The sequence below is a fragment of the Leptodactylus fuscus genome, chromosome 1 (genome assembly GCF_031893055.1).
Source record: "Leptodactylus fuscus isolate aLepFus1 chromosome 1, aLepFus1.hap2, whole genome shotgun sequence".
NCBI lineage: Eukaryota > Metazoa > Chordata > Amphibia > Anura > Leptodactylidae > Leptodactylus > Leptodactylus fuscus.
Genome location: NC_134265.1, coordinates 285268992 through 285393628, shown reverse-complemented (window position 1 = coordinate 285393628; position 124637 = coordinate 285268992). Strand labels below are relative to the sequence as shown.

The following is a 124637-nucleotide window of genomic DNA, read 5'->3' as shown; positions in this document are numbered from 1 at the left end:
CCAGTGCAGTTAGGTCTTATTCCTCTGAAAGTTGCTCCACTGCAAGAAAACAGGCGCTGTAGGATCAGACCGCACTGGGGGGGATCACCTTCTTCAGACTAAATTTAAAGAAAGTTTTATCCTGGACAACCTCTTTAAGCCCTTCCCAATAACCGTCATAATAGTATGGCAGATGTTGAGGAATTTAAACATGGCGGACACTCAGGAGTTGAGCGGCTGCCGGGTCTCTGCTCAATTATACAGCAGAGACCCAGCGCTAATACCCATTGTCAGTGCCCACAATGGGTACCACCGGGCATCGTCAGCACCTGGAGCAAGATCTGGGAACTGTGTCCTGTTGGCAGTCTGTCATACAAATGCCAATATTTTGCAGTGTATTAGTGATCAGACTATGCATCTAATAAATGCAAGAACTTTTTTTTAAAGTTAAAAATAATATTAAAAATTCAAATCAGCCGAACACACGGGGAGAGACACAGACGCACCACCATCCTCCCAGGCTGCATAGTATACTAACAAGGCTCTGCTACATAAACGTCACCTGCAGCAGACACCAGGAGCCACTGCAGCTACAGCCTAAGGGGGGAGGGGAACCTGGATGTACGGACTGATACTTCTCCACTCAGGACAACAGTAAACTTGCTATACTAGAGGGCCATAGCTGAAGGTCTGAGAACCCTTGCTCTGTCTGCACTATTGATGTGAGCCTCCCTCCCCCTCCCTTTACATCTGGCACACATAGACAGTGTCCCTTGGGACTAACTGACAACACTTCCACTGGTGAAGGGGTTAATGCAGTGTGTAAGGGAACTCTTCTGCTCTCTGAACCCCTTGCTCTACCTGCTGCCTGGCCTCCCTGCATTGCCTGAAGTGGAGACACCTCACCCCCCCCCTGCTGTTTGGCTCCCATCCTGACACTTTCTGCTGGGACATTCTGCTAACTCTGTGAGTACTCCCTGCTGTTTTTTGGACTTTCTTACCCTCTTCAGAGACCTTTCTAGCAGGGAATTTTTTTTTTTTTTTGTTGTTGTCGTGCACTGCAGTGGTGTGAAGGGAGTGCTGAGCCCCTACTCCACCATCAGGGGGGGCTCCTCACCTTCCTCCACTTGCTGTGTGTTCCACGTTCTGCAGTATATCCCCACGGAACTAGCACTTCTCCCATTGCTCCTTTTGCACCTCATGGGTACCAGGTTTGATTATGAAACTGTGTGACCGCCTCATGTAAGGCCTGGTGATACTGCGAGTGTACCTTCCTTACTTTCTATGGTCGCTTCTCATTGTGATATGTCCAGAAGACGTCCTAACACCTCTACTGCTCCTTCCCGCACGCCGAGTCGCTCTCTTACTCACTCACCGTCAATCTCTACCTTCCTGTCCCGATCTGGAACCTCGGCTACTGGGTCTGGCACTGATGACATGGCTCCTCCATCTCCTCCGCTTCGCCAATCGCAGCCACCTCCTTCACTGTCTGCCACCCTCCCTGGACATGACGTGCAATCCATGGATTCGGCCTCCCTGCCCTGCTCGGCAGCCCATATTGCCTCTGCGGACTTTCAGCTACTTCGGGACCTTATTCAAGCTCTGCCCACTAAACAGGACCTGGATGCTGTAGTTTCCCGAATGGAACAATCCCAGGCACAGGCCCTCGGTGCGATCCAGTCTGATGTGTCTCAACTTACTACTAGGGCTGACGCTACTGATCAAACACTGTCCTCTTTGGAACAACGCCTGTCTGCAGTGGAGAGCAATCAAACCCACTCTGAGGCCCGCCTTCAACAAATTGCCTTGCTCCTGGATGACCAGGAGAACCGGGGTCGCAGAAATAATATTCGATTACGAGGAGTGCCAGAAAAAGGCCCTCAGGATGATCTGATCAGCCGTATTAATACCATTTTCAATATGGCGACTCAACGCCCGCTGGATGCTACCTTCATGATGGACCGTGTGCATAGAGTCCAACGTTCTGGCCCGCTTGACCCTGCTAATCCTAGAGACGTTCTGTGTAGACTACATTACTTCACGGACAAGGAACACATCCTGAGGTGTGCCTGGGATATGGGATCGGTGCCTTTTGAGAATACCTCTGTCAAGCTCTATCCTGATGTCTCATCCCGCACATTGGCTATGCGCCGTGCCCTTCAGCCGGTGTTGACTCTGATTAAGGACTGTGGAGGTTCCTATAGGTGGGGTCATCCCTTCCATTTGATTGTTTGTGTTGGCTCGTCTTCGATTGTTGTCCGTTCCCCGGCGGACTTGCCTGATTTGTTTGCCTCCCTGGATGTGCGCCCTGTCTCAGTCCCGAACTGGCTTGCTCTGGATTCCTCCCGCCCTATTATACCCAGGCGCGGCCGCGGTTCCAGGCGTTCTTCTTCGGCTGCTTCCAGAGAGAGACCTCGGCGAAACTCATCTCCACGACGTCTTCCAATACCGGATCCGCCTGGGTCTCCACTCCGCCAACCAGATCTCTCAGCTCAGCTTCCCATTGAAGCATGAGCCCTCATACCGCCGGTCTTTGATCTGCCCACAGGACAGTGTTAATATCCTTTTATGTTGAGTGGTCTTGGACTTGTTTCGCGGTTGGTGGACATTTTCACTATGTTTATTTTATTTTGTTCTGTGACTACTCTGTTCCTCTTGATCCTGTTCCTGCTGGGCTTTATAGATGGCCCTTGTTGTTGGTATTGCTGTGTTTTTATACAATGTTGTTATTTGGACCTTAGAGTCAGTTTGTAGCCCTGTGCTTCCTATCCCTTTACACTTTGTTGGGGGTGGGGGCATAGGGTCTTCCTTACCAGGTACACTCGTGGTGCTTGCGGGCCCACTTCTCCCCCCATCTTTTCTTACTCCCTCACTCCTTCCTGTCTGTTGTTGTGCCCCTGGCCCATTTGTCTAGGGGTAGTTAGATTTGTTCTACTCTTGGTTCTTTTTCCCTTTCCTTTCTCCCCCCCCCCTCATTCTTTACTGCTCTCCTTCCTCTACTCTGTTACTTTTCTCTCTTTTTTTTTTTCTTTCCCTCCCCTTTACCCTCTTCAATTCTTCGCCCTCTCCCCTCCCTCCCCCCTCTCCCCCCTTTTTTTTTTTTTTTCCCCCTCTGCTCCTAGGGTGTGAGCTGGGAAAGCCCGTCTCCCTCCATGCCTCCGCTTGATCGCCTTTCCTCCATCGCTGTGGGCTCCCTCAATGTGAGAGGCCTTCATAGTCCAGAGAAGCGCTCCGTACTCTTCAATCTGCTCAAAGGTAAGCGCCTTCATGTTGTGTTTTTGCAGGAAACTCACCATTGCTCTACCAAGCCATACAAGTTGACTAATGCTTGGTTTCCTCATGCATATCATAGCTCCTCTCCTGATCCGAAATCCAGAGGGACTAGTATCTTGATTTCTCGCTCCCTGCCTTGGGAACATTTGGAGACTCGCACTGATTCTGAGGGGAGACTTGTTATGGTCAAGGGTCGTATCTCCTCTCAGCTTTTTACTTTTGCCTCTTTGTATTTGCCTAACTCGGGACAGGGTCGTGCCCTTAGTTCTTACTTAGGGCTGTTGGACGGCTTTGTGGAGGGCTTCCTGGTGGCGGGGGGTGATCTTAATCTGGTCCTAGACCCTTCATTGGACTCTTCTGCTGGCGTCTCTTCTCACCCTTACTCGCTCATCAGGAGGATTAAGAGGGACCTTCATTCCCACCAGCTTGTGGACTCCTGGAGGTTACTCCACCCATTGGATAGGGATTACTCCTATTACTCTCCGGTCCATCACCGATATTCTCGTATCGACTACCTCTTTATCCGTCACCAACATCTCCACTCTTTGTTGGCTGCGGAAGTCGATAACATTACTTTCTCCGACCATGCTTTGGTTACTTTGTCTGTTTCCTTGTCCTCTCCTATTCCCTTCCAGCGTCAGTGGAAACTTAACGCATCACTTCTTGATGACGTAACCATCCTGGATGACATTAAGACCCGTTTGGGGGAATACTTTGAGAGGGAGGAATTGTCGGGGATTGCTCCTCCAATGGTGTGGGAGGCTCACAAATGTTTTATCCGGGGTATCCTGTTGCAACATGGTTCCCGCTTAAACAAGGAACGCCGGGCTTGTATTGAATCTCTGCTGCAGCGGATCCGCTCATTGGAACTTCTTCATAAACGCCAAATCACTCCTGATGTTTATTCCCAGCTTGCCAGCGCCCGAGAGGAATTGCGTACGCTCGTCACTGATAGGGTGAAGGGTACTCTAGCTAAATGCAGACGTCATTTTTATGAGTTTGGAAATAAGAGCGGGCGTTCACTAGCTAGGGCCCTTCGGGTTCAGCAGTCCTCCACCTACGTTCCATGCATCAATTCCACCCAGGGTACTCGATTACACATGCCCCTTGATATTGCAGCTGCCTTTCGGGACTACTATGCCTCTTTGTATTCTGTAAACTCTGGCCCTTCTCCTCTCCCTGAAGCGGAGTTCCGAGATCGCATTCGTTCTTATCTCTCCTCCTCTGGTCTCCCGTCGTTGTCTCTAGAGGAATTGACGGCCTTGGAATCTCCTATTGTTGAAGAGGAAATTTCTTTAGCTATCTCCAGTATGGCAACGGGTAAGGCCCCAGGCCCAGACGGCCTTACCTTGGTATACTATAAGAAACTTGGCCCTGAACTCCGCCCCAGACTGTTGAAAGTTTTCAATTCTCTCACCGATGGCTCGGCCCTTTGTCGTGACTCCCTGTGTGCTCACATAGCGGTTATCCCCAAACCCGGAAAGGACCCTCTTCTGTGCTCTAACTACCGCCCCATTTCGCTAATCAATGTTGACCTAAAAATTTTAGCCAAGATCCTTGCGACGCGTTTATCGCCCTTGTTAGGAAATATTGTTCACGCGGATCAAGCTGGATTTTTACCCGGCCGTGAGGCTCGAGATAATACTACCAAAGCTATCAACCTCATGTATGGGGCTAAACAATCGGGCTCTCCTCTCATGCTTCTTTCAACTGACGCTGAGAAAGCCTTCGACAGGGTCAACTGGCGGTTCATGGAAGAGACCCTGTTACATATTGGCCTTGGAAATCGCATGATGAGTTGGATCATGGCTCTATACTCTCTCCCTACAGCGGTGGTTAGGGTGAACGGTTTATTGTCCCAGTCCTTCCCTATCCGAAATGGCACTAGGCAAGGATGCCCCCTCTCGCCTCTCATTTTCGTCCTGACTCTTGAACCCTTCCTCCGCCAGGTTCGAGCCGACCCGAACATCTCAGGCGCTGCTCATTCTTCCTGTTTATACAAAGTGGCGGCTTATGCAGACGACTTGCTATTTTTTCTTTCCTCCCCTCATGTTTCTCTTCCAGCTCTGATGTCTGCCTTTCAGGTTTACTCGACCCTTTCGAATTTTAAAATCAACTTTTCGAAATCAGAAGCCCTTAATGTGACCCTTTCCTCCTCGGCGGCCACCTCCTTGAGTCAATCTTTCCCTTTTCATTGGGCCCCCACTTCTCTCAAATATTTGGGGGTTTATCTTACTCCGGACCCGAAAGATCTCTTTCGTTGCAACTTCCCCCCACTTCTGGCGTCTATCAGGGCTGATTGTACTCGATGGTCCGCTGGAGCCTTTACTTGGTTCGGGAGATGCGCGATTTTTAAAATGAACATTCTCCCTCGTCTTCTCTACTTGATGCAGGCGCTTCCCATTCACATCCCTCTGTCTTTTCTTAGATCCCTCACTTCCGTCCAACTGAAGTTCATCTGGTCGGGCAGACCCGCCCGAGTGAGCAAGGCTTTTCTCTTTCGTCCCAAGAGTTGCGGTGGTTTATCGCTTCCGGACCTGAAGTCCTATTACTTGGCTACCCACCTGACTCGTGTCGTGGACTGGTGTAGGCATGCTGTTTCTAAACCTTGGGTCTACATCGAACAGGCATTCTCTCCGATCCCTTTGCAGGTTGCCCCATGGTTGGACTCCTCCTCATTGTCATCTCTCTTTTCTCACCCTACCCTTGGTCCCACGCTTCGGATTTGCTCCAGGGGCCTTGTTCGCTCCACTCTCCTCCCTAAGGATTCCGCTCTTTTCCCAGTGCTGGGCAATCCTGCCTTTCCACCTGGAATGTTTGACCGAGTTTTTCGTAATTGGCGCCGTCATGGGATTTTCCGTGCCTGTCACTTCCAGGACGCTGGGGGATGGACTACACTTCTGAATTCCCAGGCCCCTCCTGAGCTGCCCCCTTTGGACGCTTGGCGGGGGATGCAACTTCGTCACTTTTTACATTCTCTCCCTGCTCCTGCAGAGTTCCGCGTCGAACCTACCCCCTTGGAGAAGATTTTTGTTGGTGCTGGCCCCCTTCGCCACTCCCTCTCGCTCACTTACCGGATCCTGGTTGAACCTCCGGAGGACTTTGTTCCGCCGTTCTTGTTGAAATGGGAATCTGACTTATCCCTTTCCCTCTCTCAGGAACAGCGTAGGCACATTTTTCGCCTTTCTCATACTGCTTCCATCAGCTCTCGCCACCAGGAGGCCAGCTACAAAATCTTGTCCCGATGGTATAGGGTTCCTACGAGACTCCATGCTATGTTTCCTCAGGTCTCCCCATTATGTTGGCGCTGTGGCGACGAGGAAGGCACGCTGCTACACATTTTTTGGTCCTGTCCTGCCCTTTCGTCCTTCTGGGAGGGGGTCAAGCGGATAACCCTCCAGCTTACTGAAACTTCTCACCATTTGGGCCCTGCCCTGTTCCTCCTTAATCATTGTGAGTCTTCTGTAAAGGTCTTTAAGCGTTCCCTACTTAGATTCCTGATCCTCGCTGCCCGGGCTTGTATCCCCCTTTTTTGGAAACGAGTGGATCCTCCTCCTCTCTCCCTCTGGATTTCGAAGGTCAACGAGATAATGCGCATGGAAAATCTCACGTCTTTCCTGCATGGCACGACTGAGGCGTACATCAAAACCTGGTTCTACTGGTTCAGGTTTCAACAGTCTGCAGAGTACCGGACGCTCCTGGGCTCTGACCCCTCCTCTGATTGATACTCTTGTTGTTCGTCTCAGGTATTTGACCAGTGGTTGCTCCCGAGCCCTTCCCAACTGGCTGTGGTATGGATGACCTGGCGAGCGCTCTCACTGGTTTCCTGACTGCTCACACTCACCCCTACCTACCCTTTCACCCCCCACATTTAGTCCTCTCCCCCACTCATCTGTCCCACTAACCCCTCCCTCCCCCCCCCCTTTTTTTCCTTTTTCTTTTTTTTCTATGTTGCTTTCTTTGTCTTTAATTTTTTTTTTTATTTTTTTTTTTTTTTTATTTTTTTTTTTAATTTTATTCTTCTGATTGTATTTTGTGTTGCACTGTGTGCTTTTTCTGTTCGCAGGGCGGGTGTTCGCCTTGTAACTTGTAATTGTTTTTTCTTTTCTTATTGTTTAAAAAAATTTTCAATAAAAATTTGAGTTATAAAAAAAAAAATTCAAATCAGCCCCCCCTCCCCCTCCCTAGAACATATATAAAAGTACTTAAAGGGATTCAATCAATAAAATGGCATTTTTTCTCCCCAGCACGTAGGAATAGCCTTAAGAAAGGCTATTCCTCTCCTACCTTTAGATGTCTTCTCTACGCCGCCATACAGTAGAAATCTCGTTTTTCTTTTGTATGCAAATAAGTTCTCTCGCAGTACTGGGGGCGGTCCTCAGCGCTCAAAGAGCACTGGGGGCATCCCCAATGCTGAGAGAGAAATCTCCAGCGACGCATCTATCGCCGTCTGGAACGCCTCTGTCCGCGTCTTCTTTTGGCACTGGGCACCAAACTTCTAGGCATGTGCAGTTGGCTCTGCCATTGAACCGTGGCCATTTATTTGTGGCCGCTTACACGAGCATACTACACATACAGTCTATGGGATCTGTGTGCTTTCACTGCACACCACTTGCCAATGCGTTCAGTAGTTCGTTCAGGTGGGCCCCCATGCGGACTCCCCCGAACGGATTACCGACACAAATGTGAACCAGGCCTCAAAAGAGGACCTTTCACCACATCTAAGTCCAGCTCTTCCTATGAATTAATAGCTCCTGCTCCACTGAGTCTGGCAAATTTTTTCTCTAGCCTCCACCATCCTGAGCAATCAATGCTGTTAGTTTTGGTAACATAGAACCCCTTCTGATCTACATCTATGATACCATTACAAAGGGAAATAACCTTAAAGAGGACTTTTCACCACTTTTGGGCACATGCAGTGTTATATACTGCCAGAAAGCAGACAGTGCGCTGAATTCAGCGCACTGTCGGCTTTCCCGATCCGTGCCCGGTGTAAAGAGCTTACGGTGCCGGTACCATAGTGCTCTATGGTCAGAAGGGCGATTCTGACCATTAGCCAGAGACGTCCTTCTGCCTCGCGGCGCCAATCGCGCTGTGCTGTGAGAGCCGGGAGGAACGCCCCCTCCCTCTGCTCACACAGCTCGTCCATAGACGAGTATTATCAGGAGCGGGAGGGGGGAGTTCCTCCCCGCTCCACAGCACAACGCGATAGGCGCCGCGAGGCAGAAGGACGTCTCTGGCTAATGGTCAGAAACGCCCTTCTGACCATAGAGCACTACGGTACCGGCACCGTAAGCTCTTTACACCGGGCACGGATCGGGAAAGCCGACAGTGCGCTGAATTCAGCGCACTGTCGGCTTTCTGGCAGTATATAACACTGCATGTGCCCAAAAGTGGTGAAAGGTCCTCTTTAAAACAGATGAGTTTCTTTTCCTTTTGGAGGAGATATTCTGATTTGTCTCTATTCCCAGATCATGCAACCTTATTTCAGAAAAAAAAAAGCATTGATGTGGAAGGAACTACCCTTCAAAAGGTTATGCTAGAGCAAGTTCCCCTTTCTCCACCAAGGATGACTTATTTGCATGGCAACCTTACACACCTATGTACATTAGTCTAAGGCTGAGTGCACACAGGGTTTTTTGGTCCAGAACCTTAGGCGGAGGCGCCTCAGGTTCCGGACCAAAAAAACAGGTAGCCACAACTGGATGGCGGTACAGTGCACCGACATTTAGTTGCACACTTTGCTCCAGATTAGGCCCCATGAATGTGTCTTCAGGCAGATTCGCGAGGCAAATCGGCCTGAAGAATGAGCAAGTCCGTTCTTTTTTCCGGGAGCCGGAACAAAGGGCTCCCAGAAAAAAACACCTGACCGGCTATCATTGATTTCAATGGGAGCCATCTTTTTGGTCAGGATTTTGAGGCCGTATTTGCCCAGTGTGCACCCAGCCTAAGGGTCCATTCACACAGCATAAACACACGCTCATTTTGGCAAAATACACGTGTAAAAAATACACGTGTAAAAAATGTCATTGAAGTCAATGGGAGTCTGAGTAAACACGCGCTCATTTTTGCATAATACACGTGTAAAAATCAGTGTGCACAGGCCCTAAAATGTAGGGAAAAAGAAGGTGGGAAGGTCACTTTAAAGAGTTATATCTCAGACATTATAAAACGTTCAGCTCCATATGATATAAATATCCCAACTGAGTTTTCAACCAGCAATATCTCTAGAAATAATATAGATAGCGCTGCACTTACTCTCACTTGAAAGAAGAGAATCTCCTCTTTCGTATAACACCAAAATTAAGTTTGTACGCTTAGTTGTTGTTGTCTTTATTTTTATGTTGTTTATAAAAACTTTCCTCCTGGGCAGATTATTTTAGTCAGTGTTTCTTGCTTTCGGAGAACACAGGCAGAATATTGTCTTATATGTTTTTATTTCATCCAACCAAAAGAACACTCTGAAAATGTGAAATGAAGATTTCGAAAGGGCATTGGTGGTAGAGGGAGAGAAAGTCTGTACAAAGCCCAGGACACTCCAACATAAATCACTACACAGCATACAGAAGTGTTTAAGGTACAATCCAAATATTTATTGACTGGTTGTGTTATTATACAGGAATTTCGGAAGAAAATTAGACATTTGTGTTTTGAGATGGAAAGTTTTCATTGCAATAGGTTGTGTAGTTTGATGAAGCCATGAGAAGTACAGTCAGAACTATGAAAAGTAAAATGATATATACATTTATGTAAATTTACGCTCAGTGCTGTATGTGGCCCATTTTCAACTATCTAGTATAAGTATATTGATGGAACTAACCTATTATGTGTAAAATTTAAAACAAACATACAGATATTTTTTTACCCCCTAACCTAGATCTTAACATCAGCCTTAATTAACCCTTTTGTGACTTGCGTGGTTTTCTCATACATTTTTTCTAGCATTATGTACTGTACATTTTAGCAAGCATACCCAAACATAATTTTGCTGTCTATAATGTACATACAACTGCTTACTCATATGTATATAGTACTTAACCTCTTCTAGTCAGTTCTATCTTGATTCTTAAAGGGAGTCTATCATTAGAAAAACACCTTTTTAACTATTTGTTAATCTGTTTCTTCTGTTATGTAAATTATGATCACAGAGCAGAGTGTTCCCTTGTGATCTGGGCACCCCCTGCATCATAACTTTCCACCGCCCCTTAGCTAATTACGTTCACTTCTCTCTTCCTCATCTCCAGATCTTCTGCCTTTCGCAGGCATTGGTATGCTCCGTTCTCCAGCACAGCAGTAACAGATTACCGCAAAATAGCGGTCCGGGCATGTGCAGTCGGCTCTGCCCAAACCTGAAGTGACAGAATTTATTGCACAAGCTCAAGATTTGATATCCATACAGCGCTGCGTCTGATGCCTGCAAAAGGCAGAAGATCCGAGGAAGAGGGGAGTGAACACAATTAGCTAAGGGGTGACGGAACGTTATGAGGAAGAGGGTGCTCGGGCACGGGGTTAGGAACGCCCCCGATGCTCTGTGATCGTAATTTGTATAACAGAAGAAACTGATTTTATCAGAAATGGTGGAGAGAAGAAAAGTATGGAAACTAGGAGTAGAATCGCATTTTTAAAGGCTATTCCAACATGCCATTAGTTAAAAAGGTGTTTTTCTAATGATAGACTCCATTTAAGGACCAAGCAATTTTTTTTTGTCATTGTTGTATTTTAAGAGCCATAACTCATTTATTTACTATTGTAGGGCGATTTTTTTTGCCAGGTGAATATTTTCAGTAACATAATTTTTATTTTTTATTTATTTTTAAATTAAAGGTGTTTTCCAGGATTTTGTTATTAATAACCTATCCTAAGAATAGGTTATTATTAATATTAGATAAGTAGCAGTCCAACACTCAGAACCCTCACTAATAAGCTGTTACCACAAATATAAAGTGGCTGTGCTGGGTTTCTGCAGTTCACGTTGTATTCACTTAGATAGATGCTGATCTGCAGTAACCCAGCATAGCCTTTATACAGTGGACTAAGCCACCTGCTTTCAGCTCTGCCCACTGTATAGTACAGTACTTACCCAGACAGCTACTGAGAACAGCAAGTCAGTGGGATGGGGGGTGTCAGGACATGAACCATCTTAAAAGCCCATAAAATTCCTCTAAGCTAATTTACCATAATGATAGCTATCTCAACAGTCTCTAGACAGACGTATCTAACGGTATGTTTACAACGAGTTTCTTGCAGGCAGAATTTGATGTGGAATCCGCCTGCAAAATAGGGGCAACACAGTGGCTCAGTGGTTAGCACTGCAGCCTTGCAGCGCTGGGGGTCCTGGGTTTGAATCCCGCCAGGATCAACATCTGCAAGGAGTTTGTATGTTCTCCTCGTGTTTGCGTAGATTTCCTCCCATTCTACAAAGACATACCGTATGGGAGGAAAATGTGTGTGCGTCTTATAGTCCGAATGCAGCGTGTGCAGCGTCTGTGTCCCGTCTGTGCGAATGAAAAGGAGAGCAGCACGGTGCCTGCCTGCTCTGCCCCTCCTTCCCTGTCTGTGTCGCGTGTTTGCAGGAGCGAGATATGAGAGGCAGGGAAGTAGGGGCGGGCCAGACAGGTGAAGGAAGCGTGGTTTCAAGCTTGCTGAGAAAACCACGCCTCCTTCTCCCGTCTGGCCCGCCCCTCCTTCACTGCCTCTCAGATCTGGCTCTTGCAATGAAGCCACACAGACAGGGAAGGAGGGGCGGGCCAAACGGGAGGAGGAGGCGTGGTTTTCTCGGCAAGCCCGAAACCACGCCTCCTTCACCCGTCTGGCCCGCCCCTACTTCCCTGCCTGTGTGGCTTCATTGCAGGAGCAAGATCTGAGAGGCAGTGAAGGAGGGACGAGCCAGACGGGTGAAAGAGGCGTGTTTTCAAGTTTGCTTAGAAAAGCACACCTCCCTCACCCATCTGGCCCGCCCCTTTTTCTCTTCTTGCATAGCTTCACTGCAGGATGTCTCTTTCCATCCATGGATGAGAATAGATAGATAGATTAGATAGACAGATAGATAGATAGGAGATAGATAGATAGATAGATAGATAGATAGATAGATAGATAGATAGATAGATAGATAGATAGATAGATATGTTCAAATCACCCCCATATCCCTAGAATACATATAAAACAAAAACATTACTGTGAAACACATACACATTTGGTATCCCTGTGTCCGAAAGCCCCCGGTTCTATTTACATTGGTGAAATATTATATTATTAGGTTATTAAATATTTCACCAATTTTTTTTCCTTAAAAATTTTTTTTTCCCTATTTTCCTCCTCTAAAACCTTAGTGCGTCTTATGGTCCGGTGCGTCTTATAGTCCGAAAAATACGGTACTTAAATGAAAGGGAAAAAAAAGTACATTGTGATCCCTATATGGGGCTCACAAACTACATTTAGAGAAATGGTACCATGAGTAAGAGGCATATGCCTCAAAACATGTACCGGTAGGTCTTTTCCATCCTGGTGCTTCACACAAATGCACACGTTGCATTGATGCTTATGTAGGTTTTTTTTTCTACTATTTACCCATTTCGTATCTGGTGATTCTTTCCTCTATTTTATGGATATTTATAGACAATTAAAGGTTATATTTTATATATAAATGCTTCATTATGTTGAATTTTCACTACACTATTTTGGATTCTTGAAATTACCTGTTACCGGTAGTAAGAAGAAATATTTTTCTGTATTTTTTTTATTCTAAGATAGGACATATTAAATGGCAGTTTAATATATTTTAAAAACTGTGATTGTTATATTTGGTGTGTATGTGTTTGTGCGCATATATATCCACCCCCTCTTACAGTCACCTATGGTTACCTGTCCATGTTTTGGATATAACGCCCAGGTTCCCACAGAACCACATTTGCAGCTCTGTATGGTGATAACTATTGTGCTGTAAATTCTTTTCAGTAAAATGTTAAAGGGCATGGTTACAAGTTCACAAATTCGAAGGTGAATTTTTAAGCCAGATCAAATTTTGCTGTGGCATCCACCGCAAAATTTGCAAATTCTCTACCAACCAGACGGTACTTTTCTGCCTCCCATGCACTTCAGAGGAAGTTATCAGGCAGAATCCACCTGAGGAACAAGCAAGATACTTGTTTTTTTCCTCTAGGTGAAGTGAATAGGGTGCAGATTTTCATACGGAATCCACCTCAAATTTAGCTGTATAAATATACCCTAAAGACAACCTATTGCCACTCTTAACATATCAGTTTAGGTGAATACTTGTATTCCTCATAAAATAATAATTGAGGAGCACTTATTACACATAGGGCATGTCCTCAGACAGCCCGACTCTACCTAACCAGTAGTGGACAGCAGCAGACAGAGAAATGTCACTATCCAGACTTACTCCATCGTTATTATTTAATGGGGAATATAGTCATTTTGCAGATGGCATGAAAAATGCACAACCAATAGCAGTATACATACACGGGGCGGACTTGGCATTTCAGGGCCTGCTAATCAAACCATTTAGACCACCCCCTCTTTACTAGAACCACTCTCATTTGACCTTAGAAACCTGATAAAGGAACCTGTCACATGAAAATGCAATGCGATCTGAAGGAAGCTTTTATGGAGCACGAGGAAATGAACAGATTGATACATAGTTTGTGGGGGGGGGAAAATTCAGAAGAACTTGTAATTTATTCATTCACATCACTGCTTTTTATAAGCTTAAAAGCAGCCATGTAATCATGGGGGTGGTCCTATCAGTGAGACCATGTATACAGAAATAGCTGTCACTCACTGATGGGACCACTCCTATGACTAGAAGAAACAGCACAGATATAAAAGTGACAATCTTTCTCTACAGCATTATATATCAATATTCTCATCTCCTTCTAATCTACAACATCCTATGAACTGTGGGGGACCACGGATCCACTGTTAGAGCAGGTCACAGAATTCAGGTGAGCATTGCACCTCTACACTGAATACTGAGCACAGTGCTATACATTGCGTAGGGGAAGTGCTTGATATTGCAGCACAGCTCTATTCACTTGAATAGGACTGAGCTGCTGCTATACCATGTGACTGATAAACATTAACTCATTGGCACAGGGAAGAGGTTGCAGCAGCCAATTGTGCCCCGGGGAGTTGGATCCCTGATACTCACATATCGATGACCTATCCTAAAGATACAAATCCTGGAAAACCCCTCTAAATGAAAGGAATTTAACACATTCTGGCCAAATCATGAAAGCAAAAATTTCTAGTTTTGTGTTGCATGTAAAAACCTCAACTTCTGTATGAGAAAACAGCCAGCTCATAACACTTCTTAGAGTATAATCCCTAAGGCAAAGACGGCAAGATTGAGGATCTAGGCTGCAGTATGATGTAGCCCTCCATTTAACCCTTCATATGACCTCTCCATAACCCTGATACTCTGGTGATCTCATGCTATGTTATTATAATTACTCTACATTGTGATACTCAATCCACAGTCAAATCCTATTATCTTATACACTATTAAAGTGTTGTATACTGCTAAAAATTGTCTCACAGGATTTAACAGCGGGGCTTGCTGTATGATAAATGTAGTGCATCTTTAGACACTTGTCTGAATATACACCCCTTATGGTTAACTTACTTCACTCCAAACTTTTGGTGCATAATGATGCATTTAAGTCAAGCCCCCTCCTCATTAAGCAAAACTCCTTTGGCGAATAAGACACAAAACAAATTTCTTAGATTGGAAAGTGAAAAGATATTTTCAGGGTCTAGGGTTTACTATGGCTAAAACATGTCCCCTCCCATTATTTGGCTTGGTTCTGAATACAGAACCTTTAATATATCTTTTCACTTTCCTCTAACTCTCTCTAAAGAACTCATATTGGAATAATTTGGATAATTTGACTCTATGGTTCATAGTATGGGTAGGACCGCTATTTGCTATTTTTTTCTAACAGCATTGATGTGTGTCATTTGGTGGCCCATTCCTGGACTTTTTTGCATTCTGTTGCATTTCATTTTTCATATTTTGTTTATTGTTACTATTACTTTTATATGTGTATATATTAAAAGTTAAGTTTTAGGCATATACATTTGGACTGATGATCATTATTCACATGATACATAGACCATCCCTGTCCTGCGTGAACCCAGTCTATCAAATATTTTAGCAAATGTTTACAAAACCATTTTTATATACAATCACTCATTACCTTATTTTTGTTTGGTTTTTGTTAATGCCAATTGTTTCATTAGTACGAACAGACTTATGGCTATTAATCCCATACAAGGCTTCACTTTGCCATTTTAGTTCCCACTTATTGGAGTAAGAATCTCCAATGAGTCTAAGTGAGGGGGCATTCACACTTGTGCCCGGTGTCTACCCCATGCCATTCCGCCGGGTTTTCGTCTTCAGCCTCAAGAAAATGGACAGGGGACGGCTTCCCAGCCGTCACCTTTAAAACCCATTCATTTGAATGGGTTTTTAAAGGTGACCGCCGATGTCGGCCAGCGGCCTCCCTGCGGGCAAAACGATTTTTTCGGCTGGACACAAAGTCCTGCATGTCCGTCCGAAAAAAAACAGTTTCCCCACGGAGAGGCCGCAGGCGAACACTGACGGTCACCTTTAACAACCAATTCAAATGAATGGGTTTTACAGCTGACTGCCGGGAAACAGTCCCCTGTCCAGGTGCTGAGGAGGAAACTCGGCGGAATGGCACAGGGCAGACACCGGGCGCAAGTGTGAGTGTCCCCCTAAGACTTACATTGGGATAAAAGTATGCAATGTTTTCATAGTGAATTTTTGGTATTTTGTGAGCATCTGTCAATATGGCATAGCTCCATTGCCAATTATATGTCATATTCGTCTCCTCATGTGATAATTAACATTCATTCAAATTGTATATTTTCTATTTTGTATACAAAAGATGGAAAAAGATGCATGGAATGAAACAGCATATACTTCATAATGCTTTATCAATGTACCACAGGATAAATAGAAGTGCACATAAACTGTAAATGGCCAAGTAGAGAAGACTTAGGGCATTATTACAAATGTGACAACAGTTTGTAAAGTTTTTGAATACACGTGTACATTTAATATGTTACATTAATATTATTTAAGACCAAAGTTTTTTCCTATGTTTAAATACAATACCTACCAGGATACACAGAGCTAGAAGACTTCTGCATTTCAGTGCTGGGCAAATGATGTATGACAACAACTGATTATACAACGTGGAAACTCCACTGAGGAGCATCATGTCCATGAGTTCATTTTCTAAAAGGTCAAAGACCTACAGTAAGTGCACAAGATGAGCGTTTCTATATTTGTGTTTCAAAGTCTTCCAGTAACACGTTAATGGCATCCTATTTTACACTGGTAAGTTCAGTGGGTAGCGATGAAGCAGTCTGCCACAGACACGAGCCATCGCTAAGACGTAAACATGATCACATGGAGATTAAATAAGAGAAAGTCATTTGGAGATCATTTTCTTCCATCTTGCAAGAAGTTCCATTGGTTCATATTGAGTGCAGTTAATTCCAAAAAAATGGTGGCCGTTCAGCTATTGTAAGTACCGGTAAACTTTAAAACAGTGATTTCCAGAGTCTGCTACAACAACATGGCCATCTGAAGTCAAAGCCAGTCCTTGTGGACCATACAGTGGGTCAGCAGAAGTGTTGATGTAAGACAAAAATGATCCACTTCCATCAAAAACCTAAAGTAAAAAAAAAAATAATAATAATAAATTTAACACTCATTGCCAAAAGAAAAGTTACAAACCAAGAAGGAATTGAACAAAATATTGTGTGTGTGTGTGTGTGAATATAATGATGACGAGATATATATAATATCTTATATTTATTTATTTTTCTTAATTTAAATATTAGAGCTAAAGAATACGTTTTTGGGAGAGAAACAATACAATTAAAGTGAAACTAACACCCAGGCCAGCTGTAGCCCTGATACAACATAAGATACAGCATCAAGGCATTCAGGTTCCCTATGGTATTCTGATGCACATTTGCCTATAGATCCTGGACACTCATCGGCTCTGTATTCTGGAGTCCCAAATGGTCCCATAAATGCTTCATTGGCAATAAATTGGAGGCCATGAGGCCTCCGTACTTGATCCAGACTGTTGTCAAACCACATTGGATTTGTCACCAAAGACTTTACATTTCAATTCATAGAAGTCCAACTTTCTCAGTCAGGACTGCAAACAAAGTCAGTGGTGGCTGGCTATGATTGTGGCAGAACATGTAACGGGTGCCGTGATGCCAAGATCCTGGAAATACTCCACCTGTGTCTGGATGGTGGACAAGGAAACTATGACAGCTGCTCATGCTTGTAGGCAGATGAAACAACCCTCTCTATTTGTATTCTGTCTTGGTCATCCAAAGCCTGTTCGCAGTGTTTGTGTGCCCTTGTGTAACCACTGCTCCCAATACAAAAAAGTTATTAGCGGCACTCTGTTTACGTCAGGGTCCTGTAGTAGGGACTCAACACAATAATCTACCCAAAATGGACTTCGTACACCTTGCATTGCTTAAAATATATTTTATGGAGTAAACAGCAGAAAAAAAACATGACTTCTCCTAATACTTCCTAACTGATAGGTTAGAACGGCCCAGACAGCAGGGAATTCATAGAAAAGAGAATCCTGCTTCTCTCAGTCCAATGACACGCCCCTTCTCAAAGAAGTTGAACTGGGCAAATGAATTTGAGTGTATCATAGAGGCATGTCTAGCAGTCAACCATTTCTTACCAGGAATTGTAAGTTTTATTTTCTGCTTCATAGTCCCTTTAATCTTATACAAGCAGAATTTCAATCTACAAATACTGTAGAAGCCAGTAGCATTACTGAGGATTAGAAATGGGCTGGTTGTAAAAAGTTACATTCTGTACACCACTCTTAATCAGTTTTCCCACTGGTGCTAACTACATCTGAATTATTAACAAGATCCAACCTCTTAATATTTCAAAAAGACACGGGTGGGTCTAATATTTCAAACTAATTGACATGGCAAAATAAAAAATAAAACTTCAATTCTTTATTGGAAATATTTAAAACCATATATATAGTGATAAACACACGTGAAAAAACTTTACTCCTTTTTAATAAATTACCCCCAGCCTACGGTATGGACAATCCCAAACTGAGGGATAAGGAGTATAAACCCTATCTTAATAGATAATATATCATAGGGTAACGATAGAAAACACTCTAATAAAAGCATATACTGAATATCACTAGAGTAGCTCACTCTCAGGATTCATTTTGTTGCCTAAATAGGCTTAACATTGGTGAGGTAAGCAGTGTCAGCTATTATGGGGGGTATAGTAACTCCAATTCAATTTATTAAAAAGGAGTAAAGTTTTTTCACGTGTGTTTATCACTATGTATATGGTTTTAAATATTTCCAATAAAGAATTGAAGTTTTATTTTTTATTTTGCCATGTCAATTACTCTTAATATTTCAGACACACTTCAGTATGCCAGAATTGAGATCTATGCCAGTAAGGAATTGGCATAGATCTAATTTTTAAATACGGATATAGTTGTAATGGTTAGTTTGAAGTCAGATTGCAATTTTATATACATAACTAGTTGGGTGTGTGCTTCTGGCACTAATAACATGAGCTCTTACTTGTATTCTACTATTTCCCCAGTCAGCAACTATTATATTTCCATTGGAATCCACGGCCACTCCAGTTGGTGCATTAAACTGACCATTGCCTTCTCCATTTGATCCAAACTTCAAAATGAACTCACCATCTTGGTTAAATACCTGCACGTGGGTAGAACAAGAAATCTACATGAAACTACATTTCCAACTTAAAAAAAGCCAAAACCTAAGGCAACACACGAAATGCAGGTAAAAATGCTGTGTGTGTGTGTGGGGGGGGGGGGGGAGACGACACAACACACACGATGCAAAAATGTTTGTATTCTTATATAGATTTTCTGCTGTATTTTGCATTTTTATCCCCCCCCCCATCTATGTTTATAGGTAAAACACATCATTTTCCCATATAAAATTAACATGCCATATTTTTTTATGCATTCATTTTTTGCAGTGGTTTTTAATGTAATATGCAGAAGAGATTAAATATCTCCTTTTTGAACAGTAAAACGCTGCATTTTTTTTTCCACTGCCACGTGTGGCCTCAGCCTAAAAACAAACTTATATTTTAAAAAGCCATAGAATTGTTTCAAGGTCACTATATCTATATGAACAGACAGTTAAATAGAGTAACCATACCCACTTTCCCCACCACATTTCAAAAGTAGAATAAGGGCTAGTTCACACAGTTTTTTGGCAACAAATTTGGACGCGGAATCCGTCAATGGGAGCGGCAAAAAGAAGCGACATGCCCCTTCTTTCAATGGCTGACTCAGCCATGGCGTGAAAATCCCTCCCAAATAGACCCATTCATTTGGGCCTAAAATCTGGAGCGGAATGCCAGTGCATTGCATCGGCATTCCGTTGCAGCTAGCTGCGCAGTATGTTCACACACGGAATCCATTTTCCGCCGTTTGGACATACCCTAACTGTTGCAAAAACACAAAAGGTCACAGAATTTTGGCACAAATAAGCACAAACAGTTGTAAATTCATACTTTGTGACTTCTACTTAAAGTATCAGATTTTCTACCAAAATCCTGACAGAACTCACAGCATCAATAAAACACTTGTTGCAACATAATTTAGTCACAATATTCCAGTAACAGTAATCGGTAAAGATGTTATACCTTCACGGAATGGTTATGGAAGTCAGTCACAATAATTTCATTATTGCTATTTACAGCTGCAAAGTGGGGTCCTAAAGAAATGAAGAAATATACATACATTTAGTGTTTGTGTGTAACATTAACATGTCAAGGAATTAACATACTCCTTGTCCCAGGATAACAAATCATATTGCACTACATGCAATTTTATGTCTAGAAATTAAAATTTCACACTTAAGCATATGAAGATAAGCAAAGGAAATTGACACTAAAGCATGCTAATATATTCCATCCCATCATTGATGGGGGTCACTGCCAAGACTTCCATTATCTTTCATTGAGGCAGCTGCAGCATTAGTTAAAAACTGTGGTTACATCACAAATTTTCCCCTTATTTGTGCCTTATTCTTTAGGAATGCCAGGGGGGTCTCAGAGGTCGGACTGCCACTGATCTAGACGTTATGCCATACTGTGACAATATGCCATAACATTATCAAATGGACTGATCCTTTTAAGGACAAAATATAAAATGGAAAATCGGCCATACAAACTTTACTTAGCTGCTGTATATGTCCAAGAAAAACTGTACCTGCAAACTGCTTGTCCCCATTTCCTCGACTTCCAAACCTGGTTACTATTTTACCGTTGGGCTGGAAGATGAACACGCAGCATGCCTTGTTGTCTACAACTATTATATGTCCGTTGCGATCAACTGATACACCTTTGGGACCCATCAATTTTCCCGATCCAATTTTTGTCTGTTAAGTAAATACATATCTATCAGTATAAGAAAACAATAGTTCCTGCTTCTTCATAAGAAACCAGTGTCTATAAAGAGGCGCTGCTCCGAGGATCCTGGCTCAGTTGGAATTTTTTCTCTACCCCCTTACCATACCCAAGCAATCATTTCATTTCAATTATGTTCTCTACTGTCAGGTGGGCAGTCCTGGGCTTAGACAGTCTAGGACAGCTTACATTACAGTAGAGAGGATAACTGAGTTGAAACTACCAGAATTGGCCGCTTGGAAACTGTGGGAGCTAGAGAGAATTTCCAACTGTGCTGGAATCAGTGGCTCTATTAAAAAAAAGTTGGTAGAGGTAGTGAAAGGTCCAATTTACCGGCTCATTTACATATCAATTCCCTGACAGCTGGGTACAACTGACCCATATATGATGTGCGGCATTCCCATCATTTAAGTCATTGAAATGAATTGACTTTCAGATAATAATAATAAAAAATAAAAAAAAGTGAGCCTGGCAGTCAGAGAGATCCACATGTATCAAGTTAAAGAGGTTGAAAAGAGAAAAACTTTGGTGCTTTATTCAAGAAACAGTGCTAATTTTGTCTAGTGGCTGTGTCTGGTATTGTGGCCTACTACAATCTATCCACAAAAGGATGAGCTGCAGTACTACACTTTGCCAAAAGTTTTACACAGTTTCTGGAAAAAAGTTTTGGGGTTTTTTGCTTGCTGTACACAATTCTTAAAAAAAAAAAAAAAAAAAAAGTATCATTAGTATATAATCTATGACAAATTACAATTATTTAAAATATAAAACACATAATCTTATGATCAACATATAAGATAACCATATAATGATAACTTTGTGCATGCACATCTTTTTCATAATTTCCAGAGAATATTTTTTTTTGCATTGACTGAAGAATACATTAATATGTATATCAAGGACTGTGATGTTTTTAGGTTTAATGTATTTTTGATTAATGTTCAAAGTCATATCAAAGAGATATATGCGCTCTATTCTGTCAATTCAAAATTGGCTTTCATTATCACAAACAACGACCTGTCAATTTCATATTAATGTTCTTCAAAGGAAAGGAGTTGAGATAAGTTTGCAAATTGTCTCTAAAGTGATTTTGGTGCTAAATTGATCGGACAATCACGGAAAAGCCGACAGCCGCTATTGATTTCATTAGCGGCAATGCCTCTTCTGTGATCCTTCCATTTTCAAAAAATCAAACAGCAAAAGCAGAGCTGCCATCAGCAAGAGAAGGGCCAGTTCCACTTTTGTCACTTCTACCAATCTACACTATTTATTATCCCTGTAGTATGACATCAGTATGTAAGTGCAGGGATAAATCCTAGCAGGGCTTCAGTGGCTAATAGCTGCTCCTCTCCTGCTGCCACAAATGTTTTTTATGGTAGAAGGAAAGGGGATGGGGGAGGGGGGCGCATGCTAAAATATATCCATACTATATTCTTTTTATACTTTCGCAGATTTATGCTGTCTGTAATTCCATAGAAACAGTTTACCTTGAATTTTCCATCATTGGAGAATATGCTAACCCACTTATTGTCATAATCTGCAATAATGATGTCACCGCTTGGGTGCACTGCCACCCCTGTTGGTCTCTGCAGCTGTCCTGGCGATCTTCCTCGAATACCAAAACGACTTTTAAATTGGCCATCATTTGAAAATATCTGCAATACACATAATATATAAAAAAAAAATTGTATCAAGGCATGTACAACAAACACTTATCTGTTACTACAGAGATTCCCTACTTGATTTACATGTTGTCATATCTCCTAAATCTGTACAGTTTTATTTAGCTAAAAAACACTGTAGAAAGAGTGCCCCTATGTACATTATCCTTAAACCCTTAATGAATACCTCCAATTAGAACATTACTTGTCACAAATGAATAGCACAAATGAATAAAAGAAACTTTGTAATATACCTTTATCATAAGATAAACGCTTCAAACGCAGCTACTTCGCCCTACTACACTTAGCAACTAAGATGGCTCTTCTGACTATACTATATCTAGTCATATTTCTTCTCCAAGCTCCTTAGAAACAAAAGGACTATAAGTTACAAGGTTCTTCTTTTCTCCTTTAATTTTTAGAGCCTGTTTTGCTTGTTTGTCATCTTTTATTTGTCTCTCATATATAACACAACCATTTGGGTAATAATTTACTCAATTTAATAGTGCTTTGTGTTTCCTGTATGAACTCATTAAAGTGTGTTTGCGTCTGACTGTTAGACAGACATGTGTATATGTGAGTGAGGTTTCTTCTGAGCCTAGTAAGTCAGTACTGGTGGCAGTATGTATTTGGAGTGTGTGTACTATGTTGGGGTTTGATTAATGCTCAGTTTGCAGCAGAGTGAAGGATGAGCGCAAGATTGAGTGGAGCAGAGTGAATGTGCTAAGAAGGTCTGTGCAAAGAAGGTCTGTGCATGACATTAGTCTTTTAATTTGCATAGATAAATTTAAATCTTAAGATAGAAAGTATATAGACATTCACTAGGACCTGTTCTTTATTTTGATATCTAGAATTACTTTAATTTCACGTATATGTTTTTACAATACGTATCCCATTGTAATTAGGGATCTTATATCTGCCCCAAATACAGGGGAAAGCCACCCTGATAATGTGAAAGTGATCAATATTAGCTTGGTCATTTAGCAGTTCTCCCTAGATCATGACACATTACCAAATGAGACCTTAATGTATATACAAGTCTGACATAGGCGATTTAAAAATAACAAAAAAACTCCCACATTTCTGCCTTCTCCACTCGCCGCTTGTGATCATACAATTCTCCTTATGGCGGAGACCCCACTTCGTAAGACACTGCTTAAAAAATAGTTTTTTGCTATTTATACGTTTTACTCAGTGTTTTCTTTCCCTATTAAATCGATTGGGAAAAACATGCGAAAACCCAACTTCCATGCAGCGTTTTTACACAATGTGTGGATGATATTGAACAAAATTTCATTCATTTTGCTAGTACTGTAAAACACGTTTTGTTTTTTTTTCCCCTGCGATGTTTCTGCAATAAATGGATTATGCTAATTGTTGTATTACTAACACCAAATGATTACTTTGATTCATATATTACTTCAAAACTTCACTTACACCTATGAATGCACATATAAGAGTGAATAACAGCATATAACAGACACTAATTTCAGTATAATGTGGTTAGAAATACATTCAGAATTATGCCATTAAGTCTGAAGAAACAATCCGCAGGAAGTAATGCAACAAAATGATTTATAGCATTTAAATCCAAACCATTCCTCTGTGTCAGCAGACAAATGAACACAGTGGAAATTTCCACTCAGTGCTCTGAGATCAGAATCTGAAATGAGTTCATATCCTGTAGAATGAAAGCAGAGCTGCATCTACAGTCATGGGTAAACACAGTACATTATGCAGCCCATTAAATGAGCAGCTGGATAGGCTTTATAGACAATGGAAAGGCTAACAAGCCGATAACATTCTCCTACAGTTTTAATCACTTATCGGACATGGCTCTAGGTTGAAGCTCCGGCTGCGGAGTGAAACTAGGACCAGTTAAAATGGGAAAGACAGTCAGAATGATAGTCAGATGTATCATGGATACAAGAGAGATGGTCTTTTTGGTGAAGTCCAAGATATTCTTTATGTGCTTGATTAAACCCCTGTAGAATTACTGAGAGATTTGGGTGAATAAAAAACTTAATAAATTTTAATCAACTAAATATAACACCGTCATCATTTAAATTACCATATCTCCAGTAGTAGCGCCAAAGGGATTTAACCCCCTTAGCGATATCCATTATATATGTATTGTGGATGTATACCCAGTGTAGATTCTAGCTTTTCTGTTGCCTGAGGAGAAAATTAACAGGTTCAGGGCCGTATTTGCCATGATGAGAGATGAGTAACTCGTCTCAGGTGACAGACTGCAGAACCTCTGAAGAAGTGGCACTGGCACCTCCACTTTCTCTGGCTTTGATTAGCAGCAGTACAAGAAGGACTAACAGGATGGAGCTTTCCATCCCCATCTGGTTTCCTGCTATGCCAGCAAAGTTGTAAGTTGAAGTGGATGATCCTGTGTCCTGACAGACAGTGTCACAGTGAGTGTAAGTGACCTGGCGCAACCTGCTTCTCCCTCTCTCCCCTCCAGTGCCTGGTGGCCACCACAAATTTCACGCAATATCATGAATGATTGTGCTCTGTGTCTGTGAACAGGCCTGTCTGTGCCAGAGCAGTTGTCATGAATGAATGACTATCGTCCACCTGCCTGCAGACCGTCAACATGTGACAGTCTGCATGCAAACGGAAAATCGTTTGTGACAGAACACAAGCAAATTCACATCACAAATGCAGTACAAAACAGAATTATACTTATGGTGCGGTACCTAAATGACTCTGGAAGGGAGAGAGAGAGAGAGGCGGAATGTACCAGGTCACTCACAAAGAAGCAGCTGCTGCAGATCCCCTCCCGCTCATCCAACTGTAATTTTCAACTTTGCTGGAGGTGCAGGAGAGAAAGCAGGGAAGAATGGGAAGTTGTCTGAAAAGCAGGACACAGAAGCGGTTACTTCAGATCACCGCCCATTCCCTCACCTTTAACTTACAACTTTGATGGCAAAGCAGTGGTGCAGACACGGAGAGGAAACGGTACTTCTGGAGGGGAGTAAAGGAGCGACAGGCTGTGCCAGGTCACTCACCCAGTGGCAGCTCTAGATCACTGCCTCCTCCACTGACCACAACTTGCAACTTTGCCAACACAGCCAGGGAAAATGGAGGTGCCAGTGTCACCCCTTCAGCAACTCTACGATCTGCTCATTAAAATGCTCAATCTCGCTGCTTCATAGCAGATGCGGCCTTGTGTGTACAGAAACTGAACCTGCTCCATATGAAGCAGCTGCCAGTTCTGTTATACAGCTGAGACTTCCAAGATCAAGGACCACTCCAACCCTTGCTGTTTAACCCCTTAAATGGGGTCTCCAAATAGTTGTCATGGCTCCCAGGCCTAGTAAACACTCCCAGGCTTGCCATCTTAGTACTTCCTTTAAGGCAAGGTTTAGTAAGATAAAACTGAGAAGCACAATACACTAAAATACAGGCATATTACAGTGCAATATACCAAGTAGTGCATTTCAAGTGAAAAATGTTCAGGGCAAAAGAAATATTAAAAGCTCAATAAACCCCCCCCCCCCCATTTATCACATAAAAATATCTAAACAGAGTAAAAAAAAAATATATTTGTATCACCGCATAAATAAAAGTCTGAACCATTAAAATATTATGTTAGTTATTTTGCACAATGAGCAATGCTAATAGTAGAATTGTGTTTTTTCTTCCATTGCACCTGCACATTTTTTCTCAATGTATTAAATGGTGGCAGAAAAATACATTTTAAAAGGTAAAAACTTACTGCAGCGCACAAAGATTAAGCAATCTATGAAGACCATTCATTTTGGTAGAATACAATCATCATCAATATGATCTTCCGACACATATAACTTGTCAGAACAACATTCTGGCTGAACTTTCCCTTTAAGCCTTATTCACACACTGGTTGACAGGAACAATAGTTGACAACTGCACAAATTAAAATTAAAATACTAAATACAAAATCACAACTGCTAAAATAAATGTATAATTGGGAAGCATTGGCAGACATGGTTTTTCCAAGCAGGAGCTACTTTCTGTCAAGCCATATTACTGTCTGTCTGTCTTCAGAATCTCTTGATCTCATCTTCAAAAACCTGCCAGTATGTAAGCTTCTCCTACCCCAGACACCTGCAAACTGACCCTCCTCTTCCATCTTACTTCTTAGTGCACTCAATGAATTTATGCTCCTTTTTACTATGCATTAACAGACTCGCTTGAGTCCTCACTTTATGGCTGTACACAATCTAAAGTGGATATATACTTCCTGTGATCTCTACAGAGTACAATCTTCCCTTATCGCAGTGCTATGGACAAGCCTGTAGCACAAGCCCAGGTTCTTATAAAGAAAACAAACATACCTGGACACATTGGTTGTTGCTATCAGCAATCAATATTTTTCCATTGGTGGATGCAGCTACTCCTTGAAGATTAGTAAATTCACCTTTATTTCTTCCTTTTGTACCTAAAAGTGATAAAGGAAACAATTTGCTGCAGTAACTGTGAGTCAGGCAGGGTATTAAATCTCCTTGTATAGACTGTCATATAGGCAAAAGAAGAATTATTATTATTATTGATTATACAAAACAAAAATATTATAATTAGAGATGAGCGAACAGTGTTCTATCGAACACATGTTCGATCGGATATCAGGGTGTTCGCCATGTTCGAATCGAATACCGCGTGGTAAAGTGCGCCAAAATTCGATTCCCCTCCCACCTTCCCTGGCGCCTTTTTTGCACCAATAACAGCGCAGGGGAGGTGGGACAGGAACTACGACACCGGGGGCATTGAAAAAAATTGGAAAAAGTCATTGGCTGCCGAAATCAGGTGACCTCCATTTTAGACGAATAGTGGATTTCAAATCCGGGTCATATGAGAATGTGAACTTTGTGACTATGAGACAGGGATAGCTGTACAGGCAGGGATAGCTAGGGATAACCTTTATTTAGGGGGGAATGTTATTAAAAATAACTTTTTGGGGCTCTATCGGGTGTGTAATTGTGATTTTTGTGAGATAAACTTTTTCCCATAGGGATGCATTGGCCAGCGCTGATTGGCTGAATTCCGTACTCTGGCCAATCAGTGCTGGCCAATGCATTCTATTAGCTTGATGAAGCAGAGTGTGCACAAGGGTTCAAGCGCACCCTCGGCTCTGATGTAGCAGAGCCGAGGCTGCAGAAGGGTTCAAGCGCACTCTCGGCTCTGATGTAGGAGAGCCGAGGGTGCACTTGAACCCTTGTGCACCCTCGGCTCTGCTACATCAGAGCCGAGGGTGCGCTTGAACCCTTGTGCACACTCTGCTTCATCAAGCTAATAGAATGCATTGGCCAGCGCTGATTGGCCAATGCATTCTATTAGCCCGATGAAGTAGAGCTGAATGTGTGTGCTAAGCACACACATTCAGCTCTACTTCATCGGGCTAATAGAATGCATTGGCCAGCGCTGATTGGCCAGAGTACGGAATTCGGCCAATCAGCGCTGGCTCTGCTGGAGGAGGCGGAGTCTAAGATCGCTCCACACCAGTCTCCATTCAGGTCCGACCTTAGACTCCGCCTCCTCCAGCAGAGCCAGCGCTGATTGGCCGAATTCCGTACTCTGGCCAATCAGCACTGGCTAATGCATTGTATTGGCGTGATGAAGCAGTGCTGAATGTGTGTGCTTAGCACACACATTCAGCTCTACTTCATCGGGCTAATAGAATGCATTGGCCAATCAGCGCTGGCCAATGCATTCTATTAGCGTGAACTGAGTTTGCACAGGGGTTCTAGTGCACCCTCGGCTCTGCTACATCAGATTGCTACATATGATGTAGCAGTGCCGAGTGTGCATCAGATGTGTAGTTGAGCAAAACTGACTCAGCACTGCTAAGTCTCTGCATTCGCATAGGAATGCATTGGCCAGCCTTCGGCCAATCAGCGCTGGCTCTGCCAGAGGAGGCGGAGTCTAAGGTCGGACCTGAATGGAGACTGGTGTGGAGCGATCTTAGACTCCGCCTCCTCCAGCAGAGCCAGTGCTGATTGGTCGAGTTCCGTACTCTGGCCAATCAGCACTGGCCAATGCATTTCTATGGGGAAAAGTTAGCTTGCGAAAATCGCAAACTGACAGGGATTTCCATGAAATAAAGTGACTTTTATGCCCCCAGACATGCTTCCCCTGCTGTCCCAGTGTCATTCCAGGGTGTTGGTATCATTTCCTGGGGTGTCATAGTGGACTTGGTGACCCTCCAGACACGAATTTGGGTTTCCCCCTTAACGAGTTTATGTTCCCCATAGACTATAATGGGGTTCGAAACCCATTCGAACATTCGAACAGTGAGCGGCTGTTCGAATCGAATTTCGAACCTCGAACATTTTAGTGTTCGCTCATCTCTAATTATAATATAAATATAATAGGGAGTCATGCAGAGAGGAAAGTAGTACATAAAGTACTTTTCTCTCCGCGTGTTCCGTGCAGACACCACATGGAAAACACACTGACCCAATTATAATCAATGGGGTCCGTGTACTTTCATAAGCTTAATGCTTGTCAATGCGTTCGGTATTCCGTTCTAATGTGGATTCCCCGAACGGAATACTGAACGCAGATGTGAACCGGGCCTAACTAACCTTTTTAGGTATCCAGCTTTGATTAAATAAGAGCACTTTCCTTTGTGACTTACTGTATTACAGTGTTGCTTTTGTATAATAGTGTTGCTCTTTTTGTAAATTAATCAGATTCTTCTTTATTTCATTTGGTTTTATGGCGAGGAGTAGCAAACACTGCATTTTATTCTGCTTTCCATTTTCTCATGACATGTTACTTTTTTCCTTGAGTTACCACATCATCTGTTTAGCATTATAGACTGAACCTATTAAAGGTTAAATCCAAAGTCAGAGAAATCCACACTTTTACTTTAGGAAGGAACCCCTCATTAGAAGTTACTAGAGAATACAGAATTGAGCATTGCATGTTGTATGCATTTGGTGTTTAACAGGCTAAACCTTTATTTTGTTACTAATGAATTGGGTGCTCATGAAATTGCTCTTATTTTGCATTAGTAGAAATATTTTTTTCATGAAAATGTACAAGAAGTTTTTGCGATTTCCTATGCTTGACAACAACATCAGTAAATAGCCCAATACCCTTATAGAAGATTCTGAGCTATAATAGTAAACATTTTACAGAATAGCTCCACCAAAACAATCATTTTGTGAACTAGGATATACTCTCTAATTTTGTTTACATGGGATCTGGTAACCTAGAATGGATGGACAAGGGGTATGACTAAGTCACTATTATTAGCTTCTAAGATGGTTGCAGTTTCAGCCAAGCAGTGACATAGAACAGTGTTATCACTTTATACCATTATTACTTGTCATTGCTTTGGGGAATCATACAATTGTCAGGGTAAGCCATGAAACAATAAAAACATTTTATTATTATTTATATGAGTATATAAATGAGATTAAAATACAGATGCCACTTACCTACTCTAAATATCAAATCATCCTCTATTGGGTTTTCTTTCCTTTTTCCTGTACTGTACATACTTGCTGGCCTCTTCACTGCCTTCTGTTTGACGTGCCCACTTCCAGGAGACTTCACTCTCCTCTTGACTCCCTCTGTTGTAGGGGACACATCAGCAGACTTCACCACCTTCAATTTAAAGGGGCTCCCTTTAATATGCTGATCATATAGTCTCAGAGATAGAGTAAAGTCCCCCTCCTTTGGGATCGTAAACAAATATTCATAAGTGCCGTTTTTATTGTCTAGAATTTCTCCATCTGTGACACTACCGTCAGGCGTAAATAACTCAGCTGAAATATAGGCACTCCCAGTTTTGCACAGTTCACCGTCTTTGTCCTTTGTAGTAATTGTAACAGACATAGGCTGACCAACAACACTCTGTCTTAACCCTTCACCAGTGGCTACAGTTTCAGAAGCTACAGCATTTGTGGTCAGTATAGTTCCGAGATTGTGAATAGACTTTTTCAAGCCTTCAGTTTCCACAATGAAGTCCAATTGGTCATTCTCATGAGGATGTAATGGGAAATCCTGCTCTGCCAATTCGTTCAGCTTATCACTCATCTGTTTCTTCACTAACAAGACCTCTGTTTCCGTCCCATGGTTAAGTGCTTGTGCTGTAAAAGTGCTGCAACTTTTGATACTATCCTGTCCTTCAATTAACGTGTCCAACTGGGCCTGGAGGACCTAAGACCAAAGTACAGAATACAGTAGTTAATATTTAGCTAGCAAGAACGCCCTTCCCTAGATATACAACCCACAGGCTCAACACAAGTTTGGCTTCTACTAGATAAGTCTTTTAATAGAACAGATTCTACATACAAAACCTGGAAATGTAAACTAAGTAACTGACTATATATATACCTATGCTATCTATAAGCACCTGTACGTATGAACTTTGTTGTTTAGCGACATAAGTAACTTACTTTGTGTTTCAGCCCATAGTTCACTTCCAGTTCCATGAGTAACACGCTCTTCCGAACATTTAATGTTTTCTGTAGGTCCTCAAAAGTTGAATGAATTTCATCGACGATGCTGGACTTCTGTGCAGCGAGCTGGTTGATGATTTCAGATACAACCTGTAACGCAGAGTCTATTTCTGGTAATCTAAAAAGATACAAAGAAATGTAATGATGAAGTCATACATACATCTATAGCAAAACAATAGACAATAATACAAACATACATATACAGTAAATAAAGCAGAAGAAGTATTTTTCAGCATACATCTACTTATTGTACAGCTATAGTCTAGAGTAAGCTGTTGGCAAAAGAGTTACATTATGCATTAGATCCAGTTATGTTCTATGTAATGGTAATTGCTTATGGTAAGAAACACATTTATTTATGGCAAACAACCAAGACGTAATGTCCAATTAATCACGACATGCTGCAGAGCACTACATAAAAAAAAAGCAGGCCTGCTCTGAAAGAGACACATACCTCTTCTTGACGGCATCCAGCTGAGCCTGTAGCGCTGCCTTATGTTGCTCCACCACATCTTTGAGTGGCACAGTGGGGTGCTCGGCATGTTCCCCGCCAGTACAGTCTTGGCACATAGCAGTCTCACATGACTGGCAGTAAAATTCCATCACCTGCAGCCAGGAAAACCAAAATGCAAAATATAAATTATTCTTAACCATAAATTGTATAAAAACTTACATTTTGAGAACAATATATTAGCACTAACAAATGTATATAGTACAATTATGTAATTGATAATACTATTTTAACTAATCCCTGTTTTACTACAGCAAAAAACTCTAATAGCGTATTCTAACCTGCACAATAAATAAAATTATACCAAATCGGCTATAGCAACTAAAATAGCGCCATGCGGTTCCACAGCTTAGGTCTGGTATTGCAGCTTAGCTCTAAGCTACGATACAAGACTAGAGATGAGCGAGTAGTATTCGATCAAATACCTCCTCGCCATAGGTATGCGTGTAAGCGGCCGAACACCAAGGGGTTAAGCGCATCGAATATTTGATGCGTTTAACCCCTTGGTGTTCGGCCGCTTACATGCATACCTATGGCGGGGAGGTATTCGATCGAATACTACTCCCTCATCTCTATACAAGACATATCATCAACTAGTGGTTACTTTCATTATGGGATCACAGTCTGACCTGTTAAAATCCTTTAACTCTAAGAGTGTAACATAAAAAAAAAAACACATTACACCCTTTTTTATGCATACACAGTAAAATGCCCCCCTTTTTTGACCTCACAAAGTATATTGGTCTCTGCACAATCAGGTCACAGCCTGATGTTCTTCATCCACGTGACATCCTGTTCAGCGCACCATGGAGGCCAAAGTGGAGGTGGGCCTGGACAGGAGTGGCATGTGTAAAATATTGGCTGCTACCTGTTAGAATAATACAATAGGTAGTGGCCAATTAAAAAAAAAAAAAAAAAAAAAAAAAGTCCCATAATACAACCCAACGCTGCAGGGTCCCAGTGATTTCTTGTGAACCACACAATTGCTTGGGTTGTGTTATAGCCAAACCCTCCCTTGAACACATGGAAACTGAGGCCAGGGATTAGCTGCAGCTGTCATGTTAATATTTAGTTATCAGAGACCTATTATTACACAGGTAGAACACTGCTTCAATACTACCTGCATGTGTGATATTTGATTTTCTTTGTATCCTCATAGGTCATGCTGTTTGCTTTCTAGTGTCCTAAATCTCTTCAGTAAATATTGGACACCTGTCATATTTGCTTCTCTGTACACATTATGTTATTCATTTTTCATGCATTAACAGCATATTTTATTCTATATGGTGGAAATTTGTTGATCCTATGTTTTATTTTATGTTGTATTTTATTTTGTCACCTGTTAAATATTATTATGTTACAATATTCATGGTTAATTTTAGCTGCTGACAACACTCTTCTATCTTATGGTACATGGGTGTGGTAAAGGTACACTATTTTAGAGTTGTCCTGATGTAGAAACAAAGAAGCTTTAGGATGATGGGGAACACCCCCTCCCATGGACATAAATGAGTTATGATCTTCTATGTAAGGTCTGCTTCTATCTTTCTTCTCCGTCACCTGAAGATGTTGTGACCATCCCACAAGAGGCCATCAACCAGATGAAGAAGCATGAACCAAGCTGGAACTACAAGATATCCAGATTGAAGAAACCCAAGTATGATCTTCTTCTATGGTGTAAGCTTATAAGACATTGAATGATATTTCTGTTATTCTGGAAGTTTTCCCTGTAATTAGTTTTCCTTGAAGACACTAAAAATATAATCACCATGTTTTTATAAGAAGCTTAATCCTTCAATCATGTTACACAATGGGTCAACATGTGAGTAAGGATTTCACCAAATATTATATATATTTTACATCACCTATTTCTATTATAACTGATTTTTGTGTTTAGATTTGCATCAACTTTCTGTGATTTTATAGGCCATGATCAATGTCTGACCATGCTTATTTCTCACATGCTGGATTAATAAAGAAGTGCGGTCACTGCATCATAGTATATGGAGTGCTGTGGATTTCTTACCAAAGGTTCGGGAAAACAGAATAGGATGTTCTAATAACCTAAACATTAGAAATGTCCTTGTAGTTAGTATAATGCTTTATTCTGTCCAGCAAATTTCTAGAACTGCTGGGGCCAGGCCAAGACTCCAACTCACTAATCATGATGTACTAAAGAATTACCATTTAGAATTAATGGTCAAAAGGATTAGGTGGGTTCAAGTAACAAGATTGTACACATGACAAGCAGAATTACTTGTGATCCTATTTACTCAGCTCCTTTCACTCCCTTCTGCTCATTGTCCATTCACGCGACACTACAGATAGGAATCCAGTCACCCAGAAGAACTATTGTTCACACAACCTAATGAAGGAGAACAGTTACTGAGGCAATAATATCTGCATACTTTCATATTTAGAATGGTATGAAATTCTATAGAAAACATTGTTCTTTTTTTAGCATGAAGTCAGCCAAGGAGCACAATACATAGATTAACCCCTTAAAGACACAGCCCAAAAGTGACTTAAGGACCAGGCCTCTTTTTTCAAATCTGACATGTGTCACTTTAAATGGCGATAACTTTGAGACGCTTTAACTTACACAAGTGATTCTGAGATTGTTTTTTCGTAACACATTGTACTTCATGTCAGTAGTAAATTTTCGTCGATATGTTTTGTCTTTAATTATGAAAAAATAGGAAATTTGGTGAAAATTTTGAAAAAAATGCAGTTTTCAAACTTTGAAATTGCAAGCCTTTCAAATAGAAAGTCATACTACCCGAATTTTTTCATAAATATAATTAACCATGTCTCTGATTTATGTAGCAATCAAATTTTAATCACCCTTTCATTTTTTTCAGATATTATAAGGCTTACAAGTCAAGCAGTAATTTTCCAAATTTTCAAGAAAATTTCCAAAACACATTTTTCAAGGGACCAGTTCAGTTCTGAAGGGAACTTGAAAGGCCTCTCTAATAAAACCCCCCAAAAGTCACCCCATTCTAAAAACTGCACTCCTGAAAGAATCTAAAACAGCAGTTAGAAAGTTTCTTAACCCTTTCAGCATTTCACAACAATTAAAACAAAATGGAGGTCAAATTTACATTTTTCAATTTCTGTCACTAATATATTCATTTAGCCCTAGAATTTACACATTTACTAACCAGACCCCAGACTACATATTACAGATACCGGCACCCACCGATCTCGCCGCGGGGGGTGCCGGCGGGGGGGGGAGAGATCGCGGCACCCTTTGTTTGCGGTGGTCATGTTTGACCATCGCAATCAAAGGGTTAAAACCTCCGATCGGTAAAAGTACCGACCGGAGGTTATGGAAAAGGGTGATAGCTGTCAGTAACAGCTATCACTCAGTTCCGATTCCGCCCGCTCAGCTAGTGAGCGGGCGGAATCACCATGACGTATTATTACTTCATGGTGCGCGAAGTACCTCGCGTCTATGACGTAATAGTACGTCAAAGGTCGCTAAGGGGTTAAAACTGTGGTTGGCACTTAAAAGGCTGAAAACCCCTGCAGACCTAATAGACTTACAGCTGAGAGGTGAACACAGCTGCATCCAGTCTAGACAATCCTCTGTGAGCTAAATGCAAATGATACCCTGTACCTGAGCAAATGCAATGTGATCTAGGGCAGGAGAGGACTTGTGTTGTTGATACATTTAGCACAGAAAGGATTGCCTACACTAAATATACATATCTTCGGCAGCTGTCAGGTGGACAAATGTGCTGCTTCTGGAGGTACTGTAGACATGAATCGGAGACCTATTATTATTTAATTGCCAGACTCGCCTCCCTTAACCCTTGCAGTGAGCTCATAACTAATATCTTACTCCTGTTGGGACAAATCCTTTAATCACTGTATAATGATTATTTTATCATTCTACTATAGCCATCAGTATCTATACATTTTGGTTTCCACAGCAATCAGTGATGCACACCACCCTTCATGACCATGAACCTTACACAGCATATAGACCAGGGTCGTCCTGATGGGACAAACCCTTTAAGATTAAGAACACACAAGGCTGGTTTGTTGTAGGATGTCAATGGTGAAGATCCCGCAGTAAACCTACCTGTGGCAAAAATAAACAACTGAAATTAGCTGTTTCTCAGTGCCGCATACAGCCACAATTCCCAGGTGGTAGGCCTGGTCTCAAGGACGAAACCCACATCTTACACGACCGTAATTTAAGTCCGCAAATGGTCCACAATTGAGGGTTTTCAATTGCGGGTTTTCAATTGCAGACACATTATATTCAATGTGGCCTCTTACACCACCAGATATTTTATCTGTGGTGTGGCCGGGCCGCAACCGTGGTCAGCAATTTGTAGGACATGTCCGTAATGGCCGTGAATTGCGGCACTGCACGGACTCTCCCATAGAACTCTATGGACAAGTGCGGCAGGACGCGGACATCTGCGGAGCCTATGTTGCCGATAAGCAACTAGTGTTGCTGATCAGCAACTTGCGGACCGTATATTCAATATGGTCGTGTAAGACCAGCCTAAGCCATAATTCACACATTGTGTATTCAAAGCTTGCAGCGCAAAACACTCTGCTCTACAAACTTTTTTCTGCAGTGGGATTTATTTAAAGCTCACCCACTACATTGTTACTCTACATCACAGTGGTTTAGACACTGATTTTGCAACAACTTGTGCACTGCGAGTACTCCCCATGTGTCCCTGGGCTTGAATAGGATTGGTTCCCACTACTGTCATGTCGGTTTTAGTAAATAGTTGTGTTCCCATGATATAGCAGAACTTTCAGAGTACAGGCGTCAACACGACTGATCATAATTCTCAAAGAGAAAGCTATACCATACGAGTTTTCGTTCTCTTTTGGGCCTGGTCCACACCTAAAGCAAATGAGGACTGCATGCAGATCTGGAATGCTAGAAGGACATCGCTGGTTCAGACAGACAACAAAAACAACCACTATTATAATACACATTATACTTGTATAAATTCAGTAAATCCCATGATACACAAATTTCTTACATTGCCATCATGATTAGGACACGACAAAGGTTTTCCAGCAGCAACAGCATTCACTGTCTCCAGAATGGAGGACTCTTCTATACCATTATCTGGACTCCGCTGCAGCACGTCCATCAGGTTAGTAATGAAGAAGTTATTCTGTAGCGCAGACACACCCTTCTCGGGTAGAATTGAGGTCTGGCGGCAGACTGGGCAAGAGAGGGTCAAGCTGTGAGCTGGAATGTAATTCTGCAAACACCTGAAATGTCACAGAAAGGATACCGCAATAGTTATACATTGTCCAGAATCACTGCAAATACAGATCGCCTCACCTGAACTTTTCACTACACTATCTCCTCCGGGTAGCTTCATAGCAGAGTTCACTTTATCAACATAAGGGTTATAGTAATAAACAAGGAGATAATTACATTCAGGATAAACTTGCAAAGGAAAATAATCATGGATTATCTTGGCTGGTTGGATGAACATGGGTTATAAAATAAGGGACAGTGTCTCATATTGACCTTGATAAGACAAACTATTGCATTATTCTTATATATCGCTTTAGCAAGAATGCTTGTCAATATTAGACAACATTTAAGACTTATTATGCACCACATATGGGCCTGCAATTGGTTGTATATGCTCTAAGGAAAACTGTGACAGATACCAAGCAGTGACATCAACCCCCATAAGGATCCACTGGAGAGAGAGGGAAAAAAGTAGTAGTATACAGTATGGTATGTGGTTTTCTTTTGCGGTGGTCCTCTGTATAGTAAAGCACAGCACTTTCCAGAGAAAAAGGATACGTCAGGACTCTTGGACTTGGAGTATTTATTCAGATTCCTGACACTAGTCCAACAGTTATCTCATATGCAATTTCTATATAAAAGGTTTTCTACTTTTTGGTAGAATCCTATCAATGACTGCAGACAACTCAAAGGGATTACACAACGTTCACTAACATTGTTTGATAGTGCGGTCTGAGCATATAGACTCCCTCTATTGGACTGAAAGGGTCCCAGGTACTAGATAGAGGGTCACAACCTTTTAACTTGGTCACTACCATAGCTTGGCCAAGCTTAACTATCAATATATCCCTGCTCATTTGGGAACACCAGTCCACTAAAATGAATGGATTTCTCTATTTAGCAGAAAGCTGGTTGTACACAGATTTGGCTCTTTATTAAATAGGTAGACACCTTCAGAATATGTGAAAAATGAAGAATCCATACAATAAAGTTAGATATACTGTATATTATAGAGAGGTAGTGGTGAATACTGCACAGACTGTCTTAATAAATAACTAATAAGTAGTTTACTAGCATTGAAACAGATTAATATGTAACTAAAATAAATTTAATTCAATACCTGAACCTTTATGGTTGAGCAGTAAGCACATGTCATGCACACGGGTATTGTCAGTGTCAGCAGCATTCATAGTCCAGGATAGTTTAATATTATAAAGGACAAGGTTTAAGGATATCACTTGTGAACAATGACTGACCAATAACATAAAACATGGAGGACCACCTGGAGCTCTACTATATAGAGAAGAGAAGGAACTGCTCCACAAGATAACCAATGTTCTCTGGCTCAGTTGACATTTTGACTAATGGAGTTCATAAAAATTACTACCAAAGTCTAAATACGAACAATAAATATACAATGCACATTAATATTCGATCGCCCAGTATTACGCACATTCAGCTCTATGAACTTGCGTCTTTGGTTGAGAGATGTAAAAATGTTAGATTTTAACAAATATCTAATGTTTATGGGCATCCTAAATCTATCTTACTTACTATCTGATACTTACATAACATTACTTTTCTTTATTAGTATCTTTATTATTCTAATGTGAAGCTTTGAATGATCACATAGGAGAAGTTGACAATACTCAGACTGCCCTACTATTGTAAAAAGGAAATGCAGAATCTTCCAATAATACAGTTTTTATTTTCTAATACATTTATATTCATTTTTTACTGTACTAATCTTAATTGACACCATTTATGAGTTCTAACTATATAAATTATCCTATTTAAGGATTTTGGTTTTATTCGTTATGAGATGAATTGTATCACTGATCTAGTACTGCCATTGTTTTGCTATTTTGCAGCTATTCATGTGTACATTGTCGAATTATCTTTCTTTATCGTTGCATAAAAGGGTAAAATGTGTTATATTTGTTCAGCAAAATTAAGACTACGTTATAATAATTTGCTAATTTCTGTGCATAAAGGGGGTTATGGATATTGATTGCCTGTGGACAAAGTATCAATATCAGATCAGCGGGAGTTCAACACCAGGCACCTTCACTGACCACCTGTTTTCAGCAGCTGTCAGTGCTAGAACGATCACAGATGAAGCTGGAAGCAGTTTTTATTCTGTTTAATGGCTGTGCTAAGTTACTACAACTCTGCTACTACTCTCCTGATTGGAAGCTGAGCTGCAATAGCCCAGAACATCCACTAAACAGACAATGGCGCTGTGCTTCTGTCTACATTCTCTGTCTTAATCCTAGAGCCAATGGCTGCTGAGAACAACTGTTCAGTGGGGGGCGCAAGGTTTCCTACCCCTCATTGATCTGATATGGACAATTTTTCCTAACGATAAGTCATCAACGTCCATAACAAAAATGCTTCTGATTTCTAGTCCTTGCTTCAAACTAATCTGTCCTGGGGTCCCTATCAGTGCCCAGTTTATTATATGAGCACATGGGCTGGTTCAGATGCTGTAAGCAGTCTCTTTGTATTTAGTACAGTCAGTGTATTGTGCTGTACACCACTTGTACAGAAGATGGAGGGATTGTGGATCCATCCTAGCTTAGAGGCCCACTTCCCTGTGGTGGCCAGCAGAGGATTCACCTGCTCCCCTGTGGGCCAGTCCAAGGGCCACTGGACCCCTTATTGCCATAATGTCTGGACTCTGCAACACCCACTTACACAACAGTGTGAAAGGAGTTTTGCTGTCATCTGCACAACCTAAAGGTGAGCATTTAAGCTAGTACTCTCTGACATTAGCCTACTCTTTATATCAGTGAAGATATATTACCCTATGAAGCATCTTTCCTTGTCTTTCCCTCTCAAGTACTTTCTTAATATGAAGAATACTCTAAATGTCTATTTAGAATGTTAAAGATCATAGAACAAACAATAAGTAACTCACCTCTCACAAAATGTGTGAAGACAAGGAAGTACTTTTGGATTTTTGTATCGGTCGAGGCATATACTGCAGATTAGAAACTGCTTGTCAATCTGGCGCACCACAGGGCTAGGGATATTGGAACCTTCACTGGCCATCCTAGACCACTGACATGTGGGTTACGTTCCCTTCCACCTTGCACACTAAGGAAGACATAAAAGCAAGGTTAAATAAAACAAAATATAATGATATTTAGACAGCACTGTGTCAATGGAAATGAAGAAAATAAGTATTGTAAGTACAAACATGTTTTTTACAGCATAGATAGGATTTATTATAATTCTGCTGTTAATAAAAGCACTTCGCTATGATCACTTTTCACCATTAAGCCCAGTGGCTCCAAAATGCCCATATAATGATCTATTGGGAATATAAGTAGATTGTGTCTATGACCAGAGCTAGAGATGCTCATAAGTATATACTAGAGCAGGGGTCAGCAACCTCTGGCACTCCAGCTGCTGTGAAACTACAAATCCCAACATGCTTCATTCACTTCCTTAAGAGTTCCAAATACAGCAGAACAAGTATGCATGCTGGGAGTTGTAGTTGTACACCAGCTGGAGTGCCGAAGGCTGCCTACCCCTGTAATAGAGTATCTGCATAGGGAAACAGAGATGCAGAAAAAAAATGCTCTAGCTCACTTTATTCCCTACAGAAGTGCGAACATTCTTGCATTTCTAATTTCAGATATTTATGGCGTATATTTTTTAATAAACCATAACTGTCTGAGCAGAATGATGGTTCAATTAACTGGTCTTATATGCTCATGAGCAGCTAAAGTGTTAACATAAGGATACAACCATTTGCGCTGTTGGTCTCGCTATTGAAATGTGCTGGAAACAGTAAAGCATGTCATATTCATAATGCAGATCACCACACATGCAAAATAAGCACGCTCCGTGTTAACAAATCACTCCATGTTTATTTATGACTGTACTGCTTATTTTTAGTGCATATTTGCATCACACAGGGGCACATTATCATAGTACAGCCTGTCTGACCCAAGAGATACTACAGAGTAAGCAATCTTAGCATCAAGGTGCAAAAAACATACAATACTGCAAAGTCTATTAAAAGAGCCAACTAGATCCTAGATCCGCAACGTCCTCCCTGCCAGCTGCATTGATCACACAGATGGAAAGTTCAGACACCTTGATCACCATTTTTTACACCACCAATATTTCCTCAGTGATTTGTGGTTTGTAAATTTGCCTTAAAAAAAACATTGTATTACATTTACTAATAGTCAGACCCAGTGCCGTAACTAGGTATGGCGGGGCCCCGTGGCGAACTTTTGACATGCCCCCCCTGACCGACACCGACGACCTTGACAGACCCCCTCCTACGCATTCCTGCGCGCTCTATTATGTCCCATAGTGGCCCTTGCACACAGTATTATGTCCCCTAGTGGCCCCTGCACACACTATTATGTCCCACTGTGGACACCGATAAACAATTATTATACTAATATAATAATCGGAGACCCGGGGGGAGAGACCCGGGGGGAATAAAAACATAAAAAACTACTGTTTCTTACCTGTCCCCCGACTCCTACGCTGTCAGCCTCCTTCAATGACGTCACATGACCCGGGACGCAGGCCGAGTTCATGTGACGTCAGACAACTAGGAAGGAGGCCTGGCCAGGATCGTGGAGAGGTAAGTAACAGTGTTTTTTATGTCTCTTACCTCTCCCGGGCCTTATACTCGGGGGTCCGAAAAGACACCCCCCCCCCCCCCCCGAGTATAATGATAGCAGCGGTAGCGGCTGTCACGGGCTCCTAATGTCCCGGGCCCTGTGGCAGCTGCCTCTGCTACTATGGCGGTAGTTATGCCACTGGTCAGACCATGTAAACTTAAACAGTCTGAAAATACACCATATTTACCTTAGGACAGAGACGGTCAGAGGCAAGGATATGGCAGCAAACTACTATTGGAAAATAAATGTATGTTGGCAATATTTTGAGAATTTGCAAATGAGTTTTGGGAAATATTAGCATATAGCTGTATAGTGGGCCCTGAATTTTACTGGTGGTCCCTAGGCACTCCAGCCCAACACTGGGTAGAACCCAATCTCAGCTCAGATAGCTGTCCCATCGGAGTGCTCGATCATCACTATCCAGAAAAACTTCCATAGAAATTCCTGTAAAAGCATGCATACAGCCAAACTGACTTGTAAGGACCAAATGGCATTTACATGGTAACACCCTTGAAAAACAATGATGTAAAAAATAGAACACAAATATACATTGTTGTCTAAATATCAATTTCCACAGAGAAATCAAAGTCATGGTAGTCATGTCACGCGTGACCCAAAGATCAAAAATAAAAAAACTTAATAAATGATGCAAACACTACTACATAAATAAGATAATGTGCTAATGTGTATAAAGATAATGAAACCAAGAACTAAAACTACTCAAGCCATAAATCGGTGATAGGCAAGTCATCTGATTCATCCACATATCAGTGCCTTGCATCAGTGATTGTATATGGAGACTACACACAGACTAGTGACTGTAGGGTTTTCAAACTGCTCTGGTTTTGGTTCACAATCACTGACATGTGTATAAGGCCTTACACCTTGAGATCCATCAAATTTTCTTTCAATATGAAGACAAGAATACTGCTGTACGCTGTACTATTTTTTATTTTAAATGTGGCAGAACCCACAATAGAGACTGTGAATAGTAGCGAAATCAGAGCCTAAAAGGCCACTATACACAAAGCTATTATTGTACTAATTATGGTGACGGACCATTTCTAAGAATGGTTGTTCCTGATAGTTTGCCTACGTAAGGTTGCTGCTACACAATCTACCATGTGGCATTGTAGGAAGGGGTCGCGGGGGCTTTCACTTACAGAAGTGAAATCACTAATTGATTAGCAGCTTTTCCTCATTACGGGACACACAGTTTTGCAGGTTACCATGCTGCCAGTCATAAGGGAAAACCATATCAATTTATGTTCACACTGGTGAAAGCATCAGATGGCCATTCCTGTAGTGCGGTTATAGCCGCCACACAGTGCATTGTGTGGTAGTGCCTTAAACATGAAAAAGATCACCGGTTGAATGACCAAATTCTTGTTTGTCAGGTGATGACATATTTTAGGAATCAGAAAAGTCAGACCCCATTTAAACAGGGTGACATGCTGCCAACAATGCAAACTACATGGAGATAAATTATTATTGGTTAATATAACACCACATTCACAGTAGTGTAGAAGTATATCTATGGCCTGTCCCATAGCCACAACACTCACAATAGTAAAAACATTTGTTCAGCAAAATCTCATGACCCATACATACCAGTCATGCAGTCAAATAGAAAAAGAAGATTGCGGGGCCATTCTTTAGTGATTACCTACTTCTGTGACAAGCATGCAGACCGAATAGTCCGAGTAACAAAGCACAAGCTATTATGGGTTTCCCCTACCTGCATTTTAATTCAGAGCAATACTTCTGGATATAACTGCATGAATAGAAGGGTTACTATTAGAGATGAGCGAACAGTGTTCTATCGAACACATGTTCGATCGGATATCAGGGTGTTCGCCATGTTCGAATCGAATCGAACACCACGTGGTAAAGTGCGCCAAAATTCGATTCCCCTCCCACCTTCCCTGGCGCCTTTTTTGCACCAATAACAGCGCAGGGGAGGTGGGACAGGAACTACGACACTGGGGGCATTGAAAAAAATTGGAAAAAGTCATTGGCTGCCGAAATCAGGTGACCTCCATTTTAGACGAATAGTGGATTTCAAATCCGGGTCATATGAGAATGTGAACTTTGTGACTATGAGACAGGGATAGCTGTACAGGCAGGGATAGCTAGGGATAACCTTTATTTAGGGGGGAATGTTATTAAAAATAACTTTTTGGGGCTCTATCGGGTGTGTAATTGTGATTTTTGTGAGATAAACTTTTTCCCATAGGGATGCATTGGCCAGCGCTGATTGGCCGAATTCCGTACTCTGGCCAATCAGTGCTGGCCAATGCATTCTATTAGCTTGATGAAGCAGAGTGTGCACAAGGGTTCAAGCGCACCCTCGGCTCTGATGTAGCAGAGCCGAGGCTGCACAAGGGTTCAAGCGCACCCTCGGCTCTGATGTAGGAGAGCCGAGGGTGCACTTGAACCCTTGTGCACCCTCAGCTCTGCTACATCAGAGCCGAGGGTGCGCTTGAACCCTTGTGCACACTCTGCTTCATCAAGCTAATAGAATGCATTGGCCAGCGCTGATTGGCCAATGTATTCTATTAGCCTGATGAAGTAGAGCTGAATGTGTGTGCTAAGCACACACATTCAGCTCTACTTCATCGGGCTAATAGAATGCATTGGCCAGCGCTGATTGGCCAGAGTACGGAACTCGACCAATCAGCGCTGGCTCTGCTGGAGGAGGCGGAGTCTAAGATCGCTCCACACCAGTCTCCATTCAGGTCCGACCTTAGACTCCGCCTCCTCCGGCAGAGCCAGCGCTGATTGGCCGAAGGCTGGCCAATGCATTCCTATGCGAATGCAGAGACTTAGCAGTGCTGAGTCAGTTTTGCTCAACTACACATCTGATGCACACTCGGCACTGCTACATCAGATGTAGCAATCTGATGTAGCAGAGCCGAGGGTGCACTAGAACCCCTGTGCAAACTCAGTTCACGCTAATAGAATGCATTGGCCAGCGCTGATTGGCCAATGCATTCTATTAGCCCGATGAAGTAGAGCTGAATGTGTGTGCTAAGCACACACATTCAGCACTGCTTCATCACGCCAATACAATGCATTAGCCAGTGCTGATTGGCCAGAGTACGGAATTCGGCCAATCAGCGCTGGCTCTGCTGGAGGAGGCGGAGTCTAAGGTCGGACCTGAATGGAGACTGGTGTGGAGCGATCTTAGACTCCGCCTCCTCCAGCAGAGCCAGCGCTGATTGGTCGAGTTCCGTACTCTGGCCAATCAGCGCTGGCCAATGCATTCTATTAGCCCGATGAAGTAGAGCTGAATGTGTGCTTAGCACACACATTCAGCTCTACTTCATCAGGCTAATAGAATACATTGGCCAATCAGCGCTGGCCAATGCATTCTATTAGCTTGATGAAGCAGAGTGTGCACAAGGGTTCAAGCGCACCCTCGGCTCTGATGTAGCAGAGCCGAGGCTGCACAAGGGTTCAAGTGCACCCTCGGCTCTCCTACATCAGAGCCGAGGGTGCGCTTGAACCCTTGTGCAGCCTCGGCTCTGCTACATCAGAGCCGAGGGTGCGCTTGAACCCTTGTGCACACTCTGCTTCATCAAGCTAATAGAATGCATTGGCCAGCACTGATTGGCCAGAGTACGGAATTCGGCCAATCAGCGCTGGCCAATGCATTCTATTAGCCCGATGAAGTAGAGCTGAATGTGTGTGCTAAGCACACACATTCAGCACTGCTTCATCACGCCAATACAATGCATTAGCCAGTGCTGATTGGCCAGAGTACGGAATTCGGCCAATCAGCGCTGGCTCTGCTGGAGGAGGCGGAGTCTAAGATCGCTCCACACCAGTCTCCATTCAGGTCCGACCTTAGACTCCGCCTCCTCCAGCAGAGCCAGCGCTGATTGGCCGAATTCCGTACTCTGGCCAATCAGCACTGGCTAATGCATTGTATTGGCTTGATGAAGCAGTGCTGAATGTGTGTGCTTAGCACACACATTCAGCTCTACTTCATCGGGCTAATAGAATGCATTGGCCAGCGCTGATTGGCCGAATTCCGTACTCTGGCCAATCAGCACTGGCTAATGCATTGTATTGGCTTGATGAAGCAGTGCTGAATGTGTGTGCTTAGCACACACATTCAGCTCTACTTCATCGGGCTAATAGAATGCATTGGCCAATCAGCGCTGGCCAATGCATTCTATTAGCGTGAACTGAGTTTGCACAGGGGTTCTAGTGCACCCTCGGCTCTGCTACATCAGATTGCTACATCTGATGTAGCAGTGCCGAGTGTGCATCAGATGTGTAGTTGAGCAAAACTGACTCAGCACTGCTAAGTCTGCATTCGCATAGGAATGCATTGGCCAGCCTTCGGCCAATCAGCGCTGGCTCTGCCGGAGGAGGCGGAGTCTAAGGTCGGACCTGAATGGAGACTGGTGTGGAGCGATCTTAGACTCCGCCTCCTCCAGCAGAGCCAGCGCTGATTGGCCGAATTCCGTACTCTGGCCAATCAGCACTGGCTAATGCATTGTATTGGCTTGATGAAGCAGTGCTGAATGTGTGTGCTTAGCACACACATTCAGCTCTACTTCATCGGGCTAATAGAATGCATTGGCCAGCGCTGATTGGCCGAATTCCGTACTCTGGCCAATCAGCACTGGCTAATGCATTGTATTGGCTTGATGAAGCAGTGCTGAATGTGTGTGCTTAGCACACACATTCAGCTCTACTTCATCGGGCTAATAGAATGCATTGGCCAATCAGCGCTGGCCAATGCATTCTATTAGCGTGAACTGAGTTTGCACAGGGGTTCTAGTGCACCCTCGGCTCTGCTACATCAGATTGCTACATCTGATGTAGCAGTGCCGAGTGTGCATCAGATGTGTAGTTGAGCAAAACTGACTCAGCACTGCTAAGTCTGCATTCGCATAGGAATGCATTGGCCAGCCTTCGGCCAATCAGCGCTGGCTCTGCCGGAGGAGGCGGAGTCTAAGGTCGGACCTGAATGGAGACTGGTGTGGAGCTATCTTAGACTCCGCCTCCTCCAGCAGAGCCAGCGCTGATTGGTCGAGTTCCGTACTCTGGCCAATCAGCACTGGCCAATGCATTTCTATGGGGAAAAGTTAGCTTGCGAAAATCGCAAACTGACAGGGATTTCCATGAAATAAAGTGACTTTTATGCCCCCAGACATGCTTCCCCTGCTGTCCCAGTGTCATTCCAGGGTGTTGGTATCATTTCCTGGGGTGTCATAGTGGACTTGGTGACCCTCCAGACACGAATTTGGGTTTCCCCCTTAACGAGTTTATGTTCCCCATAGACTATAATGGGGTTCGAAACCCATTCGAACACTCGAACAGTGAGCGGCTGTTCGAATCGAATTTCGAACCTCGAACATTTTAGTGTTCGCTCATCTCTAGTTACTATAAGGATTTACTAATAAACATGTTTAACAATCCCCAAATGTAAAGCACCATGGAATTAATGGTGCTATATAAACAAACAATAATAATAATAATAATAATAATAATAATAATAATAATAATAATAATAATAATAACAATTTCACAAAATACCCGGAAACACAAAAATGTTCAAAAAGAAAAAACCTCTGGAAATGAGCAAAAAGCAGTACTCCCACGGTTCACAGCCTCTCTTGTAAAAGAAAGAACACATAAAAAGTCTAAAAGTCCTATAGAAGATGAAAGCAAAGGAGAAATTGGTATTCAGAAGGGGGTCCATGGGCGCTCTAAATTCACTTGGGAATAAAAAGGCAGCACAGCGGCTATTTAGTCATGGTAAGACTGGAATCTGGCGGCTGAAATACTGCTCATGAGCTCACATTTACACCTTAGAAGATTATTCCCTAAATGAATAGTGAAAATCTTCTTACATTAGCAAATTAAAGGGAGTATTATTACATATATCAGAATACTAGGTCATTCTTACAAGATAACTCCACGCAAAATATTAAGCTGTCATTACTTGGTTAGTGTATTCTTAGTTCATCTGTGCAGCGGCACGTGGTCATCGGCTATAAATATAGGTAGGATCTGCTGATGCTATCCCCCAATCTGAAATTGTTCCATAGAAAAAATGTAAATGGAATTTTTGGGTTGCTATGGGTAACTACTCCAGGATTTATCTGCACTCTTAAACCACACTTCAGTATTGGAAACCAGAGATAATCTTCCTTTAGCTTCATGTGGGGGAGGGTTAAAGGTGTTCTCTAGTGAATGACACCCCTGGCCGCCCCTAGGAGTCTGGAGATCACAGCTCACAGCCAGTAGCACTTGTTGCTTATCAACCAAGAAAACTTATTTGAGCACTTCTGAGCAAACATAACATTTGCAAAAAATAATCATGAGGGGTCTCAAGTGCTTCATAAGCCTGAGCTCACGTAAAAACGTACAGTATAATGCAACTGAATAGGGGCTTTAAAGCCCATTAACTTGCAGAGTAGACATGCTGAGTGGGTTCTAGATATTGAGCCCATTTGGGTTATATCAAGGATTTACAGGGCAGTTCAAGAACATATTATTTACGTGATATGCAAACCAGCCCTAAGAAATAAATACAATAAGGAGTTTATGGTTTTTCTCGGTGTGTGTAGAATTTTTGATGCCATATGTTAGGGATGGGGAGTATCAGATGAATGATATACTAGTATTTTATAACGTGCCCATCCTTGATAAACAATGTTTAACTGGAAGGTTATATAGCTACTGAGCGATTCAGATGTCTTCGTTACCTGGGATTTGTAGTCCAAAGGAATAACTCACCATCCCTCTGCAACTGGTCTATGAACAGAAATATGTACAATAAGAGAATATCAATAAACAAGTTTGAATGGGCTGTCTCATGAAACGAAACACCTGTGTATATGCTCCACTAGTGCATATGGGAATCATAGAGGGGCTCCCGTTTTAGACCCTTAGATATGAGTCACAATAAAGAACCATGCTGTATAACTGGCTTCTGTTCTGACAAACTCATGCTATCCTTGTATTACATGGACGGTCACTTATCTTAAATGCACTGCAATACTACATGTAGCTTCTGCAGAGGAAATGCCCAGGTGGAAGAGGTCTCCCCAGCAAAATCACCTATTTTTTTGGGCTGAGAACCCAGTGGACGACTGATCAACTCAGCAGAACCTGCACTCTGATGAGACAACACCTTTAAAATAAAATTAAGAAAAAAAAAAGTTTTTGTCAGCCTAATCCAAATGTCTGACCAACACTTTCACTATTAGCATATGAGCCCCACACAGCAGGATACACGGTTACAGAATATGGAATAGTCTTGTGTATCCTAAAGAGATTGTTCTGCACAAGTCAGGGATAGATGCAAAAGATGTACAAATTGCTTTTGCTGGTGTCCACCCACGGATAAAATAGAACTCTGCCAAAGATTCACTGGATGAAAGAGAAGAGATCTAATTTTATGAATTACTCAGACCCATCTGTCACACATGCTGGGGTCATTTAAAGGTGCGTTTCCATCTGGCATTAGAAGTACATGATGCTGATCTATGTGCTTACATTCATGTATTTTCAGTGTATTCATTTATAGGAATCAATCTGTGGTCTTTGCTGAACAAATAGTTCACCGTCATATTTTTATACATTCTGTACTATACTGCAGCTTACATATATACATATCACATGTGACCAAGGTGTAACACTTTTATAAAGTGCACAGAAGCAACTGGAGTCCTAGAAGAACATTACATTTTGTTTTAAAAGGTTGCATATAGCCAGTGCAGCATTTACTGCATAGCAGAGAATTTCATGGTAAAAAACCCAATGTATGACAACATTTAACTGGCTAGAACATGAAATACGTGGCCAAGTTCCATGTTTTACAGTTTTGTACAATTTTACAAGATCTAGTACATGCAAAAAAGCTGAAAAACAAACAGTCCTTATTCACACATCTGATTTTTACATGCATGTTTTGTACATATTTTAAAGGCAGAATCATGACATTTATAAATTGGCGCACACACTACGCACCACATGTGTGATGTGGGTAGAAAGGGGTGGGCTCAGGCAGGGGCACCTCAGCCTGACATATCTGTTATAACTCACAACAGTTTTCTGATGTAGATTTCCATTCTGTCACATAGGAGTGCGCCTTATTTATCAAGAGGCCAGAGCTTTTTGATATATCAGGCTTTTCTTGTACTTGTTGGATATTTTATGAAGACTAGCGTGCCAAAATGCCAGTCTTACATAATCTGCTCTATTGTTTTTAATGTAATTACCGTAAGTGTGACTAAGGCCTTAGCTGGGCACAATAACAGGGTTTGCAGATTCATACAACTTATACCCTATCCACAGAACAGGGGATAAGTTGTAGATTAGAGGTTGAACACTGGGACTCCACCCGATCATGAAAACAGGTGTGTCTTGTACCCCAGTGGTTGATCAGACATGCTGTTGCTCCATATATATCTATAGGACGAGGACATTATTCCACAGTTGCTGTACAGAGATAGTTATCCATCACATCAGTACTTGTTCTAATTGGGAATCACAATCTAAATTTCAAAATATGTTACAATATGTTTGTAGTGCATGAGGAAAAAACATAATTAAATATTAGGGCTAGTTCACATGGGATTCCGTGTGAACACACTCCATTGCGGCTTTCCGCATCGCATTAGGCCCAAATGTATGGGCCTACTCCGGAGGGTGCTGTCACGAATCAGCTGCGGAATCCGCCTGAAGAATGGGCAGCTCACTTCTTTTTTCCGCTAGCGGAAAAAAGAACGCTAGCAGTCTACATAGACCTCTATTGTGAGGGGGCAGATTTTGAGGCGGGTTCCACGTCAAAATCTGCCCCCTCTTGCCCCATGTAAACTAAGTAGAGTATACCCGCACAAATGCGTGACTACACAAGATCCATGCAGATGTTATCGGATAACCATTAAGCCCTACAGAATCAGTAATCACGATTGGGATGTTATGGAAGAAATTATGACTTTGACAAGGTCTAAAAATCAGGTTTCAACTTAAGTAAATATATAGCAAAATGTTTAAAACAAAAAAAACACATTACACCTCATTTACTAAAATTTTTGAAGGCTAAAGGCCACATGGGTCCTGCAGCAGACCCACCCAAAAAAAGTGGCTGTGGCCTCTTCATAAATAGGTCACACGTCCCAGTGCCAAAATGGAATTCTCCACCAGGTAGGAACTAGCAAATTTCTGATGTGGATTTTCCATTTTACTTTGGCCAAGGTGTCCCCACCCGACTCCATCCACATTTGGAAAATGTGGTGGGGATTTGATGTGAGGTGCATGTTTGGCGCAAGAAAGGCCCTTGCAACAAATGTGCGCCTCAATATCATCCCTCTACACCAGCTTTCTGCAGCCTCTTAAATTTACCTGCAGAAACACAGGAGTTTCAGCGGTTTTTTTAGCTGCATTTTGCTATGCATGGCCTTAGCCTTACAATGCAGTATTCTCAAAAGGTGAATTTTTTCCTGGACATAAAAGCCAAAAGCACACCCAGTAATGAAACAGTTAAAGGCCACACATATAGATAACTAGATAGATATACAACATGAGATTTTCAGACTATAGTTGTTTTACAAATCCCATTAAACCTTATTAATGCAACATCAATAAAAATATTATGTAATATCAACATAATGTGTACCCAAAGAAATTCCACCGGCTTCCCAGGGAATGCAGTGGAACTGCCAAAAGCTTGTAATTTGTGCCATGCCAGCTGCTTCCCACCCAAGCACATCACTGACTCAGGCGACCAAGGTCAGGGGGTTGCAATCTCCATTCATTTACCAGGCTATTGTGAATAGGGAGGCTTCCAACAATCCCTTGTGCCTCCAGATTCAAGACAGGCAATTAAAAGAGGGAGGGGTGGCTGTTCCCTGAGAAAGCTGCTTTTTGTTTGCAATGCTTAAAATATGTATCATAATGTATCACAATATATTTCCATATTCAATCTATTCATTTCTACAGCAGTCCATTATATGCTCTGGTTGAGCCTTCTACATCACCCCCTCCTATCTATGCACAGCTGTATTAGACCAGACAGGCAGGTGCACCTACAAAAATCCCATTATCTAGCAAAATTGCAATGTCACCCAAACAGCAACCACCTACCCATCGTCGTAGACAAATACAGAGAGTCAGCAATAAGCCAGTGCAGCAATTGTGTCGCAGATAGAAGCTAGAAAAATTCCCACTGGATTCAGCATAACTATTGTTGCTCCAAAAGATTCCCAAACGCACAGATGGGAGAGGCAGCGAAAGCGAATCACAGTATTAAATCCATTTCCATAAAGGGGGCTGCATTAATGAGAGGGGCTGTGTTCCTGGTACAGGAGTGACGTACAAGGAAAACGAAGCAGCTAGAAGAGCGGCAGCAGATGTGTCGTCATCAGGTGAGGAGGGAAAAAAAAAATCAGTTCTGGGTCATCGATTTCATTGGAGTCCCCGATAGGATTCATCGGTCTGGATTCATCTTTTTCCTTCGGAAGCTGATACTGAAAGACTGCAGCAGCCTATGCAAAGCATTGTGGGATAGGGATGCAGCAGTGATCAGCAAAGAGATTCGTTGTCGTTTCCCACCCTTACAGCATCAATCAGCTGAGTGAGAGAAGAGTGGGCTAGTGAGGCGGTAGCAGGAGGAGGAGGGGGCTATTACAGGATTAACAGAAGGAGCTGAGTCAAGGAACAATAACCACACAAGTTCACCTAAAAGAACAGATGCAAATATGTAGAAGCTGTGTGCCACACAAAGAAATCCTGAAATCACCCAGCAGCAGCAGCAACAGATCACAAATGTCATTCTGTAAACCAGTGACAATTGTTGTCACAAGCAAACAAGTGTTCCGGATTAGGCGACTGGCCATTAAAAAGACATTCATTATAACAATGCACTAGACTAGCCCTTTTATCATTTACTCATTTTAGCTCACAGCAAATTATTGACCACAATGCCTCAGAATATGGAAAGTGGATTATAAATCATTTATATGGTTACTGTATTTTCAATTGCAAAAATTTAAAAAAAAAAAAAAAAAGCTCTCAAAATTCTATATACAGAATAAACACAATGCACTACATGTTGTACTGTATTCTCCCCTAGATACGATACTTCTTGAAGGGATTGTATCTGTAAAAAAACATTATATGATGGAATAAACTATATACATATATATATATATATATATATATATATATATATATATACACAGGGAGTTGGGCTATATTTTGCTATATGGTGAAGAGTCACATGGCATAAAGAGGTCAACTGTTTGACCATTAATTGCTGGGTCTCAAGTTTCCATCGAGCCTTAGCTCTTAGTGACACATACGCAATTTACGGATGCGAGGTATCCGTGATAATCACAGGCAGCATACAATCCTGCTTATTTTAGGGTTGTAAAAATTTCAACTGTACTGAAAACTACAGCAAATTTGCCTGTAACTGTACTAATGTGAATACACCCTTAAGGTAAAACACATACAGCAAAAATGCATAGGAACACTCATCAGCATTTTCACCACAGCAAAAAACATCCACAGACTAAGGCCACATGTTGCAGAAAAGCTGTTTTTTTGTTGTAGATTTAGCTGCGTATTTTGGAGCCAAACCCAGGAGTGACTACAAAAGGAATGGGAAATATAAAGAAAGCTCTTATAACTGCCCTTTCCATTAAATCCACTCCTGACTTTGAAGAAAAAAACGAAAAAAACAAAACAAAAAAAAAAACACGCAGCAAAATTCAGCAACATGTGGCCTTGGCCTGAAATCACTTTGTGCTGCAATTTTTTATATAGAATGTGGGATGTTTCACACCTAATGTTGCTGAATACAGTTGTGCAGCAAAACTACAGGCAAGGGTGTATCTTGACTAGGTGCAGTTACACCCTGGCCCAGAAGCCTTGGCAGGCTCTAGAGGGCCCATTCACACGAAGGAAAATGGCGCTTTATTTGGTGCTGAATTTTCAAAAAAAAGCCTCCCATTGATTTCAATGGGTTCTGCTAGCTTTTTTTTCCACTAGCGGAAAAAAAAAAAAATAGCGGCACCCATTGAAGTCAATGGGAGGCTTTTGTTTCAGCACTGAAAATTCAGCACCAAATAAAGCGCCATTTTCCTCCGTGTGAATGGACCCTAATGTGTCTTTTCCCAATATTAGGAAACCAGTACTACAAGTGATACATTAAAGAGGACCTTTCATGTCCTCGGGCACATGCGGTTTTATATACCACTAGAAAGCCAACAGTGCGCTGAATTCAGCGCACTGTAGGTTTTCCCGTTATGTGCTCCAAGTGAAGAGATATCAGTGAGTTACCGATAGTACGGTCAGGAGGGGCGTTCCCAGTTAGACTGTCAGGAATGCCCTTCTGACAGTGAAGAGCTGTGTGTATATTGTGTGCTATACTGTGAGCTATGACACTGTGCAGTGAGGAACTCCCTCCTCCTCCTGACAGTACTCGTCCATAGACTAGAACTAGGAGGGGCATTCCTCACCACTCAGGGTCATGGCTGTGCGGTAAGGAACGCCATCTCTCAGTATAGTGCACAGTATACACACAGTACTGTCAGGAGGGGCGTTCCCAGTTAGACTGTCAGGAACACCCTTCTGACAGTGAAGAGCTATTGCACCGGGGCACATAACAGGAATGCAGTGAATTGCGTTGAATTCAGCGCACTGTCGGCTTTTCTAGCGGTATATAAAACTACATGTGCCCAAGGACATGAAAGATCCTCTTTAATGTTTGGGAGTCCAGTACAGATTTTGCACTGGTGTCCAGGAGTTCATGTTACACCTCTGACATCAGCATTGGTTTACTAATGACTGTTGATTCTCAGATAAATCAGGTTGTTTCTGTTACATATGGTTATATTTCTGAATGAGAACCAAATTCATAGACCTTCAGAGTGCCCTAGGAAAAATAAAATCTTTTAAAAAAGCATGGACTTTTTGTAGTGAATAATTCCAAAGCAATAGTTTATGCTTAAAGAAAAAGCTAAAGTGCAAATTTGGTTTCATGACTTATTCATGAACTATTCACTTACTGTCCATCCTTTTAATAAAATTGTTGCAGTCATTTTGCAGAGCAGAGTTCATCTATCAAATAAAATCAGACATTCACAATAATGTGTACAGAGTGACTAAATCAATAATGAAAAGACCTCGTAGGTGGGCTAAATATTTCTTATGATCACAGCATGGTTAAAGGGGCTCTATCAGCAAAATTTTGCTGATAGACCCCACATATGCGTGAATAGCCTTTAAAAAGGCCATTCATGCATTGCTAATGTTATATTAAACTATCCCCCGTTTTAAAATAATACCCTAAAAAAAGAATATGATAATCATACCGTATCGTGCACGCTGGGCGGGCATGCACGGTCCGACGTCATCTTTAGCCACGCCTACATCTTCTTTCAGCGATGTCCTCGGGTCCAGTCTTCCTCGTCTTCTTCTCCCAGCGTCATTGCTTGTAATTCCACACCGGTGCAGTAACAGGGGAACAGTAGCAGAGGAACTGAGCATACTCATTTCCCCTGCTACTGTTCCCCTGCTACTTCTCGTGTCCCGTCTTCCTCGTCTTCAATCCCGCACCGGAGCAGTAGCAGGGGAACAGTAGCAGGGGAACTGAGCATACTCAGTTCCCCTGCTACTGTGCCGGTGCGGGATTACAAACAATGACGCCGGAAGAAGAAGATGAGGAAGACGCGACCCGAGGACATCACTGCAAGAAGAAAGATGTAGGCGTGGCTAAAGATGACATCGGACCGTACATGCCCGCCCAGCGTGCACGATATGGTATGATTATCATATTCTTTTTTTTTTAGGGTATTATTTTAAAATGGGGGGGGGGGGGAGATTAATATAACATTAGCAATGCCTGAATGGCGTTTTTAAAGGCCAATCACGCATATGTGGGGCTCGAGCAGCATAATTTTGCTGACAGAGCCCCTTTAAAGCTGTGACTTTAGATATGGACAAAAGCAACGGGAAACATACTCATTACACCTATAGGAGCTTTTAGGACATCCTATTCTAAATCCATAGGCATTAATATGAAGTTGGTTCCTCTTTGCGCTGAAACAGCTTTCACTCTTATGAGATTTTGTAGTGTGCATGTGGGATTTTTTTTGTCCATTCGTCCAGAAGTGCATTTGTAAAGTCAGACACTATGTTAGATGAGAGAGTCTGGCTTACAATTTCTGTTCAAGTTCAATGCAAAGTTAAATTATAGGATTGAGGTCAGGACTCACTCAAGTTCTTTCACATCAAACTCAACCAACCATGTTTTTTATGGGCCTTGCTTTCTGTACTGGAGCACAGTCATTCCCATAAAGTTTAAAGAACATAATTGTCCAACAATGTCTTCATATCCAGAAGCATTCAGATTTCCTTTTCAATGGAACTAAGCAGCCCAGGCCACCCCTTGAAGAAAACCTCCATAGCATTTTTTCCTCTATCACAGTAGTTAATGTTTTCCTGGCATTCACCAAACTCAAACTCATCCATCACACAGCCAGATCGGGAAGAATGATTCACCACTCCACAGAACACATTACCACTGCCTTAGCATCCAGTGATGGCACGCGTCACATCACTCCATCCAACACTTCACATTAAGCTTAGCAATTTAATGCAGGCTTGCATGCAGCTGCTTGACCTGAGGAAACCCATGCAATGTTGCACCTGCTGCACAGTTTTTGTGCTGATTTTAATAACCAAGTAAGGTCCGGTCCCACATGGCTTAAAAACACCACGGAAAAACAATGCAAATCCCATCCACACATTGAGGAAAAAAATACGCACTGTAGAAACACTGCAATTTCCAAAAAACACTGCGGATTTGGAAACTGCAGCTTGTCAATTATACCACGGAAACTCCAGTGGCTTCCCTATAGGTATAAATGAAGCAGGTTTCCTCTGCAGGCTTTCTGTGAAAAGCGCATTAATGAGGACCTCAGAGATAACTGAAAAAGATGCATGTCAAAAAGACCATTTTTTTTTATTTTTTTTTGTAAGCCCAAAGCCCCACGTCACAAAAATTAGATCAAAATAAATTCCTCAAGTTTTAGAAACACAGTTCATTCAATGTACAGAGACACTGCTGTGATCCTGAGAAACAAAATGTTATTTGTGATGTGAAATTTCACAGTCTAAATAGGTCGCATGTACTTTTTTAATTGGCAACAGAAGAAAAATAAATCCCATTCAAATTCCAAGCCTGGAAGAGATTCTTAGGAAGTCATACTATGGATTGCTTCATTATTTATTGACATAGTTCTTGCAAAATTTATGACACCAATTTGCTTTTGTTTCTAAACTATAAGAAGGAATATCAGCACATTACTGATAAGCACCAACAGAAGGAATGTCCTCATACTGACCTTTATTAGCATTACTATTGAAAACTATGCCTTGTGCAGCTGTAGATCACATAATAAGGACCTGATGGCTTATATGTGTTACTTGGCCACAAGCAGCAACAGGGTGCCTCTTTAAAGCTAAGGCCAACGTGGGGCCTTGGCCTGAGAAACGACGTTGAGGTTCTACAATCCTTCCTTTGTAGTTGGATTCTACATTTCTCATCCTTTTTATCTTCAATGGGCTGACTTCTCACCACTTTTCATCACTTATGATGCGCACAATGAACAAGGCTAGTGTAAAAGATAAGTGCAGCCAGTGGTGTAACTAAAGTCTTGTGGGCCCCAGTGCAATCTTTTGTCCTGGGCCCCCTACCTCATCCCTACAGCGAATTCTTGATGGTGATTGTTACGGGTGTTAAGGAGTTTAATCAACCTTAGTGTGGTTAGGGTAATCTGTGGGTCTCCTTGGCTTATGGGCCAGAAGGAAGCTGCAATCTCAATACTGATGCCAGTGATTATGGGCCCTCTAAGGCTCCTTGACTCCAGTGCGACTTCACCCCCCTGACTGCAGCCTACATTTTTGTGAGCACTTTGGAGGTATCTAAGACATTGGTGCAAGCAGGACTTTTCTTCTCTTCACATTTTTTGAGCAGAAACCCGGTGCAGACCCCAGAGGCAGTGTCATTAGGGTGGGGTGGAGGGGACAAGCAAACTCTGACGTAGCAGAGAAAAACATTATCGAGGGGGGGGGGGGGCAGCAGCGTAACTGGAATACAAAAGGGAATCATCGGGAATAGTAAGCAGAGGGAGTAAAGAAAATATGAGCGAGGGAGAAAATGGAGTACTGCTAAGGGAATTTAGAAGAAGGGGGAGCAAAAGCGGACTGAAAATCAGAGTAATAGAAAGTGTCCCCGAGGAGCCATGTTTGTCGGTGAATTCTATCATCACTTTTAAATTCAGCAAGCAGGATTCCACGTCAAAATCCATACCAAATAACCGTGTGTGAACCCAGCCTTAGGCTTTTCCACTAAGGCTTGTCACCTTGCCTACTAAGTCATGTCCATTTCCAGATCAGCTACACATCCTTGACGAACAAGTTGGAAAAAAAAACAAAAAAAAAAAAACCCAAAGCAATATCTGTAAAGCACTGTGGAGTATGTAGGATATATATATATATATATATATATATATATATATATATATATATATATATATATGTGTATATATATATATGAATAATAAAGTTTAAAAAGTGTCTAAATACACATAAATGTACACATACTAGTGTTGAGCGAGTAGTATTCGATCGAATACCTCGGCGACATCGGACGATTGCACGCATTCCTAACACCAAGGGGTTAAACGTTTTGAATATTCCTATGCTGGCAACGTATTCAATCGAATACTACTAGCTCAATACTACACATAGCATTTGTACACAATATCCTCTTCTGTATGTTGTTTATTATTATTATGTGACTTTCTGCTCTATAGCATTAATATGACATATCACTACCATCCACAGTATGTCGTTTTCTGCTTATGGTGCCATTTCAGTTCCCTGAAACAGTACCATAGGCAAAAATCCACCAAGAGCAGCAGGAGTCTGTGGTGCTACATCTGTGCTAGGTCATCCTAACTTCCTAGGTTACAGTAAAATTCTGTGTATGGGTATAATCACACATCTCATCATCATGCGTCATTTGCTACATTTGCATTAAAATGACCAATTCGTTTTTTGGTATCCTGCAATATCAAGATTAGTTGATAAATAGAACTTGAATGATTTGTTAGTAAATGTTCAGCTTTTGAGTGGAAAAATCAGATCAGCTCAAATTGTAAATATATAATAGGGTCAAGTAGAGCAATAAAAACAATATGTTGTAAAAGGTAATTGACCGTAAAAATGACACGCAAATAATGAATGATATAGTCATTTACATGGTTAAATTGGTTAGTATCACAGATGTGATCAGCAAGTCATGAATATCATTATGGCCATCACATGAATGAACAAATGTTAGGTAATTTGCATAATACTATAAATATGTCTCACTTAGCCATACAATACAACTTTACAAGCGCGGATATAAAGGTAGTTCATCAATATATTTCTCAGGAGGAACTCTACTTACACGGTGTTAGTCTCCTGCATATCCTAACCAAAGGTGGAAGTACAATCCAAGAACCCATATAGATAAAATAAAGAGAGAGGGATCTATATTGCTGGCTGACTCCAATGTTCAGATAAATGAGCCGATACTGTGCAAACAATATGCCAGTACTAGGTCAATCTATAATTGTTATTTACATAGTTTTCATAGCTTGAGAATATAGCCATATGCATTCATGAGAATCAGCTAGGAATCAATTTAGGACTCTTAGGCCGTGGCCCCACAGGACGGAAATGCCATGATTTGCCTGTGGTGGAAACATAGCGGGGAAAAAATTGCAATGTTTTACAGTAATGGCAAAGTGGATTGGATGCTAGCGAATCCCATGCCTATTTTCCAGTAAATACTGCAGTGCCAGCACGATTTTTTCCCTCGGCACTTTTTTTTTCTGTGGGTCATCCCGTCTGGCCTTAGCCTTATATAGATTTGGTTATTGCTACATGGTTATATTTATCCCAGTTTTCACTTTACAATATTCTTTTGTTTCCAATCTGTGATATGCACATACAGATTGACCATTGTTGGGGAACACTAGGTAAATTACAGCATAGCTAAAACCAATTAATAGGAGAGGTTTTCCACTCTATGATCCCCACACGTACTGTCATTCTATGTTCATACCTGTGTCAGAGATAATATTACATTTCATGGTAAACATATCACTGTATGCGCTGGTGGTGTTCCTGTTAATGCAACAGAAACCTTGGTGAAACCCAATAGAGCTTACTATAATGCATATTTCCATATCTCATAGACTGAACTCACCCCATGTGAAGCAGCCCTAAGTAAGGCCGGGTTCACATGGGGTTTTTTGGGCTGATTTTGACGCGGAATCCGCTTCAAAATCTTGCTCAAAAAACCGCCTCCCATTGAAATCAATGGGAGCTGGTCATTTCCTTTTTCCATGAGTGGGAACAAACCACCACATGCTCTTTCTTCAGACGGATTTGCCTCGCGACACCTCCCTCCCGACTAGGCCCATTCATTTGGGCCTAATCCGGAGTGGAATGCCGCGACTGGATGCTGATGCACTGTATGCACTGCACCGGCATCCAGGCGCGGCTAGCTGTTTTTTGGTCTGGAATCTGGAGGTGGCCACCGTGTTAAATTCCGTTCCAAAAAACCCTGTCTGAACCCAGCCTAAGGTGTGTTTAGAATGGACTCCACTATACAGATGTGATAACACTAGCTATGAATGGTCATTCACATGTATATATTTTGGATTGTCCGAACAATAAAATATAACATTTTACATAAAGTCACCTTTTCTGTTGTATAGCCACTCCTTCAAAAAGAGAAAGATACCTTTTTTACATTGCAGTATTTTAGCCAGTTTTTACATCAGTATTTGTAAGCCAAAGTCAGGAGTGGGTCAAAAACACAGAAACAGGAATAAATCTTTTCATTATGCATTTTCTCTGTTTATGTTCCACTCCTGGTTTTCATTCGCAAATAGTGACTGTATTCGAAAAAAATAAATAAAAATAAATGTGTGTGAAAGTGGCCCATAGTCTTTTCAGACGTTCCCAATATCTACTGCTCTATATTTACATGAATTGTCCAAGGTAAGGTAAAAAAAATAAATAAAAGGTCTTAACGCTCCAAAGGGGCTTCAGTGATGATACTAGAAAGTATGCTACATGACCATTTATTCTAGTGATTGGCGACATCTATCTATTGTAATAATACAATAAGTAGCACCCAATTTAAAAAACGAATGATGCCCCTCCCCCAGTCATATACTTGGCAGGGTTGTATAATAATGGGGTCATATACTGTTGAGTGTGGAAGGGGGAAGGTGGTGTCAAGAAGGGGGAAAGAAAAAAAAAAAAAAAAAAAAAAAGAAGTGGTGGTTGGGTACCATGAGGGGGCCAAAAAAAGGGGTCGTGTACTGTGTGCATATATTTTTTGGGGAAGGGGAATCTTTCTATAGGTTGCTCTAGGCAGCAGAGAGGCTAGGTTCACCCCTACCTTTACAGCATATATTTAATGGTTTACACAAACACATGCACACATATTTTGGGTTTCTATAGGAAAGGTCCTGTGTTTATAGGTTTATACATATACATTTTTCTTTTCTATTCAGTCACAATTCCATCCAAAGGTTAATACAGTTAAATAAAAAGAACATCACTAGCCTGCGCAGTACATCTGGTAGCCAAGAGGCGTTTACTGACATAGTTTCAACCTCTACCACCACATTGGGCAGATGTGCTATTTACTGAATACAGACATACTGAAAATGGAATGTACAAGCCGATGCGTATGAGATTTTGTATTATATTGTGTCTTATCCTTATACATGTATTGCAAGTTATGCTTTGTAAAACTGAAACAAACATATTCTAGCAGAAAAACCGCATGTGTTATATTTTTAGTCTGTGCGTTGTATTCTAAATATGTAACCCTAAAAGAAAAGGTAAATGCTTGTACACAATAATAGAACAAATGCCAAACTGTTGACACTAGGGGGTTACTAGTTCAAAGACTGACAACAAAGAACTGTCATGTCCCTAGTCATACAGAAGTCTGCCTCACTTCCTGATCCTTATTCCAGCCTCGCTGCCTAAGGTCACACAGCAAGGATCGCATTAATGTAACAGGAAACGTTACAATGCTCCTATCTCCTTGCCTTATAGTGGTTTATTTCTGACATACAATAACAGGCCACATAATGCAACACCACACCCTGCCATGAAGATTAAAAGTCACTATGATAAATATTGTGTGTGTTCAAGCTTGCCAAAACTATAGTCAATGTGAAAATCAGAAGCATTCCTGGGTGTACCCACAAAACATGCCCTCACAGGGTTACTGGAGAGCACAACAAACAGTCAATACTCCGCTTCTAACCCCTGCCACTGTCTTAGGGGTGAGACTTACCTAAGTAGACAGGACAGGGGTTTCCGCAGCTGTCCTTTCTGACAAGGTCTTGTTTACATGCAGGCAGATGCAATGACGAAGATGACAACACTCCTGCCTCTGTTTATCCCAGTCTAGATTTGTCATCTGTGATGCAGTACATACTCCTTCCAGTGACATGGGAGGCTGAGCTAATATGAACCGCTTGCATATTAAAAATAGCTGACAAATTCCCTCCTACCTTGCCTTTCGGAGTTAACATTTTCAGTGCCAGATTCTTATGGAAAAGCAAAAAGTTCCCCCTGGCTCATTACAACAGCATTACGCCATATGTTTTCTAGCAACAACTATCTAATCTAATTATTATTACAGCCCCCTGTATGGGGAATCGTGTAAAGCAGAAACATGTGTGGACTGTAGATGAGAAAACTAAGGAGAACAGGAAGGACCTAGGTCTCAGGATATGAAATACAACAGGGTGAAATATGATTTTTCACCCATTATTCAAGCCATCATATATCAAACCTTCTAAGCTCTGTTTGTAAAACTCATTTAGTGATGTGTAGTTAGTGATTTAATGAAGAAAGTTCAGTTAATAGGCATCATCTTAGGTATTTATGACATATCCTGTGACTATGTCAGAAACGTTTAAAGGGAATCTACCATTGATAATTTTTTTTTTTTTTTTAAACTAAACACAATGTATTGTAGCTTTATAAAGGCTATTCCAGCAGTGTCTTCATTTTAAAGCTACGACCTGTAGATTTTGAATGCAATCACTTTTGGCCAAGGCCCCACAGGACGACTCGCAGCTATAAAACACTGCGAGAAAAAACGCACTTTAAACAGAAAGTTTGTAGAGTTTTCCTCCACAGACTTGTTACAGTTATATCTACAGGGAAGACGCCAGCATTTCCATAGATATAATTGACATGCTGTGATTTCCAAAACTGCACCGGCTTTGGAAATCGCAGTGTGTCTGCGCTGCATTTTTTTAACGCAAAGTGTGCATGGGATTCGTAAGAATTCCATATACCTTGCAGTTACTGTAAAATGTCGCGACTTTACCCGTGCGTTTCTGCCGCAGGCAAATTGTGGCATTTCTGGACCGTGGGGTCCCGGGCCTTATTCTTTATCTCCAGCCTCCTCAGAGAGCACAGTGGGTATATATTTTAGCCGCAGAGCAGTGGCGTAAATTAGAAACGGCGGGGCCCCATGGCGAGCTTTTGACATGCCCCCCCCCCCCCCCCAAGAGGGGTACATGGCCATACAGGCTGTAAGTGAACAAGAGGGTGACATGGGGTGCAGAGTGGGTATAAGCAAGAGGGGAATTGGGGGTACAAGCAAGAGGGGGGAATGGGGGTGATGTGGAGGGGGGAACCCCCCATTCCACCACAATCTTGCTCACCAACAGCCTGCACCCCCATTCCCACTTCTTTCTCACACACAGCCTGCGCCCCCACGTCACTCATTTTGCTCACACACAGCCTGCACGCCCATGTACCCTTCTTGCTCACACACAGCCTGCACCATCCATTCCCTCCTCTTGCTCACGTAGGGCGGAATGGGGGTGCAGACTTTCTCACACACAGCCTGCACACCCATCTACCCCTCTTGCTGATAGTCTGCACCCCCATTCCCTCCTCTTGCTCACAGCCTGCACACCCATGTACCTATCTTCTTCACAGATAGCCTACAACCCATTCCCCTCATTGACCTACACTGACCTGTAAAATCCAGATAGCTCCACCCACAAAAGAATGATTCTATCTTAGTAGGTTAAAGGAGCTTTGATGACATTATGTCACAGGTCCTGTAACCTAGTAGTATAGATGCCGGCACAGGGCTTAGGACAGCAGGCAGGAGATAGAAGTTTCTCATGCCCACTGTAACCATGAAAGTGCCAGGAGGCAGGGGCCTGGACATCAGGTGGCCCCTACTTGAGTACAGTAGTGAAGCCAGCAATTGCTGGCTTCAATACTGTTAAAAGATGGACTGTGGAGGAGGCAGTTCCTCTACTCTCTGCATCCATCTTCAGGCAGCACCCGGGGTTGCAGTAAATAGGGCCTGTTACGTGCTGGAGTTACTCAAGCAGGTAACGACCTATTTTTTTAAAAAAAATCTGCAGCGATAGCAGCTGCCACCGTGCCCCCTAATGTCCCGGGGCCTGTGGCAGCTGCTACCGTGGTAGTTACGCCCCTGCTGCAGAGTACAGTATAGTCATCGTTTGGAACGCGCATGTATCATTATGATCCTTCCTCTTCTCATAGTAGAGCCTTCCCCCAATCTGAATGCACAGTACGCACCAACATTCAGAAAAGTCAAGATGGTGACCAGATTGGCTGTGCTCTGTGGCTAAAGTATACGCCCCCAGGTGCTCTCTGAGGAAAGTAATTTTATTCAAAATCTACAAGATGTATCTTTATAATGAAGGCACCGCTGGAATAGAATCTATAAAGGCTAAAATACATGGTGTTTAGTGGAAAAAAACCAAAACATTTTTTACAGCTGGAGAACCACAGATTGATGATCACTATCACAGACAAGTAATTATTTACCCAACATATACCATAGCTACATAAAAAGGGGTGGACTCAAGACAAACCTACAAAATAAAAGCACAAAACCCCTTCAATAAGCCAAGGAATCGCAGGGCGACAGAATGATCTTTAGTCACGTAACAGGAGTCACAATCAAAGTCGCAATGCAGCCCTAGCTTTACATTACACTGTAACAAGCTCACTAAAAAGAGGAGATTTGGCATAATAATTAGATTATACCAGTGGACACAATTATAATGACAACTATTAAAATAAAGACATTTGGTATAATAAATTTACACTCATACATACAATTTCACTAGCTGAACAGCCGCTGATAATTCTAAACAAGGGAGTGAAAATACAGTACTTTGTGATTCTGTGGTGTCAGCGCTCTCAGTCAGTAGGCGACTCTGAAAAATTGTTTTGTTTATTTTTAAAAGGTGTTTGGAGCATGTATCACATATTTTTCAGAGCAGATAGGCATTATGTGACATGTCACGTGATTCCAGAGAACCAGGAAAAATGCTTATCTATATGTCTCGGTTATGCAGTTTGTGGGCTGTTTAGTAGAAGCAACCACACTTACTGGTGTAGAGACACCATACCTTTATTCTTTAGATGAAAAACAGTAATTCCACCATTGTTTTTTCATTTGGTTTACGCTGTTCAGCACATGGTATAAACAACATTTTAACTTTTTTTTTTGTTATCAATGCAAAAAATGCCATGCTTCTTCGTGTCCTCCAAGTTTGGTTCCCTGAACGCTTGAAAAGGTCTGGTCGGGCAGGTACCTCCACTGTGAGCCTGATATTGGGCATTTACAGGCTCCTCTCTTCCCCTGAGGGGCGGGGCCCCTCTCTCACAGGTATATCGTTAAAGAGGACCTTTCATGGTCCGGGGCACAGGCAGTTCTATATACTGCTGTAAAGCCGACAGTGCGCTGAAGTCAGTGCACTGTCGGCTTTCCCAATCTGTGCCCTGGGTAAAGAGCTAGCGGTCCCGGTACTGTAGCTCTTTACAGTCAGAAGCACGCTCCTAATAGTCAGTCAGTCAGGTACATCCTTCTTCAAAGCAGAGCCTATCGCGCTGTACAGTGTGAGCGGAGAGGAACGCCCCCTCCCCTCCTGATAATACTCATCTATAAACGAGCACTGTGAGCAGAGGGAGGGGGCGTTCCTTCCTGCTCACATTGTACAGCGCGACAGGCGCTGCTTTGAAGAACGACGTACCTGACTGACTGTCAGGAATGCCCTTCTGATGGTAAAGAGCTACAGTACCGGGACCGATAGCGCTTTACCCAGGGCACAGATCGGGAAAGCAGACAGTGCACTGAATTCAGCGCACTGTCGTCTTTCCAGCAGAATATAAAACTGCATGTGCCCCAAACCATGAAAGGTCCTCTTTAAAGGGGTTGTCCCATCACAAGGATCCTATCTATACTGCTTGTTAACTGCTTTGTTTGTCCACTATATTACTTTATTCAATTCTTTGTGGCCACAGCCCTGACTTAGCTGCTCATGAGTCAAGTGATGTATCTGCTGCTCTCAGGGGGGAGAGAGGAGGGGCTAAGTGCAGGGAGCGAGCCTGTGTATCTAGCTATTCCTGTGTCTACACCACATGACCTTCCTGCTCTCAGATAGGGGAGAGGAGCTGCTTTCATTTCTTCTGTTCTCCCAGTTATCAGACTAGCTAATACAATTGTGTTCATTATGGCAGAGACAGGCAGTCTCTGTATGTAACACAGAATGGAGTTGCTGCTGCCTGTACTTCATAGTCCAATATGGGCGGGCGGAGCTACACACGAATTTGGGGCGGAGCTAAACGGCAGGTTGCATGTGAAACCCCGCCCACCAAATGATGCAAGAAACCAGGAAGAAAGAAGATTTTACAGCAGTAAAGACTGAGGAGTATATGAGGTGGGAATACCCCTTTAAGTGGTCTGTGGCTCTGAACAGGCAGATCTCGACTTTTAAAATTAATTAAAATTATTTGGTCTTGTGCGGACAAGTCCTCCACATGTATCACTTTCCGTGAGACCCAATATAAGTAGCTCATGTACTGGTACCACACCCCTGCCTTGCTCCATTCCCTTTATCCTAGCATCCCTTCCATTTGTTGGCATTGCCAGGTGGAGGTGGGTACACCATGTCACATTTTCTAGAATTGCTCTGGGATCCGCCCTTTCTGGTTAGAAGTCAGGTCCCTTACTGATGCCCTTTTTATTCATGTTACCCTAGATTCCTTTACCCATTTGCTTCTAAACTGACTTCTGTAGACTTCTAAATTGCTTATGTACTGCCGCCAAAAGCTCATTGCTCTCCACTGGAGGAAGACCTCTCCTCCCACTGGTCTGGAACTATGGTCTCTGACTCCTTTTCCTCCTCCCCACCATCTTTTCCCTTGTTGTCTCCCCACCCCCAGCCTGTGTTATATGTGTTGCCATTGACTGATTTGTTATATACAACTTTCTTTGTTTATTCCATTCAAGTTTCTCATTTTGTTGTTATGCATCTTATAAAAATTTCAATAAAAATTTGTTTAAAAAAAATAATGAACAATATGATATGTATTGTTTCTTTCTAATCCATTTTTTAAAAGAATTCTTATTATTAGGCTACAGCCCCACATAGCGAAACACAGCAAAAAAATAAAAATGTGTGTTTAGGATTAGAATCTCATTCGCTTTGCTAGTATTGTAAAACAGTGGGTTTTTGCCGCGATGTTTCCGCAGCAGAAAAAAATGTTGCCTTTTCACAACAAGGAGCTTCAGCCTTAGGCTGAGGCCCCACATTGCAGAAAAGAAACTTTTTTTGATGTAGATTTTTTTTTTTTTTTTTTTTTGAGCCAAAGCCAGAAGTGAATTGAGCAGAAGCGAGAAGTATAAGAACCTCCTATATTTCCCATTCCTTTAGTAGCCATTCTTGGCTTTGGCTCAAAAAACAGCAACAAAAAAAGCTGGATTTCCACAATGTGGGGCCTTAGCCTCACAATGGAAATAGATTGTGCATTCATTTAATCACTATAATATTACACTGCATTTCCTCTGTATTTGTGTTTTACTCATCTGCACAGTATAATAGGGAAAGATATGGCAGAATGCTGGAGCCTTCATTCGTTCTTGGACTGGCATGACAATCCATCGGCATCCTGTGAAATCAACATATAGGCACTGATGGAATGGCTGAGGAAGCCTCTTTTCTCTGTTAAACTCTCTAGATGGCTCAGTCACTATGACCATGGCATCCAACAGGCTTAATAGTCGGAATCAAAGTTATCTCCGATTTTGTCCATTCCAGAAGGATGACAGCTGTTAGCTACAGCCATCACCCACCGATGATGGTGCAGACACAAAGCACCATATGGTGACATAATAGAGCTGTGATTCATTGGAAACCCCATATCATTACATCAAGGGAAGAGAAAGAGTTAAAGGCAAAGTACACAGAACTCATCAAAGCTTTTAATGCTTTGCCACATCTGGACAGAACAGGCAGGAGGTAGTTCCTCCACTATGATGTATATTGTAGTCTTAGTGACTGTGCTACATGTAGTAAACCACAGGGGGTACCTGGGACTGACAGTAACCACAGAGCAGTATCTGTTAGCAAAAGGTATGGATACATTTGCTCACTCAGTGTGAACCTTGTTTCAATCTTTTACTTTGACTTCAGCGAAGCGCCCCCCCCCCCCCTTTATTGTGATCTGATGTCCCAATGCTGAGAAATTCTTTATTTTTATAAATTTTCATACGACCCCAAATGCTACTTGGAGAATTCCCTCAGATGCAAGTGCCTGGCTTTCATCCAGGTGCTCCACCGCTCCTTTCCTTGTAATACTCCTTTCATTCTCATTTCATGACATCCAGTAGCCCTTTCTGAAATCCTGTGCATGCACCACTTCTGCATTATGCTGCCAGTGCGGTATAATCCCTGGCATCACAGGCAGGGCGCCATTTTGATTGAAAAGGACATTTACTAACATCAGAGGGACGAAGTGCAAATAATACCTCAAATAGGACTCGTGGAATCATTGGCATATTTATAAAAAGCAGAATTTCTCCTCCTTGGAGAATGACATCACATTAAATTAATAATAAAAAGTACCATTGTAATCTGTGTTAACTATGTGTTTAGTTTATAACTTGACAGAATACCTTTAAGATGGTTGCCACAGCTTTTTTCCCCATGATTCATTTCTTCTGCATATACTGTGTATGGTCTCCAAACAAACTTGAAGCCAATGAGCAAACCTCTAATATTGAGACAGACCATTTTCATACCACACTGGGAACATTGTAGGAAACTTTCTGTAGTCACTTTTGCCACATTGTAATACTATTTGTAAAATACTTCTCTTTGTTTAGTTTTGGGTAGGGCAAACAATGGCATTTAATTTTTAATAGATATTGTCCTCGAAAATTGGTTAAACTAGTGCAATATTGTGGCTCATGGTGAACCTCCATAGTTTTCTATGGGGAGTAGAGACACAAGAATTCGCTCACAGGGAAACCAGGACTGACTGACATCTTTATATTTCCACACTCCAATTTATTATTAACAAAAGAGTTATTAAAGAGGCATTATAATGTTATTAAAATGGAAAAATATAATATTTTAAAATGTATTATTTCTACAGACTGATTTTAAAACCAACTCCAACTCAAGCCTTCCACATCCCCTTTGCCTTTCTGATATCACCGCAACAGCTCATTCCGGCACATGCTCCGGTCGTTTTTTTATATATATATATATATATATATATATATATATATATATATATATATATAGATTGTGAACCTCATATAGGACTCACAATGTTTATATTCCTATCAGTATATCTTATTAGAATGGGAGGAAATCCACGCAAACACGGGGAGAACATACAAGTTCCTTGCAGATGTTGTTCCTGGCGGGATTCAAACTCAGGACTCCAGCGTTGCAAGGCTGCAGTGCTAACCACTGAGCCACCATATTGCCCAATGCTCCAGTGGTTTTCTATGCTGCAACCACACATCACTCCAGTAGAGTCCCAGATTTACTATTCTCTCCAGTTACATGCACTTCTCATTTTCTACCAATTCATGAGGTGCTGAGTGCATTTGTAGTGAAGAGTTGAGGCTTGTGTAAGTCCTCTCAAATGGGAGTTCACTGGGGGCATTGTGATGATGACAGATGGAGAACAAGGCATCAATTACAGCAAATGAGGCATGTAGAGCTTGACTTCTTTAGCTTCTTGAAGTCAATGAGGTGGAAAGCTAGCCAATGTGAATATTGAATAAAATTATTTTCTGGAAGATGGCTGGGTTTTTCAAGCCTATGTTCCCTTTAAACCTGATTCATTTGTGGCATCAGTGTTTTATTCATAGGTCATAAAACACCACTTACATTATAGAGTACAGTGACACATTTTAATCCATAAAATTTTACTAAATTGAGTTGTCAAGTCAAAATAGGGAGCTGGATATATCTACGGCTGTCTATGACTATATCCGGTCAAAGCAAACACATTGCACAGCCAATGTGTTTCATTACCCTTGGTTCACATGTGCATTTGGTAATCCGTTTGAGGAGTCCGCATGGGGACCCCCTGAATGGATTACCGAACGCAGTTGCAAGTGGTGTCAAGTGAAAGCACATGGACCCCATAGACTACAATGGGGTCTGTGTGCTTGCCACGAGATCTCCGCATGAATCATGCAGACAGGAAAGTAGATTGTGAACTACTTTTCTGTCCACATGTTCCCTGCGGTGATCTCGCGGCAAGCACACGGACCCCATTATAGTCTATGGGGATTAGCGTGCTTTCACCGCACACCACTTGCAATTGCGTTCGCTAGTCCGTTTGGGGGGGTCCCCATGTGGACATATGTGACACTTGTAACAGCAAAAATTTATCACGGCTTAGTAAACAAATGTAAAGCATGAAGAGCTCAAATATTTTACGGAAATATCAAAAAGTCTATCATGTAAAACTGGTTTCACATAGCATTCTGGTGAGTAGTTTATGGTCACAAGCTCTACTACATATTTTACATTTCTTAGTATATGTTAGCCAGAGTGCACTCACTTGTAAGATTTTTTGTCCTTTACACTTCCTGAACAAACGCAAAGGCTCCATTACAAGCAATGAGTTTCTGGCCATTCAGCTGGTCCTGTACATGAATGCATTCTTATGCAATAGGTACAGAAGTAATGAGCTATACATGTAGATCCAGTGCTGGGGTAAGTTAGAATACTTACTACAAAGAGCAGCAGTGCCACTATCTCTGTGTAGCTATTTCCTCGTCTCCCCTCCTCTTCATAAACCTCTGAACAGTAGCTGGAATATGATTTCTCAGTGAAGCTAAAATTTCATCTCTTCTCTACCTTATGTGCAACTATTCTGTGAACTTAAAAGCTGGGTGATTCATGGAGGAGAAGAGTCTGATAAACGGAGAAAGAATCATTTTTCTATATTAAGATGTATTACAAAGCTTTTTTTATTTTTTATCTTCAATGGTTATACTCTTTATACACTTTAAGTTGTAGAGAGGTTTCATAGCGTACAGGGCACAAAGTGGCACAGATAAAACACTGGCATCATTCACTTGTTCAATGACTGTAACACAGAGAACAGATTTTCTAGTGTATTCAGTACATGAATTGTGCTGCTTCTTTTCAGAAATTCCCAAGAGTTATGTGGAATTGTTTCCAAGTGAACCTTATGTGCAGATTAGTAACCTGGTCTTTTCAGAAGAAAAAAAAAAAGAAAATGACTTTCTACTCTCAGTCTGAATACTATGAAGGCAAAAACACAATTTATGAGATAGGACTGGTAGGGCTGCTATTTATCTGCTTCAGATCAGTTCTGAAGGATGTGCCGCTTGCAAACTTTCATAATAATCTATATGGGAGTTCAGTAATAGATAGGTTTGGATACTGTGTGGATTCATCAAATTTACAAATAGTTCAACAATATCCATATAAAACATAATAAGATGTGCTTAAATACAAAATAGAAAGCAATTCGAAATACCAAATGCAAAAAGAAAAAACAAAACAAAAAAATATCCAAGCATGCAGAACCTAAATAATAATGGAGATTTAGTAACTGGGGACAGAGAAAATGCAGGGCTGCTAAAGGAGTTCTAAAAGGGGTATTCCGATTTAGGTATATACATACGAAATGCCGTAAATGCCAGATTGATGTGGTTCTCAAAGGTGTAACCAATATCTGTCTTGGAAATAGAGCCCTGTTTGCCCCCACAAGTGAATGACATAGGTCCACGAATGAACAAGTCTCTCCATACACCTGTACGGGACATCCAAAAATAGCTATAGCCAAAAAATACTGAACTACGAATATTCTTTTAGGCTAAGGCCCCACACAGTAGGCTGCAGTAAAAAAAAAAAAAAAAAACGTAGCAGAAATGCATTGCGGTTTTTCTCTGCAGCGCTTTACACATAAAGTCCATAGAGGTTACCTATAGGGAAACCGCTGGCGTTTCTATAGGTATAATTGACATGCTGCAATTTCCAAAACCGCAATGGTAACCGCAATCGCAATATGTAGACAGGATAGAGTTTGCAAAGTCTATTTACACCACGTGGCGTCGGGGCCTTAAGAGCTCTAGACTTTAAATAGATGAACTTTTTTTTTTTTTTTTTTTTTTTTTTTTTTAAAGGAAATGTATATCTTATATATACACATATATACAGATTGTACATACTAAAAAGTATCCAAATTATAGCCATGCTGCTATATAGTACTTTATAGAGCACCATGGTATATTTCAAAAGCAATAGGTCTATAGAAGCATATCTCCATAAAATAACATGTGTGTATTACATTATGGACCCATCATGGGGAACAACGATCAGTATCAAGCAAATTCATAATATAGCTGTGTGCGTCAGCCCTAATGTGCAAACAAAACCCCCAAAAACCGTAAAGAAAACCTTGTAACTTAAATTGGTTGTCCAAAAAAAAAAAAAAAAAAAGTTGTTGAAATATGCTTTAAGAGAAAGCAGATGCAACTTACTAATGGAACTTCATTAAAGAGGTACCTTTTGTATGTAAATCGCCTCAGCAGTTTTTGAATGATCCCATTTGTATTCATATGCTAATTAACTTCCAGCCAGCACAGGAAGTTGTCAGCAGCACTCGTCTCTGCTATTTTCTCCTATGTGTGTGCGAGCCATTAGCAGCAGCAGCCTGTGCTGTACACACACATAAGAGAGAATAGCAGAGAGGGTGCATGATGAGACTTCTGGAGTACACGATAGAGGCTAATTAGCATGTGAATAAAAAAAACAGGATCATTCAAAAACTACTGGGGCAATTTACATACAAAAGGTATGTGTGGAATGGCCGTTCTAATGGCTATGCAAGTGTAGGTTTAGTTAATAATGACTTTTCCCAATGATAGAGCCCCTTTAAGAAAGCTGCACTGATGCTGAGAGGTCAGTGCTGGTCCCCATACCTCTACCTTCACATAGCCTGGACACAGGAGAGCCTCCTGTTCACTTCCCGGACCTGTGACATGTTTCAAGGGAATGGCTAACTGATTCATTTTAACACTTAACCCAACTACCATCTCTGTCTCAGTATCAGTCGCGACAAAGGCTTATCCACTAAACAAAGCTAGCCGGCAGAGCCCTATACAAGCATGTCCCTGGCCAAGAGAGGAAACAGGAAGCTCTTTTTTCTCAAAGTCTATCTGGAAGTAGAGGTCACTTTTCTTAATAAAAGTCTATTACTAAGCTGTATGTATTTTCATTGGAACCAGATTAAAACAATTTTTTATCTAGCTGGACAATATGCTGTGTAGACAGAGGCGACAATATCTATTGTTTTTTTGTTTTCCTCAATGACAGCCATGGGTTGATCACCTCTGGGGAAGAGTCAGACATTTTACTACAATTACACTGGCAACTATAATAAACTAATTCGAGAACATTTGATTACTAGAAGGTAAACAGCAAATGTTTCCCACCACATACCCACAATGAAACTATTGTATCCTTGGACCATAAATAGTGTAGGCTCTTTCTCCTCCATTATGCAAACCTTTTATTCTGAGGTTAAATGGACACTTTAGGGCCATTTATTAATGAAACATTACCAGCATCATTCCACCCAGTATGCCTTCCAAAAAATTCATTGCACAAGTGAATGAATAGGCCATTGAAAGGAGGATGAAAAACAGGTGACCTTTAGATTAAGACTGCCCATGGAAAACTAGAAGCTGACATTTATGATAGAAGCAAAAGTTCAATTGTAGCTGCAATTAAACATGCACATCATTATGTATGCTCCTTCATAAGATATAATCATTTCCGATTCACATGATGCTGTATGGGAAAACCAATTACATACATAAAGTGTAAAAAAAAAAAAAAAAAAAAAATAGCATGTTTGAGATGGTTTTCCTTTCTTTCATTTGTTCAAGTTCAACAGTTTCTCACATATATTGGTTTTGCAGGAAAGATGGATGGCAATTATACAATCACTTCAGCTCCTGCGAGAGCCGTCAGCAAGTTTTGCCTGACCTTTTCTTTAATGGCAAGCTGGCCAGGGCCACACTGCAATTTCAAGACTGTAGTACAAAATCAATGTACAACATGATATATACTTGAAGAACGGAAACCTAATCTGCTTAAAAAGTGGTTACCCGTAGAAACCCATGAACCCCATAGACTATAATGGGATCTTTCGGGTTTCTGCTTGGAAAATGGGGAGAGAAAAGTCTTGCTTTCTAAGAAAATTTGGGGGGCGAAACCCCGAACAGCGAATAAGTGCTAGTGTGAACCTAGCCCTACCCCGTACAGGAAACCACAATCTCTGAATTCCTATACAGCTAAAAAAGAAAAAAAAAGAAATTATAACTTATGTCTATGCATGCCAGCCTGACAAATGCTAAAAGCCCTATGGATACATTTATCTTACACAACAGGAGCTTCGTCTGACATGTTCATTAAAGAGGACCTTTCATGCCCTCCTGGACATGCGGTTTTATATAGCTCTAGAAAGCCAACAGTATGCTAAATTCAGCGCACTGTTGGTTTTCCTGTTATGTACCCCCGGGCTGGAGATATCGGTAGTTTCGGCACCGATGTCTGCCCACCATCAAAAGGCATTCCTGACAGTCTAGCTGGGCTGTGAGGAATAGCCCTGTACTATCAGAGAGGGCATTCCTTACCACCTATCGATGACACTGAACTGTGAGGAACACCTGCCCCAGTATAAGTCTATGAACAAATACTGACAGTGGGCAGAGATCAGTGCCGAAACTAACGGCACCGATATCTCCAGCCCCAGGGGCACATAACAAGAAAGTCGACAGTGTGCTGAATTCAGCGCGCTGTCAGCTTTCTAGCGGTATATAAAACCGCATATACATCACAGTTCTTCCCACAGCACTTTGAACAGACTTTGTTACAATTATATCTACGGGGAAGCGTTTCCATGGCTATAATTGACATGCTGCGATTTTCAAAACCGTAACGGTTTTGGAAATCTCAGTGTGTCCGCGCTGCGATTTTTTCGCATGAATCCCATCCACTTTGCAAGTACTGTAAAACATCGCAATTTTTTCCACGGCCGGTGTTTCAGGACTGTGGGCCCCTGGCCTAAATGTGGGGCTCAACCACACTATAGACAAGTTTTTAAGTTACTACACTGGTTTTCTGGCGCAAAAGTAGCACACACTTGCCACACAAAGTCAGCATCACTTTGCCCATTTTTTGACCTGCTCGCCACTTTTGAGAAGAGTGGGTAAAGCAGGGTGAGCATGCATTATCCCGATATATTTACTAGAACTTACGCCTGAAAACTGTTAAGTTATACCTGAAATCTATGACAATGTCTGGCATAGATTTCAATTCTGACACCTGGGACCTCCCACTGTGCACCAGCACTCATAGTACTAAGACCAGCCTGTACTGGTGTTAATAAATTCCCTCCAATGTGCACTGACCCTTATCCCTCAATTTTAGACTTAAAACTTCTTCCATAAATGTCAGGAAATTAAGAATTTCAATACTCTATTATATAAAATTGCAATAGCATGCAATTTCATTATAACCCTATGCGAAAGGAAATTGCAAATGGTTTGCGATAATTCAGTACTAGAAATTGTGGTTTCATGACTTCACATGTAATATCAGAGAACCTATAGCAATTCATTATAGGCAATATCACGCAAAGTTATATCAAGAATGCGCTTGTACCATTGACAAATGCAATAAAGCACTGTGGAGTTCACACTAGCACTCAGTCTACTTTGGGGGTTTCTGTCCCCCATTCTGCTTGAAAATTGCAGAAAGAAAAGTCCTGTAAGCCAAAATCTAATCGTACCCCTTTAAAGTCTGTGGGATCCGCAAAAACTGACTTTTTAAGTGGATGTCGAACGCTAATATAAACCTACAGTAAGCTTGCTTTCACATGGTCAGTATTTGGTCAGCATTTTGCATAAGTATTTATAAGCGAAAACCAGGAGTGGGTCCAGAACAAGAGGCTGACAAATGTGAAAGCGGCCTTACGAAGTCGATTCTTGGTAATGCGCGTGGGATCCATTTCATCCATTTCCATTTTTACAGATCATGGGCACTGCACAGCTGAAAAACTTGGTTGTTTGAATAAGGGATCTATTCTCCGCTCCTGTAAAGCTACATAAGTAAGCAGACCTGCAGCTTGTAACTCTAGGAAAGCTGTATACAAGGTCCTTTGGAAACTGGTAGCCATATTGGTTGTCACCTAGCTTTTCCAGAAAAAGCCTAACCAAGTAAAGGCTAGATAAAAGTTTTAATAGCTTATAATTCAAGGACTCAAATTCACAGTTTCCCTCCATTTAGTGGCAGATGCTGTTTACGTCTATTTATCATCACAATGTATATTTGATCATTGACAGCCATGTAATATGACTGCACGCTTTCTATATGCTATACGCTGTATAGCATGCTATGTGTGAGCATAGTATTTTACAGCATAGTACTCAGGAAGTCGCCCACCAAATCCCCTGCATCAGCAATAATGGTATTGGAGAAAAGCAGAATAATGTGCGAAGTGTATAAAGAGTATTAAAAGCAACATACAAATAAACAATGCAAAATAAACTGCCTGCTATACAGTAGAAGAGACTGGACACGAGAACTGAACACATAGGAAGCATAGCATGATATATAGTGAAGTCCAGTAACAGCTGCTAGGGATAACCATATGAATGGAAAGTCAGGTCACCATATAACAATGCATTGTGCACAGCAGACAGGGAGAGTTACTTACTGGTACTCCATGGCTTCATCCTATCATGTGCATCTCAAATACCATGATGATGTGAGTGCTGTGAAAGATCAGCCCCAATGTCCTCATTCAGCTGCAGAGTGAAAGGCTCCTCTCAGCACAAACACAAACAGCTTGTCAGCTGCAGCCAGGGAGGGAGGAGGTGCAGAGGATGAGGGGAGTGTCAGCCAATGATCAGTCCCCACTGCCTGCCCTGTGCCTTGCCATTACACTGCTCATCTTTCTTAGAAAGTGCCTTTGGCGGCAGCAGTGCTAGGGTTACCGGCTATCTGGATTTGTCACCATGCTTTTATTACTACGTTGGAATCTTGTTATAATGAGCAGCAATAATGTACAGGAATTCGCAAACAGATTCTTAAAGATGTGGCAATAGTTTGTGGTTTGTATCAGTAATGTAGCCACAGGGCATGCAGAAGTTGCAGTAGCTCCTAAAAGCTGCACGAGGAAAGGAATATTATTATTGTGTACATTGCTGGAGTATGAAGACAAATCCTGATGGTCGCACAATTGTGTATTGCTAAATAGAGCATTCCTAGGACTCTCACAGATTAAATCTACTATATGGCCTTTTTCTTTTTACAGATACTGTCTACAAGACAAATCATATCATGCTGTATCACATGCTGTAATAGTTCTAGGGGGGAAAACAGCCAGAGGCGTAACCTAAAGCTCCGGGGCCCCAATGCAAAACCTGTAATGGCGCCCTACTTACAGTGTGCCATTTAGAATAGTGATATATTTTATGCAGCAGAGGCACCTCATCAGGGGTCAGGGCCTGGTAGTGACAGCTATTGCTGCACCCCTATAGCTATGCCCCTGTCTTGAACCCCAGAAGTAAAATAAAATACTGGCACATTAAGCCTGGTTTCACACGACCCTGTGTTTACCGCTGGCCATGAATGGAAGGCACTGCCAATGCACGAGCGGCACACTGATGTTATCCATGTGCAGCCCATGCACCAGCTGTACTTCTGCAGCCTCATTCATTCAATGAATAGGAACCACGGAAGCACAGCCACCAAATAGAATAAGATTAGGACCTATTACATATTTTGCGGCATGGATTGTCGGCCCACACACAGGACCATGTAATTCATGGTCATGTGTACAGGCCCATAGAAATGAATGGGTCAGTCTGCTATCCAGAAAAAACCTTTGATACAGTTGTCTGCAAGGGTCTTATAAGAAGTAACAATTTCCAAAACAGCTGGCAAAAATATCTCAGAGATTTTTTTCTCAGTCAAGCACGTGTTGGAAGTGGAACCAGGAGCTCCTGCGCCCCACAGGTATATAGATCAAACCTTCGTGAAAGGTTACCCTCATGACACATCAAGTTTGTCTGTCCTCCACTCTTTTATTGTGACAGAACCAGTCTATCTACTATTTCTATAACACAACAGCACTATAGGCCTAATATTCATAAGTTGTTATATTAGTGTCATCCTAAGGGCTCGTTCACATCTGCGGCCCGGTCTCCGTACTTAGGTTTCCGTTTCCTGCCTAAAACACAGGCAGGATACGGAAACCTGCAGGAGACTTTCTCACCCATTCATTTGAATGGGTGAGAAAGCTGTCCGGCCGTGCGCGGCGGTGAGCGTTTTGCGTTTTGTTTTTTAGAATCCGGACACAGAGTCGGACATGCAGTACTCTGTGTCCGGATAAAAAAATCCGGTTTCGCGGCGGAGAGCGCAAAACGCTCACCGCCGCGCACGGCCGGACCCGGTCTATGGTTTCCGTCTTCTGGCATGCAGAAGACGGAAACCATAGAACGGAGACCCCAGACGCAGGTGTGAACCCAGCGTAAGTGTTTTGCACCTGTGTTTGTCAGCCAAAACAGGAGTGGTGCAACAACAAAGGAACAGAGGCAGATCTTTCCATTATACCTTATCTCCACTCCTGGTTTTGGCTTACAATTACTAATGTATAACACTGACCAATAGACTGACATGTGAATAAAAATGGCCATATACATTAGATATAAGACAACCTTCCTGCAGCAATCCAATCAACGATTGGATTGTTTGTACAAACGTAGGGTCAGTTGTTATAAAAAAGCACAGTGAATCTGGGCAAGTTGATTTAATCCAAAATAGCCAATATTAAACTATTCCACCAACAAAAGTCAAATGTGTAGCTAGATTTAGGCCTATATGTGTATTTTGTATTCTATAATGCGCTCTATATTGTTATGTGCACTATGACAAGGTGACAGGCAGGGTACTAGAATCTCGCTATATCTGCCCCAGGTTTTTAACTTATGTATGGTCTAGTGCAGGTCTTGTGTAGGCCTCAGCCCAGGTGTAGATCCTTGGCTCATTCCTGGGCCAGAAAATGGCTGCAGATTCTGCACTCCAGTGCAGATCCATGGAGTGAAAGGAGGTGTATGGGTCTGTCCTGTAACCCTGAGTCCGGTGAGACAAAGTTGTGCTTGTTTTGTCCATGTGGCTGGTAGTAAACCACAAGTATAGTTAGGTTAACATTACTATTTAGTTAGTCGCTCAGACAAGCATGTATTTATTATGTTTTTGCCTGAAGTTAAGGCTGTATTTTGTTTTGCTCATTTTGTGCCTGAAGTCAAGGTTTATTTATTTTTCTGTTTTTCTAAATAAACCAGTTTGTTGCATATTTTGTGTCCCTGTCTTGACTGTTTGGGTCTGCACCATTGCTGCTACTGAGCTAACTTCCTCACTGCACCTTAAAACTGGCTCACATCTTTAAAGGCATATTTCTATATCTTTAAATATCTGAGGTGGGGATACTCCTTAATAAATGTAATTTGGTGTTTTTTATTTGATGAATAGGCCCTATAATATTCTGTTCACATTTTTAGGAGTTAAGCATACTGTATAAGTGTATCCTCGTAATACTGTCAGACTGTCTTAGATGCCAGAGACAGCAGGAGCTGGCTGAAGCTTGCTCGCCATCTCTTCTGAAAATATGCCCACGCAATACAATAAGCCGAATGTGTGCAATCTGTCAGTTTCTTTTTCTCAGTAGCTGTGTTGTACTTATCAGCTCTGCGCATTCAGATCCCTAAGCTGTATCAGCAGAGTACACTCTGCAGAGGCCTATTACGTAAACTGGCCCTTTCATTCAGGTCCTGAAAGATAGTGGTATTATGTTACAACCATCAATGAATTCTGGAAAATCTTCACATGTAGTTTAGTTCTCTGGAAACATATGCTTGTATATGTGAGGTCTGTCTAAGGTGTATGGCTTTTCCCTTTTACCCCTTGTCATTGCACCACCCCTTCTCACTCTGCTCTATACTATTACTTTGTGCTGCACATGTTAATGTTCAGCGCTGTAACTGTATGACATTGTGATGCAGTAGACACAAAAGCAGTGCCTGCTACATTGCTGCCAGGGAGAATAGAAGCTGGAACCAACTCTCAGAGATGACTCTGATTCTGGCAGTTTAACCCTTAAGGAGCCTTCACACGGAGTTTACGCTTCGCTCATTGTGAACGCAAGCTCGTTCAGAATGAGTGGCGTTAAAACAGATCCCATTGATTTTTATGGGCGCCGGCATACGTGCGCTATCCATTGAAATCAATGGGAGGCTTTGTTACCTATTGTTTTCAATGTGATGCACACGTATGCCGGCACCCATAGAAATCAATGGGATGTATTTTAATGCCGCTCATTCTGAACGAGTTTACGTTCAGAATGAGCGGAGCGTAAACTCCATGTGAAGGCTCCCTTAGATGGCATGATTAATAGTCATCACATCATGAAAGTGGTTAGAAAACCTCATATAGAGAAGGTCCCACGTAGTGGGTTGCAACAAAAAAAGCACTGCAGGAAAAACCACGGCGGAAACACATCACTGTCTTTCCCACAGCCTCAGGTTCCGGTCTAAAAATCTCCGTGTGAACTTACCCTAATTCATAGTCCACCATCATCTAAGTGGCACAAAATCTTCAAAACCAACAAACATTGCACATATATGCACACGTAGGTACTATATGTGGGCAATGTACATTGACTTTATGTAAGAATTTTATTTCATTTTGATAATATCTTAATCACTACTACTGCAGGTAATGTAGCCATAAGCGCCCTAATATAACCATAAAGTACTTAAATTAAAAATAACTTTTCTAGTAGTCACAGAGTCCATGTAATAATAGAAGATGTAGTATATAAATAATAGAACCCACAGTTTCCCTGTAAGGGCATGTTCACACAGCTGATTATTCCACCTCCCATTGATTTTCACATACAGATTTTAAATATACATTGTAGGGTAGAAGGAACTGACATGCAAACTGTAACCAGTAGCCACAGTGAACTGCTAAACATCATGTAGATCTATGGTGGTGCAAATCCGTGGCAGAAATCCAAAGGTATTCCTTGGGGACAAATTTACTGCTCCTTAACAAACTAATTGTCATGTATGTAATTAGAGTAGTGTGTATATTGTGTGTAACGTAGTCTATTACTAATACATGCATAATATGCTGCTTTATATACAGTACAACAAGTGCTATTTTAATACCCTTTAATTAAAATTATCTTTGAAACACTTGGCTCCGTACACAGTATTACACAAACTGTATACAGTACCCTTTGTAAGTGTTGTTGTCCTCAATGTACACAATACAAAGCATACAATATTCCATTAGTCCCCGGGGAAATGCTATTTTGATGTGAAAGTGTCTACACAAGCATTCAGGAAATTGTCAAGTAACATGAAAGAGCCCAAGATCATTGTTAGAAAATAGTTAAATAAGCATTTGGCCCTTCAAAAGACAAAGCTTCCTCTTCTCCAAATGTCTAGAAAATCCTGCACCCAAATAAATGAAAAGAAGCACAGCCTGTATAAAGTACATGCAATATACTTAAACATGTAACACGAGTACAAAATGATGTGAACTGCTTAATCTATAACAGCTCAGTGAGACTACCTCCTTCACAAATCTCTAGCAAATTCTTGTGACTATACCTTTAGGCTAAGGCCACACGTAGCAGGTTACCTACAATGGAATCACTGGAGGTTAGCCTGCTATGAAGTACAAGACAAGTGTAGTGGATGGGAATTTGAAATCAGATCATTTTTATTAAACTCTCCCAAACATTTTCCAATTTCCACCATTAAGACAAATCTAAAAAGAAAAGAAATAAATAAAGAGGATAGAGAATACCGTATTTTTCGGACTATAAGACGCACCTAGGTTTTAGAGGAGGAAAATAGGGAAAAAAAATTTTGAAGCAAAAAATGGTAAAATATTTAATATATGGGAGTTGTAGTTTTGCAACAGCTGCAAGGCCACATTGACAGGTGACCCTGCAGCTGTACGGGGACGCATAGAGTGTTTTTTTTGCGGGGCCAGCTGTACTTTTTAGTTATACCATTTTGGGGAATATCTATTGCTTAGATCACCTTGTATTGAAAAAAACCCCGGTGGTTTATGATATATATATTATATATATATATTTTCTAGGGACAGGAGGTGATTTAGCATCACTCCTCCCGCTGCTGGCTTCATGCAGGGCAGAGGATCGTAGCGATGTCGCAGGCCCCGGCGTCTATCCCTTGCCGGCATCCGCCTCTCTATTACAGCGGGTGCCACATTCAGACTATAAGACGCACCCTTCTTTTCCCCCCAAATTTTGGGGAAAAAAAGTCCGAAAAATACGGTAAATAAACATGACATCTCAGGAGAGCTCATATTGTATCTAGTCCATATCAAGACAGGTTGGATCAGTACTAAAAATCAGGGAGCAGATAGAATAAATCTGTCTGCAATCACTAATGGAATCGATCCTATAACCCCCACACCCCCATGTAGGGCATCATAGTACAAACAGCTAAAAAGTCATTTGTAATAAGCTATGTAGATTGTTAAATCGTCTCTCCCCCCCCCCCATCATCACAACTATTTAGAGGCAGTGTCATGGTTCTGCTGAGATTTGTGGCGCGCTGTGGGTCCAGCTTTCCCTGACCCGTACCGATCAACCTGGCAGTAGCTGCCAAGTCCATCCCCACTATCAGGAACTCTGGTGAACACCTCTGTGTGGTTGGAGATGGTGAAGCCCTGGGTGTGCTGGACACTCAGCGCCATTTTGATCAGTGTGTCTAGTACTGGTTCTCACTATCTGCTCGGTACTGCATCTGCTATCCTAACAGCATGCCTGAACTGTAGGTACTGATAGAAGGCATTATGTGGAAGGCCAAACTACTATTTAATTTGCTAAAAACTTTTTGTCTCATGTACACTTTTTAGTGTGTGCATTAACACATGCATCAAAACCCTGTAAGTTATCAAGCTGAGGCAAGGCCTCATTATATGAGAGTGGGGTATATTTATTAGAGTCCGCCTACCTGATATTTACAAGTTGCCCCCCCAGGCTTCCGGTACAGAAAGTGGGTTCTCCGATTGGGCTCTTTCCTAGCCAGCCTGCCCGCAGATCTAGCTGTTCCACAAGTCTCCACTCCCTCAAGTAGTAGATGGGATTTAGACGAAAGCTGCGTTTTACAGTACCATGAGTGAATGAGATTCTGGTTAATCCCATCCACACATTGCAAAAAACAGCTATGGAGAAGCTGTGCTTATGAAAAACACAGCATGTCAATTTTAGTTGTGGAAACACAAGCGGTTTCATATAGATGCAATAAGGGAAATACGACTTCAGAGAAAAACACAGCAAATATGTAATGAAAAACATGGGAAAAAATACAATGTATTTTCTCTTGTGTTTTTTGGCTGTGATTCTGGGGCCTTACTCCCCCAAAAATCCCATTCACAAATTGGTCACTGCAAAATCACGAATCCCATCCACACATGGCAGTGCTAACATATTGTGTTTTTTTTCCCCACAGTGCTTTTCAGAGAAAGTTCATAAAGGATTCCTTCTGGGGACGTTCTCCTTCAATTATACCCATAGGAAAACCGGTGACATTTTTGTAGGTATTATTGTCATGCTGCCATTTCCAAAACCTCAACATTTTTTTCGCAATGTTTGGATGGGATTGCCACTTTGCAGGGACTGATGATGATGTGTTTTTCAGTGCGTTTCTTCTGTTAAAGCGTGGGGCCCCGTCCTTAGTGTTATGCTGTAAAAGAAGCTTTCTAAAAAGGGTGATGCCAGTATGTGTGGCTCATGATTTATTGCAGAAGTCATGTGTTGGCATAGCATAGCATGTAGAGATGAGCGAGTAGTATTCGATTGAATACCTCTCTCCCATAGGAATGCGTGTAAGTGGCCGAACACCAAGGGGTTAAGCGCAGTGAATATTTGATGCGCATAACCCCTGGGTGATCGTCAGCTTACACGGATTCCTATGGGAGCAATGTATTCGATTGAATACTACTTGATCATCTCTAAATTAGCATGGAACTGCTGCAGAAACCAAGGACCAAGGAACTGTTAACCCCGGAGAGGCATGAAAACTAAAAAGACTTATTTGTTCTTTAGCCCATATGTAGATGGAATAGGTGGGACTGGGGATATGATAGATGAATAGTAAGTAGAGATGAGCGAGTACTATTCGAAACTCCAGTTTTGAATAGCATGCACCCATAGGAATGAATGGACCTAGCCGGCACGCAGGGGGTTAAGCAGCCAGCCGCCAGCAAAGTCTGCGTCCCAGCCGCTTCCATTCATTCCTATGGGTACGTGCTATTCGAAAAGGCCGTTTCGAATAGTACTCGCTCATCTCTAATAGTAAGGCATTTCGAGTTGATCACCTCATTTACTCCTTGTCTAAAAGCTCTATCAAAATAAGAATCCTGGAGGTTTCTGGCAAGCTTTCCTTTGCTTTGTTTAGGCTTGTAGAATTGTCAAAACCTCTTATATGAGACTCATTTAATTAAATTGTATTGCATAACAATAAGGAATTGTTTAGTTTTTTTCTTGTTTTTGTTTTTTTTTTTTGCTTTGTCTCAACTGTACAGTATGATTTCTCCAGCTAAATGAGAACTGAGTTCAGTGTAATCTGCTGTAGCCATTTTGGTTCTGTCATACATTACATGCTGACCGAGTGAACCATCAGAAAACTGTACTACTACCAAGCCGTATGGATAATCGTAGCAATGCTTTATTACACTGGCTCCAAGAACAGTTATATGCCTGAATCAAACAGAGGATCAGGTATTTTTAGGTTAAGGCCCCAGGTCGCGTCCCACAACAAAAAAGCACTGCGGGAAAAAAAACGTGGCGGCAATACATAGCAATTCTTCCCGCAACGCTTTGCACAGAAAGTTTTCGGAGTTTTCTCTTCTAATACGGCAGAATGTCCATTGCACATATTTTATTGCATTTTTACCGCATATTTTATCGTGTTTTTTCACTGTTGTGACTGTAAAACGCTTGCAGTTTATGCCATATATAGCGCCAGCCTAAAAATACTTTAAATCAGGGCCTAACGTGGCATAAATTCTGCTGGTTTTTACAGTCTCTGCAAAGTGGATGGGAGTCACACATACACACATTGTGAACAAATAAGCGCAGCAGACGCACTGCGATTTCCAAAACTGTTGTGATTTTGGAAATTGCAGCAAGTCAAGTATACCTACGGAAACACCTCTGGTTTCCCTATAGATATAATGGAAGCAAAACTCTGCAGAGGAAATCTCTGCCTTCTTTCTGTGAAAAGCGATGCGGGAAATAACGCAATGCATTGCTGCCACGGTTTTTCTTGCAGCAATTTTTTTTTTTTTTTTTTTTGCGGTTGCCCACTACCTGGGGCCTCAAGCTAAAGAAACCATTGCATAACAAGTACAGTGCTATACACTGCATAGTATCTGTGCTTGGCAGCCCAATCCGATTTAGTTAATTATTTTATGACAAAAAAATTAGAAGAGAGTCATTTGTACAATTTACAGCAGCCTATCTGTAAAGGGATCGGAAACATAAACAGAATCCAAAATTGTGGTGCTATTTTGCAGGAAGGAGTGAGCAGCTTCCAGTTACTAGCTGGGTGTGAGTCTGCATTGCAGGTCTTAGTGCAATGAAATGGATCTTTGCAGTTAGTAATTACTTTCTAGTAGATGGGATTCTGCAGCAGGACATGGGCCGCAACTTATTACAGTGTATTACACATTTTCTCTGCAGCTTCTTCATTTACTAAATGTATTATGTACTAAATAAATCATACATTTTTAGTTTTCTAGATGAATTCATAAATGTATAACAGCATGCTACAGCTGTGACAACCGGATGTTATGTGAAATATCCGGGCATGGTTTCAGATTTATTTGGTTCCAGAACCATATCATATAACAACCTCAATTATCACCAGAAATTTTCACCAGAAATTTGCATCTACAACTATGACGAGTTTTCATATAGACCAAGCTTATTCAAATATAGAACTAGAATGAGAGTTCAAGGAAGAAAATGAGTTTTCTATTTTTGTGGGTGTTCTTAAAATATAGATTTCTGAGTTGCTTGAAGTCTTATACTATCACATTTAACGGTTTCCCAGTTCATTAACAACTGCTGATAGTTACATCATCCATATTTGGTGTCATTGTCGCCAAGAATTTCTGCATTATTGGGGCACCCCGTCCCCAACCTACCATAAATGCCCCATGGCATAGGAATTGCACAAAGCATCCCCCTTTGTGGTCCAGGGTAGATCAAATGTTGAAAATCTGGAAAATCCCTGGCAAACTTGACTGTTTTCCAATAAAATGTTACACTGTAGCACACCTTTCTTTTCTGACAGAGTTGCATTTCTACATTTACCCTCATATTAAGCAGAATTTAAGAATACCAGGTCTATAAATAGCATTTCATTCTGGTTGGAACAAAGCAAAATAACTTCTAAAAAAATTATACTTATGTAACCTTGTAAGAGAATCTGTGTGTCCTGGAGCAAATAATGTTGGTGTCAAATAATTGGACAGGCAAAGTAAAGCACTGAAGAGATGATCACTGCGCAGAGTGAACATGTTTTGTCCTGCCTCTAGAATTTTACCTTTTCCATGGTTTTTCCACTATCATTGTGTTAATTCATATTATAAGCTATCTGTAAAACACTGTGGAATATGATACTAATATAGAAGTAAGCAAAATAATAATAATATAGTAGGGGCTTCAAACATGAGGCCCGCAGACCGCATGCAGCCTCTGAGGCTGTCATCTGCAACTGGCAGGCAGGGGTTGGCTGCAGCTGCTTCATCCCAATTCTACTGATCCAGTTGTTAAAAATGGTAGATCGCAGAACTGGGAAGAAGAGGAATTCTTAAACTACCAGAGCAGGAAGCCATATGCTTCATGTCCTACCACTTTCCAATTTATAGGCTACAGACTGCTCCTTTATTCTCCAGGCCCATAGCAGTGCACTCGGAGCAGGGAAAGAGTAGGGAAACAGTGAGGTAAGTACTTTACTAATAATTACATCTATATGAGTGTAGTGATAGTGGCCCAGCTAATGTATGGGGGGACACTATGCGGGAGAAAACTGATGGGGGGCTATTTTAGGGTATATTCATAAATAGGAAGTTGATGTGGAATTGCCACCCGCTGAAAAAATAAGTGCCCTGCTAGATCTTTCCGCAGAGTCTGTAGCTTTAAGCTGCGTTCACATGGAGTTGTTTGGGTCAGGAATTTGATCAGGAAACTGACTCAAATTCCTCCTCCAAAAAACTCCTCACCATAGGACTGTATGGTGTTTCTGTTTTAACGCCGCTTATTCTGAACGCTTTTACGTACAGAATGAGCGGAGAGTAAACTCCATGTGATGGCTCCCTTAGACTCCCAGATGATTTGGCCTATTCATTTTCAAATGTTTTCTATTTGTGGCCCATTTGCCCAGCCAGATTTGAGACCCTTTTTTAAGTTATGCACTGCGCTGAATCAGTGTACGGTTATATACTTTGCATTGTGCCTGATGGATGTCAAGATGTCATTGACTTAGGCTGGGCCCCCACATAGCATAAATGCCTTGGAAAAGTACATGGTATTTTACAGGCCCTGCAAAGTGGATGGGATTCTGGCTAACCCCATCCACATATTGCAGAAAATAATCTGCAGTGGAAATTCCTATGATTTGAAAAATACTTGCCACCTTTAGCAATGACTGGCATTAAGTAAGCATGAGGACCCAATAGTACTGTATGTTAGCATGTAATAAAGAGAACCTTTCACCACCTGGGGCACATGCGGTGTAATATACCACTAGAAAGCAGACAGTACACTGAATTCAGCACATTATTGGCGTTCCCATTCTGTGCCCCTGGTGAAGAGATATCAGTGCTGATACCATAGCTCTTCACTGTTAGAGAATGCCCAATTCACAGTACAGCGCTATAGAAACTACTGTGAGGAAGGGCGTTCCTGACTGACTGTTAGAAACACCCTTCCTCACAGTAGTTTCTATAGCACTGTACAGTGAATTCGGCATTCTCTACCACCCAGTGATGACGCTGAACAGTGAGGAACACCCCCCAGGACTCGTCTATGAACGAGTACTATCAGGCAGGGAGGGAGGCGTTCCTCACCGCTCTCACAGTACAGTACAATAGACACTATTGTGAGGAAGGACGTTCCTGACTGACTATCAGAAATGCCCTTCTGATGGTGAAGAGCTACAGTATCGGCACCGATAGCTCTTCACCGGGGGCACAGAACGTGAAAGCCGGCTTTCTAGCGGTATATAAAACCGCAAGTGCCCCAAGTGGTGAAAGGTCCTCTTTAATGTCTGTTAGTCATCAGGTACCATGGAGGAATAGTTAATTCACTCAATTAATTCACTATGAAGAAGTTACTGTCTGAATTCAGTCCTAGTCTTTATAAAGGCTTCCTGTTTCTGCAGGGCTGGACTGGGGATAGGATCTTTTCACACAATGTTTTCAACATTAGACATAAGTCTAGGGTCACACTAGGGCCCTGTATACATTTGAGGTTTCTATCCTCAAACCCACTTAAAAATGCAAAGAGAAAAGTCCTCCAAGCAGGACTTTTCTCTGCACAAGTTTCCACCTACCGTATTTTTTCGGACTATAAGACGCACTTTTTTCCCCCCAAATTTGGGGGGAAAAGAAGGGTGCGTCTTATAGTCTGAATGTGGCACCTGGCACCCGCCGTAATAGAGAGGCGGATGCCGGCAAGGGATAGACGCCGGGGCCTGAGACATCGCTGCGCTCCTCTGCCCTGCATGAAGCCAGCAGCGGCAGGGGCGATGCTATTCCGCTCCTCCGTCCCCCCGCCGCTGGCTTCATGCAGGGTAGAGGAGCGTAGCGATGTCTCAGGCCCCGGCACCAGTGCCAGCATCTATCCCTTGCCGGCATCCGCCTCTCTAGTACAGCGGATGCCGGGTCAGTATCGGTGGCCCCTTCTCCCCTTCTGGGGACCGGCCCCGTACCTGTGAAGTTGCAGGCCGGCTCTGCGCGGCGATATCGCAGGAGCCGACCTGTTCGGGTGACAGCCGGGAGCCTAATGAGGCTCCCAGGCCTGTCACTGCTATATTAGTATTACGGCTGGGTCTATGACAATACTAATATACAGAATGTCCCATAGACGGCAATACAGTTGTATTGCCGTCTATGGGACTTGCAATCAAGTGACCGCAGGTTCAAGCCCCTGGGGGGGAATAAAATAGTAAAAAATTTAAAAAAAAGCTTTAAAAATATATAATAAAAATATGAAATAAATAAAAGTTCTAAATCACCTCCTGTCCCTAGAATATATATATAAAAGTAGAAAATCATATATCCTAAACCACCGGGTTTTTTTTCAATACAAGGTCATCTAAGCAATAGATATTCCCCAAAATGGTATAACTAAAAAGTACATCTGGCCCCGCAAAAAAAAAAAAAAAACACTCTATGCGTCCCCGTACAGCTGCAGGTGTGGTATCCCAAGGGATGCAGATGTTATAGTAGGACCTAATGGGGGTAGTAGTCCCTCTGATAGCTGAGCTGTTGTAATGGTCACGGTAGCTGTAGTGGTGGTCCAGACTGTGGGCACCTCTCATAGGACACACAGTAAGTCAATTTTCAAAAGAAGGATAGCAAAAGACACAGTCCTTTGTTAACCAAAAGTTTCTTTACTGAGGACTCTGATATAGTGCCGCCATACCTCACAGTGATACAGTCTCATGTACAATACAGCGGGTGCATGTGATGCAGGATTCCCTTGTAAGCTGACAGGTAATGGCTGACGCTGACACAACTTTCCTCAGATTTGATAGTTTAGAGTATTGAGGAGACACAGTCCAGGTTATAGCTACAGAAGAGGGATCTTCACCGGTTGGCTCCCGGCGGGTGACTAATATAGGGTATATGTAGTTACTCACGGTTACTGGGCTGCGGTATCCGATAGCCGGGCGCAGACCTAATACACATGGCCTGGTAATCACGGAGCACTGGACTTGAGCGGAGGCCTTCTTTAGGTCCAGGAATGCAGAAAGGCTCTTTTATGGCTGCTCCTTTCTGTCAGGTTCTCTCCTTGGAGACAGTAGCAGTATGGCTGTTATCCCCTCTGTATGGACTGGTGAATGGTCCTAGGAGACTCTGTATCTTACATGGCCTGTGAGACTCACCATGTAGCTCCTAGGGTATGGCAGGAGGAATCTGAAAATCCTGCCTGGAGTTGGAGTAGCAGCAGGTGCTGTTACCTCACACACTACACTCTCCACAACATGGCTGCTCTGCTTTCCTTTCCCCTTCTAAGAGGAAGGCGGGGCTAAAGTCTCCACCCACAGCTTGCTAAAAGTTCTGCTCGTGCTGTGTATGAAGTGATTGGGATCCTATATCACATGCACCTACATAGAGTGAAACATAGGTGGCAGCAGAATAGTACATGGCAATGACCACAATGTATGCACACAGGAAATACAGATAGATAGTGATACTCAGTATTAGTACATTGTGAGAGACATGACATTACATAGCATATAACTATTATAATTGCAAGAAGGAGTGTACTGGGACACTACACAGGGTCACCTGTGAATGTGGCCTTGCAGCTGTTGCAAAACTACAACTCCCATATATTAAATATTTACCATTTTTTGCTTCAAAATTTTTTTTCCCTATTTTCCTCCTCTAAAACCTAGGTGCGTCTTATAGTCCAGTGCGTCTTATAGTCCGAAAAATACGGTATTTTGGGCAGAAACTTGGCGTACCCCATTATACTCTATGAGGTCCATGGGTTTCCACGGATAACCACTTCTTAAGTGGGTTAGCTTTGTGTTTTTCAGGTCCCCGAGTGGACCCAAAGAATGGAAAGCCAAACGCTAGTGTGAACCTATCATAAGCCAAATATTTCTACAAGACTGTAAATCTGAAGGATGTAAAAGGGCCCCCTTTACTGACAGCAGGTATACATTGTATATTTAAAATTAAAAAAAATTAAAAAAAAACTGTAGTGTTCTGCACAGAATTATCCTGCAAAAAAGTTATATATATATATATATATATATATATATATATATATAGTTTAGCATGTTTTTTGTTTTGTCTTTCAAAATAGGAGCCTATGGGCGATGTATGCCACTGTACACTTTTTTTTTTTTTTTTATACATACACACAAGGAATATTGTAAACAGATCCTTTATTAGGTTCTAAAAGAATCTCTCTTTTGAAAGACCCATCCTCCATTTATACAGAAGATTTGGTTTCCTGCAATGTAATTGTACACATAGGACTTATCATCAATAGGGTTTACTAGATAATATGTGAAATAACCCTAGAGGCAAGTGATTGGCACCAAATGGGTTCGAAGTCAGCTGGACCATTGAGTGAGATCCTAGGTCCACTAGAGAATTCTCTGGTGTCCAAGCCAAACCTGAATTTCTGCCATTATTGTTTACAGAGAAGCTACCAATGGAGGCAACTAAATTTGCCATTGTAACATGAGTTTATGATGGGTTTTATTGTAGATGCTGCATTTCAAACACTAAATGGAAATAATATGTAGAGATACGCGATTTCCTTTTCTGGCTTATCTGGTTTCTGAGAAGTTATGAACATTAGCACTATCTTTAATCCCAGTGACCTAATTTTTTTGATGCTCATTCCACTTCTCTGCTGCTTTATTCTCTGCTTCCCACAGCATATGTTTTATTTGAGTCTCTAGTGTTCCTAGCATTGCAGTGCAGTCAGATCAGACTAGACACAAAGCTTCAGGGTATACAGCACAAACACCCATCTGCTCGCTGTTTTCCCAAAAAGCCTATCTAGAAAGCTCTAACTTTATCACAGTAACATGCATGTAAAATAAAATGCACTAGCGTTATTATCCGTAATTAAGAAAGATTCTCTTTCCTGAGGCGGAATTAAATCTTAAAAGAAAATTATCATGCACTTAAAGGGGTTGTCCAGTTTCAGACCAATATTGAGAGACAAATACTATTGTTTGTACAATGAAAAGTTACATAATGATCCATTGTACTTTCTGTATCCATTCCACATGATTTTCTAGACCTCTGCTTAGTGTAATAAATTCTGTTTACTTTCAGTGAATAAAAATCAGTCCGTGGTCATGTGATCGGTGCAGACAGGTGCAGCTGGTTATAGCCGCAGCATAATAATCAGACATCTGCCTGGTAACCAGCTGTGCACCTGTGTGCTCATCACCTTCTGGACGGGGCTTTCCTCTTTTAGCCTAAGGCCAAGTTCACACAAATTATTATTATTTTTTTAAATCAATGGGAGCCGGTCAGTTTTTTTTTCCGGGAGCCGATTTGTTACAGCTCCCTGAAAAAGAAGAGAGATGCTCATTCTTCAGGCCATTTCACCTCGCGATTCGGCCTGAAGACACTCCCTCTTCCCGACTAGGCCCATTCATTGGGCCTAATCCGGAGCGGAGTGCGAGACTGGATGCCACTGCAGTGCACCGGCATTCAGTGGCGGCTACCCGTTTTTTGGTATGGAATCTGAGGCAGCCTCTGCCTCAGGTTCCGGACCAAAAAACCCGTGTGAACTTACACTTACAGTTAATTTGCCGTTCACTCCCTGTTGCTAGTCAGGGTCTGGCCTTTGATAAATTAAATAAGCAAGATGTCTGACTTCTCATTTGCTTTAGTCCTGCTATACTGCATTCTTGGCTGAAGACACTGAAGGTTTCCCCAATAGGAAAGGGGTAAAATTGTGCAGTCTGGTTGGTTCCTTCACATAGTATTGCAGGAATAAGATCATTACAGCTCTTAAAGGGAACCTGTCACCATGAAAATGCAACGTAATCTACAGGCAGCATGTCATAGAGCAGGAGTATCTGAGCAAATAGATATATAGCTTTGTGGGAAGTTTCAGCATAATCTGTTATTTTTTACTTTGTTCTTTCAATGCTTAGAATGAGTACTGGAGTCCATTGGGCGGTCTAAATAGTAATTTTGCATACAGAGAAAGCGGTCAATCATTATTAGGGTCACCCACTGGACTAGAAAGAATAGAGACATAAATGACAGTTTATACTGAATCTTTCCGAATAAAACTGTTTATCAATCTGCTCAGCTCCTCCTGCTCTATAACATGATACTTGGATTACACTGCATTTTCATGGTGACCGGTTCCCTTTAAGAACTACTGGCTTTCACAGACTCTTCAAAAATCCTTTTTGAATCTAGCTGCTACCTATCACCACATGTCATGTCTGGGTGTCACATTATATTGTTATCAGTAATTGTTCATACAAAATGATATTGTAAGCTGGGTGTTTAAGGTTTCTCCCTCTTCTTTGTATTTTCTATGTATAACAACATGTCTACACCTGTATGAATAAGTTGCTGCTCAAAAAAAAAGTAATTAATAAACAATAAAACATTATGTGACAGCCTTTCTGCATTTCCTTATATGCTTGAAAATAACTTCCTGTGACTTTTAAGGCTCCTTTATAATTGAAGGTTGGACATCTGTTACTTGATCTATTTGCACCTACAGCCCTCTTGTGGACACGAGTAATAATGATATTCAAACCACTTGGAAAATGTTTATGCAATGTCTCGTAAATCTTCCATAAAAACAATGCTAGTCCAAACTAACAAGCGTGTCATACCCTAGAGATTTTACATGTCTGAGAAGGATGACTTAGACCATTACCTTCTCACCATTCACACATCATAAACAAGAGTGACCGGTGCTGACCAATGGCGGATATCTGGTGAAATGTACATATATCGTACTGTATTTTTCAGTTGTTGTCAATTATAGTTAAAAACTAATTCTTGCAATAAACAATAAATCAAACAAAAGTCCCATCAATGGAAGCCCGGAGAGATAACAGCAGAAAACCAGTGGCCGTTTTGTCCAAATTGCATTATTATCCAAAATGACATCCTTCACAGACCAACCATGAATGACAAGTCTTCCAGAAAAAGCTATTTGAAATCCCTATTGTATGGGCAGCTTTAGTTACAAATATTATGTGTAAGGTCCATGTCATTTCACAACATTTTCTATTAAGTAGGCCCAATTATCACACACTGTAGGTAAGAATATAACCCATACTGAATAGCTGCAATTCCAGAATGTATCTCAGAATTAGCATATGGAAATATTCAAGCAAAATTCAAATCCCCTTCAAATTGAAGATGTTAAAAGCATTGCTCTCCTATTTCCCTGACATAGAAGGAAATAGTGCACGGTTCTTGTGTTCTGTTACTTCCATCCTGTCTTATTAAAATAACAAAGAGAGGCAGAATATTAGGAGCTCTGAGCTACTATAAACTGCATAGGGGTAGTCCACATGATAGATCCTTGTGCATGTGGTCTGTACAGTGATGTGTAGAGCTTACATGGTTCCTTGCATTGTCACACATATTCCATTTGGAACCAATCGGATGGAGATATTTTCTCCTAAAGCAATGCTTCTAGTGGAGGTTACCAACAGAGACTACATACAGAGTCAGATGCAGCATGAATGAATTTCCATTACTCTGGGCCTAATCAGCAGAGGAAAGCCATAATGGAATGCTGATGCCCTAAATCGCAATCCCATCTCGGGTAGGTGGAAAAGAAGAGGAATTCCTCTTCATTTTCAGCAGTGTGAATTTTTCCCAAATTACCATAAGGAGAACTGGCGAGTGGATATCTCCAAAATCATTCACTGACTGCATTCTTCTGAAAATGTGTTTTGTTTAAATAAATTTTATATATAATTTTTTTTTTCATTCCTTCATTCATTCACTATATTCACATGCTTATACAAGACCTCTTGGTGTTTTATTTTTGTATTAATAGGTTCATTTTATTTATGATTACTGAAAATGGGTGTGTGGCCCCTGGCAGCAGAACTCTTCATGACATCATATTGTATTACAGCAACTTTGGGCCACACCCATTTGTAAAAAAAAAAAAAAAAAAAGGTATCCTTGCTGCATGTGACATCACAATGAGGAATGGAACAGTAATATCCCAGCCTCCTGTGCTCTCAGTCAGATAAAGACAACTGGAAGAAGAAAAGGCTGCAGCATCCAACTGGAAAAAGTAATGCGGTCTTCTTTACCATACCTCTGCCATGTAACATGAAATCCACCCTCCTAGGTGTACAGAAAGGCTGATTCCAATAAGGGGCGCTATATTGCAGGTGTGGGGACCTCCATTTACACTGGTACATATATCTACAGGTCAGCAGGAGACTTAGCAGGTGCTGGTATAACAGTTGTAACGGCTTCTCACTGCAGACAGAAGATAGTGTAATGTACAGAGTGAGCTAGCTGACAACAGGCCCGATATTCGAGTGACTGTCCTGCAAAACCAGTCAGCGTAAGTAATATATAAAGTAATACGCATTGGTGGTAAGTATGGAATATGGTGGCATGACTATAGATGTCATTGTAACGTTACTGTATAGACTGTATAGGAGCAGGTTCTTCTAAATCTTTACCCCAACATGACCAGAAATATTGTCCAAATTTCTGCGGAGAGCAAAATCCAAAAACTTATATCTGTAATTTTTACAGTAAATTGTATTGATTAGAAAAAAAATAATTTCTCAATTATTTTTAGAAAATTGGATAAAATATCAGTCATATAATCTATAATCCATATGAAAACATTTACTTCTGAAATCTGTATTTTGCTTACATTTTGTGTCAGTAAAGATTATGCAAATTTCCTCTTGCCCTATAATCCCAGCAATGATGCATGGACGGTAGTAGTTGTGGCAGCAGCTGTATATATTGGCCTTCAGCCAGAATATATTATTTATTTTGCTTATTTATGTAGCGCCATCATATTCTGTAGCGCTTTTCAGATACTATCAACAGTGACTTATAGGGGGAATAGGAGTGCAAAACAAGGTGGTTGTTAACAATTCTTACTGTAACCAGGGCTGGTTTAACCATACGGCCAATGGTGCACTTGCGCCGGGCCCTATGGTAGTGGGGGCCCCACTTGAGACAGTAGGACAGTCCTGCGTATTTCTAAGTGGTGGTGATGGAGGGTCCACTTATGAAACCTTTTGCACTGGGCCCCCATGGTGTTAAAACAACCCTGCCTGTAACAAATCCTACAGAATACATCAGCTCTGAGCTGCCATTACCCGACCTATAAATTGTGGTCTAGAGAACGTGGCACGAGCTTCCTACATGAGGCACACGTCCGCCATGATTTCAGCCACAACAACAGTCGGCCAAATGAAAAAAGGAGAAAACGTGACGTCCATACATGATGCTAATATAACACATTTGTATGCAACACCTTTACTGCAATATATTGGCTGCACCATTTACAGTGCAGGAGCCTCATTTTTTGGTCAATAAGGGGTAAAGACAAAATTCTCTGTAAGCTCTTGTGGCCTAGAGGAAATCTCATAATACAATGGGGGAGATTTTATGAAGTGTACAATGCATCACAAAACACTGAAATGTGTAAAATGTTCCAAATGTATTACTTTTGAATTTTTTTGGGGAAAAGTAATCAAAGTATGGCACGTTTAGTAAAGACAGGCCATTTTTATGTGCAAAATAGAGATGTAAATGTACAGTATGTCAGCCATTAGATGTCCTATGGAGGAGGAATTTGACTACTATACTTAGCATACTGGCTTAGATATAATCAGCCTTCAAATACATAAATTGCCAAAATGTGTGTCATTTTGGCAACTCAAATATGTAGCCATTATTGGCAAATCTCCCTCAATGTAACCTATACCCCAGGCCCAGAATATCTTAATACAGTGGACGTTTTACCTGTCTGGATCTACTTGCAGTAAACTTCCTTTCACCAGCATTACCAGGACCCAATAGAGTCCAGATTATCAGATATTCTGGACTATAAGTATAAAGCCATGACATTTGATCTTTTGCTATATATATATCATTTCTTTTTATTATTTTTCAGTAGTTTTCTGTGCCTACACATGTGGTTCACGCCTCATTACATCCCAATAAACTTTAGAGTATGGACCTATAAACAAGTCTAATTCTATAAGACGTTCTGGACTATTGGCCACCATAGTAAAGGAAGTTTGCTGTATGCTCCACTGCGTAGGTTGTAATCTCTTAGGAGCGGGTTATTTCAGGTCTTTACTCTTAAATGACCACATTTTTTCCAAATGTATGCATTCTGCATTACCCAAAACTTATTTTTCATTATAAATTATTTATCAGATTTTTAACATTGTAATTAAATGTACAAAAAAAAAAAACATTTTTACAAACATTTGCCAGTCAGCGTAATTCTATAGGGACATTTACTGGTGAAATTTGTCATTTTGCTTATGTTTTGTGTCAGTAAAAGGTGGTGCAATTTCCTCTGACATGCGCTGCATTCCCCAAAATGGCACATGGTTGATGGTAAATTTGGAAGCAGTTCTATATATTGGCATTCACCCAGAATATACCATTTCTTGGCGTATAGGGGTGGAGCAGTTTAACTTAATATAGTGTGGTTGTTACCAACTCTTCCTTTAAGGAATCTTCCTACAATGTATGCCACCTCTGAAATACCATTACTTGACCTATCGGTTGTGGTCTCGAGAACATGGCACGAGCTTCCTGCATGAGGCACACGTCCGCCATGATTTCAGCCACAGGCGGCCAAATAAAAAAGATAAAATATGACAACCATCAACCACATGTATGCAGCACTTTTACAACAATATTTTTTCTGCACCATTTAATATACACCTATGACCAGAAATGTTTTGCAAATTTCTGTGACAAGCAGAATCCAAAATACAGAAATTACTTATCTAATTTTGGCAAATTATTTTAGTTTATTTATTTGATTTTTATAATGTCTGCACCATTTACTATACAGGAGCCTCATGTTGTGGTCAATAAGGGGTAAAGACAAGATTCCCTGCATTGACTTGTAAGCTCTTGTGGACAGGACGTTCTCTTATTGTAATAACGTAACATTATTATATATATGAAATAATCAGATTATTATCTCTTCTGAGTTTACATACAGGAATACAATAATATGCAGCTGGATAGATGTGATCCAGGGAAACATCCGATCGCCACATTTGGGGTCAGGAAGGAATTATTTTTCCCCCATGAGACACAATTGGCCCAGAGTTCTCTGGGGGTTTTCTTTGCCTTCCTCTGGTTCACTGGGTTATGGGTCTTCCCTCAGATAAGAACAGTGATGATTATTACTGATTACAGATGGCGGAGCGATCACTCTGATCTACAATCGGGAGTTTTGACTCCTCTAGGTCTGACTGAAGAACCACAACCTACGTTATTTAATGTGATAAAATACAAGTAATATATTACTTACTGCTGCTTATGTCTCTGAAAATAAAGAGGATGAACAGATTCTGGCGTTGTCTTGTCTGGAATTATTTTATTACATTATTATCACAAAGAAAGTGAATGGCTGCGCTCGATAGTCCAGGAAGAACTGAAGAAAAGACTCACAGGATTGCTTTTCTTTACCAAAAATACCACAAAATAAAATTACATAAAAAGTTGAGGTATCAGATTAACAAATGGTCACAATTCCAACCCAAAGAATCAGATGGGAAAGCCAAAGAATGAGTAAATGAATGAGTGATGATATAATACACATTGAGGGTAAGTTCACACAGGGTTTTTTGGTGGATACGGCCTCAAAATCCTTACCTAAAAGACGGCTCACATTGAAATCAATGAGAGCCGGTCCGGTCTTTTTTCCAGGACCCGTTTGTTCCAGCTCCCGAAAAAAGAAAGAAGATTCTCATTCGCCTTGCAATTCGGCCTGAAGACACTCCCTCCTCGCAACTAGGCCCATTCATTGGGCCTAATTCGGAGCAGAGTGCGCGACTGGATGCCGGTACAGTGCTTCTGCCTCAGGTTCCGTACTAAAAAACCCTGTGTGAACTTACCCTAATGCCGAGTCTTCCATGTCTGCTCTTTGCAACAGTTATCGATTTTGGATGACAGAAGATGGTACCATCAAGGAACCTTTGTCTAGGATATCCATATATCCAACATAATACGCGGAAAATGAACAAATGTCCTTTTGGGACAAGTTCCTTAAGATCTCCAGAGTCTAGTTGAATATAACAGTGTTATGGTCTGGGAATCTCTGACCATGGACTGGCCCCTGACTGATAACCTCTCAGTAAAGTGTAAGGGAAAACACAAAATAAAAACAAAAACAAGAGTATGAGCAGTTTGGAATATCTAGTGTGTGATACACCTATACCCTGCCTTGCACACTAGAAGTAGCTGTGGCCCAACTAACCTGAGTGGGCGCGAACACAGCCAGAGAGATAACTCACCTACAAGTGAAACAGAAAACCTGACTTGTTTCACATTTATGAAGGAGAGGTAAGATACAGAGAAAGTCCCCCACAGGTGTCTGACTGGACTGACAGTGAATAGAAGGGAACACAAAGTATAGAGCAGAATATAAATGTGAAACACAGAAATACTGACACTATGCAAAGGGATAGGATAAACAGAACTTAGTATAACACACAAAAAAACCCTACAAAAGGTCCAAACATCCAAGCAGTAAAAGGCTAGGGTTCACAGCACCCGGAAAAACTATGCTTGGATCAATATTTTTTTTTTTTTATTTATTTATTTTTTAAATGTAGATTATGAGCCCCACATAGAGCTCACAATGTACATGTTTCCATATCAGTATGTCTTTTTTGGAATATGGGATGGAAATCCATGCAAACACAGGGAGAACATACAAACTCCTTGCAGATGGTTTTATGCCCTTGGTGGGATTTGAACACCAGGACTCCAGCGCTGCAAGGCTGCAGTGCTAACCACTGAGCCACCGTGTGGCCCCTGCTTGGATCAATATTTAGCTAATTTCCAGATCATATGAATAGGCAGCAAGGAAGGCTGAATGGGCCAGGACTCAGACACAGATGAATAAGCATCCAATTTACATGAAAATGGCCTAGGTAGTAACTTTAAAATGTTAAATTTTATTGATGTGCATTAAAAGATGAATAAGCAGTTTCAGGCAGACAGACTATATTTGGAACACAGGAAACAACACAGCATGCAAAGCGGAGTTTAAAGGGGCTCTATCATTGGGAAGTGTCTTTTTTAACAAATCACATCCTTGCATAGCCTTTAGAAATGCTATTCCACACCTACCTTTAGTATGTAAATTGCCTCATTGGTTTTTGAAGAAGTCCATTTTTATTCATATGCTAATTAGCTTCCAGCCAGCACAGGAATTTCCCAGCAGCACTCATCTCTGCTATTATCACCTATGTGTGTGCAAACAGGAAGCTGAGTCATCAGCAGCAGCAGCAGCCTGTTCTGTATACACCCATAGGAAACCATAGCAAAGAGGGTGCATGATGTATCGTGCACCCAGTCTAATTAGCATATTAATAAAAACGGACTTATTCAAAAACCACTGAGGCAATTTACATACTAAAGGTAAGTGTGGAATAGCCTTTTTAAAGGCTATGCAAGGATGTGATTAGTTAAAAATGGCTTTTCCCAATGATAGAGCCCCTTTAAATAGCCAGAAGCAGGAGTATTCAGAAGGCCAATTGGATAGCAGAACCTGAACCGCCCTCAACCTGAATAGAATGCTAGCACAGCAGAGAAACTTAACCCCGTCAGAGGCCAAGACACACTAGAGCAATGACCAGCAGTGCAGCTCATCGCACGATCCATGCAAGAGTCCAGTAAAAGCCACAGAGTATCAATAGAAATTCATTGCATGCAAACTACAGTAATATCTACATGTATGGATTCAGCTAAGGACCTCATTCATATACATGTAATACAACCGCAAACAGCGGCCCAACAAGGCGACTAATACAGGCACATTGACCACATTTACTCCTGAATTGTAAACCCATTATTCAATTGGTTTTCTGATCACAACCTCTGTGTCACTATGAACCAAGGAATTGTATGGGGTCACACAGTCAGTTTTGTTGGTATAAGTTACTATCTATTGCCTCCTTTAAAGAGGACCTTTCACCTCCTGGGGCACATGCGGTTTAATACACTGCTAGAAAACCGACAAAGTGTTGAATTCGGCTTTCACGTTCTGTGCCCGGTAAAGAGCTATTGCTGCCATTAACGTAGCTCTTCACTGTCAGAAGGGCGTTTCTGACAGTCAGGAACTCCCTTCCTCACAGCAGCATCTATTGCGCTGTACTGTGAGTGAGTAAGTTGCTTATCGCCCAGCGATGACAGAGGTGCTCCTCGCCGCTCTCACAGTACAGCCCAATAGGCGCTACTGTGAGGAAGGGCGTTCCTGACTGACTGTGTATATAAAACTGCATGTGCCCCAGGAGGTGAAAGGTCCTCTTTAAAGGGGCTCTATCATTGGGAAAAGTCATTTTTAGATAAGCACATCCTTCCATCCTTACCAACCTACCTTTTTGTATGTAAATCGCCTCAGTAGATTTGGAATAAGTCCGTTTTTATTCATATGTTAATGAGCTCCCACCGTGCACCGGAAGTCTCACTGTGCGCTGTCTGCTCTATGTGTATGTACTGTACAGCAGAAGCTGCTGTAGTGATGACGCATCTCTGCTGTACATACACATAGAGCAGACTGTGATCACAGACACTTCACGGTGCACGGTGGAAGCTCATTAACATATGAAAAAAAAAAGGGACTTATTTCAAATCTACTAAGGCAATTTACATACAAAAGGTAGGTTGGTAGGCTATGCAAGGATGTGCTTATCTAAAAATGACTTTTCCCAATGATAGAGCGGAGCCCCTTTAAACATTTTCTTTTACCGACCACACATATACACATACAGCACATTATTATGTGACAGAATATAAATTTACAGTGTAATGCTAGGAAAACTTACTCATGTACTTATGTGTTTACAGAATATAATATTCCCTTTGGATCTGGCAAAGCTATGACAACATAGGTAGATTTACAAGCCACCCAGAGGTGAAATGTAATAGCACAGCACTGCAGTAATGTACACATAAAATAAACAGATCAATAAAAGCATTGACGATGATATATATTATTTATACACATGAACATTAAATGGGTTTTATCAGTAAATATTACATGTCAATTATTGTTGCAAATTTTACTCAATGAAAAGCTGTGGGGTGAACGTAGAGAAAGCTGTAGGTTGGTCACAGTAAAAAGCACAAGATTGTGGACAGCCATTTCTATACAGGATATTCTGCACCATGTGTGACCCTACCCTATGGAGGTATTCCACCCAGAAGCTTTAGCACCTATCTGGTATACCACTCGGACCCATATCAATTGACACCATACCCAGGTTCCCTATCAGCCTCAAGAGGGAAGTTTTATTCAATGGTGGTTGAGCATGCGCCCTGTGCTCCATACAAAGTCTATACCACTGGCTGAAAAGCTGAGCCGTACATTCTTCAGGCTTTTTTTTTTTTTTTTTTTTTTTTTTTACATGGAACAAGAATGTGGCATGAACAGAGAAATCCTGTTAATATCCATTGTACATGAGACTCTCTCTGAAATGAGCTATCTAGAAATGTATGACTCCGAGCTAAATAGCAAACTTTATATTACATGCAGTACATTACATTAATAAATTGAAACTTTGAGATGCCTGGTGAAAAAAGGTCATCTGCATTATAGCAAAACCTGAAGGTTACACAAGGCAAACCAAGCAGTCTAGACTTCAAAGCTAAACAAACCATATAAACTGCAGTAAAAAGCCAAGAGCAATGGCATCCACTAGCTACAAGGTCATACAGGCATGCTCAATCCACCTTGACTAGACTTACTCATTGAAGGGAACGCACATGGAAGGACAGTGGTCACTTGCATCTTCAGGGATTGGACATGCAAACAGCAAGCTACAGCACCTACAAACCCCCAGTCATAGATAATTTTCCTCATATATCATATCCATTACAATAGACACAGTTGGCCATAGGCTCATTCCTTGCATTTCTACTTCCACAGCGTGCAAATACATTATTCTTTTAACTGTATAATTGCCATAAGTCTGTACATTACAGCAAAAAATTTACATTGGTATGATGAACTACAATAGAAGGATTATAGAATAGTCATCATTACTCACATTTATGAGACACAAGGATCCAGTGGCTGCACCAGGAGAAAGAAAGAGTTGGTTTAGATGTGGTCTCTATATGTGCTAGTGGATAGAAGACTGCAGTATGGTTACTGCTCACTTTCTCTATGCCATGCCCTGCATACAGCCTGCATCCTCTGCATCTGTCAGATGTGACCTCCCTGCTGCCTCAGGGTTTCACACACACACACACACATACACACACACTCATATTATGTGATGCGCAGCAATGTGCTTCACCACCTCCTGCCTGCAAATAGTGACATCAGGGAGAATAATAATGATGAGTATCTATCAAAGCTTCCCAGCTGCAGGCTACACAAAGCTGCTTCATCAAAGAAGAAGATTAGTAACATCACGTTGCTTTGAGTGGCTGGAATTTTCCATTTGCTTCATTTTACCTGCATATTTGCCATCACTTTACTTACAGTAAAACATTATGGGCCTTTAGATCCTTTTCGTTAATTATATCTGTATCTCTGCCTTGTATTATGTTTAGTTATGGCATGGACTGACTTAAGAGGATCTTTCACCACCTTTACCAATTCAAGTGCTTAACATTTGTTAATAGGTCCTCTTCCATTGATTACAGCGCAGATGGAACTTTTTCTCTAGCCCCCACCATTCCCAAGCAACAAGCGCAGTTAGTTTTGGTGCCCGATGTGTTCTTTAGCCTCTGTAATGCCAGATGGGCAGTGTCAGGCAGGGGGCGATTCAGAGCTCCAAGCAGAGCCAGCCAGTGTCAGAATCACACTTGTCTGCTTCCGCCTGACATCGCCCTCCTAACAGTACAGAGCCTAAACAGCACATCATGCACCAAAAATAACAGCATTGATTGCTCGGGAATGGTGGGGGCTAGAGAAAAAATTCCAAATGTGCTACAATTAGTGGAACAGCAGCTATTACCAGATGATATGATCTGAAGTTAGTGGAAGTGGTGAAATGTCCTCTTTAGGATAAGACTGCGTTCATATGTGTGGGGCCACTAGGGGGGGCCACACGGTGGCTCAGTGGTCAGCACTGCAGCCTTGCAGTGCTGGAGTCCTGGTGCTCAAATGCCACCAAGGGTAAAAAAAACATCTGCAAGGAGTTTGTATGTTCTCCCCATGTATGCATGGATTTCCATCCCATATTCCAAAAAGACATACTGATAGGAAAAAAAAAGTACATTGTGAGCTCTATGTGGGGCTCACAATCTACATTAAAAAAAAAATGATGTGTGGGGCCACTTGTACCAAACTATAATACGATGTATGTCTTTTATTTCTCTTTTTTGAAAAGCATGGTTGGCTTCACTTTCAATACATGTGGGTCCTGCACTGAACAGACATACTTTATTTTCGCATAGTAGTCAATAGGTGATGTGTGTAACTGTATGGCAAATAATTCCATATGTTGGGGGCATAAGTTCAATGAATGTTTAGTGTGTAAAAATAGTAAAATACTGTTATTAAAACTCTACAGCAACAAGTTGTTTTCCCTGCGTTATGCTATATTGATCCTGTTCCCTTTTAGGAGATAAAGCTAGGCCATATTCATGTACAGTAGATGTTTTTATGTGGAAAGCGGCAAAAAATCCACTGCATGAGACAGTTAAGCTATTGCAGTCCAAAAAGGAATTCATTGAATTGGATGCAACAGTGGACTGGAGCTATCATGTTGCAAAACATAATTACAAAGAATAGATAGATCTACCAACTCCTACTAGCCAAGATCCTCAGCTGCTCCTGTTCCAATGCTGCCAAGTGATTCACTGGTCTTTGTTCCACCAATGATGTCCTGATATGACAATGTGATCACATCATCCAATCACTGACTGCAGCAGTAACCCGATTCAGCCACAAATACACTGCAGTGGTCACCACTTAAGCAGGAAGCATAGGGACCAGCAGGAGATCGTACAGCGTCAGAGCGGGAACAGTGGAGGATTGGTATGGTGAATTTGGCATCTTTTTTATATTCTGTCTTTAGCTAAAAAATAATGGCTGGACAATTCTCTTAACTTCAAGAAATAATGTCATTTTCTTTTAAAGGGATTCAACCATTAAAACTTTCTTTTGTGTGGATAAGATGTTGGAATAGTCTTTAGAAAGGCTATTCGTCTCTTACCTTTAGACGTGGTCTCCGCCACGCCATTACTTAGAAATACCGTTTTTTACCGGTATGCAAATGAGTTCTCCCGCAGCGATGGGGGTGGGCCCCAGCGCTCAAACAGCGATGAGGGCATCCCCACGGCTGCCAGAGAAGTGTCTCCAAGCGCCGCCTCCTTTTTCATCCGCCGTTTCATCTTCAATGTCTTCCAGCGCAGGCACGTAACTTCTAGCAGAGCAGAGCAGACTGTGCAGGTCACGGGAAAATGGGCGCTTGCATAGTATTGTTAGCAGCCATTTTCCCGTGGCCTGTACGCCTGCGCAGTCTGCTCTGCTCTGCTAGGTTACAAGCCTGCGCCGGAAGAAGACATTGAACATGACGTGGCGGATGAAAAAGGAGGCGGCGCTCGGAGACACTTCTCTGGCAGCAGTGGGGACGCCCTCATCGTTGTTTGAGCGCTGGGGCCCGCCCCCATCGCTGCGAGAGAACTAATTTGCATACCGGTAAAAATGGTATTTCTGAGGAATGGCGCGGCGGAGACCACGTCTAAAGGTAAGAGACGAAAAGTCTTTCTAAAGGCTATTACGACGTCTTATCCACACAAAAAAAGTTTTAATGGTAGAATCCCTTTAAGGACATTTAAAACAGTCCACAAACTGAAAGCTCCATCAAAAAATTGAGGATTTCACCTTTTGTGAATTGATAGTGGAGTTGGGAACCAAGAATATTAGGCTACAGTGACATTGGCATTGGAGTCTCTATAGACGTCACAATGTTCACCTAAAATTGCATGCACGACTTTATCATGGATCCCATTATAGTCAATGGGGTCTATCAAGCTGTCCATTGTTTTGCTTTTCAGATGGACCAGAGGAAATAGAATGCCAATGCTAGTGTCTAAATAGTGTAATAGCAGCATGTGAGTTAGAGAAATGGAAGTACAATGCCACATCAGCAAATAAATTGAATAAGGATTTCCAGATCAGAACAACTTTTGTACAGTAGACATTCAGTTGATAAAATTAGTTTTTTATGACAGATTTAATTTAATGAATGTACAACAGACAGTCTGGTAATAATATCACAGCATTACATAGTGCACCAATAGTATTATACAGAGAGGATAGCATGTCAATGCAGATGGCAAAAAGCCTGGAAGGTTCCAGATATACTAAACTAAAGTGTCAACATTTAAAAGGCATTTATTAAGTTAAGAGACAGCCTTGAACACTCCTTTCTACATCTTCCTGTAAAGAAGCTGCACTTGGCCAACATAGAATATTGTAAAACCTGAATTTCCAAAAAGTAAGTGTCATGTTGCCTGTATGGTTGTGTTATACTATACTGAAAGGATGTTTTTGGTTTAATTCACATTAGGCATTTGTTGTATCCAATATGCAACAGAAATAAGAAATATTACACTTGGGGAATGAATGGCAGTCATATAAAAATACTGCAGGGTTCTCTCTTTTATTGTGTAAAACAAGTGGACAAAAATATTGTCTAATGTTATTCTTAAATGACTTGGAGATAAAACTTCAGAAGGAAGCGAAGCTCAGAATATAAGAAGAATCATTCAATAAATCACAGTCAACTATAGATATGTGATCTGAATAAATACCACACAACAAAAAACATAAGCAGAAGCAAATGCATTTACATCTATACAAATGCACAACTACATGGCATGCACAATACACATACATCATATATATATACAGTATATCATCAGAGCATAGCAGCTGGTCTTAGTATTGTACCAATATGCAGAAAATGGAGCCATATTTACCGTTCGCTACAAAGTAAGCACTATAAAGCAATATCCAGAGTACAGAGGACTGTCTTCTGGAGAGCTCATATGGAACGGTCTGTGGTCGGGTTGATCTAAAAATGAGGACACACAAACTTTCCTTTCATTGAAGGAGAACATTACATATTCAGTGCTCTGCAGCCGACTGCTCGGCCTCCCTGAGAATGCACCTAATCGGATGCCAGGGCTGCCTTAGTGACATCCAATCGCGCTCACGCTCCTCAGCAGACGCGTCGCCATTCTCATCGCCATTCACCTCATCTCCCTCTAAGGCACCTGTCTCAGCGGGGAATTGTTTCCACAGAAACTGCAGATGGAGATTTTTTTTTTTTTCCTCCCAGAAACAATTGCCATGGAAACAGAGTCTGATGCATGTGATCTACACGGTCATATCTTACGCTAGTATAGATTATATCTCATAGGAAATCAGGAAAAAGGCCATTATATATTGGGTCTGGGCAGTAACATATATGGGATATGTATTATGTACTCTGTTATGCACAAAATATTAGTTTTATAGCAATATTCCTATAAATGTGCAATATTGTACATGGAACTTACATAGGGTATAGTGTAACAATGTATCTGTAGTGAGCCAGTGGCTGTAGGATTATGGACTGACCACGTACAGAACAGACAGCAGCCTATAGACAGCTCATGGACCCTTTACTGAGGACTGCAGTAAGAACAGGAATGGCTGCATTCAGTATGAGAGGGCTAGTGGCAGGAATGTAGAGATTCTGCAGCTCCAGGCTCAATAGAGACAGATCCCGGCCTCCATAAAGCCATATTGACAGTCTATGTTACATTATTAAACAGGAAGAGGATTATACGAAAGCCTTTCTTTTTGAACATGTTTTCCTGATTTATGATTTTCAAAAAGAAATATACAAATATATCTGTATAATATGAGTTTTAAAGATATACACAGTTTTATCAAAAAAATCAAAGGAGGAGGAAAAATATGTATAGCATTCCATCATATACTTTTATTCACCCCAGGAAACAATGCAACACATGAAGAGCATATACACTCACCGGCCACTTTATTAGGTACACCATGCTAGTAACGGGTTGGACCCCCTTTTGCCTTCAGAACTGCCTCAAATCTTCGTGGCATAGATTCAACAAGGTGCTGGAAGCATTCCTCAGAGATTTTGGTCCATATTGACATGATGGCATCACACAGTTGCCGCAGATTTGTCGGCTGCACATCCATGATGCAAATCTCCCGTTCCACCACATCCCAAAGATGCTCTATTGGATTGAGATCTGGTGACTGTGGAGGCCATTGGAGTACAGTGAACTCATTGTCATGTTCAAGAAACCAGTCTGAGATGATTCCAGCTTTATGACATGGCGCATTATCCTGCTTAAAGTAGCCATCAGATGTTGGGTACATTGTGGTCATAAAGGGATGGACATGGTCAGCAACAATACTCAGGTAGGCTTTGGCGTTGCAACGATGCTCAATTGGTACCAAGGGGCCCAAAGAGTGCCAAGAAAATATTCCCCACACCATGACACCACCACCACCAGCCTGAACCGTTGATACAAGGCAGGATGGATCCATGCTTTCATGTTGTTGACGCCAAATTCTGACCCTACCATCCAAATGTCGCAGCAGAAATCGAGACTCATCAGACCAGGCAACGTTTTTCCAATCTTCAATTGTCCAATTTCGATGAGCTTGTGCAAATTGTAGCCTCAGTTTCCTGTTCTTAGCTGAAAGGAGTGGCACCCGGTGTGGTCTTCTGCTGCTGTAGCCCATCTGCCTCAAAGTTCGACGTACTGTGCGTTCAGAGATGCTCTTCTGGCTACCTTGGTTGTAACGGGTGGCTATTTGAGTCACTGTTGCCTTTCTATCAGCTCGAACCAGTCTGGCCATTCTCCTCTGACCTCTGGCATCAACAACGCATTTCCGCCCACAGAACTGCCGCTCACTGGATGTTTTTTCTTTTTGGACCATTCTCTGTAAACCCTAGAGATGGTTGTGCGTGAAAATACCAGTAGATCAGCAGTTTCTGAAATACTCAGACCAGCCCTTCTGGCACCAACAACCATGCCACGTTCAAAGGCACTGAAATCACCTTTCTTCCCCATACTGATGCTCGGTTTGAACTGCAGGAGATTGTCTTGACCATGTCTACATGCCTAAATGCACTGAGTTGCCGCCATGTGATTGGCTGATTAGAAATTAAGTGTTAACGAGCAGTTGGACAGGTGTATCTAATAAAGTGGCCGGTGAGTGTATATGACTTTTTATGGCCCTGTATACATTTGTTAATTGCGGTATATATAGCACTGCATTCCTCCCAGCGCCGCACCTCCCATGAGGCGACCTGAAGCGACCGTTTCAGGCGGCGCTATGCCGGGGCCCCGGGGGAGGGCGGCATTTTTGCTGACCTAAGCCAGTCCAGGACAAGCTGTCCTGGACTGGCTTAGGCCGGGTCCACACGGAGTATTTTGGTTCGTAATGTGGAACGTAGACGCCGCGGGAGCTTTTGCGGGCCATATACGCTCCCTTTGTTTTCAATGGGAGCCAGTACCGTATATGCGGCGCTATTTTGCGGCCGTGATTTTGCGGCGGTCGCAAAATAGCGCCACGTATATGGTACCGGCTCCCATTGAAAACAATGGGAGCGTATATGGCCCGCAAAAGCTCCCGCGGCGTCTACGTTCCACATTACGAACCAAAATACTCTGTGTGAACCCGGCCTTAGCGTCACCATCTCGGCAGCCCGGCACGAGAAGCGAGCGGTGGATTGGGGTGGCCCTGTGGACGCAGCACTGCTCCAGTGGCCGCCCCTCACGCTTAGAGAGCAGGTCCTCTCCCTGCCTGCTAACGACGCTCGCTCCGCCCCGCCCCCTCAGCTCGGCCCCACCCCTCAGCTCGTCCCCGCCCCCTCCTCAGGAGGGGGCGGCTTTCTGACGTCCACCTCAGGCGGCACAAACCCTAGGTTCACACGTGATTCCTCCCAACTTTCAAAGGAGAAAATCTGTAAGCCTCTCCTTAAGCTCCACCAACTTCTACTTTGTCCCCAACCATTCCATCCATGTCCCATTATGTTCCCACACAGTACAGTCTTTAGCAGCCCTGACAAGCTCATGGTATCATGCCTCCTTGTGGTATCCACATGGTATAATGTCTTCTTTTAACCCCTATGGTATTATGCACCCCTCACTGTGGCCTCCACATTATAATGTCCCCCTCAGTGTATTTATCCACAATATAGTTCCCTCTTAATATAGCCAACACAGTATAATGTCCTCCTAATATGACCCCACATTATAATGTCCCCCCTTGTGCCCCTACAGTATAATGTGCAAAACAAAAAAAAAAAAATACTAAATTATACTACTACTAATATTATTAATAATAATTTCCTCCATTCCTCTCTGGTTTCTGATGCAGTCAGCTGCTCCCAAGACTCCTGCAGTAGATGCTGGGACCAAATGGTACAGTATCCTATTGTATCACAGGACACTTAGGAGGTACGCTTCTCTGTACAGTTAAAGGGATCCTACCACTCAGACATGATTTTTTTCTAAGTACCACGTCAGAATAGCCTTAAGAAAGGCTATACGTCTCCTACCTTTCGTCGTCTCTCTCTGCCGCCGTTCGCCTACAATCCTGGTTCTTGTCGGTATGCTAATGAGCTCTCTCACAGCACTGAGGGCGGTCCCCAGCACTCAGACAGCGCGGAGAAGAGAACGAAAGGTAGAAGACAAATAGCCTTTCTTAAAGGGGTATTCCCACCTCACATACTCAGCAGTCTTCACTCTTGTAAAATCTTCTTTCTTCCTGGTTTCTTGCATCATTTGGTGGGCGGAGTTTCACAGGCAACCTGCCGTTTAGCTCCGCCCCCAAATTCGCGTGTAGCTCCGCCCATCCACATTGGACTATGAAGTACAGGCAGCAGCAACTCCATTCTGTGTTACATACAGAGACTGCCTGTCTCTGCCATAATGAACACAATTGAATTAGCTAGCCTGATAACTGGGAGAACAGAAGAAATGAAAGCGGCTCCTCTCCCCTATCTGATAGCAGGACCTAGGTCACATGGTGCAGACACAGGAATAGCTAGATACACAGGCTGGCTCCCTGCACTTAGCCCCTCCTCCCTCCCCCCTGAGAGCAGCAGATACATCATTTGACTCAGGAGCAGCTAGGTCAGGGCTGTGGCCACAAAAAATTGAATAAAGTAAGATAGTGGACAAACAAAGCAGTTTTGCTGAAGCAATGTATTTAGGAAAAGTCTTACATCCACATTAACCAGCAATATAGATAGGATCCTTGTGATGGGACAACCCCTTTAAGGCTATTCCAACGTGGTACTTAGAAAAAATCATGTCTGAGTGATAGGATCCCTTTAAAGTTCATATTGCAATTAAAATTCATTTATCAGTAAATAATCTGTTCTCTATTATTTCAACTTTCCCAGTCATCAAAGCAGGTCCCCTCTTACCCAATAAGTATACCTGTGGATCTTGTGGAACTTGAGTGCCTTTACTAACTACTTTTCTGTCCATGTGCTATCCATGAAATAATTGGACAGCACACAGACAGCACATGACCCATTATAGTCAATGGAGCCATTCACATCACTCCTACCTTTGTTTATCATGGACCAAGAGGCACTAAGAATTTTTTTTTTCTCTATCCCATCTCAGTCATTCAAGTGGATGGGTCCATCAAAAAAAAAAAAAAACAGATAACACATGAACTTCATCTTTGTTCTGTCCATTTTCACATATACATTGCTAGGTGATTGCCCAAGACAGCATCTTTTTTTGAAACACAAACAGCACATGGATCAGACACACAAAAATTTAATAAGATGTACAACGTCTGATTTTTTTTTAATTATATAGCCTGCAAAACATAGTGATTGTGTGAAAGCAGCATCAAAGGGAATCTTTCATTAGAACCCATATTAGCCCTGCCCAGCAGAAAGATAGGAGAGGGTCACGTGAATCAAACGGTGCATTCCCCTTGTGAATTGGCGCCTCCTTTGCCAACAGTTTGAGCACTTTGAAGGCATTGCCACTTAGCTCTTTGGAGCCTTGGCAATGCCTTTGTTGCTCCAAAGAGCTAATTTTCAAACTGACATAAAAGACAGTCTTGGCAACAAAGGCACAGATTCACAAGGGGAAAACACAGTTTCATTCATGTGGCCCTAACTAATCTACCTAAGGGAATAGCTTGATATGGTGAGTCGATATGAAGATAAAGGTTGGCAACCATGGCATGCAGCATGGCACAGCAAATTTTCTTTTTGTTAAGCCATACTTCTAACACTACGCTATCCCATTCACATTAATAGTGCTCTTTTGCGCCCCACTTTCATAGTGCTCTGTTTGTGTGGCACACAGTAATAGTGTCCCATACACTATGCCCTCACAGTTTAGTGTTCTCTTAGGGCTAGTTCACACGGGGCTCAGCGTGAACACATCCCATCGCGGCTTTCCGCTCCAGATTAGGCCCAAATGAATGAGCCTAGCCTGGAGGGTGGTGTCGCGAGGTGGACGCCATGGCTGAATCAGCTGCGGAATCCGCCTGAATAAAGGGCAGTTCGCTTCTTTTTTCTGTGAGTGGGAACAAACCGCTCGCGGAAAAAAGAACGTTAGTGGTCTACATAGACCTCTATTGTGAGGGGGCGGATTTTGAGGTGGATTCGGCATAAAAATCTGCCCCCTCTTGCCCTGCATGAACTAGTCCTTAGTACCTCCCTACACAATGTAATGGTTCCTTAGAGCATTCCCATACATTATGAAGACAAGAAGTAAGATTCTCACTGACGCTAAGTTCACACCTGCGTTCGGGTCTCTGTTCTGTGGTTTCAATCTTCTGCACGCAAGAAGACGGAAACCACAGACCGGGTCCGGCCATGAGCAGCAGTGAGCGTTTTTTGCTCTCCGCCGCGAAACCGTTTTTTTAAAACCGGACACAGAGTACTGCATGTCTGACTCTCTGTCCGGATTTAAAAAAACGGTTTCGCATAAAACGCTCACCGCCACTCACGGCCAGACATCTTTCAAACCCATTCAAATGAATGGGTGAGAAAGAGTCCTGCAGGTTTCCGTATCCTGCCTCTGTTTTGTGCAGGAAACGGAAACCTGCAGAACAGAGACCGGGTGAAGATGTGAACGAGCCCTTAGTCCTTCTTCATAATGATATAATGCCCTTAAAAAAAATAAAAGGAATACTGACATAGCCATGATAAATAGAGCAAATTACTCTACAGGCCTTCACAGGTCTGTACTGTCTGCACCTCCGCACAGTGGGTGTGATGACATCACTGCATCAGACCTACCTGTGCCAAGCCACCACACCAAGTGTCATAAGTCAAATGGTGGTGCAGGGAGCTGGCATAAGTCAGTATGATGAGGATACAGTTGAAATCATGACACGATTTAGAACTGTAACTGCTAGGTCCAGAACTGTTGGAATGCAAGCAGCAAACATAGCTGGTCCACGTCCTTAGTAGCCAGTGCCCTTTACCACAGTAGTCTCTTATTTGAGTAATAACAGCAGGTCTAAGCTCCCCCTTTCCACAGCAGGGTGTCAAAGACAGTAAGGATGTATATTTGCCAACTGGTCACAGCAAAGCCTCCCATCCCTTTAGCCACAAACAACCCACCTTTCCCTATGTTCCCATCTCTCCACAATTCTGAGATATACCATAGATAGGCATTTCTACCTTGCAGATACAGTTACACTTTTCCTCAGCTAATGTCTTGCATCTGATTCTACAAAAACAATAGTTTTTCAGGTTGTGCATACTAGCCCCTCTATTTTTCAGGTGCATCACATTTGATGACTTTTGGATCATGAATTTATGGCCTGTTGGTCTCTGTGATGGAGAGTCAAACTTTTAATTATTTTACAGTACAGATTTCATAAAGAATCTACTGGATCCCACATTGGATCCAACCTTTAAATCTGCAAATAGAACTTTATTAGTAAATCTACAAACAGACTACTTTTCTGTCCATGTGCTATCCTTAAAAAAATTGGACAGCACTATAGTTGATAACTCACACCCAGCTGGTACACAGCATCATTCTCTGCTCCGTGAAGCATGACATCCAAACAAGTCAAGCATTATTAAGCATATTAATATTTTACATCGTCAATGAAAGGTCATTACCTGGAATCAAGCTCTTCCCCCAGTCGTACTCATTGCTTTTCATTCAGTAAGTGCTTTTCCATTTTCAGTCCAGTGAACTCACAGCAGCCACCAAAATTAAGAGTGAAATATATGCAGCCAGCAGTTTGGGGCCTCCGTCTGCTTAATTCACAGATATCCTGCTGGGATGCTGGGCAGCATCATGAACCAAGAAACAAGTCCCAGGAAAGGGCTGGATACATTAAGGCACAGTGCCCCCCTGTTGGCATGACATAGATTTTATGAAGTATTTCAGAGATTTTTTCAATGCCCGTAGGATATCGCTCTGCCAGCCAGGGTTAAAGACTCCAGACACTTGATAGGATTTCAAGCTAATCTGTGCAGAGAGTGAGTGTAGATAGCATAGGGTGTGTATACTAATCCAAACATAATATAATCTTGGTGGTGCAGCCTTCAGCTTATAGCTGGTTATTAACTATAACAATAATCAGATATGAACACTACAGACGACAGTCTGAGCTTATGTCATATTTTCAGTAAAGACTATTTTGCTGTGATGATTGCCAACGATACAGGATGATTTGCTCAAACCAAAGCCCCTAAAAAGTCCTAGGTGATTTCTTTAAGCAGGATAGTTGAGTTGGCTACATTTAGCTACAGTAATACTACAGTGACGCCACCTAGGCAAAGACATCTCAACCCCCAAATCTCTTTCCCACATAACCATGTATGGTAGTTTGGATTCAGCAGGCACTTGGTTAAAGATAAGATAAGATAATCCTTTAAAAAGTCCCACCATGGGGAAATTCAGTTTGTACTTCAGAGCAGCATGGATCATACAATAATATATTACAAGTAAAGAACACATGCAAGTTCAGAATAGCAGAAAAAGATACTGGCAGTCATAGAAACCAAAATGAAATGTTCCTTGTAGTGAAGTATTGGAGTGATAGACAAAGAGTGCATAAAGGACAGAGAAAGATTGTTATAGCTTGGAGCAGCAGTAACAGGCTGCCACTCAACCGGTGCCATCTTGGTAAATATAGAATACAAAACTGAGATATGATTAGTGATATTCTATATGGGTTTTCAAAAGTAGTCGGGGAAGGTAGAGTTAGGTCCGGGACCAAAGACCTTAAGAAGTGAAATGTGGGTCTCAAAAAACTGGGAGTCATCTCTTGTTACCAGTAATAAAGTGAGTCCAGCTTTTTTGTCCTCAACCATTAAAAGAAGGTGGGCAGTAACCTGGGGTAAAGGAGCTATGTTGGAATACATATGACAGGGATATGCTTAGCTCAAAATTAGGGTTGAGCCAATCTTGAGATTTCAGGATCTTTTCTAAAATCCGATTTCCGATCATTTTCCATCCAAACCCGATCCCAATGCAAGTCAATGGGATTTTTTTAATGATCGAAGATCGGATATTAAAAAGGATCCTATTCACTACACAGCATGGAGTCCAAAAATTGTACTGTGTAGTGATTAAAAAATCCACCGGCTACTCAGTCCCAGCCTGTTGTCTGCTTACCTACATAGAACTAAACAACAAACAAAGCTGAAAGGAATGCTCAACATAGGTAACAATTAAAATACAATATCTTTATTGAGAAACAGTATATAAAAATATATATGGGAAGGTATCTACCAACAGACAAGAAGGGGATCCTATACAGATAATGGTCCAATATGTAGAATGTAATTTATGTAAATATCCAATAAAATGCAAGACAGTAACTAAATAAGCAGCACTAGGGATAGGTAGTAAATAGGCCCTGTAGCAAACTACTGCTAGCATATACAAACCACAAAATCACGGCCACAAAATAACGTGGTGCATACGATCCAGGCTCCCATTGAAATCAATGGGAGCTTTTACGGTGCGCAAAGTCTCACACGCCGTATACGTGCCACATCACGTGGCACGTTACTCCGTGTGAATGGACCCTAAGACAATGACTAAGTCTAAATATAGTATAACTAGGAAGTAGGCATATGTATAAATCACTAGGTAACATGCAATTAGTGGCTGCATAGGTAAAGTATCACAGACAATGCATATAAGGCAAGTAGACAAATAGTAATTCTGCCAAAGATAGTCACAATAAAAGTAAATACGCCCTATAAAGAACTACTGCTAGCATATGCAAACTACAAAGATGCAATAAATTGATTAGTGATGCAGGTGAATCAATAATATAAGACAATGACTAAGTCTAAGTATAATATAACTAGGAAGTAAGCATATGTATAAATCACTAGGTAACATGCAATTAGTGGCTGCATAGGTAAAGTATCACAGACAATGCATATAAGGCAAATCACATAAAGTAAACCAATAGTAGTTATGCCAAAATAGTCACAAAGTAATAAAGTCTCAGTGTGAATGCAGAGAGAGTAAAAGATCAATATCACAGTAATGGCATAATGAAGTATATAGATAGTCAGAGAATACACCTACCCATAGTGACTGTATGGTGCGGGACCAGGATCAGAGGAAACCCTACCTGGGGACGATTATATTTTTAAGTAACTCTTATGATGGTCATATATCTCATTACCATTAATAAATTTATTGGCATTGGAAAAGCAGTATTCCTTTCTTTGACTGTAGTTCCCGGTTCTGATGGGGTTAAAGCAGAATCCCCTTCAAATATCTTACTATAGCACCACATAGTGATACCTCTATTTTGTTTTTTATATTACAGGTTTTTGAACTGGAGACATGAGAACATAGGATGACTTTTTGCATTCACACTGAGTAAACGTGCATGTATTTTTGCAAAATACACGTGTAAAAATAAGACTCCCATTGACTTCAATGACATTTTTACAGGCGTATTTTTACACGTGTAAAAAAATATCATTGAAGTCAATGGGATAGCAAAATTTACAAGTGTAATTTTACTCTACAAAATAAGCTACAACTGTTGTGTTGCTATGCATTGGTATATATCACAAAAAAGGTTTAAGACTGCACATCCCAGTGTAAACAAGTGCAAGTAATATATGAAACATACAAAACTGCAGGGCACTCCATACACAGCACAAGGACATATGAAAACCCTACATGGAGTTTTTTGGTCAGGAAACTGACTCAAATTCCTCCTCCTAAAAACGCCTCACCATAGGACTGTTTGGTGAGGCGTTTTTGGAGAAAGAATTTGAGTCAGTTTCCTAACCAAAAAACTCAGTGTGAAAGCAGCCCAAGGCCCCACGGGCCGTATCTACAGCACTAAAGCGCTGCCGGAAGAACCGCTGGGTAAACGCATTGTGGTTCTTTCCGCAGCACTTTTAAGAGAAAGTTCACAGAGTTTTCCTCTGCGGACTTTGTCTTAACATTATATCTACGGAAAAGCCACCGGCGTTTTCGTAGATATAATTGACATGCTGCAATTTGCAAAGCCACAACGGCTTTGCAAATCGCAGCGTGTCTGTGCTGTGATCTTTTCCGCAAAGTGGGGATGGGATTCGTATGAATCCCATGCACTTTGCCTGCACTGTACAACGCCGCGATTTTTCTCACAGTGTCTCCGCTGAGGGCAAATCGTGGTGTTTCCGGTCCGTGGGCCCCCAGCTTAAAGGGCAATACTGATGTAATAAAAACAACTAATATGATCTATAATTTAGAGGTTCTTTGTTATACACATTTGATAAAACAGTAAGAAGCCCACCTGCTACGACAAGGCGCCCTCATTCAGATGGCAACCTACACTAAATAAACATACCTCTCTTGGACCCAGAATAGGCCTACAGTGTGAACACAGGGTGAGCGGGATCCAAAGCACATTCCGTTTCCAAATAGCCAAAGGAAGATGGTGAAGTGAAAAACATATACTCTATTCCAATTAGAGAAACCTGTGCAATTAGAAGGGAAAGCAAGTCAAACCATGGAGGAAACCACCCCTCACTATGTAATACACCACAAAAAAGGTTTAAGACTGCACATTCCAGTGTGAACAGGTGCTCTATGCGAAGTGCATTGTTGTGGTAGGTGTGCTTTTTAATGTGTATAATAAAGAACATCTAAATTTTAGATCATTTTAGGTGTTTTTATTTCATCAGTAGTGCCTTTTAGGGATTCCATGTGTTGTGCTGTGTGCAGAGTACCCTGTGTTTTTATATTTTTTATATATTATTCTGCACCTTTTTATGGGCCAGTAATGAGCCCTGACCCTTAGGGAATAGTTGGGTATTATCGCAGGTACATTCCAAACTTTGTGACTATTGTAGTCCCACTGGCAGACCTGACTAAGGTTTGGTTCACACTAGCGCTTGTATTCCGTCCGGAAGAAGTCCGCATGGACACCCCCTGGACGAAATACAATCGCAATTGGAAGCGATGTGCTGTCAAAGCACACGGACCCCATAGACTATAATGTGCTCCGTGTGCTTGCTGAGCACTGCCTGCACGCTTGCAATTGCGATTGTATTCCGTCCGGGGGGTGTCCATGCAGACTCCTTCCGGATGGTGTGATGTTGTTATAAGTATGTTCTGTATGTTCTGTTCTTACTTATTCTGCTTTGTCTGCCTAGCAACAGTGAGGTAGTAATGGAGGAGGAGCTGAGCTGAGGGGGAGGAGTTGTTAGACAGGGAGCCATGATGGAGCATGGAATAAAGTGTTCTGATCTACAAGAGTAACCATCTCATAGTGGACTTATTCCAGAAGACCTGCATCCTCACTACAACACTACAATTGGCGACAAGGATTAAGAATCATCAGCTAAAGGTATTTCACTGCTACAGAAACTGTTTACAAGACTGCAATCCTAGCACCAGCCATGGCCTGCTTACCTTCCTTTGCTGTATTTGATGTGCACCAGCCCCAAGCAAACTTAGCAGCATGCTGGAATAAATGGCTGAAACGCTTTGAGATATTCCTGCAAGCAATGAACATTACTGATAATGCAAGAAAGAAAGCCATGTTATTACACTATGCAGGGGAGCAAGTCTATGATATCTTCACAACTCTGCCCAATACAGGGGAGGACAGTGACTATGAGCTAAGCAAAGCAGCATTAACTAAGCATTTCTCTCCATACATAAATGCAGCTTTTGAAATTTTCAAGTTTAGACAGTCAAAACAGTCAGCAACAGAAACCATTGATGAATATCATGTCCGCTTAAGACAACTTGCAGCTTACTGTGAATTTGCAGATATAGACAAGGAAATTCTGATGCAAATCATACAAGGTTGTGTGTCCTCTAAGTTAAGGAGACAAGCACTCAGAGATCCCACCATGACTTTAGCAAAGCTACTGGACATTGCACGTATTCATGATGCAGCAGAGAATCAAGCTAAACTTATAGAGAACACAGACTATATACCAGAGCAGCCATCTTCTGTAGCAAAGCTCACTCAGAAGCCACATGTGCCTCACACACAGGCTGCAGCCTGCTACAACTGTGGAGGTCCTTATCCTCATCAGAAACCATGCCCAGCAAAGGGAGTAACTTGTCATAACTGTGGGAAACAAAATCACTTTGCAAAAGTCTGCAGATCAAAATCACAATCTTCTCTCTCTGCTAAACAAGCCTTGCCACAGAAAGTTCATGCAGTGCAGTCAGTGTCCCCTGCTGATGAGCCCAGCAGCACCTACTTATTCTCAGTGACTGAGGGGTCTCGCAATGTGCATGCAATGTCTAATCCTAATACATGGCAATCCGGTGGAGACACTGGTAGATACAGGGGCGTCTGTCAATGTTATTAGTCATGCCACTTATAACCAGCTAAAGAACAAACCTGCTTTGCAATATACTAACCTGAAGATATATCCTTATGGTTCAGCTACTGCATTACCCCTATGTGGCAAATTTCAGGCATTACTAACGGCGGAAGGGAAATCCATCACGGACACTTTCTATGTAGTGGAGTGTTCTGCAGACACTCTTCTTAGCTGCAATAGTGCGGTATCTCTGGGCCTAGTGAAACTGGCAAACAGTGTAACACACTCTTCTGTCCAAACTATTATGCAGAAATATCCTCAACTCTTTCAAGGCATAGGAAAGCTGAAAGACTTTCAAGTGAAATTACACATTGACCAGTCAGTACAGCCGTCAGTTCAACCTCACAGGCGCATCCCATTCCATGTCCGCAAGCTGGTGGAGAAAGAGCTACAAGACCTGGAGACAGATGATGTTATTGAACGTGTCGAGGGCCCAACTCCCTGGGTCTCACCAATTGTTGTTGCGCCTAAACCTAAGCAGCCTGGTAAAATCAGGTTATGTGTGGATATGCGACATGCCAATCGAGCCATTCAAAGAGAAAGGCACATTACGCCTACCATTGATGACATTCTCACAGATCTAAATGGTGCAAAAGTATTCTCAAAAATTGATCTAAAATCTGGTTATCATCAGCTTGAATTGCATCCAGACTCCAGATATATCACAACTTTTAGCACTCATGTCGGTCTAAGAAGGTTCAAGAGGCTGAATTTTGGCATTTCATCGGCTGCAGAAATCTTTCAGAATGTTATCAGGCAGGTTCTTTCAGGAATACCTGGAGTCCTCAATGTTAGTGATGACATCCTTATCTTTGGCACAACCCAAGAGGAACATGACAATCACCTAGAACAAGTTTTTCAGAGACTGCAAACCTGCAATTTAACTGTTAATCCATCAAAATGTGAGTTCAACCAGACGTCATTGAACTTTTTTGGCTACATTTTTTCTGAAAATGGTGTTTCTGCAGACCCTGAGAAAGTAGCTGCCATAACCTCTGCTAGCCAGCCACAAAATGTCTCAGATGTTCGAAGTTTTCTTGGTCTGGTCACATACTGTGGACGATTCATACCTGATCTGGCTACTGTTTCTGAACCCCTACGACAGCTCACTAAAAAGGATACTCCTTGGTCATGGACAGTTGAACATCAATCAGCATTTGATACACTAAAGTCCAGTCTGACTAGTGACACAGTCATGGCCTATTTTGACCCACTAAAATCTACTGAGCTCATTGTGGATGCCAGTCCTGTAGGCCTTGGTGCAATTTTAACTCAGGTGTCCAAAACTGGCAGTATCTCCACAGTCTCCTATGCGAGCAAGGCTTTGACAGAAACGGAACAGCGCTATTCTCAAACCGAGAGGGAAGCTCTCGCAGTTGTATGGGGATGCCTTCATTTTCATCTTTACCTCTTTGGTCGTCCATTCACAGTGGTCAGTGATCATAAACCACTCATTCCAATATTCAATAAACATTCATCAAAGCCACCCCCACGACTTGAACGCTGGCTACTCCACTTGCAGAACTATCGCTTTCACTTGAGATATGAGGCAGGAGCTGGGAACCCTGCAGACTATTTTTCAAGACACCCTTCACCACAGTCTACCAAAGATGACTTGCCTGCCACTGTCTTAGCTGAGGAGCATGTAAACTTCATTGTTACACACTCTGTGCCAAGAGCAATGACCCTCGAAGAAATTAAACATGCGGTGGATTCTGATCCCCAACTTCAGTTGGTAATTGACACTGTTCGGTCTAAGAACTGGAACTCTTTTCTAGCTGAGACTCGTCTTCAACCGCAGGGCCAAACAGAATATTTGCAGGCCTTCTTTAATGCAAGACACTCTCTTTCTGTATCTGACTCAAACATACTACTACGTGACAACCGCCTGGTCATTCCTCAGAAACTTCAGAGTAGAGTGATCGATCTGGCCCATGAGGCCCATCAAGGTATAGTTAAAACAAAGCAGTTACTTAGGGAGAAAGTATGGTTTCCCGGACTAGATAAACAAGTGGAAGCACTTATTGCCACATGTATACCTTGCCAAGCAACTACGGTGGACCATAGCCGAGCACCAGTACAAATGTCACCTCTGCCAGACAATCCATGGACTGCTGTGAGTGTTGATTTCTGCACTCTGCCAGATCATTCCTATTTACTGGTTGTCATAGATGATTTTTCTAGGTTTCCAGTCATTGAACCCGTTTCCACCACCTCTGCAAGAGCTGTCATACCAAAACTGGACAAAATCTTTTCTGCATATGGCATACCTGAAACAGTGAAGACTGACAATGGGCCACCTTTCAATAGTGCAGATTTTCAGTCTTTTGCAACTTATCTTGGTTTTAACCACAGGAAAATAACTCCTTACTGGCCTCAAGCCAATGGTGAAGTGGAGCGCTTCATGCAATCAATCAACAAAACTCTTCGGATTGCTACCATGGAACACAAGGATTTGCAGCAAGAATTGTACAGATTCCTTAGACAGTACAGAGCCACCCCACACTCTACTACAGGAACTCCGCCAGCGACTGCGCTTTTCGGCAGGCCTTTGCGCATTAAGCTTCCAAACATCCCAGTAGTTCACGTCCAGACTCCATTGGTCCTCAATGATTCCCTTGCCAAAGGCAGGATGAAAAGATATGCAGATAAGAGAAGTTGTCGCTTCAAACAGCTGGATGTGGGAGACTGGGTCCTTGTTAAAAGGCTGAGACCCAGTGACAAGTTATCATCCCCTTATCATCCAGAACCCTTTCAAGTCACACACGTCAAAGGTACCATGGTTACTGCTCAACGCCAGGGTCATCAAGTGACACGAAATGTCTCCCATTTTAAAAAGCTTCGTGACTACAACCCAGGAGCAAGTGCAGAGGAGACAGATGATGAGGAAATTTCACCAGGTACAACTGGTTCAGCAACACCAACAAGAGATACCTCCGAAAATTCACAGACTGTTTCTGATAACGAGATGTCTCAACGCTACCCGACAAGGATGAGTCGAAGGCCACCAACGCACCTCAGGGACTATGTTCTGCAGTAAAATTTTCTTTTCAGTTCGGACCTTTTATTTATTGTTCATTTATAATGTTTGCATTTTATTTTTTTTTTATAAGAAGGGGAGAGATGTGATGTTGTTATAAGTATGTTCTGTATGTTCTGTTCTTACTTATTCTGCTTTGTCTGCCTAGCAACAGTGAGGTAGTAATGGAGGAGGAGCTGAGCTGAGGGGGAGGAGTTGTTAGACAGGGAGCCATGATGGAGCATGGAATAAAGTGTTCTGATCTACAAGAGTAACCATCTCATAGTGGACTTATTCCAGAAGACCTGCATCCTCACTACAACACTACAGATGGAATACAAGTGCTAGTGTGAACCAACCCTAAGGGAATGAGTCCTGTAATGTTGAAGTGGAGTGAAGAGGCTGAGGGGGCATTCCAGGTCTTGAAGTCGATCCTCTGTAAACAGCAGGTTTTGGTCACACAACTGACTTCACAAAATAATTTTTTTTGGTTCAGACTGACACCTATGATGTAGGGTTGGGTGCAGTCCTGTCTCAAATGGTGAGTGGTGAAGAACACCCAGTCACCTACCTGAGTAAGAAGCTTACACCACCTGAAAAAAAAAACTATAGCATTGTGGAGAGGGAGTGTTTAGCCATTATATGGGCCCTAGAGTCCCTATATTATTAGCTAATGGGCTGACACTTTAAGCTGATCATTGATCACTTCCCTTTGACATGGATACCGCACCAAGGAGAGAAATGCCAGAGTCACCAGGTGGCTTCTGACACTGTAAAATTTTAAATTTACTGTGGAACACAGAGCAAGCAAAATGCAGGGGAATGCTGATGCTCTGTCCAGGATCCATTGTATGATGGCTAAGAGTGTCCGCCCTTACGGATCTGAACATGGAGAGGGTGGATATGTGAGAAGGTGACAGGCAGAGTGCACCACATTCCTGACATATGTGTGGTACAAGGCGGATCTTGAATAGGCCTCAGCCCAGGTGTGGGTCATAGGCCTGTTATGGGGCCATAAAAGGCTGCAGAGCCTGCACTTCAGAGCAGATACAGGGAGCGAGAGGAAGTGACTGGGTCTGTCCTGACACTGAGAGCCTCGTGTTACAGTACAGTGTTGTTTTGGTTGATTCGCTATTAGTAAGCCACATGTACAGTTAGTATTTTCTGTTTAGTTAGCGCTCAGACAAGCAGATTTTGTTTTGCCTTTTTCCCTGAAAGCTGTATTTTATTTTACTTATCCTGTGCCTGATATAAAGGTTTATTTATCTTGCTGTTTTTTTTTTAAATAAACTGTATGTGGGTGGTGCTCTACTGCCCAGAAAAATAGTTCATATGTATACACAGGATAAGAAAAATGGGGCACTCACCCAAGGCATTCTAAAAACTTGTAAAGTTTATTGCATCTTCATTTAAAAACAATACAGCAAGAGAGAGACATGCTAGGTGGAACAGAAATGATCATTTCACACCTCTCGTGACAGATTTTGAGCGGACACTAGGAGCGGACACTACATGTCGGACACCGACGGTAGTGTGAACGCTCCCTAACATACTTCCATGTCATTTAAAGGGATCCTATCATTAACTTGACTCTGTAAAGTTTGAAACACAGACATCTTTGACTCCTCACATCCAACCCCTATGGATACAGTGTTGGCCAAAAGTATTGGCACCCCTGCAATTCTGTCAGATAATTCTGTCAGATAATTCTCATTTTCTTCCAGAAAATGATTGCAATCACAAATTTCTTTAGTACTATTGTCTTCAATGGAAAACCACAAAAAGAATAGTCAAAAAAGCCAAATTGGATATAATTCAACACCAAACATAAAAAAGGGGGTGGACAAAAGTATTGGCACTGTTTGAAAAATCATGTGATGCTTCTCTAATTTGTGTAATTAACAGCACCTGTTACTTACCTGAGGCACCTAACAGGTGGTGGCA

General features: G+C 41.8%; 1 protein-coding gene across 5 annotated transcripts; it reads right to left on the bottom strand.

Moving 5' to 3' along the window:
- Positions 1–13233: 13233 nt before the first annotated feature.
- Positions 13234–106880, bottom strand: TRIM2 (tripartite motif containing 2). 5 transcript variants are annotated; one of them, XM_075288298.1, is made up of 13 exons: positions 106797–106880; positions 102905–102930; positions 39579–39757; positions 36429–36666; positions 31354–31505; positions 30837–31017; positions 29874–30597; positions 26766–26869; positions 22264–22431; positions 20580–20748; positions 20012–20082; positions 18907–19047; positions 13234–16973 (listed from the first exon to the last, which is right to left on the bottom strand). In XM_075288298.1, exons 3-13 carry the CDS (start codon positions 39710–39712, stop codon positions 16821–16823), a joined length of 2235 nt encoding a protein of 744 aa, XP_075144399.1. In that variant the 5' UTR covers positions 39713–39757; positions 102905–102930; positions 106797–106880; the 3' UTR covers positions 13234–16820. The 5 variants fall into 5 exon arrangements, with proteins under 5 accessions (XP_075144399.1, XP_075144389.1, XP_075144365.1 ...); XM_075288288.1 differs by lacking the exon at positions 106797–106880 and having other exon boundaries at positions 102905–103218; XM_075288264.1 differs by lacking the exons at positions 102905–102930; positions 106797–106880 and adding an exon at positions 76513–76629.
- Positions 106881–124637: the final 17757 nt, after the last annotated feature.

Excerpts from the sequence above, each read along its gene's own strand:
- TRIM2 (XM_075288298.1), bottom strand. The coding sequence starts at position 39,712 with ATGGCCAGTGAAGGTTCCAATATCCCTAGCCCTGTGGTGCGCCAGATT. Across the intron at positions 36,667-39,578 it reads CTTCACACATTTTGTGAGAG|GTGTTTGCAGAATTACATTC; the intron begins GTGAGTTACTTA and ends GTGACATTTCAG. Across the intron at positions 19,048-20,011 it reads TCCATAACCATTCCGTGAAG|GTATTTAACCAAGATGGTGA; the intron begins GTATAACATCTT and ends ACCCACGTGCAG.